The 144,179-nt window shown below is 33.3% G+C and overlaps 10 protein-coding genes and 1 non-coding gene across 23 annotated transcripts; 3 read left to right on the forward strand and 8 right to left on the reverse strand.

The window, feature by feature from the left end:
• Window positions 1-20,213: 20,213 nt before the first annotated feature.
• LOC129304448 (calcium-dependent protein kinase 32-like) lies at window positions 20,214-25,693 on the reverse strand. Its single transcript, XM_054944108.1, has 8 exons — window positions 24,639-25,693; window positions 23,797-23,920; window positions 23,540-23,683; window positions 22,880-23,032; window positions 22,616-22,731; window positions 22,327-22,494; window positions 21,469-21,696; window positions 20,214-20,947 (listed from the first exon to the last, which is right to left on the reverse strand). Exons 1-8 carry the CDS (start codon window positions 25,143-25,145, stop codon window positions 20,810-20,812), a joined length of 1,578 nt encoding a protein of 525 aa, XP_054800083.1. The 5' UTR covers window positions 25,146-25,693; the 3' UTR covers window positions 20,214-20,809.
• A 7,925-nt stretch (window positions 25,694-33,618) lies between these two features.
• On the reverse strand, window positions 33,619-35,413 carry LOC129306786 (remorin 4.1-like). The gene is made up of 2 exons (XM_054947515.1): window positions 34,663-35,413; window positions 33,619-34,081 (listed from the first exon to the last, which is right to left on the reverse strand). The coding sequence occupies exons 1-2, from the start codon at window positions 35,263-35,265 to the stop codon at window positions 33,890-33,892; spliced, it is 795 nt and encodes a 264-aa protein (XP_054803490.1). The 5' UTR covers window positions 35,266-35,413; the 3' UTR covers window positions 33,619-33,889.
• An 11,338-nt stretch (window positions 35,414-46,751) lies between these two features.
• Window positions 46,752-50,584, forward strand: LOC129307415 (guanylate kinase 2). Of its 2 annotated transcripts, none has more exons than XM_054948364.1 (11): window positions 46,752-47,078; window positions 47,425-47,505; window positions 47,663-47,770; window positions 47,881-47,954; window positions 48,029-48,155; window positions 48,428-48,790; window positions 49,411-49,532; window positions 49,621-49,756; window positions 49,845-49,890; window positions 49,986-50,091; window positions 50,170-50,584. In XM_054948364.1, exons 2-11 carry the CDS (start codon window positions 47,503-47,505, stop codon window positions 50,285-50,287), a joined length of 1,203 nt encoding a protein of 400 aa, XP_054804339.1. In that variant the 5' UTR covers window positions 46,752-47,078; window positions 47,425-47,502; the 3' UTR covers window positions 50,288-50,584. The 2 variants fall into 2 exon arrangements, with proteins under 2 accessions (XP_054804339.1, XP_054804338.1); XM_054948363.1 differs by having other exon boundaries at window positions 46,753-47,078; window positions 47,469-47,505.
• A 1,505-nt stretch (window positions 50,585-52,089) lies between these two features.
• LOC129307417 (nuclear transcription factor Y subunit A-7-like) lies at window positions 52,090-57,514 on the reverse strand. Of its 8 annotated transcripts, none has more exons than XM_054948366.1 (6): window positions 57,319-57,514; window positions 56,176-56,350; window positions 54,367-54,464; window positions 54,136-54,207; window positions 53,555-53,719; window positions 52,090-52,688 (listed from the first exon to the last, which is right to left on the reverse strand). In XM_054948366.1, exons 2-6 carry the CDS (start codon window positions 56,327-56,329, stop codon window positions 52,434-52,436), a joined length of 744 nt encoding a protein of 247 aa, XP_054804341.1. In that variant the 5' UTR covers window positions 56,330-56,350; window positions 57,319-57,514; the 3' UTR covers window positions 52,090-52,433. The 8 variants fall into 8 exon arrangements, with proteins under 8 accessions (XP_054804341.1, XP_054804340.1, XP_054804348.1 ...); XM_054948365.1 differs by lacking the exon at window positions 57,319-57,514 and adding an exon at window positions 57,061-57,309; XM_054948373.1 differs by lacking the exon at window positions 57,319-57,514 and adding an exon at window positions 57,061-57,308 and having other exon boundaries at window positions 54,367-54,461; window positions 55,972-56,350.
• Window positions 57,515-62,840: 5,326 nt separating this feature from the next.
• On the reverse strand, window positions 62,841-62,913 carry TRNAK-CUU (transfer RNA lysine (anticodon CUU)). Its single transcript has one exon. It is a non-coding gene; the product is annotated as a tRNA-Lys (tRNA).
• Window positions 62,914-64,549: 1,636 nt separating this feature from the next.
• On the reverse strand, window positions 64,550-68,278 carry LOC129304669 (G-type lectin S-receptor-like serine/threonine-protein kinase SD3-1). Of its 4 annotated transcripts, none has more exons than XM_054944405.1 (3): window positions 68,146-68,275; window positions 67,838-67,918; window positions 64,550-66,956 (listed from the first exon to the last, which is right to left on the reverse strand). In XM_054944405.1, exon 3 carries the CDS (start codon window positions 66,889-66,891, stop codon window positions 64,828-64,830), a length of 2,064 nt encoding a protein of 687 aa, XP_054800380.1. In that variant the 5' UTR covers window positions 66,892-66,956; window positions 67,838-67,918; window positions 68,146-68,275; the 3' UTR covers window positions 64,550-64,827. The 4 variants fall into 4 exon arrangements, with proteins under 4 accessions (XP_054800380.1, XP_054800379.1, XP_054800381.1 ...); XM_054944404.1 differs by having other exon boundaries at window positions 64,550-67,576; XM_054944406.1 differs by lacking the exon at window positions 68,146-68,275 and adding an exon at window positions 67,455-67,576 and having other exon boundaries at window positions 64,550-66,854; window positions 67,838-68,134.
• A 25,284-nt stretch (window positions 68,279-93,562) lies between these two features.
• On the forward strand, window positions 93,563-98,063 carry LOC129306113 (zinc finger CCCH domain-containing protein 30-like). The gene is given in 3 exon segments (XM_054946485.1): window positions 93,563-94,287; window positions 95,477-97,525; window positions 97,528-98,063. Coding segments are annotated over 3 exon segments (2,142 nt in total). The 5' UTR covers window positions 93,563-94,280; the 3' UTR covers window positions 97,614-98,063.
• Window positions 98,064-101,864: 3,801 nt separating this feature from the next.
• Window positions 101,865-110,329, reverse strand: LOC129306114 (uncharacterized). Its single transcript, XM_054946487.1, has 15 exons — window positions 109,881-110,329; window positions 109,350-109,454; window positions 108,967-109,035; window positions 108,517-108,606; window positions 108,319-108,402; window positions 107,793-107,957; window positions 106,664-106,851; window positions 105,897-105,969; window positions 104,381-104,434; window positions 103,954-104,211; window positions 103,173-103,379; window positions 102,899-103,002; window positions 102,680-102,824; window positions 102,462-102,596; window positions 101,865-102,348 (listed from the first exon to the last, which is right to left on the reverse strand). The coding sequence occupies exons 1-15, from the start codon at window positions 109,968-109,970 to the stop codon at window positions 102,172-102,174; spliced, it is 1,944 nt and encodes a 647-aa protein (XP_054802462.1). The 5' UTR covers window positions 109,971-110,329; the 3' UTR covers window positions 101,865-102,171.
• A 650-nt stretch (window positions 110,330-110,979) lies between these two features.
• LOC129306115 (adenylosuccinate synthetase 2, chloroplastic-like) lies at window positions 110,980-113,659 on the reverse strand. Its single transcript, XM_054946488.1, has 4 exons — window positions 113,237-113,659; window positions 112,147-112,839; window positions 111,607-111,918; window positions 110,980-111,438 (listed from the first exon to the last, which is right to left on the reverse strand). The coding sequence occupies exons 1-4, from the start codon at window positions 113,528-113,530 to the stop codon at window positions 111,268-111,270; spliced, it is 1,470 nt and encodes a 489-aa protein (XP_054802463.1). The 5' UTR covers window positions 113,531-113,659; the 3' UTR covers window positions 110,980-111,267.
• Window positions 113,660-114,688: 1,029 nt separating this feature from the next.
• Window positions 114,689-122,193, reverse strand: LOC129306112 (uncharacterized). Its single transcript, XM_054946484.1, is given in 17 exon segments — window positions 114,689-115,182; window positions 115,585-115,770; window positions 115,891-115,989; window positions 116,466-116,697; window positions 116,915-116,995; window positions 117,135-117,382; window positions 117,502-117,615; window positions 117,990-118,124; window positions 118,228-118,314; window positions 118,406-118,621; window positions 119,581-119,836; window positions 119,926-119,989; window positions 119,992-120,111; window positions 120,591-120,684; window positions 120,865-121,274; window positions 121,554-121,649; window positions 121,740-122,193. Coding segments are annotated over 15 exon segments (2,400 nt in total). The 5' UTR covers window positions 121,225-121,274; window positions 121,554-121,649; window positions 121,740-122,193; the 3' UTR covers window positions 114,689-115,074.
• Window positions 122,194-133,925: 11,732 nt separating this feature from the next.
• LOC129306116 (1-acyl-sn-glycerol-3-phosphate acyltransferase 2-like) lies at window positions 133,926-139,400 on the forward strand. Of its 2 annotated transcripts, none has more exons than XM_054946490.1 (12): window positions 133,926-134,401; window positions 135,040-135,162; window positions 135,668-135,707; window positions 135,885-135,958; window positions 136,196-136,255; window positions 136,477-136,554; window positions 136,735-136,893; window positions 137,404-137,529; window positions 138,367-138,459; window positions 138,701-138,787; window positions 138,909-139,085; window positions 139,267-139,400. In XM_054946490.1, exons 3-12 carry the CDS (start codon window positions 135,704-135,706, stop codon window positions 139,369-139,371), a joined length of 963 nt encoding a protein of 320 aa, XP_054802465.1. In that variant the 5' UTR covers window positions 133,926-134,401; window positions 135,040-135,162; window positions 135,668-135,703; the 3' UTR covers window positions 139,372-139,400. The 2 variants fall into 2 exon arrangements, with proteins under 2 accessions (XP_054802465.1, XP_054802464.1); XM_054946489.1 differs by having other exon boundaries at window positions 133,926-134,372.
• The last annotated feature ends 4,779 nt before the right edge of the window (window positions 139,401-144,179 follow it).

The raw sequence follows: 144,179 nt of genomic DNA on the forward strand, positions 1-144,179 counted from the left end.
AAGAAAAATAGCAAGGGACTATCAATCTCTCTCTAAAATAAGAGAGTTAGTGAGGAAAATAGCGAGGGACTACTACTCTCTCTTTAAAATAAGAGAATTAGCGAGGAAAATAATGAAGGACTGTCAATCTTTCTCTAAAATAAGATAATTAGCGAGAAAAATAGTGAGGCATTGCCAATCCCTCTCTAAAATAAGATAATTAGTGAGATTTATCGAGGGATTCTATCCCTAGCTAATTAATGTAAAAAAAATTAACTTTTTTGGCAATGACTTTTAATTATATGTTTAATTATTTTTATTTAAAATTAAATAAAATATTCATAATAAAATTATTTAATGTTTAATATATTCTTTATTTTAGGTTGATTTTCATTAATAAAATAATATTTTATTAAAAATATAATGTAAAGAATAATTTAAATAAAATATAAATATTTTTAACATATTAATAATTGAAAATAAAATTTAATATGTGTGTGTATTTTTATAATATATTATTTGATATATTTATGTAGTTAAATAATATATATTTAATTTCTCATATAATAACTACAGGTGCCTTTCAGTTCAACTGGCAAATAAGGAGAGCACAAGGCTTGAAAAGTATAAGGTCACGAGTTTAAATCTTGGGTTTGGCATAAACATAATGAATATATAACATCGTAAGGAGCAAGTGACATGGCACAAGATGGACAATGACATGTCATGAGTTGTTGCACATATAGCGGGTGATGAGGCACAAGATGATAGGTGACATTCCAATTGATGAGGCAAGAGGTTGTTGGTGACATATTACAAGTTGACGTACACATGGTGGGTGATGTGGCATCACTATTTTTAAATAAAGACATATTTAGTGAGTAATAAATGAGGGACTAATCCCTTACTAAATTATCAAATTTTGAATAATATTAGTAACAAATTTAGTGAGAGATTTAGTCCTTCACTATCCCTTACTAAATTATCAAATTTTGAATAATATTAGTAACAAATTTAGTGAGAGATTTAGTCCTTCACTAAAATTAGCGAAAGATTGAATCCCTCATTAATTAGCGAGGGAAATACAATCCCTCGTTAAATTTAGCAAGCCCTTTTTTAGTAATAAATTTAGCGAGGGATAAAATGCAATTTAGCTAGGAAAAATGACATTTGGTGAGGGATTTGTCCTTCGCTAAATTTAATTTTTCTAGTAGTGTTAGAGCTGTAGGGTAGTTACCAGTAACAATGATATCATCCACATAGACTAGAACAAACATGACTACCTTGTCAGACTTGAACAAAAATAGTAAAGGATCACTCTTGGAATGTTGAAATCCCCAATTAAGAAGAGTTGTTTTGAGTTTGTCAGACCATGCCCTCGGTGCTTGTTTTAGTCTATATAGTGCCTTTTTTTAGAAGACATATATGATATGGATATCTAGGATCAGCAAAGCCATCAGGTTGTCTTATTAGAACTTGTTCCTATAAGTCTCCATTAAGAAAGGCATTATTTATGTCCAGCTGTTGAATTTGCCATTTAAAAGTGACTGTAACAACAAGAATAAATCTGAGTGTAAAGGCCTTTAAAACAGGGCTAAAAGGTTTCTTTAAAATCAATTCCAGGATGTTGTTGAAAACCTTTGGCTACCAATCGAGCTTTATTCTTTTTTAAAGAGCCATCAGCATTAAACTTGGTTATAAAAACCCATTTGCAATCAACTATATTGTTTTGACCAGTGTAAGGAACCAAAACCCAGGTCTTGTTTAGAATTAAAGCATTAAACTCATCTTACATTGCTTTTCTCCAGTTAGTTGACTTGAGAGCTTTTGCCATAGTGGTTCACAATACTCATTTTGTTATGTTGTAATAGTTCCAATATAGGGTGCTTTGGGTTTAAAAATACTAGCCTTACTTTGAGTCATGATGATATGTTTGTTAGCAAGTACTATTGGTAGACTTTGTGTTTCAGGGTTGTCACAGCAAGTATCATTCCCATTTAGTTGAGTTTGACTTATTTGAGATAAATTGCTCAAATTAATGCTAACATCTAGCTCATGAGGATTACTTTCAGGTATAGCAAGGGAGGAAGAACTCAATGGTATTCTTAGTAAAGAAACAAGAGTATTTGGAAGGTGATTGACAACATGTTCAAAATTTGTACCAGTAGGTAATATGAACGAGTTTAAGTTATCTACACACTTCCTTTCTACAAAAGCCAGACTTTGCTTAAAGAAAGCTCTAAGATACACAGTATGCTCTTCAGGTATACTTCTTTTATTCATAAATCCTATAGCAAAGGGAAAATTAGACTCATTAAATATAACGTGTCTGGATGTATATAGCCTACCTATAGGACTATGGCATTTTTTAGCCTTTGTAGGCATTACTATATCCAATGAAAACATATTTTATTGATCTGAATTAAAGTTTATGTTAATTATAAGGGTGAATACAGGGGTAGCAAGTTGGACCAAACACCTTGAGTCTGTTATAGTCAGGATGTTTGCCAAAAAGCTGAAAATGAGGTGTAATACCACCTAGAACAGTAGATGGTAGTATGTTAATTAGATCTTTTGGCTTGAGCTAGTAGAGTTAGACTCACGTCCACAATGTGTCTGTGTTTCCTTTCAACTCTTCCATTTTGAGAGGACGTATATGGACATGAGTGTCTAAATTGAATTCCTGACTCTTATAGTTCTTTAGTGAAACTTCTATATTCACCTCCCCAATCAATTTAAATCATTCTGATTTTGCTGTCAAATTGATTTTTAACCAATTTTTTGAAGTGTATAAAAGTGCTTAAAGCCTTATCCTTAGACTTTAAGGGAAAGACCTAAGAGTAACAATTGAAATCATCAACAAATAGAATGTCATATTTAAAACCATTCATAGAGACTATAAGAGAGGGGCCCCATAAATCTATATGTATCAAATTAAGTAGTTTTGTGGCATGTGAAATAAAAATTTTAAATGGTAAAGCATGTAGCTTCCCATATTTGCATGATTCATATAAAATGTCTTCATTGCTTGAAACCTTAAGATTATAGTCACTAATAATTCTATTAAGCACCCTATGATTAGGATGTTCAAGTCTACAATGCCATAACATTTTATTAGAAAGTAAATAATTGACTGTTGATAAATAGCTTCTTCAACTGCAGCAAAAACCAGCTTCACATCTGTATCTTTCTCTTCACTATAAATTTAAAACATGCTACCATCACTAGGCTTGCCTTATAACATTATAACCCTTGTTGCTTGGTCCTTCACAGAAATACCATTTTTGTTAAATATAATATCAGTATTATTATCATTAGCTACCTTGTAGACACTCAATAAATTCTTTTTAATACTTAGAGAATAGAGAATATTATTTAATTAACATATTTTTTATTGTGAAATTGGAGTTTAGTTGAGCCAATTTTCTCAACACCAATTTTGATGCCATGACCCACAATAATGTTCATCTTACCACTTAGGTCAGTAGGATTGTCTAGTCAGGTGACATCATTAGTCACATGACTAGTTGCTCTACTATCTAGATACCAAGCATCATCATTGATTGTCTGATATGTGGCCCAAAATGCAGTATTAGATTCTGCATTAACTCTAAAATTTGAACCATAAGTATTAGACAACTGTTGTTACCTTTGATTAGGTAAAACAAAGGTTCTATCATATCGATAGAAGTAGTTTTCAATCTTGTGACCAAACTTCTCACACAATTAACACTGTGGATGGTCATTGTTTTTAGAACCTCTGCCATTAAAACCTTGTCTAGATCTGCCTCTTCCCTTAAAACTTGAAAATTACACCCTCCACACCAGTTGCGTGTAGGAACAGATTCTGAACTAGCATAGTTAAAAAGATTAGTGGATAAAGATAGTTGAGAAAATTGTTGTAATTGATCTTGGATAAAGATAGGTGTGTATATATAAAAAAGAAAAAAGAAAGAATGAAAGGAGGAAGTGAGATTGTGGGATCCATGATTAATAAAAGGGAGAATTACATTGAAGTCCTACACAAAAAAGTTAACTATTGCAAAATTCATTGACAATTAAACTACATTGTATTGACAACATACCTTATAGTAATTAATTTTCTTATCTAGGACCTACTTGTAATTCTCCATAAATAAAATAACAAACTCCCTCTTTTTTTGTCTTTTCGCAACCTCTGCATAGTGTTTGTGAAATAGAGAAAGCAAGAGATCGTCGGGGGTGATAGGAGAGCTAAGTTAAAAGGTAAAGCTTTGTAATAGAATACTTTGGGTGTGACTTTAAATTTTTTTAATTATGTAAGTATTTTAAATTTTTTTAATTATTTTTCCTTTTTTGTTGTTAATTTTTTAGAAGTGATAGACCCAGAGTTTGAAAGGGGGACAAATTTATGATAATAAATATAGTTGTTGAGGCTTTTGGTAGTATAATAAATGTTTTAAAGTATTATTTTATTGATGAAATTTAAATTTAAAACTTTTGAGTTAAACCCTAAAATTTTATAGATAAATTTTTGTTTAATATGAAAATATAAGTTACTTTGTTGATATTTAGATTATTACTTAGGATGAGAAATAGATTATTATAACTATAAAATGGTAATTCTAGACTTGAGAGCAAGTTTGTAATTTTTAAATATTTTTATGTGTGAATTTATAAAATGAAAAAGAAAAATTTTGATAATAGAAAATGATTTAAAAGTTAATTTTAGATTATTTGGTGTTTATTAATGATTAAAAGAGGAGTTAAAATTTTACTTGAAGGTACTAACCATATATTAGTATTAATAATGGGATTGAGATTTATATTATACAATCTAAATCTATGATTAGAGTTGTTTTATTGGTTTTAATAATTGAAATTAAAACTAATATTTATACATAATATGTTATGTGTTGATTGCATTGTTGGAGAAAGTTATGGTGGAAGAGAAGTTATAAGGGGTAATTTATAGATAAAGCCGCATTAATCATGCTTTAATGAGATATTAGCATTGTCTACTATTATTTGTGTGATTATTGAAAAAATTTGTGAATTATTATTGAGAAATTGTTTTGTTATGATTATGAAAAAATTTGTAGAATTGTGCAAACCTAAGCCAAATATTAAATATTTTTGTATTGAGTTTATTGATATAAACTGTATTGAGTACCTGTAACCTAACTATGGTTGTAAATAGGTGTGAATATTAACAAAAATTATTTGGTGTTATTTAGAAATATTGCTTGGTGGTTATAAGATTTTGAAATGCATAACTATTTTTATTTTTCCTATTCTATTTTGTTTATCATATTTTTAATTTTAAATGGAATTACATGAGTCTTTCACACTTTGTTTTGTTTCATAAACACTTGGGATCCCCAATTTTTAGAAATGGCATTTTAATGACTTTGATTCTTTTTTACCATGATAATATTTATTTATTTGGTTTAATTCTTTGTACCATGATAAAACCTTTTCTATCATGGTAGTCATTTTAAAAAGTAAAATATTTTATAAAACTATGTTATATCTTTTTTTTATCACAGCAGTCCCTTTTCTATTATAGTAGTGTTTCAAATCAAAGAATTGTTTTAAAATAAAAAGGGATTAGTTGACTTTTGTTTACCATAGTAGACACTTTTCTACTATGATGAAATTAATTATTTGAGAAAATTTGCAAGGGTGATATAGTTCTTACTTTTTGTTCTTGTCAATGTGAGTGAAAGTTTGCATGTGTTTTTGGATAATCCTTGCATGACAAAAAACAATAGATAGCATAAGCAAATGTGCCCACACCGAAGCAAGAAGAAATAACAAAGTGAGAGAGAGTTGAAAAAGATGGCTTACTTGACAAAATGGTTGATGACTTCAAAAGGGTTAGTCTTAGTATGCATGTAGACCAAGTGATGCCCATGATTCATCACAACAATGTCGTCTCCTACAAAACCAAATCACATACAAAACATAAATCTTGTTTCCATTACTTTAGAATTAGGATTCCACTATTATTATTTATTTTTCTCCAAAGCTATAAAATCCTTCTAGAGGATTCTCCAATCCAATCATCCAAGCCTAAAATGAAGTGAATTCACATCAGGTAGAGTGTTTTGATGGCTAAAACCCATCATTCTCAAGGCGGATTTCTAACTCGTTTTTAGGATTGCCTTGTAAAACAGCACGAAATTAGCCTTCCAATAAAGGAAACAATATCATATAGATGGTTCTAGAATGCTCATCTTTGCTCTCCACCAGAATGAATTAAGCCTCTAGAGGCACTTCTTTCCTATAAGTTTCCATTATGTTAGTCATCCACCCTAACTTGAACTTAAAACAGCACATAAACTTATGTCCCCTGTTTTCAATATCAAATCATTAATAGTAACTCAACACATGAACAAACTAGCCTTAACAGCCATATATAACCATCGAATCCTATTTGCAATTTTTTTCTTTTTTGAAAATAACGTAACATGGCAAATAAAAGCTACTTAATAAGTTACAGTCCTGAATAGCCTGAATATTAAAGATGGTGAAAGAAAACATATTTAAGGATGCTTAGAGGAAACATGTGGATGATTTTAGATTAAGATATGGTACCAATAAATGCACTAGAAATAAGCCACTTCCAGGTTCAGAATGGCACTCCTATCAAGATGGTCTTTCTATGGACCACTAAGTTGCCTTCATTAATGAACATATCAAGTGTCACTGTCATATCTTTTTACACTTGACCATTTTGAGTTACAATATCAAATATTGAGCATAAGAGAAACTATTTTAAAAATGATGTAAACAAGACATTACCAGACGTTGAGAAGATAGGAGGACAAACAAAAAGCATAGGCACAAGCCAAATATATTGTCCTATAGGAAGCCTCTCTGATAAATAGAAGTAATGAAAGCTTTCAGAGTGGCTAGAGAGATTCATGTGTTCAAGGTCAGATACTCAAAAGGACTAACAACTAGTTATCTCTCTAACGAGTAGCGATGCTCTGTTACTGACAACACTATTTCAATTTTGAAGTCAGAATCTTCCATTTTAGAGTTCCCATTTATAAAGTAAGTAGGATTAAATTATGATATTGTGATTGATGTAAATTCAAATTTAATAATTTTCTTTGTTAAAATTTTTTTACCCCCACCATAACAGTGATAACTGATAAAGGCAAATTAAAGTTATGAATGGGAAAGTCTGTCTTTCTTAAAGTTGAAGAAACCAATGTCCAGTCTTTTTCCTTTATTCTCCTCAAATCAAACATACCCACAACCTGTCATGTGAAGGGATATGATTTTAGAAACATGCAATGTCTTGCATGACATAATAGTGAACCAAATATAAACTTTTAAAAAGAAAATTTCATCCATAAACCAATATTTGTCTTCGCATTTCAATAAGTGTAAGCTATAAGCATTTAATTATATATTGGCAACTAAAGCTTACTAGTCGAATGAAGTGGTTGGAACTACCTCCGATGAAGAAGCTTTAAGCAAGGATAATGCGAGATTGCTAGAGTGGTACCTAGTAATCGAATAGACATAATGCTTCTTGTAATAAGTAAGAAAGACGAAATAAGGGAGGTTTAGTGTGTGATGGCTATAATACCCTAGATTTTTAATGCTTAGTTTAGGAAGATTAAACAAGGTTAAATAAATGAAATTTAATATTCATTAATTTAAATATGGTTTAGAATGGCTAATGAACCTATTGGATTTATTTTCAACCTATGGATCAAATGTGGTGGTGTTTTGGACCATTTGGGCCTAAATTAAGGAATTAAATTCAAGCTGGCTATTTTGTGCCATTCATGATGGCAAACAAGCAAAATTTTAAATTAAAAACTAGTGAACGTGAGTTGTAGAACAAGAGAAAAGAAATAAGAAATGGAGCAACGGAGAGAGCTAATGCTTTGTTAGGGCACAAAGTTTTGGGCTTTTATAAGGTGTTTGAGTTTGATTCCACTTAAGTATGTCCTCCATACTCTCTCTCCTTCTCTCTTCACTGTTTAGAAATGAGTTTTAAGGTTGAGAGATTGTTAATTTCAAACCTAAGGCAAAATGTCTAAACCTATTGGTCTAAATGAGACTGATGAGAGTTATTTTACTTATCTAAGCCTAGTTTAGAGATTTTACAAAGTTATGAGTTTGGGGCTAGGGTTTTAGATGAACCTTAGCCACTTTAAGAAGAAATTTAGAGTGTAAAATATTATATTAATAATTATCTAAGTTAATGAGACCTAAATGAAGTTAATAGGAGTTAATAAACTCTTTAGATAATATATTTAGGTTATGGATGGAAAATTGGTTATTTAAGTGGGAAATTTAAAAGTTAGAAGTACCGTTTTGGATGATTAATAATGATTAGTGGTTGTTATAAATTGTAGGCAAGGTGAAGCACTGGGGAGTTTTAGTTTTACTTGGAAGCATGTAAATTCTTAAGGGTAACCTTTGAACCTTCAAAGGTTTAAGGTAATCAGGAGATTTTATTGCATATTATTGCTTATTAGATATTATATATGTTTGTTAAATTGAAAATATAGTTTCATATATATATATATGCATATATTCTTTTTTGTTTTAAAAATATGCAAGTAGGACTTTATAAATAAATATTGTTTTGAAATTTGATGATGTGGAAATTCAATTCTTAAATTTAACAAGTATTGATGAGTATGAATCGAATGATGATGATTTTGTGATAAACTATGTGACATAGCATGCCATGACTTGCATGCTCATATTAATGGTAGGAGTTTGAATTAGTAGAGTAGACTTCTATCTACTTGGATCACACTAACACCGTGAGGCCTCAGTGTTTGAACTTGCTTATCCTTAAACCCCACTTAATGAAGGCATTAATAAGGTTTACCTTTAAACCTCAACTAGTGAAGTTAGTAATAAAGTATTATAAGACCCTTATGTTCAAGATGAAGGAGTCCATAGTCCGAGAATAAGCATGGAGTCTTGGCCGAGTCACCCCTCATAATTGGAGAGCTTAGACTATCCCAATCACATGGGTATATATAGCTCCTAATCATTATCTAGCCTATGGATTCAATTAGCAGTGATGGAAGTTTGGAGATGTGGTTGATCATGAATTACATTGTATTGTGAGATAGTAATGTTAATTATTTTATAAATGCCACTTTACATGCTTGTAATTATTTGCTTTGCACGAGCAAATTATAAACGATCTTGATTACTGAGTAGTTATACTTATAATATTATTTAATATTTTACAAGTATTAGCCCAAGTCAAGATAGCGGAAAGGCTCTTGACACCTAAAGATTAGCTATTCCAATAGTAATGCCTCATATTATTATGCTCGTTTGTAATTTATAATGATAAAGCCAACTAGGATGTTTATTTTTAAGTACTTGCACCATTTCATGCATTAAGTTATTTATTGGTGGTATTTTGTGCCCTAGGTTATGATGTACATGTTGATGAGGCTTAGCTAAGGCTAAAATATTAGTGCAAGTGTGATTATAATAAATAGACAGTTGTAAACAATTATTTGATTATTCTATTGATGATTTACTTCCCTTTTATTTTTTGATGATTATTGAGGTTGAGGTTTGAAATTGATGTTTGAATGTGTTGGTGGTTGGCGATGGGTTGCATAGGTCATCCTTATAAAATCTCCTTACCTAATTATAATTGACTACAAAAGTCCAAGACAATTATTGGGCTAAATCAATTAGATTATCAAGTTTGTAATTTTTAAAAATGAGATCCTAAATTTTTAATAATTCAAATTACTCAAACATCATTTAATAAACCTCTAATTAGAATAAAATAATATTTCAAAAGTATGAGATACCTTATGGAAGTGAACATACTCAAAACTAGTAGAAAATATTAAAACATGAAAAATAAAGCAACACATTGTGGCATGTGCACTTGCAACCATGGCTATTCCTCTCTATGCTATGCTGTACAGGCACCATATGTTGCAGCGTGTTGCACATATCAGACAGCAATTTTGCTGTCATTTGACAGCAACCTAAGGCAACTTCTGACACGCCCTATTTCTTTATCCAACATCTAAATAAAATGATCTAAGTATCTATAGAAAGAATTTTACATAAACTAGCTAATGACATAGGTTTTTCTTCCAAATTATATCTCATAAAAAAGATGGACACCCAAATATATTTTTACAACTTTTCACAACTTAAGAGTGTCTAAAACTCTACATATGTGCCAAAAGCTATTTCTAACACTCAAAACACACTCAATGAATTTAGGACTACTTACACAACACACCACATTCACATATACTCAACGATATCAAATTTTGACGCCTCAACCCCTTTATCATCAAAAATAAAGAGGGGAGGTTATAGCATTACAGACATCATTAGATTTCAAATTCGACAACAAAATAATATTTTTTACACTGGTACTAATATTTAACCCTAACAAAACTTAATTAACTCATAAAGCACATTCCAGGGCTTAAAATACATCCCAAGTTACTAAACAACAACGTATTGCAAGTGTATACAAAAATGAACTCTAATTGGCAATATTCTAACTATTACACAAAAATACATGAGGATGAGAGGCTTTATAATGGGAACCTAAGATTCCTAAACCTTTAGGACCTTTTTCCTTTCTGTACCGGAGCTAAAGCCGATAAAATATTAAAAGAAAGGTGTGAGTATAATTATTCAATAACTAATGTACGCCTATCCTATGCAATTGTATATCAATTGACTCAAAATACATGAATTGTCACAAACTTAATAATCATATGAGATGTCGAATACACATATGCATGAACAATTCCTCCTTATTTGCTTCGACTGAAATCATAGGCTATAATATCAATCAGGGCTCCATCTGTGTAACTAAACTACCCAAGCTCGCTAATTGTGAGGTGTGACCCAACTAAAGATCACAGCACTCACTTTCAGACCATGACTTCCCCCATTCTTAAATCACTGGGGTTAGTGATGGAGGGAGGGGGACCAGCAGGGGTAGTGACCCCCTAATTTTTTAAATTTTTCTTTATATTATATAGGTGTTACATACTTTTGTTCTCTCTAAAATTTATGAACAATTTATAGTATATATGCTTTTTAATCTTGGCCCTCTCATTCTTAAATCATGGCTCTACCCCTGCCTAGGTATCATATACCCTAAGCTATCTCCTCGACAAGTAGGTGAAGATAGCTAGGTTATAGTTTCTCAACAAACAATGAGACAAGGCTAACCTTCGTGCATTAAAAGGCAACCATAACTACCATATGAATTTTCTACTCCTCTTTTTAGGCAAACTTTTGCCAAATGATCATGCAATGTCTCATGCTTACAGACATATTTTCACATGTTCGTGATTCATATTGTCAAACTTATTATTTTAAAATCACTTGGTCAATTAACACATAATCATCAAATCACATATTATACACTTCATTTCAACACATGTTCATAATTTGAAAATCATTTTTGAATTCAACTCCACATTTAGGTCAGATCAAAGTTATTACATTATCATATAGTTTATAGCATGCTTTCATATTCACAATTTTAATTATGCATGCAAATAAACCCATTTTCACATTATAATATAATTAATAAACAACTATCTAAGAGAAGCTTTCTCCCAATTACCTTAAACCTTTAAGAGGTTAAAGGTTTTTTCCTCAATAACTTTTGCTTTCAAGCTTTCTCTTCAAGCCCAATATGGTGTTTAAACAATTAATCTACAATTAATCAAGTCCTAACTCAATTAACATTGCCAAGTATATACTTTCAACTCTCATTTTCCATTTCTAAAATACTAAATATCCTTAATTCTCACACTCAAGCTTACTCGTTTCGTATACTAACTTTCTTTAGCTCCCATTAGCTTCATTAAATGTTCTTAGGGTCATTAATGTCTCTCAATAACCTCATCATCCATATTTATTACCTATTTTTCAAATATTAATGGCTCCCAACTATTATTAATGTTTAAACCCATAATTTCTAGGTTTAAATACTCAAAACAACTATCATTAACTCCATTTGAGCTAATGGGTTTGATCTCATAACCTATATGGATCAAAAATAATCTCTTATTATCAAACCCTAGTCAAAAGCATTAAGAAAATAGGTTGGAAAGGAATAAGAACAATTTAAGAGACTTACCCTTAGTTTAATAGCTTTAAAATGCTCCAATCTCCCTTTAGAAGAAAACTCCAGTGCCCCAAAGCTTCCTCCGTGTTTTTCTCATATTTTTTGTCTTTTTATTTCTATTTTCTATCTTAATTTAGGTCTTATTTCTACAAAAAATATATCGTGCACCGTGGCATGTAGTACAGAGAGGGATTTTTATGTTTTAATGGCTCGTACGCTACAGCATATGGCACAGAGTCATTCCTCTTTATTTTTCTCACATTTTGATATCTAAGTAACCTAACTTTATTCTAAACTCAATCTTAGGATTGAAATCACAACCCAAAATATTTGTTAGCTCTCTGTAACCACACATCACATTAATATTTAGCAATCTACTAACTCTATTTAACAATTTAAACTTGATTATCTCACTAATTAACTAAGGATTAAAAGTTGGGATGTTACAATCCTCAATCTGTTGAGTATAATCTATGTGGTTGTGTGAGCTCATGGCATTTGGTTCAGGGTTTGGACACCTATTTATGACTAAAAGTATGAAAAAGTGATTAAAATGTATTTGAGTGTCCAACTCCTTTATATGAATAAATTTTAAAGTGAAACCAATAGTATTAGTTAGTTTTCTATAGACAACTAGACTGCCTCAATCAAATGTTAGATGGAGATTTGGGGTGCGTTGGCCATGGCAAAGGACCTAAAATTTTGGTAAATTATGTTTTTTGCCCCTTCTTTCAAATGATTTCCAAATGATCGATGTCTCATGCTTCCGTGCACTCTATAACTCTAGTTTTGTCTTATTTTATATAATATTTATTTTCCAATGGTAAAAATTGGGGATCATGTTTTGCAAAGAAGATTATCTTCATAAATGTTGATATAACTAGTTAAATTGTCTTAGAACTTGGAGGTTTTACACTTGACAAAGTTGAAAGTGAATGAGATGTATAGTGGGAGGAAGCGAGGGGGATTTTAAAGAAGGCCAAGTATTAAGGTTGAGCAAGTTTGAGGATATATATATATATATATATATATCTAAATTGACCCTAGGAAAGTATGGGAAGAGAAGAAAGAAAAGAAAAAATTTATTTTTGATAACTAAAAATATAGAACAAGGGACATGTGATAGTGTTGAAGTTAAGGCCATTACTATTGAATTTGGGAAATTAAAAGATCCAATGCAGAAACAGAACAATGTTTACAATCATTATTCATTTTGGAGTTCATGCTAAGCTTTACCACACAAGAATACACGCTCCCTCTCGTGCAAGAATCAATGGTTGTGGCCATTATTATTTCAGCTATTTAGGATGATAAGGATTTAGATACCCTATCACATGTGAGGTATCTAATTTAGTCTCAAGATAAAAAATGCTACTCCCTCTTGGTCACAATATAGGACATAGATAACAAATTCACAATCCTCAAAAAATGTTAATTGAAATCTAAATTTCTTCAAAAAAATTTATATCTTTTCAATTATACCCTTATTAAATATCATATATAAGTGCCTTATTAAATATCCTACATAAGTGCCTTGATAATGGTAATTAAAATTATAGTGCATCATTTTTTCAAAAAGGGTAATAAATGAAGTAGGGGGTATAATTGAAAAATTAATTATAAAAGTTATTCATTATCTAATAATTTAGACTAAGTAAGACTTTTAAAAAATGTCTTATATCATGGTTGTAGATAGTATATATAAACCTCCCTCCAAGGATGGTTTAATTGATTAGAAGGTTGGAATATATTTTTTAATAGTATTATCATTAATTTGATTCATCCAAAAGTTAAAGGGAATCGTACACATTTTTTAAAATAATACCGTATTTGAAGGAATAAAAAATTAAACTATAAAAATAAGTCATGAAGAACTATTTTTGCATACATTTAGGTGAGATCATATAGATGTATGTATATATTTGTTTACACATAACCAAGTTATATTGGGTTAACTCGTGAGAATTTCCTAGAAATTCCTAATAAGCGTGGGAGAAGGGATTTATACTTACACAAAAAATATACTAGAGTATCCCCTAATATAATACACTAAAAAAAAGTCCCACACATATATTCCTAAAATATCTAATTATGCCCGTTAGGCATCATCCACATCAGAGTGGGCTACATATAAAATGGTGGTAGAGGTTGCATAAATGGTGGTAATGATTGCATAAACAATGAAAGTGGTGGCATAAAGGGTGGTGGCATGGTAAGTGAAGGGTAGCTAAAATCAGTGTTTATAAGGGTAGTAATGGTGGTTGGGAAAGTAAAGGGTGTGATGAATGAAAGGGTGAGGGAGGTACTATCTGATCCGAAGTGGGCAACAGTAGAGGATCCCAAATAGTATCAGAGTAGGTGCGAGTCCACTTTCACTCAAGCCAATCCATAATCTGGCACTATGATTGCTAACCAATTAATCTCTGTGACAATCCTCTCTGTTAACATTTGGACACATTATGGAGATAATCAAATGAGAATTTTTTTTAATTCTCAATAAGATCTTACATAACAACTAATAATGGTTCAACTGCCTTAAGTGTAAAAAAATTTTTTTAATAATTGGAAGCATAACATGAATAATTTATTACATTTGCCAACAATATTAAAATGATTGTTAAAAATTGTAAGTAAATATTACTTGATCGACCATATTTTATTATGAAAAACTATATTAGGGCATTCCCTAAAGTGGATTCATGAAATAGTTTTTTTCACCCAGATCTTCTTCCTTGAAATTCTATTGGGTTTATCCCATACTTTCTTCCATAAAAGAAATTCCCTTGGAAATATATATATATATATATATATATATCAAAGTAATACTTTTAAGGGTTAAGATGCAATTTAAACTATGAAGTATAGGTTCATGGGTGATTTGAACTTTAAACTTTTAAAAAGTACATTTTGAACCCTAAATAATTAAAGTTAGAATAATTTCGCACATACCATTAAATTTTAACAAACCTCCATCAAATTAGGGTTTGTGATTTTCACCAAATTTCACTCTTCTTCTCTCTCCTACCCTTATTTAGTGAAAATTATATATTAGGCCCTAATTTGACAAATGTTTATCTAAACTTAACGCAAGAGATGAAATTGCCTCGACTTTAATTATTTAGAGTTTGTAAACACTGTATTTTATCCGAGCATTTTCTAAGTTTAATAACAATAATAATAAATAACCAAAAAAATATAAAAATACAAAAATGAAGTTTAATCCTTCTAAGGATTATATTTTAAAAAAATAATAATGTAACAAAATTTAAAATAAATATTATTTAAATCTTTTAAAATCTCTCCCAATTTATCCCAACCATCCAAAGATATTGAGAATTAACTTTTTGAGACCTAACTATTTTTAAATTTCTCTCCTTAAAATTTGTTATTTTTCATTATATATATATATATATAATTTACCTCTCAATCCAATTTCAAAAACGATAAACATTAATTTAAAAAAAAACTAATTAAAGGTTGGGTGTGCTTTTCACCCACAGCCAAAACAAAAAAAAAACAGAGAGGAGAAATAAATCCTTCAGTGCTGCACATTACAGCACAAAGAAAAAAAATAGAAATAGCACACACCAAACACCAGACGAGTGAAGGAAGCAGAGGGCGGACGAGCAAACAACACAGAGAAAAATGCAAAAAGCAGAACATGCACACACACATGAAAGGAAGCTTCACAGAGCATAACACGCACACATACATGAAAGGCATAGAGAAAAGAAGCACGCAAATAGCTCTTACACGCAAGCTTCATCTTCTTTAAAGAGAGGACCGAGAGTCTGAAAAGAGGTAAAAGGGGAGCAAGACAGAGAAGAGGTTGGAGAGAAAAGAGAAACTGAAAACTGAAGAGGGGACAGATGAGAAAAAGAAGAGAGAGATCGAGAGGGGGAAACAGGGAAGGAAAAACAGAGCATAGAGGCGACATGCACATAGGAAGATCGAGGGATAGATCGATTACTGGAGAGTCCAGATCGTGAATTTTCCCTCTCCCCTGCTTTGTGTCATTTTTTTTGCTCTATCCATGAGGCGATTGTGGACGCATAAGGATCTCCTTCCTCTTCCTTTTTGTGCAGCCAGCATCTCTCTTTCCTTCCTCTCGTTTTGCCATCACTAACTGAGCACTCCGTTCTCCTCCATGGTATCTCGATAGAACTCCAGCCTTCTTCTCGGCTTGGTGCTTGGTGTATCTGAAGGTTTGGAAAAGAAACTGAACTTTACCTCTTCTTCTTCACATTCCAAATCACTCTATGGCCGACGGTGGTGTGCGTGCATGTACTCGATCTTCATCTCCTCTTCCTTTCTCAGTTACAGGCATTGTGAGAGTGTACGTAAAGTTGGTTTACTCCTTATTAATTGCTTCTATGAATTTTATATTCAAATGAATGGTTCTTGAATATACATATTTTTTATGGTCATATGCTAAGCACAAATATCAATTTTTAAAACTTAAAGTAGGAGATTTTGAGAATTTTTACAGGTATTTAAAATGATTTCATATTATGAAAATCAATAAGATTTCACAGGTATGAGGATCAATTTTGTAGGTATTTATATAGGGTCTAAAGGCCCATTATTAAAATTAATTTTCTTTTTATAATAAATATTTAAGTCTCACGTGAGATTTTAAGAATTTTCATAGAGAATTAAATTAATTACCTTATCGTGTAGAATAATAAATCCTCGCACATATATCAATTCTCAATTTATATAAATTTTTTAAAAAATAATAAACATTTTTATACTATTAATTAATTAAATTAATAAATTTAAATTATAATCATATTTTCTAATTAGATCTTTTGGTCATATGAGATTTTTAAATATCTATAGACCTCTAGAATAATTATCTTACCGTGAAAGTCAATAAGACTTCACAAGTATAGCGATTAAAATTTTTATGTTTAAAAATATAAATTGTATAATTATGCATTAAAATATATTTAAAATATATATATTATTTAATCTTTTATTGTGTGAGGATTTTGAATCTCCGCAGATATTTAGGATAATCATATTACCATAAAAGTCAATAAGGCTTTACAAGTATGATAATTAAGAGTATTTAAAAAAAGTATATATGTACATGTATGCTTAAAAAATTATTATTAATACTTAAATACATACATAAGAATATAAATAAATAAATTAAGTTATTAAATTCTTTTATCGTATAAGATTTTGAAATCTTTACAGATATATAGAATAATTGTATTACCATATGAGCCAATAAGGCTCTGCAAGTATTGCGATTAAATTTCTGTCATAAAATATAAATATAAAAATAAAAAAACTAATTTTTAAACCCTTTTCTTTTCTCCAAAAATTTAAAAATTGAGAAAATAGTTAAAATTAAATCACTTTTTGTAATTTAAAACACACATATCAAAATTTTAAAAAATTATTTTAGTTGCAAAATGATAAATTATTTCTAATTAATTTATCTTCAAAAAATATTTTCACTAGTCTTTAGCCCGAACTATGTAAACTTTGATCCCCATCACAAGGCACGTAGGCCTCAGAGTCTGATTCTGAGTAAAGTCCTCCTTCGTAAATATATAAATATTTCTCACTTAATTCTTATCATTTTTATATCAAACACATGAATATAAAAAGGATAATTAAAATAATTTTAAAATTATATTAATATAGCACAACAAACTTCAGGTAACCGTTCTCATGAACGGGTGTTGTGGGGTGCCTAACACCTTTCCCACACTCAATTAACTCCCGAATCTATTTTCTGTTTTCGCAGACCACTTTTACCTCTTTTAAAACGGTTTCCCAATATTTTCTTCAAAATTTTGGTGGCGACTTATTTTTCTTCGGTCTTCTTTCTGAAGGTCGAAACCTCCATTTTCGCGCCGTCCACATTGCATTTTTCGGGTGCGACAGAGTTCAAAATGCCCTTTTTAAAAATTTAGGGCTCAAATTATCCATGGACCTATAGTTTAATGTTCAATTGCATATTAACCTTACTTTCAATCATAACAATCATAATACTGAAAATAAACATTGGCACAATAATTAAATAGTTATCACTAAAACTAAATATTAATAACAATGAATATATATATATATATATATATATATATAATTATAAGAAAAAATAAATGATAATTGAGTAACTAAGATAACTTTAAGAAGTCAATGTATGATTTAAACAAGTATTGCTAATACTAAAACATATTAATGTGTGCGTGCAAAATAAATACTAATTACCTATCTAAGAGTAATTGATAGAAATAAAGTTAAGCAAGTACTGCATGATATATAAAATAATAAATAAGCAATTATTTATAATAATGTATCAATTATAAAACTAATTAAATATGACTTATTATACTACATGAGCTAATAAATAATTACTACTTAAAAAACCACAGGTACAATTAACAAATTAATTTTAAATGAAGAATTATAAGTAAATAATTATGCTTATAAAAAGACTACACGCTAATTAAATGTGTGTGTATTACAAAAAGCATAAATTACAACTATAACTTCTAGCTTGTGAGTGAAGTGATTGTGTGTAATTTGCCTCATTTTCTCATTTCCTTTCCTTTGTCACGTTCACCTAGTAACAAAGGTTGTATATTCTCACTCGATCCTATTTATAAAACATATTTTAAAAATAATTTTTAATTTAAAATATAAGACACTTTATAATAATTAAATTATTTTTTTAATTTTGTCCCTTTTTGATTAGTGTGAAGATATTTTATACAGTTGTATTATTATTTAAAGCCAATGGTAAAAATAAAATACATCTCACTTTTTGATGATAGCAAGAAAAAATTAACTTTTCTTAAGATATATAAAACAGTTGAAAGTGTCGTATAATAAGAATAAAAAGAAGTATATATTATAAGAAGCATAAATTATAACTAGAGCTCCTAACATATGAGCTACATTTGCATAATTTGCCCCCTTTTTTACGTCATTTCCTTTCACTCATTCATAAAATGAAAAATTATATTTTATTCTAGTCTAATGGTGTGTGTGGTTGAGAGATTAAAATACATATGAAAGCACCAAAATAATTGATAACAAATATTTAAAAGGATTTTAATAGAAACTAAACAATAATATTAGTTAAAAAATTATTATTAAAAGATGAGAAAGATTTAAAAAAAAAATCTTACTATATCCCACCCTTTCTCTCCAAAATTTTTCCCACTTTCTCACTCAATAATTTTTTTCACCCCTTTCTAACTGATCATTTGGCCATTCATAGAAAAAAAAGTTGAAAGATAAGTGGTTGACAATTTATTAGATCACTTCCAATTATTGATTCATCTAAGATTACAATAATGCTTCCTCACCACAAATTCATCTCTATCTCATATTTGTTTAATATTTTGCTGCAAACCTCACTTCCCTTTTTTTTTTTTCCGTCTCCAAAGTATAACCTATCTCTTTCTTCCCCACATGTAGCCTTGAATATGAGAAAGGTAATCAAGTACAACTTTATTATTATCAAAACAAAATGGCTAAAGTTTGAAGTTATAAATACTAATAATTTATAGAAAGAACTGTAATAAATAAATTTATTACATTGGTGTATGCAATATAATTTTTTTACCTAAATATGAAAATTAAATACTTAACATTTTGGTCGAGCAAAATATAAAGGAATACGTGAATTTTTTAAAATTTTGAGAGGAATCCTACATCATATATACCTCTTGGCGGAGAGTGTTATAGTGTATAACATCACTTGTACCCCTAGTCTACTGCCACCCTTGTATCATTTAACAGTTTTGTAACTCTGATCACAATATTTGTTTGCACCTTCAAAGCCATTGTTAACAAAAGACATCATCCACGTCAGGTCGGCCGATAGTTTGCGAAGACTGAATGTCACTACTAACAATGTCTTTGGATAAAAAAAAAGAATTACATAAAAAGAAATAGTTATCTTATCTTTTTTATTTTCTCGTTACCTATATTAAAAACACTTTTTAAAAAAAAATTCCACAGTTCTGATCATAACATGTCAATACAAAAATAAGCGCACGCTTGTGTAGATATGTTTAGGAAATCATTTTAAACTCTCCGCCCTGTTGCTTAGAGGATTCTAAAGCAGATAAATTTTTTGAATTAAATAAATTCATTTATGAAAATTATTGAATAAATAGTATGACAATACTATAATTCAACATGAGATGGCCTCTCTGTCAGTTGTCAATGAATGATGCATCCATTGGGTTCGAAATAAATACAGAACAAGCCATAAATCTCAAATTTTAGCCATGTTTTTGCTAATACATTTCTGCTCTCACACAAGTTTGTTCTAATTCTCCTTCTGCATCATTCTCCATACACCGCAGTCAAAAGGTCAGCAAGAACTGTAAAAATTGATTATTCCAATAAGAGGGTGCCTTCGTTATTGCGAGTAACTGAGGAAGTGCGTCTGTCTTCTGCCTCTAAAACATCATCTTGTCAGAAATGGCATATGACTTTTCCTTCCATGAGCATAACAATTTAGCGTATTTACAGTCTCCAATTATGACTCGCCCAATCCTCTCGCAGTCATTTCTCCAAAACTTCACTCAACTAACAGAAGAGACACGGTCCAATTCACAGACATCGTATACTCTTAACAGTATCCTACACTTCATCTCAAAAGAAGGGTTTTCTCGTAGGGATATAACAGAAGTCAAGGGAGAAAAGAACTGCAATGGAGGACAGAAGTGGAAGGCTAGCATTTTATCTCAATGACCCATCCCTCATCAATTTCAGGCTCAGAGTGCTAAATCTCTCTCGTGAATACTGCCTTGATGCTTTTCTCCAATCTGTGCCGGCCTTCATCATTGCATCAAACTCCTCATAGCTTATTTTTCCATCCTACAAGTTCATAGAGCCAAGATCAAGGTGTTGCTCTATATGAAACACAGATCAGCAATCACATTCATATCACTATAGAGCTTGATAAAGGTAATCCATTATGAAAAGCACTAGAGGAGAGAACCCACGTGTCTTCCAGAAAGTACAGAAATGCAATAAATCCAAGTTTTGGGAAATGAAAATGCAGAGATGTTGTGTTGAATATACCAGCAGGCTCGTACAACAAAATAAATCCGTTAGAAAGTACTAATGATTGTGCATATGATTATGACAATGAACGTTTGCAGGATTCCAAAAAAATTCTAAGGTCAACTACCTTCAACATTTTACACAGAGAACTAATTCAAGTACTTTAGAAGCCTCTCAAGCTTGCGCTTGACAAGTAAGTGGTTTAAATTTGGATTTTGTCAAATCATCAAACAAATGCTCAACTGGAAAAGCATAATCGAGTAAATAAGACAAAATTACTTATCAAATTGACTCAACATAATTTAAGATTGGCAGAAGGGAGAATAAACTACCTTATCTGTGTCCACATCATGCATAATTGCACAAATAACATCATTGTTTGTATCAACTTCATCGGCTAAGGCCTCACGTAGCTCCTCAATTTCGATATACCCACTATTGTTCTTGTCAAAAAATTGGAAAGCTTTGTGAAGGTGCTCATCATTGCCCATCCTCTTCAGATGAATAGAAATGGCCACAAATTCTCCATAATCCAAGTGCCCATCCTTATCTACGTCACCCTGCAAAGGAATTAAGGAAGTCTCCAAGCATTAGAAGCTGAAGCCCAATGGCATGTATTTTCAAAAATAATGCAGTTGGAATGGTGCAATTAACATTTTATTTATGTTCTTTATTTTAATATGCAAATATATTTGAGGAAGAGAGAAAGGAAACAAGGAGAATTATTAACTTCTATGGTTGTGGCTATTTTTTATGAAAGCATGGTGAATGAATTAATGCAACTATTCTAAGTAATAATACGTTTGTATTTGCTTCAGTATATCTCACAAAATAATTTGAACAAAATAAAAAAAATGAGTGACAAAAGTACCCATTTTATTTGAACAACAACAAACTTTAATCCACTAGGTAGGATATCATACTCTATCAACAAGTAAATCTTTAGATTTATCATTAACCAAAATGTCTCAATTTTTTTTTTCAGTGTTCTTGTTGGTTCCTCTAACCCTCTTCACAACCTCATAGGACTCCAAATTATCTTTTCCACCCTCCCCATCGACACCTCCCACAAAAAAAAAAACACACACACACACACGCCCTCTTAAAAAAACAAAAGACTTCCATGCCTTCAACATTCAAAATTCTAAGCTGTTGTGAAGTGAAGATTCAAGGTAGAAGGGTATACTCACAGCTTCCATGAGAATTCGAAGGTCTTCATTAGTAATAGGATGCCCTAATTTATGCAACCCTGCTTGTAGTTCATCACTGTTAATCTTGCCTCTGTTACTCACATCCATCAGTTGGAATCTCTCCTTTAATCCGGAAACTTCTTCGACTGACAAGTACTCCGCAATCACCTGATGACATGAAATTACATTAAAAATTCAAAAAACAATGGTGAATTAGAATGATTAAATTGACAAAAAGATATGACAGAGGATCCTTTAAAAGTATTCAAATATCTTTTCAACACATTACCCCTAAAGCCCTTTTCTTGAGCTTGTTCATGGCAGAGAATTGCTTGAGCCTTGCCCTGACGGTTTCTCCCAGTGAAACATTAGGAGCTTTTTGGGCATTCTGTAACCATGGATGGTCTGCGTTCAGTGAACAAGCACATTTCAATCTCACAAATTTGAACCAAAAAAAAAAAAATGTGATGCTGGGCAGAAGTTTTATACAATGCAGACTAATATTTATCTCCTTGAAGCCCTTTGTAAAAAATGTGACGTAAATGTGACGTACCTAACACTTCTTGAGCAGTAAGACGCTGCTGTGGGTTGGGATTAAGCATCTTCTTCACAAGATCCTTTGCATTATCAGAGACCTTAGGCCACGGATCCCTTTTAAAATCAACAACAGATCGTATGATTGCCTGTGCAACTCCCTGTTCAGTTTCTGCATTTGGAGAGAGATGATTTAGAAAAGAAACAACATGAATGCAAATAAGTAAACTGGAACTATAATGTCTATCTTATTATGAAGATGGAATATGTGAGTGTGTCTGTCTATCTATCTATCTATGACAAAAAAATGGTCAACCAATTTATGAGAGTTAATCTGTTAGTGTTGCTAATAATACAATAAGTCATCTTAGCATTCATAGCCAATACTCGTAACTGTAACCAAGGAATAATGCCCACCTTTCCGTCTTTACAACATTCTAGGTAGATGCCAGGGACTAGTTAGAAAATAGTATCAATTCGCTAATAACAAACAAACTACTTTTCACCATATTGAAAAACATTTAATGACATGTGATTTCCTTCTATAATTTCGTTACTGTTATAAGAATAATTTTAAAAGGCTAGTTCAAGCCCAAAGTGGCTTAAAAGAGGGTTCGTAGCCATTTAAGATCTTACTTGGGCAAAAGCTTAAAAAATATCATTGACAAAAGAAAATAACCTGCCCAAAATGGTGGGACACCGCAAAGTAAGATGTACAGAATCACTCCGGCACTCCAGATGTCTACTTCTGGGCCATAATTACGTTTCAATACCTCAGGAGCCATGTAATAGGGGCTTCCAACTATCTCGTTAAATTTTTCACCTACAGGAAATGGCAAACTTCAGCTAACTGTTATTTCATGGATGGCAGCCACTAGTGGTGAAAGTCAAGCAACAATATAATAAAAGATTCTATTGCTAAACCAAAGGCATTACCAGGTTTGAAGAATACTGACAATCCAAAATCAATAACCTTCAGAAGTGATGTTTCCTTCTTGCTTGCAAACAAAAAGTTCTCAGGTTTGAGATCCCGATGCATCACACCATGTTTGTGGCACACCTGCAACACCATAAAATTCAAATCCAACAAAATACCTAACTCTTGAACGATACAAAGGCGGCAGTGTAAATGATGTGCAAAGAATCCACACAAAATAAAAACATGATGCGTCACTTGGCAAATATTAACCTTAAAAGTTAGTACGGATGAGCAATTGAACAAAAATACAGATTATCAAGGTAGAGGACACGAAGCTCTTTTCCTTTAATAATATAATTGAGCATCGTAAACTAACTCTTGGACCCAAGACAAGGAGGCCATTTAATGTGTGTGTGTGTGTAGATATATCACATAATCACAGTAAAGTCCTACTCAGACAAAAGGAGAAATTTATACACGAGACGAGAAGCAAAAGCTAACCAAACAAAAATATGTGAACTAATCCGCCTGTATGTCCAGTTAATCAAATCATCCAATCAATATTAGATATTCAATATATAATATAAAATATAAAATTTACAGTAAACATCACTATTCGAAGGTCACAAATACTGTGCTTATTGCTCGATTAAAAAATGCACCAAAAATTATTTTTAGTTATCACACATAAACGTCTCAACACAAAGGGCGCTCAATTTCATTAAAATAAAGATCAAAAGGCGTTTGTTTAGAGCTATTTCTAGATTTGTGAAATTTTCATACCAGTAGCAGATTGAACACTGCACTTTGCAAATAAACCAAACTTGTGATTTAAAATCTCATATTCTCAAAACCCAACCTGGACGACTTCAACGATTGTCCGTATGACAACTGCAGCAGCCCTTTCTGTGTAGTGTCCGCGCGCAACTATCCGATCGAACAATTCTCCTCCCTCACACAGTTCCATCACAAGATGGACAGCATTGTCGTCCTCATAAGTGTCCTTTAAGTTCACAATATTTAGGTGTTGTGGAAAATGCTTCATGATCTCAACTTCTCTCTTCACATCCTCAATATCAACGGCTGTTCTCAACTTTTTCTTTGATATCGATTTACAAGCGAAATTCTCACCAGTCTCTTTATCGGTGCATAGGTAGGTAACTCCGAATTCCCCTCTTCCAAGCTCGCGACCCAGCTCGTATTTGAGCTCAATTTCGCGGCCTGTCGGCTCCTTCAAAACGTCGATCTTGCTCCCACCATTTCCATAATTTTGACCGAAATCAATCGCAAACAGGTTCTGTTTGTTTCTATTCCCCTTCTTTTTCTTATCGTGAATGCCAAATGGAGTAATGCAACAGTTACCCATGGATCTCAGGAGATATCAAGCCTGAGAGGGTAAGCAAGGAAGGATTCGAGCCAATAGATATCCAAACGCATTCAAATCTCGCCTCGATAAGCAAACTATGGTTATATGATCTAATTGAAGATGTCGCTTCACTTCTGATGCTCCATTACCCCCAACTGAATCCTGGATATATTCAACAGCTATTGGGGAATTGAAAATGGTGATAATTTCCAGACAAATGGAATGTTGAAGAAATGGTGAGGATTTCAAGGAAAAGCAAATCTATAAAGAAGAGGACGGAATGATGATGTAAGGATGTGAAAGGAGAATTTCGGGAAGTAAAAGGTGGAGAGAAAGATGACTTTAGCGCTAACGGGAGGAAGGCGATGGTCAAATTTGCATCGATCAAGCCTCGTCCACCGTCCTTCCCTCGAACTGATAAAACTCTTTCTCTGTCTAGGATTTTCTTCCCAAAACTCCTCGATGTTTCAGCGGGAAATGGCAACTAACTAAACTACTCGCCTAATTTGTCCAAAAAACAAATCATAAGTCCTTAATCAACTTTTCAGTTTCTGGAGTCTGGAGATGTTTTTCCAACTTTGATTACGGAGATAATGTAAATATGTATTTTTATTTAATCATTAAAAATTAAATATAATTTACATGTAGAGAATATTTGTAAAATTTATCTCCATCCGTCATAAGAAATTTCATCTAAACGTATTGCTCCCTCTGTTAAAAAAAAATATAAATTATTTGTTTGAGGGGTTATATATTTAAAAAATAAAGAATTTTTAATTATTAAAATGTAATTATTATTTTTTAAAGTATTATTATTAAATAAATTATTTTATATTTATTTTAAAGTAAAATATTTTATTAAATAAGAGTAAATATAAAAAATAAAATTAATTTAAAAATAAATAATTATTTTATTGAAATGAAATTTAATTAAAAATTATATTTTTAAACGGGGGAAAGTATTTATTATTCCGTTGCAATTTGTATGGAAGGGCAGAAAACCTATAGACGTACTTTGTCCATTTCCTCGGTGATTTCTGCCAGCAAATCCATCCATCCATCCATTATATTTATATTATACTGTAGAAAAAGTGCAAAATAGTTAAATAAAGGCAACTGTTATACGTTCATACCATACAGACGCCGGCCATGAGAATAAAAATATGAACGAGGAATATCAGGGTGAATCAAGGGATGGACAACGTAATCCTAGTCAACGGCCAAACTCCCAACTGACACGTTGGTAGCATGATCGTGCTTGAGATCGTACTTGTGGTCCACATGAGATCTTCTAGAAGGGGTGCCTTTACTTCTTCCTTCCTTTTTTTTTTTTTTTTTGTCCCCTGCGTTTTGGTTCATTCCATTTCTTGGCGACTAGGCAAACGATGATTTTGCTCGTTCCTCCCGAGTGCCGGGCCCGAGGCACGAGAAGGGTACGATTGTGGGAGAAAGAACATTTCGAGGAGCTTTCGATGAACAAAAAAAAATTACTCCCACCTCCAAAATTATAGAACATTTTTTAAAAAAAATTATTTTAAAATATAAAATATTTTGAGTAAAATAATATTTTATTAAATACATCAATTCTTATATTATCAGTTCTCTCTTTATAATTAATTTTTATCTCTTCTTTTTTTAATATATTAAATGATGAGTATTTTTAAAAGTTTATATTTTTATTTTGAAAAGATAAGGTTATTAAGTATATTTAATAAAGTTTATTAGTATGTAAAATTTTATCTAAGAGTATCTTATAATTTAGGATGGAGAGAGTAATAAATAGAACTCCTTTGTTCTAAATTATAAAATACTTATACATAAATTTTTACATATTAATAAATTTTATTAAATATACTTAACAATCTTATCTTTCTAAAATAAAAATATAAGCTTTTAAAAATACTTATCATTTGATATATTAAAAAAAGAATGGACGAAAAATAATTATAAAGAAAGAAAGAATAATATTAAAATTGACGTATTTGATGAAACCTTAATCTATCAAAAGTGTCTTATGTTTTGAGATGAACAAATTCTTTTAAAAATGCCTTATAATTTAGGATTGAGGGAGTAATTGCCAAGTTGTTAATGATTAGCTATTTAAGGCTAAGGATAATTTTTGTCTTTAAACTGTACAAAGAAGATTACAAATATTTATAAACTTAATTATAGTTAATTCTATTTTCCATCTTTAAAGATTATCTTCCTCATCGCCTTGTCATTTTCCCACCGTTAGTGAGCCATACATTATTTTTTTAATATTTTTATAATAAAATATTTAAGTTGAAAGGTAAAAATGACCCTTAACCTTGTAAAAATATTAAAAAATAATGAAACCCACTTATAACCGACAGACGTTAAGTGTTTTTAATGTCAAGATGATGATAGAAGAAATTTTTAATGTTGAGAGACCAAATTTACTCATAGTTAAGTTTATGAACATTTATAACCTTTCATGTACGGTTCAAAAACATATATGACCCCTTAACCCTAAAATCAATGCATCATAAATTGTGAGGTTATTCTTTATTTTTATTATTATTTGGTATGTACTCCTTCTAATTTCTATTATAAGGGATTTCCAATTATCAAAATAAAAAGAATTGATTAAGTCATTAGCTTTGTATAAAAATATAATAAACTTTTAATTTTGTCATTATTTAAATAAAAATTTTAAATTTACATTACATTCTCTCTAGCAGGTAATGATTAAATAGAAGTAACATTAAAAAATATAATTAATATTCCACCAAGTGCTTTGTATCAAAAAAATTATGCCCTAAAATTGATATTGAAGGGAGTAGTTTGTGATGTCCTACAACTCTCTCTGTTTTTTTATTTATTTCAAAAGTGTTAGAATTGAAAAAGCTAGGAATATTAGGCCCAGCATAAGAATTACACCATGTCTGCCCAACTTAAGTAATTCAAGAGGCCAAATCTCCCTTAAGTGAATGGAAACACCTCATTTAGAAAAAGTGATAATCAAGTTCAAAGAATGTGACCCAAAAATCTCATATTGTCTACCCCAAGATGTTCTCTTGCCAAGGTGTCCCATTCTCCACAATCAAGCACGGACAATTACAACTCTAGTTGACTAGCAAAATTCAAATTCAAATCAGAGCATTATTGGCTACTCATATAAGAGGCAATGAATGCATAATTGGTGGTTTCTCTTCAACAATTTCAACAAACCAAACTACCCAAACCACTTGATTATGCTTTAAACCAAAACTCTCTTAGCACAACCCTTTAATCCATATGTTTGTGTGTGAACAATAAATAACTAAGGTGTCGGAGACGCTGAGTCTCAAATAATAATAAAAGGATTCTGAGTTTCCTTACCACAATTCACTCGGATATAAAAGATACGCAAGATTTGGAGAACAAGTGTTTTTTTATTTTTATTAAAATATAAAAGGATTACAAGTCTAATTTAAAGGTAAAAACTAATTGTTAAAACTAAAAAGTTATGAGTGAAAAATGCGAGTCTCTGTTGAGTGTTAACTGTCCTTCCTCTGCATTTTCATATCCTATTTATAGTGTCAAAATGATGGTAGCCTCTCCCTTAGGATAGAACATTCTGTCGAAGAATCAAGGATTCTGCAAAACTCATGGCATGGTCTTTACTTAGTGTTTTTTATTTTTGGCAATCAATCTGTCTCACCGAGATATTTGGACATGATGTTCGTGAATTTTGAAATCACTTAGGATTGTATCTTTGTGTGCCAACAGTCTAATGTTTATAATTGATGGGATTTTGGCATGTTTACCCTATTGTGGCCTTCTATTGAGCTCAGGGTTGGCCCTTTCGTTTGAATTGAGTCTGACTCTTTAGTTGCTTAGCCCAAATAACTTATCGAGTGATGTTTCATATTTTAGCCCTACACCATAATTCAGTTCATCTAGATTCATTATTTTCTTTTTCTCTCTAATAATCAGAGCAATTTCATTGTACTTGTTTCTAAGGAATAAACTATCATTTCTTTACACATATTCACATTCTCTAAGTTCTCAATCACTTAAACATTCTAAAAAATTATGACAAATTATCTTAAAGACTCACGATCAATGATCACTGACTCATTGGACAATATCACTTCTTTGGCACACTAACAAATTCAAAGGGGTATGAATATGATACTCTAAAACTAGACCAAACAAAAAGTATAATAAAGACAATGAATAATTGTTTTGGCCTAAAAAAAAGAAGAAGGACACGATAGTTGAATGCATAGTCATGGTGTGGAAACAAGAGAGTAAAAGAAGAACGGTGCCCTTCCTCTTCAAAGGCTAGGTTTTAACTTTCAACTCTCAACACACTAGAACAGCCTTCACATATAGTTGAAAATACGGGCGAACCCGACTCTTAAGGGCTTAGGCCCTTGAGCTTGATTCTTCATTTGCAGTCCCTTTTATGAGGTCTAGCCCTTATGTAAAGGACTCAAGGCTAAGCCCGAAAGTCCTGTTATAAAAATTAAATTAAAATTAAAAATTATAAATTAATTAAAATATTTTAAAATTAAAAAAATTAAAATCATCATAATATTTTAAAAATTAAATAACATATTTAGAAATCTAAACAACACACATTCATCAATCAAAATCCAAATCCTCCTCATCCTTCTCATCTACAAATAAAACATTAGATCACTTGTATGTAAGTACACTTATTAAAAATAGAGGTAAAGATTCAATGTCAATTACCTTTATAACTTTTTCTTCATCACTTATAATAAATATTAACCAAATTGTGTCATTATCAAATATATGTATGTTTGTGTGTATATAAGATAACCAAGTTTATCAAAGCTTGGAAGGCCATTCAGGCTCGGGCCCTTTTTCACAGGGCTTATTAGGGTTAGGTACTCAAGCTCGATTTCTTTAAAAAAAATTAAAGCTTAAATCCTTATTTAAATAGGGCCTCCAAGCCCATTCCTTCAGGCCTGGCCCTTATTCTTGACTCTACCTCCATATTTCAAGTCTTCATCTATACTTGATGTGGCTTTAATTATAGGCTAAAGTTTTAAAAGCCTTTATTTTGGGTGAGAAATGTGTACTTAATTTTAAATATAAAATAAAGATGTGATAGTTATTTTTTTTTAATTGCAATGAATTTTATTGATATGCTTCCAATTCTTATATAGCATTTTTTATGATCACTAATTTCAGTAAAAAAAACAACATTAAAAATCATACATTTTTTTATTTTCATAAAATTTGAAAATATCAATTATCACTCATTAAAAATTATAAAATTAGTTAATTATATCTTTATGATTAGAATGAGAGAAAGTAGTATGGCCCAGCCCACAGGTGTTCCAGGCAATTTATTAATTAATTATATTTCATTCGCCAATGCTTCTCGTCCCTACCGCCACCTTCCATTTCCTCTTGTTGCTTATAGAACCTCTTTTATCTTTGCCCTAGAGCTGTACAAAAGTCTTTCAACTTAATCCGACCCAATTCAATTTGAAATGATTATATCCTATTCATTCTTTATAAACATTGGTGATTTATGATAAAAAAGAATGAAAAGACTAAATTATTTTTTTTGGGTTGGATTGGACAAGAGAATGAGCATCTGGATCACTTAGTCCAATTCAGTCCTATTAATTTATTTAATATAATTATAATTAATTTATTTTTGATAAATGTTTCAAATATAATTGACGCTAAGAAGATGATTGCATAAAGATTTGTTGAATTTATTTTTAAATTGTTGTTCTGATGTAATGTTGTTGAAGTTTATTGAGTGTTGTTTTTGTTGAAATTACAAATTTAAATCATTTAGACTGTAATTAAAATATTTCTTTCTTGTTGTTGGAAATTATTTTGAATTTATTATGATTATAAGTGATTTTATTATCTTAATTAAGTTTATTAGGTTGAAATAAATTATTGTCTCTCATAAAGGAAAAAGGGAACAAATAGTTAAGTGAATACTGGATTAACAGGATCAGTCTTCTGATCTTATGAATCAAGTCTGATTCTGTTAATTTTTGAGTTATTACTGAATTACGAGTTGCCTAAATCAATTCTTTTCATAAAAGAAATTGAATTTCAGGTTAAGTTAAAATTTAATACTGTGTAAGCTTTTGTATAGCTCTATTTCATCGTCATGACCCCACCTTTCATTGAACCATATCGTAGGAACAAGAAATACAAATACAAGATCCAGGCTCCATTTTGTGACAAAGTACATGTGGCCTCCTCAATATTTATCCAATTAAAAATTCATTAAAATTTATGCTCCATGCCACCCTTTTTAAAATCCCTCAATCTTTTTCACACTTTTCCATAAAATTTAAGTGCGAAAGAAATTGTTTGATTTTAGAACTAATTTGATATATTACTAAAATTTTTAAGCAAAAGCAGCTTCATGCATATATGGAAACACACCTAACAGATGGCCATCGCCCCAAAAAATGGGAACAATGAACATTGTGATAGTTGGGGTCACAAATTCACAAAGCTAGAGTTGGAAATATCCCAACTTATCTACACAGAGTTGCTGATTCTCTATCCAAATCAAGGCCCCTCTATATTATAATCCAGCCCACTTACACAACACTAGTCGGGCCATCGTCAAAATTCATTTTGGCCCCCGGCGTCCTAGTTTCAGTATTTCACACGACATTAAATTCACAATTTATCAACAGGTCTGAGTTTAATATAAAGGATTAGTTCCTCACAACATTTTTATTTGAAGCTATATTTAGTGTTCAATTGTGTTTCAAACTGAATTACTTCCGATAGATACATACTTATTCACGATAAAAAAAAAAAAAAACAGAGCTTCTCTATACGTTCATTCCGATGATTGTTAATATTGCGAGTAACTTAAAATCGTTCAGGAATCCATAACTCTTTAACTTGAGATTCAGGGCTTCGCCAGATGCATGCACTTCATGAATTTTAAGTTTCTATGAAGCCTTCAAGTGGTTCTTCCGGAATCAGGAATAATGATTGGTGAGCTTCCTTGAAAATGCAATATGAATATGGTGCCAGATTAGGTGGAGGGATTTCTCCTCTCCTGTATGAGATTGACATTCTCTTTTTGTCGGGTAACGAACTTACCAGACCAAGACGCCATATCTGCTCGTCTATTTCTTTGACAATGTGTCCGGTGTCGGTAACCCATCCTTTTCCAGTCTAGTAATGCTCAAAATTGCCTCCCCATTGGTGCGAGGTTTCTCCCTCACCGTCCAAGTAAGTATATGTGGTGCACCCCAAAACACAACACTTTCAATTATTTCCACTGTTTCTAACCTTTCACTTTTTGTTTCTAGAGCCATATTTATGGTTGATAAGATTGCATGCAAGCAATTTTGCTGCTTAATTGATTATTTTCACTGTTAGAATATTTATTTATGAATTTACATTAATTAATCCAAATATATTGGTTTTTATGATTTTATATGGATTGTGATAGGAGGATCACATAAATGAATCTAATAGGCAGATGCCTAACTTATAATTTTATAGCCATCAGTTATTCCCTATCTCTTAACTAACTGAGTTATAGATAATAAAATATAATATAATTTATTTATTTATTTATTAAGGTGGTTACTGATCTGGTTCTTATAAGCCAATCAGTCAATAACCACAATACACAAGATAGTTTTTTATTTATTTCTATTATTTCTAAACTATTTGCAAACTATGAGAGTCTTGTGGACTATGTATCTATCTATACTCAAGATAATCGAGCTATTTCTAACGATTATAGATTCTTTACACACACATTATTTTGTTTAATATCATTTGTTTTTATAAGTTGAGATATTAGATCTAGTGTCAACATACACTAGTTAAACGGCCACAACTATTTGAAAAGGTTCACCCTACTAAAGTTGTCCCTTGTCTAATCTTTAACTTCTTTTCCCTTTATTTAATCATACTTCATCAATTTCACCTTTTTTTTTTTTAAATTCCTTAAATGCAGACGAAACATTCTCACTTTTAAACATTTTTAGGCTCTTCTCAAGAGGTTGGCTTCCTCCATCATCAGCTAACTGCTTTATGTAATTTATTCACCAAAAAAAAAACAGTCCATTAATTTTGGATATCCGTTCTTCATTCATGTTTTTGTTTTTTGATATTGTGAGGGTTTAAACCTTAAATGCTGCTCACATCTTACCCTATCAGAACTATCTAAACTAGCCGCAAGTGACAGAGATCTGATGATGTCTTCTATTTCTAGCTGACTTCTTTAATTTGCTGATTAAAAACATTGCAAATCATCTATTGATCTGTACCGTTTGATGGTTCATCTAAATTAGAAATGATTTTGCAGTGATTGAGGTGCGAGGAAGCCGCGTGATTTTTATTTGGCGATAAGATGACCAATTTTTCAGCTGTCCCAAGAAGTACCAATAGATTAGGTAGACTTTTTTGCAGGGCCCATTTGGTGGTGGCCCATGTAATTATGTATAATTTCATATTTTTTGCCCAAAAGTAGCACATTAGGTGAAGCACCAAACCAGGGAATCAATAAATTAATCTACACTCTACAAAACCCAAAAACACTCCAAATGGTATTTCTAGCCAGTACGCTTAAGCCAATCACTCAAAATCACCCCAGTTGGTTCATAATTATATGATAGCTGCCCTTCTTTTTCGGGCACCCACAGACCATGACATGAGGACAGCTATGATCCACATAATATGTAGGAGTATCTAAACATATTGTTTGTCCCAAAAAAAAAATGAAATTTAAAATATACAAGATATAGCGGAGATTAAAAGAAGGATCTTTTGGCTGGAAATTTACCAACTGCTCTCATGAGATTGGCGATTTCGAGAATTTTAGCCACTTTAGTTCCTCTTCTGCCTTCTGCTGATGCCCTTTTCTCCTCAGCCTTCCTTCTAGCTTTTGCGATGCCGTTTTGCATCTTTTCCAAAGCTTTTGCCCTTTTCTCCTCCAGCTTCCTCTGCATCATCGGGGTTCACAGGCAAAATTGTCATTATATTTGTCAGCAGAATTTAAACTGATGGTTTCCGTTTAATGCATACAATCCATGAACATGCAATGTAATCTGAGTGCAGGTTAATATGAATGTCAATTATTAGATATAAATATATATATATATATATATGTTGCAAGTTGCCATAGCACATTACTTTCCACCTCCTTCTGATTGGAGTAGCTTCCGTTATAGGCAATCAATGAACACCGAGAGTCCTACTAAAAGAAAATATGGATAGCGACTCTACGCCATAAATGATGTTCTGGCTTCAAATCGCCATGAAAGCACCAACTGTGCATGGGAAAAAAGGAGCAGGAGGAGAAGCTTAGACTTAGTCTCGCTTCGGCTTTACACAGAACATTTTCAGTAGATCAGTGAATCTCATTCAGCTTTTGTTTGCTTCGTGAATTTTAATGAATGATTAATGAATCTAATGAACAACAGGGTATTCAAGAACTCGAAAGAAGCAGCAACGTCCCCACAAAATTCAGACACACAAATTAATCACACATGATCACAAATACAAAAGGAACATACGGATATACCTCGACTTTCTTCATCCAAGAAGTAGCTTTCTGAACCTGGTCACTTTCCCACCCAGAGATGACAGCGTCTTCTCTTTTGAACCTATTATTGATCTTAGCAATCTTAGCGTTCTGCCACGCAGATATCTTGGCCTCCACCTCTTCCTTCTTCACCCTCTGCACCGACACTACTTCACCTTCACCATTGGAAGTGGACCCGATTCGCATTCCCAGCGGGTTAGGATCGGGCACGATCGCCAGTGGGTTTGTCTCCTCCGTCATGTCCTCTTCTCTGATCCTCCCCAAGTTGTTGCCTCCTTCGTTTTCATGGCCGTTCAAATGAGTGCTGTAGTTACGACCGCTAATGCTCGATCCTGCCATAACCAGAGCACTGAATTCTCTGCTCATGCTGGTGAAGTTCTCGACGGAAGCAGCTTCAGTGCTGGCCACGGACAGAGACGACGATCGGCGGCTATGTGTTTCCCAAGAGTCTCTCCGACGGCCACGGTTAGTGGGTGGAGGAGGACGAGGTGGTGTCAAGGCGTGGATTTCTCTTATTTCTTCTTCATCTTCTTCTTCCTCGTCTCTTCTGTGGCTAGTAGAAGCCCTGTGATCATTCAACATAGCGACGCAGAGTGATCGGAGATGAAGTGGACAGTAGCAGCAGCAGCACTAGTGTGCGTTTTCCAGCTTTCCCCGAGGGAAAGGCAGAGCGAGATAGGAACCTCTGGAGCTTATTTAAAAATAATTATCATCATTTATTTTATTTGCTTGTGGAGCCTTGACCTTTCACATTGTTCATGTCTTCTCGTAAAAATAATAAATCTATATAAATTTTGTAAATGCACACACATACAGGAGCAGAAACGCGTACACGGTTAAATTTCAGATATATTATCTCCACAGAGATGTCAGTTTCATTCTTTCAACAAGAGAAAGCGATTTAATTTAAATATTAGTTGGACTGTTGTGTCAGTCTCATTAAGCATGTCCATCCGAGGCTTGCACCAGTTCATCATCCTCTCAGTTGGCTGATCATGGATACGGACACCTGTCTGTTTTTGTATTAATCAACGATATTTTTATTAATATGAAATAAGTTTAAGCATGTATGATCTTAAGTTATTCTCATACCATCATGGCCAGATTTTGCTTGCATCCTAAGACATTTACTTTTCTAAAAACAGATGTTTGTTAAGCTAATGAGTTGATTAGTCACCGACGTGGTTAGATCCGTAGCAAATCTCTTTCTCGATCGATATCGGCATAGAAATTTTGGCTCATTATTCTTAATTATATATATATATATATATATATTAGTATGGAGCTTTATGTCTGATCAAGGGAAATCATTATTGGCCAGAAAAAACGGAAATTATTGTGCAGGTGAAAATGTTGAGATATTTTGTGCGTTTCACTCAAAAATAGTTCAGTCTGAAAACTCCAGCACAACGTTTTGAAGGGGTTAGAGGGAGCAGAAGCAGGCATATCCATGAATTGTTCTTAGCCGTGTCCAATTGCTTAAACTCGAATGTCAACTGCTGCTTGTTGACAAATGGTTGTGTACGGGTCAACTCAACAAGAACATGCACCGGAGCCAATAATATCACGGAATCGATTTTTGCCTTTGATGAAAAGAAATGTTCATTTCTCAAGAGTCCTTTGCTTGTGTTTTGGGCACTGCTCTAACCACACACGGGACTCGCACCAAAGTTTTCTTTTTCTTGAATCTTGACATTATATATGGACTGTGGACTGGGCACTCCATCCGTCACGTTATCGTGGATTACATTCACGAATAATTTTCTTACGCAACATATACAATTTACGAGAGGATTTCATTTCATTCAAAATCAACAATTTTTGGTCAATTTTTTGTTTGTCTACTTATCTATATTTTGTCCGTTGAGTACCAAATATTTCATAAAAGTGATTTCTTTTTCGAAAAAAAAAAAACAAAATTCAACGTCGCGAATGCAAGCAAGATCCTGCAGGTTTCCATAATTTTATTTGATGTCGTATTATCGTATTTATTAGCGTGGGGTGAGAATGACTGGAAGGAGCCCAACAAGATCAGAATCAGACCAGGCGTGAGGTCACCAATCCACGTGTCGTGATCTAACAAGCAAAACCAAAGGATCTTTATACACGTGGCATTCACACGTGGGTGGGAGCTTGATAATTCTTTGGGCCAACGTGGGGCCCATTGATGGAGTTTACGTGTATTTTATTTTCTCCATGCAACTGCTGACGTGACATCATGCTGTTTCCATATTACGCCACCTGTGAGATTGTTGTCCCCACTTTGTTCTTCCCTCGTCAAAACGGACGGGACGGGCTGGGTTGGCTTGTGAGGCTGTCCACAGCCCGTCGCGTTTTGCCCAAAACGAAACAGGTCAGCCAGTACTCATACATGACCCGTTTTAATTCATTTAAAAATAAATTGGGCAGGTCACAAACAAATTTGGGCGGACTAGTAAGCTCATTTTGCATAAATAGTTATTTAAAAAAAATTAGCATTTAAACTTATCCAGATGGAGAGTAATAAAAGACTAGAGCCATGACTAATTTGAATCAAATTCAATAGTTCAGCCATTCACGAATTAACCCTCTTTAAAAAAAACAAAAAACTTAGTAATTATCTCTATTAGTCAAAAGAAGGTTCACAGCTTCACTCATTCCAGTGGAGGTGAGTTTAGCCATTAGTAGTAGCAAGGCTTCTTCTCCACCCTCATCATGAGCAAGTTAATAACTTCAAGTGAATCAACATAACATCTGATATTGCTTACGGAGTTTCAAACCTTCCATCGAAGCATATAATTTTGTAGAACTAACTTGGTGGCCTAGTTAGATCAAGCGACAAGGGACACCATGAGAGCAAGAGATCTTGAGGGAGAAGAAGGCAGACATCGTGTCATGGGTTTTAGATGCCAGAGGCAGAGACACTATGCTATGGGTTCCAAATGCCAGAAGTGGAGACATCATGCCATGGGTTCTAGACGCAACGCGAAAATCAAATGCCGAGCTTGGACATGAGTCAAGTGGAGTGGAGTGGAGATTGGACGTGAGTGGTGAGATGATGAGAGCAAGCGATCAAGCTTCAGGTCTTCAAGAATGGTTGAATGAATGGGAGTTGAGAACTAGAGTATGAGTCACCCAAATTTGGAGTAATGGAGTGCTTATGTGAGTGAGGCCTTGGAGGGTTTGTTTGAGAACTATTGGGAGAATGCTCATATAAGATTGAAAGGGGTTTTCTTTTCTTCTCTTACAGAGTGGAACATAATGCTGGAGTTAGAAAATTTCAAATCATTTTTTTTAAATACAATTTGTTGAAAATGGGTCGAGATAAGCAACCTGAGGGGTAGCCTGCCCAACCCGTTTACAACAATTATGGGCTAGCCATTTTTAGCTCGTCCAATTGTTTCTCTCAAGAGGCAAGTTTTTACTTGCCCGTTTTGATTAAGTTTGGGTGAGTTTGATGGATTGCTGGTTGTTGGCTCACCTTAAGTCAAAATGCTCATGTCTCACTTTTTTTTAAAAAAAAACTACTCGCTCATGTTAGTAGCATTTTAGATGAGACTTGTGAATTTACCCAAGGCTGCTGAAATGCAAAAACCTTCATGCCAAAAATAGGATGTGGGATGATCCAATTTTGATTTCTCAATTAAACTCCCTCAATAGCTTCAACTGGGGAGCAGTTTTTTCAAAATTGAATCGAATTGGATGCTTGATCGGTCTAGATTTTGGTTTGGTTTAGATGATAAAATCATTTCAGGAGTTGAGTCGGGTTGGGCCGTTTTGAACCAGCGGTCAGACCGGGAATTGAATTCGGTTTTCAAAAATTGAATTGTTCAAATTTTTTTTAACTTGTTTATCATTTTTTTTAAAATGACTAATTTTTTTATCATTTGATATTATATTGTATCATGTGGCTTGTTAAGTCACGATAAATTTAAAACATTTAATTTTTTAAGTTAAATAATAATTTTATATGTATTTCTTATATTTAAATTATTATATATATATTTAATTTAATTATTACGTCACCGGTTTGACCATTAATCCAACTCGGTTGAACCATGCGAATCGTAAACCACTGACTTTTCTAATTTAATAATCAATCCGGTTTTGAAAATATTGCTAGGGAGATATATTGTCCTTCTGATTGTGATATAGCATTGGTATTGATGAAAAGGCCACAATCTAACTCTATGCTTAGATGGAAAAAAAAGTTAAAAATAAAGAAAATTAAAAAAATAAGTAAAAAAGACTATTTCTTTTTCTGTTCAGATGAACGAGATAAAATAAAAAAAGAAAATGAACAAATAATATAATCACCATATATAGTGCTCTTGTGTTTAAATATATCATGTTTTATATAATTATTTTTATAAAAATAAATTAAAATTATTAAAAGAGGATAACTTATTAAAATTGAATACAATCCACCTTCACAGCGAGGCGTGACTTTTGCGAGATCATTACTCCGAGTCAGAGGAAAAAAAAAAAAAAGGAAAGACATGGGGTTGGAGTGAGGGGGGCTTGTACGCTTTTTTTTTTTTTAGGTTGAGGGGGGTAGCGATGAGTGGAGTGTGAAATTCTGAAAACAAAAACGTGGGAGAGAGAAGAACACTCACGGAACAACAAATTTCTCCCATGTTTTTTCCGTTTCTCTCTGTTCTCTCTCTTCATCCAAACAAGAAAAAAAAATATATTTTTCTCCACATTTTCTTTCAATTCAAACAAAGCAAGATAGTTAACATCTCTCAATTGAGGCGACTCGGATCCAACTTTCTAGTTTCCAGCTTTATTTTTATTTTTAAAAAGGATCATAATACACACTTTCCTCACGTTGGACTACACCGGTCCCTTGTGAGAGTCCATGTATTATATGGGCTTTAAGACTTGGAAAACCGTCTCGAAGCCCGGTAATGATTGCACAAATAATGGTATGCACCTGAGTTTGGAAAATGTTTCTTTTGGTCAAGTTAGACGGTCCCGGAATGCCAAATTGAAAAGACAATTTCGCAAGAAAAGGCAGAGCACGAACACAGAGAGAGAGAGGCAAAATTTTATAATGAAGCATGCTCTTGCCACTAACTATTGTCTGAAGAGTCAATATTAGTTAGATATAACAGTGAATTTCTTAATTTAAAATATCCATTCTATTCTAGTATTCTTAAAAGCGTGACACACGGAATATGCTAGTGAATTTTCGTTGGCAGTGTTGTTTACTTTAATTATTTCGCGAATTTAAAGCTGCAGATAGGGTGAGCTCAGTATATTTGATTATCTGCAGGGTAATTATAATAACAGTAGTAATGTAGTATTCATTCATAGTTTGTGAAAATATGTTTGTTACTTTTTTTTGGTTTTTTTTTTTTGTGATGAGAATGATGTTGGGTACTATAATTTGTCTATATAATATGACGGGTTCATGGAGAGACGATGAAGCTTCCAAGGGAGAGCAAAAAGTGCAGTGGAGGGGCAGTGTCAGCACAAGACAAGAGGCCATGACGGACATGGGCAAGCACATGAAATTTTCAAGGAAAAACCATGACCAAGTTGGAATGGACGGCCTGAAGAAGGAACCCGGAAACTATCAAACTACGACCTCAATTTTGTCACTTTTTTATATTTAAAAAAAAAATTGCCACCTTTTCTGTTGATACTTGATGGTCCCTTGGGTACTTCTTGTTGTCATCTAGCCAAGTACTCTCTCTCTCTCTCTTCGGAGGGGAAAAAAAAAGAAGGAAGAATGGTAGGAGGTCCTTAATTTAAATTAAATTTTAAATACTAAATTTTAAAAATTTATATGTTCAGTTTTTAATTTTATAATTTTATTATAAAAAATTTAAAATATGATTTAAAATTTAGAATATAAGTTATAAATTTTTTAAAATAAAATTATAAAATTAAAAAACGAACTTATAAATTTTTAAAATTTAACATTTAAAATTTAATTTTAATTAATTAATCCTCTTAATATTTATTCCCTCTATTTTTATTTATGGAAAAAACTTTTACTATTTGTTTGTTTTTCATACAAGTAAAATTACATTTTTTAATAAGAATATATTATAAATTTTTTAAATTATCTTTCATAGTTTCTCCATTCACAATTGTAAAAAATAATTAATAAAAACTTCATTAATATAATTAATAAAAAATATTTTAGTATAATTTTTTTTATTTTTAAATATAATTAATATAATTAATTTTTTAAAATTGTATGATATAATTATTTCCTCCTATCCATAGGAACGAGTATATGTCATTTTCAAGAAAAAAAAAAAGGTGGGGGGAACAAAATCAGATCTGTCTCGAACTTTGGATAAATCTGGTGATTTAATTTTACGAATGAAAAAGGCTGGTATCTTTTTTGCGTCAGAAGCATCTGTCAGAGCCACTTGCGCCCGAGAGGAGAGGCTCGGCGTGGTTATGGGGAAGGCACGATACGATGATTAATTCGACAAATCCATTAGGATTTTTTTTTGACCTGGAAATCCATTAATATTAATTAAAGGCGTAATTGACTCGCTCAACGTCCGTCGACTTTTCCCCATGAAACTTTTGGCGCCATCGCTTCGCCGAATGCTAAGAAGACACGAAAGCCCCTCTCTTCGATAGCATCTTTAGCTTTAATATTATAAAAGTACTACATTGATCACTATCATTTTGTTTTATTTTATCTATGAAGTAATCAAATGACTTTTGACCGAACCTTGTTTTTTTTTTATTCCTCCCCACGGAGACTACACTTTTCATTGCCTCAAGCATCATTTTGCAAAATAATGAATAGGGCTGTGCATGGGCAGGGTCGGGTAGGGCAATCCATTAACTAGATGCCCTGCCCTAAATGTCTTCGGGCAAAAAAACTATGCCCAACGCCCGACCCTACCCGAAAGATGCCCGACTTTGGAGGGGCCGGGCGGGCAGGGTCGGGCAGGGATCGGGCACCTCGGGCAGGGTCTCCAACCTTGCCCTACCGAAATAAAAAATCAGAACCATCCACACAAATCTGAAATACACTGTAGCAAATTAATTATTTTCATCAATAAATCACTTCAAGCTCTTATTTTAAAAGTAATAGATTGTTAAATATCACTAGCAAAAATATTATGGTGTCATCAAAAAACTTAATGGCAAAACAAATATGGAAGGAATTTTTCATGCAAGTCACAAGTGCTGTCCAATTTCAAATTCTAAGAAATATAAAAATATTTAACCTAAGGTTTACAAACTTGATCATCAAGGCATCTAAAAAAAAAGAACTACCATTTATGTCCCCATCAAGTTAAAAAATTATATCCTATATTATTATTTTTATAAAAAAATATATTATATCTCGGGTCGGGCAGGGTCAATTGGTTTGATACCCCAGCCCTAAACCCTGCCCAACCCGAAGATCGAGCTCAGCCCGACCATGCCCAAACAGAATTGGGCAATTTTTTTAAGGCTCGGGTTGGGCATATTTTGCTCGGGCCTGGCCGGACATCTCGGGCTCATGGGCATCCTGCACAGGCCTAATAATGAACATGAACTCTACGTCAAGAGAACAAAATAAAATAAAATTTCCGGAGTACAATTTTTGAGAGAGAGAGAGACGGCAAAGAGTGGAGTTTTAAAACAGGATAACACGGGAGAGGAATTTCTCCAATTTTTTTTTTTATTTTTTTTTACTTCTTTCATCGTGACCATTCATTAATTTTATAATTTTAAAAAATTTATTTAATAAAATAATATATATTGTTGAGATGGGAGGAGTAAAGAAAAATAAAGGGAAAAAATGAAGAGAATCTTGATTTATAACAAAGAGTGAATGAGTGGCTTTCAAATGGGTTAGTGGATTGACTTAGAATGTGGGAGGAGTGATGAGTTGGCAGTAACGGAGGGTGGATTGGGTGGATGGGAAATTGCGGACTTATCGGGCGTGAGAGGAAGAATGGAAGATTGAATGGTTCAAACTTCAAGGAGCGGGGGGGCGGGGGGCTTGGTTCTAGACAAACGAGAAAGTCCAAATGATAAGATATGGTAAAAGGAAAAGGAATTTGAGGGCCCCATCTGTCTATCCAAACACTTGAAATCGGAAGCTCGATGCTTAGATGGGCAAGCAGCGGATTCCCACTGCTTCTTCATCATGTTCCCATTTTCTTATTTGTCCCTAGCTGTTTCAAGTCACCGGGGCCTGCTGATTGCATTTCTATTTTTATATCCATAATCCATCCTTTTCTTCTTATCTTTGCAATATTCATTTTTCTCCCGACTAACAGTGATAGGTCATTATTGATGAGATAACAGCCCCAGGGGGAAAAAAAACAAGCAGCGACAGCTCAAACTTCCTTGAGAAATACTCTCTCTCTTTTTTATAAATAATAACAACTGCAAATAAAAATCGTACAGAACAGTAAAAATCAGCTGATAAAAAAGTCAGAGTTTTCTAATCTTTTCCACCGTTGCTGCCCATTGTTTGTGAATCTTTCTAGTCAATGACATTTGAAGAGATTTAGTAGATGATCCAAGTCACTCTTGACTATCAAAATTTTAGGATATGAATTCCTTCCCTTAAGAATATTTTTAATAATTTTTTAATTGTTGAAAACAATTATGATATTCATAAAACTAGATAGACCAAGACCATCCAAATATTAACCATTTAATAGCAAATCCGAGCTCCTTTAAAAAATATGCCAAATGCTTGCTTGAATTGGAGAGCTATGTTTTCTAAAATTAAAAAAGATAAAATCCATGTAAATAAGGATTTTGATCTCCTTAATTTTCTGACTAGATCCTTGCATCACCTTATTGAAGTCTATGAAGAAAAACCATCCCGGTCTTTGAATTGCTTTTGCTAACTGTAAGTGCTTTGAAAGGGATGTTCTATTTCGAATGGCCGTTCCTTTCTCCTCACAAGATAGCACTTGAAAAGTTGAAAGGTGCCATTTTTATTTTTGAATTATTTGTAGAGGTTGTGCTTCCTTTGATTGATGCTTAAGTTTATTCCTAGCTTCCCAAATAAAATGCATAATCATAAGGAGCTACTAAAGATGCTCGCTTTAGTTGATTATGATTTAGATTGATTTACCCAGCAAGAAATGAAGCTTTTCATGTTTTCCTAGGTGTTGAACTAGGCAGAAATATCGTAACCATACCAGACAGCTCTTGCAAAATGATAAAAAGAAAAATATGATCAAATATTTCATTATGATCATTGTAGAAAGGGCATTTAGCTGTGATTGAAGATGATACTTTTAAAGTATATCACAAGCAGGGATAACCTCATTTAGAATTTTCTTGCTAAACAGCAAGAATGGATAAGGCAAATATTTTCTAGAAGAATTTTTAGTCGATCTCTTGTGTAGATTGATTAACATTTAAGTTATCTCATATGAGAATCTTGTAATTGTAACCAACTTTAGCAGAATGAGTCCCTTTAACTGCTTTAGTCAACGTCAGACGATCACCTTGATTGAAAAGAGAAGAAGATGTGCCTATAATTTCCTCATCGATTTTGCAATGATAAAGAGAAGAAATACACTGCTCATCCCAAGCAACTTTATCTTGATCAATAAAATCAACTATGGTTAAACTTCTACTATCGATCTATCTTATCAGAAAAAATCATTTCACATAGTCAATTGAAATCTTTGTTTTATCACCAACTTGTCATTTCAAGTTGTCCATAGTCAAGTATTGTTACGTTCCCTTAATATAACACTAGTTATGTCCAGAGCTCATGGTTGTGATTTAATTTATTACACAAGGGTATATTTGGTAATAGTTGATAAATATTGCATCACAATCCATTTGAGTTTTGATTATAAGCCCAAAAAAACTTTTTTTTTGCCAACATTAAGAAAATGGTTATTCTTAATTTTGTTAAAATTTGAGTTCACTCTCATAGCATATCTTCATTTATTGTGCAAAACTAGCAATAGTTTTATTTTTGGTATGGATGCTATCCTCTTTCATTCTTTTTTTTAATCATTAGATCAAGATTTAAACAATTTAAATTTAATCTCTTATAAAATTATCATCAAAATATTAAATTATAAAAATATAAATAATAAAATTCAAACTGTTAAAATTTAATATAAAAATAATTTAAAAATAAAATGAAATGAAATAATTTGAAGGAGATTAAATCTGAAGTATCTAAATTTTTAATTTAATAATTAAAAATTGAAGAGAGAAAGAAGATGAAAAGGAACAGGAGAGGACCTTTTTGTTTTCTCGTGAGACGATTGGTACATTTTGCTTATTCGTGAGATTGGAATAAATGCTCTTTGAAAGTCCTAGATCTAGGACCATTAACGCGTGCACTGAACTTGTAATCAATGCCACGTGATACGTATATACTCGTCCCGCGTAACGAATTCAACCAGCTAGCAAGTTGAATTCACAACGACTCTATTTGGTCATGCTTCAAATTCACAAAACGCTAATCCTTAAAAAAAAAAAAAATTATGCATAAGTCTTATAAAATAAATTTATTTATAAATAAATCTTACAAAATTTAAAAACTATAGTGATATCTATTGAAATTTGAATGTAATTTAAAATTAGAGTGCAAACACAACAATGCTCCTATTAAAAATATATTACTTTAATAAAATAATTTATAATTATTTCATCAATAATTTATAATTATAATTTTAACTTTTTACATTAAATATTCAAATTCTTTAACTATTAGATATGTAAAGTTACAGCTGTAAAAAGTTAAAATGATAATTATAAATTATTAATTAAATAATCGTAAACAATTAATGTTAAACTTTTTAATAATGGTAATCAATTTAACTAATAGACATGCAAATTTATATTTTTTTAACAAAAGATATGTGAAGTTATAATTATAAAAAGTTAAAGTAATAATTATAAATTATTAATGAAATAGTTGTAAATTATTTGATTGATATGATGTATTTTTAACAATAGCATTATTATCTTTTGACTTCAATTTTAAATTACCCTCAAATTTTAAAAATTTAGTTATAGTTTCTGAATTTTGGTGAACTTATTTATAAAAAAATTTATTGCATGAAACCTATATATAATTTTTTATTTTTAAAATAGTTCATTTGAATTGAAAGTAAAATTTAATTGCAAGAAAAGTAAAATCTAAGTTTGCAAATCTAAATAAAAAAGTACGAATCATACCAAACAAATAAATTTATACTCCACATAAACTAATCCTTCTATTTTTATATATAAAATATTTTATAGAAACTTATTTTGTATCTAAATATAAAAAGTGTTAATGTTATGATATTTTTAAATAATTAAAATTTTTGCCCTTATCTTAAAAAAAATATTAATTATATGTTTTATCCAACATTACTACTATGATATTAATTGAAATTATGTGAAGCAAAATTAAAAAAGTTACTTTAATTTAATGGAATTTAAACTACATAACAGACTTTAATTTATATGCCTAATTAGGTTAAAAGCACCTTACGCAGGGATGAAAGGAGTATAATATAAGGTATTTTATAGGATCTTGGTAAAAAAATATAGGATATTAAATAATTATCATAATTGTTTTCAATTATATTCCTCGTTCATTTATTATTTTTTTATTAAAAATTTAAAATTTTAATTATCATTATTAAGATAATGTTTAACAAAGATATAAATAAAAGGATGCAATTCTTTTAAAAAAATGACCCGTATAAAGGAGTATGGTTTAAAAATGACCGTATAATTATTTCATATTAGACCAGAATAATCAAAAGAAGCCTTTAAGATGAAATTGACGCAATGTCAACATCATTAATCACATTATAATACCAACATTGATATTAGTATAAACTTCATAAAAAATCATACTCTATCCAATCAGCACCCCTTCCCCGATCCACGGTAAACTTGCGCTGATAAATTCGGATTCTTTTCTCTTATGTTCAGCTTGTTCTCTGGAAACTCCCGCGAGGAAGGAAACTACGAAATCCTCAAATTTCGTGCTAACCAGGAAGGCATATTTGCTAAAGGAAAGAAAGTAACCAAGTCGTGTTATATATATATATATAATATTAAAAAAGGAAATAGATACGTAAATAAATTAGTTTCCTTAATTAATAAAAGGAACAAAAAGAAGAAGCTTCATGCGCACCGCACAAGAAGACGAATTCCGGTCTGCCTACTTCGTGAATTGAACGCGACCAGAGAAACCGCCTCTCTTTCTCCATTTGCCTACACATAAGTAGTTTCTTTCCGCAATTTCCTGCAACTTCCTCTACCTTCCTCGTGATTCTTTGCATCCCAAGTTTGTTTTGATTTGACACCGCAATAATATATCCCTTGTCTCCGAGGGAAGAGAGAAGTTGAACTTTGAGTATCATTCCGTTAACACTTCTATTCCGAAAAGCAAAACACGTAAAAATCCCAGCTACTCTTTCTCCGCAGAACTTGCTGCTTTTTTACATTCTAAGGTGACTTAACATTGGTCTCAGTCTCTTGCAATTTTCTCCTTTTAAGGCGTTAGCGATCTGGATTTGTTCTGTGACTTTCATCTGATCCATTGTTCTGGTTTCACGAAGTTGGGCTCCTCTCCCTCTCTCTTTTTTATATCTCTCAATTGCCCCCTTTTTTCAAGTTGGGTTTTTAGCCATGCTTCCAGTCGGCTTGGTGATTTCTTGTATTCAATTTCTCTGGATTTTGTGGTTTTGAAAGCGTCTGTGTCTGATTGGACCCGGGCATGTCTCTAAAAAATTCTCATTGGTTAATTTGTATTGTTTGTTGATTACGATGGAATCTTTGATTTGCTTATCTTGCTAGATCAATTGGTGTGGCTCTAATCCTAGCTCGTGTGTTTTGGTCAGGCTTAAATCCAGGATTGCCGGAACAGATTTATCAATGGTAAGAATTCTTTTATCCCTTCTATTTTGTCGATGATGTAGAATGGTCGCCAAACGGTCAAGTTTTCAGAATAATGTGGTTAGATTACGATACTAAAATCTGGATCGAAGTGATTTTGGCTTTGTTGTATCTAATCTTTCATTCTCGTGATTCTCAGGGCGAAGCACCGGCATTCCTTGTGGACAGTTTGGAGAAAGGACATGCAAATGGCTTTGAATTAGAAAACGAAACTCGAAAAACTGCTACAATCATTGGGGATAAAACGGTATGGTCATACCGAATACTCTCTCAATTTTTTCCCTACTTTTTAACCAGATATGTACCCAGAGTATAATTATCTTCCTAAATGAAAAAATGGTCCTCCATTTTTGATAGTATGTCATTGGTGGAGCTGATGATGAAACTTCGCGCATTGAAGTTCAAATCTTTGACCGTGGTCTTGGAGAATGGTCAGTTTAAGGTTTCTTGGCTTCAAAGCTGCTTCTCTCAGCCTCTTGTTGCTGATTTCCAATTTTTTGTGCAGGGTTAATCCCACTGTGCTCGGAACCAAACCAGTCTCCTGTAAAGGCCATTCAGTCGTGCTTCTGAAGGACCGGATATTAATTCTTAAGAAGGGTGCTAAGCCAGATGATCACACTTGGTTTTTGGAGGTTGTTGTTTTTTAGATTCAACCCTCTTATCTAAGTATCTGCCCCCTATTGCCCTGTGTTTTGTCTTTGGTATTTTCCGTTAGAGGCATCCTCATACCTTGTCCATGCTTCATTCCCTTTTTGGGCGATCTTAAGGGCGCACTCTCCTATGTCATCCCCAAAATTCTTACTTAAGAAGATAACCTACTTTAAGGAGATACTAGATCTTCTTACTAGCTAAGGTACTACTTTTTTGTTGATGCTTAATTTTTTCATTTGCTCAAAATTGGCAGGTAGACACCCCGTACGTCAGGCAGCAGCAAAAAGTTCTGGGGACTCGGGTTGTCGCGTGGAGCAAGGGTGTGATAGGCAATGCTGAGAAGCCTATTGTTATCAGTGGTCCTTCTGGAGTTGGCAAAGGAACGTTGATATCGATGCTCATGAAGGAATTCCCTTACATGTTTGGTTTCTCAGTGAGTCACACTACCCGCGCTCCAAGAAATATGGAGAAAGATGGGGTACATTACCATTTTACAGAGAGGAGTGTCATGGAGAAAGAGATAAAAGAGGGAAACTTTCTTGAGTTCGCTTGTGTTCATGGTAATCTCTATGGGACCAGTGCTGAGGCTGTGGAAGTGGTAGCTGATGCAGGGAAAGTAAGTTCTTTTTACTCTCATGTTTTACATTACATTTAGTTGAAGACAAGAACTCAAGCAAAAAAAAAAAAAAAAAACTAAAGTATTTTTTGAAAGGAATTTGATTCTTCTGGATGCTATTGAGTCGATCCAAACAAATCTTTCTGGAGAAGCTTCACTGGAAGGCTTCTTTTTGCTAATGGAGAAAGGACATGCAAATGGTTCTAAACTCATGTTTTACTTCTGTAACTGTTTGCTGCCGCGTATAGTATGATCGCTTTTGCCTGTTCTGATGAAAGAAGTTGGCACCCTTGTCATGCGCATGACAGAATCTCATTTTGCATGCTATATGGTCTCTGTTGCTGACACAGAATAATTGATGTTTACATTGTGAGAGCACAACTAATATCTATAAAAAATAATAAATTGTAGTTACCCTCTCCATGTTATTCCTTTTAATCTTGACGAGAAATGAGGACATATGCCCGGCTTATTAATAAAAGATCCACATCTTACTTGGAAGTAATATTAGGTTTTTTGTTTTGTTATTATTGCAACCTCATAGGCAATGTCTTGAAGAATTTTATCTGATTTTTTTGAATAAAATCAAAATAGTGAAGCCATTTTTCCTTTTGAATCAGAGATGCATTCTTGATATTGATGTCCAAGGGGCAAGATCTGTGAGGGCTAGTTCACTTGAAGCCATATTCATCTTTATTTGTCCCCCGTCAATGGAAGAACTTAAAAAACGCCTCCGCGACAGGTGAACAACAATGATCGTTTCTTTGTCTGGTCTCTGTAATCCTAAGATTCCCCAAAATGTTGATCCGAATCTCTTATGTCTTGAGCAGAGGGACGGAGACAGAAGAGCAGATCCGGAAGCGGCTACAAAATGCTGAGGCAGAGATTGAGCAAGGGACATCATCAGGCATATTTGACTATATCTTATACAATGACAACCTTGAGGAGTGCTATGAGAATCTTAAAGTAACTCTTCACTGCTTATTCCCATATTTCTCCGCTGCAAGATATTTTTCTATACAAGTATTCTGATATAGAATATAAATTGGTGTAGAAACTATTGGGACTTAATGCTGATGTTACTTCTCAGCCTAAGTCAGGTAAGAAAAACACCTGAGTTGTATTATTATGATCTTAGTTTTACTATATTTTACTGTCATGAGGATTGACAAAGGTTTTTAATCTGTTAATTCAGGCCCCAGAGAGATTAATCTACCGGAGGATCACAGAGTTTCGAAAGTTGATGACAAAATCATCATAAATTGCCTCTCCTCAGGACTGGAAAAGGAATCAAAGAACTTGTAAGATTGTGAAAACACTGCTTACATAATATTGCGATGAAGTATGAAATTCTTTTCTAACTGGATTTGGATGATCAGGATTGTTTTGGACGTCTCCTCACTTAAAGGGGGTGCTCCTGGACGGACAAGAGGGCTAGATTTTCAAGCCATAGATTCGTTTTCAGACGGCTTGGTGGGGATGGATCAGCAGAGCTAACAGTTGATGAACTTAGCCACTACTGACTTTGGTTTCTCAATTCATATATAACTTCGGAAATTTGGGGAGGGGGAAGTGAACATTAGATTTGATGTTTTGAGCTCTTTTTTCCTTCTTTAATTGTTATGACATTTGACTTGATGATTGGTGCCACCATTATTATGTGCCTAAGCGGGCAATGAGCAGCAGTTTATGTTTTTTGCGGCTCAACTATGTTCCACCAATGGTCTCTTTGTTTTCTGGAAGGATCTCAAAAATTGCAAGACATAAATGAGTCGCCGGTTTAACTGAATCAAATTAATGCCTTGTGATGGGGAAATCAATCTGAATGTGTGGGTCTCTATCATTGTTGACACCTATTCTTTGTATTCATGGGACTACCTACATGTAGGGTGGATATTTGGGGCCCTTGGTGCCACGCGTGGGTAGTTTGGTTTCAACTTTTAATCAAACTACAAGACAAATGGTCCAATTGCCAATGCGAACTGAGATCTGAATACCCATATTGGTGCAACTACTGCTACTACTCGTGCTCTGTCACAGCGTTTGTCTTTCTAAATTGGCTTCAGAGTTTGAAATAGCGAAAGGGACACGACAAGACCGGGTGGGGGACATGAATTGGGCCAGGCTAGGTCGGCTTGCGAATCTAAACTTGTCCGTAGTACATGACTCTGCCCCTTGGTGTTACAGAAGAGGCATTCTTTCTTAAATCAGTAAGGAGGGCAGCCTCATCATGGCTTGAGATAATCAGCCAAGAGGAAGTATATTTAAGATTTCAACATTAAAAGTTCAAAATAAAAATATAATTATATTATAATTATCTATCTAAAAATAGTTATTGAATTTCAGTTAGCTTTCGAAAACTCAATATGTACTATGAAATATAAAATAATTGATAATACTACTTTTGAACTGTTCAGATTAGGTATTGCATCTTTTTATGCTGTTTATGATGGATTTATGAATTTTTTTAATTGAATAATAAATAATAATTTAAATAAAATTTCGTGTTACTATGTATGTATGTATGTAATATTGTATTCCAAGCTATAACCTATCATGTATCACAAACAACATCATGGTGGTGGGGGAGATAACGCACGCAGAGCATCTTTGGCGAGTTCAAATTCAGGGGTTGATGTTCATTTGTATGATCTTAAAGAGTTAGAAAAAAGCCTACTGCTCACTCGTTAATTTTGATATTTGTCAATTTACGTTAACTTATCCAACCTGCGAGTGAATCAACTCGCGAGAGCAATTGGCAGAGGTTTAGGTTTTCCTGCTCAGCAGTTTTTGGTAGCGAATCCAAAGGGATGGGACCTGTCACATGGGCTAGTCGGTGCCCTGGCCCTAAGGTGCGAATAGATTCGACACAAGTGGATCAATTAATTAAAGTTTGACTTTGAACGATTGGTCTTGCTTTATTTTAAACAAAGCATCTTGATCTTGCTAAAAAAATTCGGCCTGGTTTGGCTTTATTGGAGGTCGAGCCGTTCTATTAAAGAGAAGGTTACAGTATAAATTTAGGCACCGTTTTCCCAGTTCATATATTATGAGAATGAAATTGCTCATTCTTGTGGCAACCAAACCATCTTCAGAAGCTGGGAATATAATGCAGAGCCTGCTTAGTCCTTACATGCCATATTCCCTTGCCTAACTTTTGCCCAGTAGGGGACCCCCTAACTCCAACCTGCTCCTTCCCTACTCTGCTCTCCGCTTTGTGGTGGATGTCACAGACTCCACGGTACACATGCATAACCCCCTCCCTCTCTTTCTCACTCTCACGCACGCGCACACGTTAATTTCTCTTTTGATAATGAACCGTTCTTGTTTATTTCTCTATAAAAACATTTGGTTCTTGCTCTTTTCTGAAAAGGTGAACAAGTATGAAAGCTTTTTTGTACAATCTCAGTCGACTCCGTGACATGTTTTCTGACACAATTATAAGGTTTCGCAAGCCAATAATGATTTGCCCAGTACAGGGAGTCAATAATGCCACCATACTGTCGCTCTCAAACCTTGAGATCTCCGTCCTTAAAGTCTCAGATGCCAGAAAATGCTTGGAAGTTCAGTACCCAATACTGAACAACACTTGTTTATTTAATTTATGGTGAGGACACTGCCAACCCCAGTGTGAGCAAGAGTTTTAGACTCTCTCTGCCGAGAACTCGCCTTCAAGATCAAATCCCTGAACGTGTGAGCAGTGCTGGTTTTTTTCGGAAGTTGAATTTGAATCAAGAGAAAGGGCATTACTAAGGTCACAAGTAGCACTATTCTCATTGTTGGTTGTAGTGTTCGCAGAAGTTGTATCATTACCAAGTTTTTTTGTGTTCAGAAAACGGCCACCACATCCTCTGGCTCTTCTCATTGCATGCAAATGTCGCGACTCGTGAAGGTAAGGCTGCATATCGCAATAACAACGATTGTGCATCTTATTAGCACAACTACGATCTACATAACATTGCAATGAAAGTCTAAGTTCACCTCATGCATGTATTTAAATATGCAGAAAGGCAAATTATACAACCTCATGTCATTTAATTTGATTGAGTGAAGAATCTTAAGCATCGCAGATTTAGAGAAATGCAACAGACATGCTAGCCACCATAGTTCTACCTTGCCTTCTATTTTTATTTGGAATGGTCGAATGAATAGTGAAGAAAAAAATTCCAAGAGGAGACACGCACAGTTTAGTCTAACTAGCCAAAGTCGTTAAATGATGAGCAAAATATATAAAATCTAGCTGAAGGAAGCAGATTAGCTTCAATATAATGTAGCTTCAATACATAAAGCCTTATATCCCCAAAGACAGAGGCCGCTATGGTTTATGTGGATAGCTATCGTTCATCTTAGTCTTCAAATCTTTTTTTGTTTTTTTGTTTTTTGGTTTGCTAGTTTGACTCAATTAATGATTCCTTACCTCAGAATTTAGATGTATTCGCAACACATAAATGCATGGAATTAAAGCACAATAAGTTACTCAAATCGCTTTGCTAATTCTGATAGTCACACGCAAAGCTTAAGTATGAAGAAAAAGGCATCTTAAGTAATATAAAACAGAAATTGGCATCATGCGCAACTTTCTGCAATTGTCACCCTCCCAGGGCATATTGGATGTGGCTTTTAACTATAACTGTAAAGTGTTTCCGTTTTTTCCTTTTAGCATATCTTTTTGATGTTAACATTGAGAACATGTTGTCATTTAGTTCGGGGCAAACATAGCAAACACAGCAAAAGGAAACCAGATCGGCTATACATTCAGAATACCTTCCTGCCTTTTATCAGCTTCTTTTCCAGCTCAGCCTTGGCACGTAATCGCCTACGCCTCAAAATTCCATGGTATTGCTTGGCATTCACATAAACAGGCTCCTCTGCAATTTCCAGCGGCAAGACCATTTGGGCCGTATGAACTCCTACATCATGAGGATGCGCCTATCAAGATTCCCAACAAAAATGGAGAGGATTGAGTCAAATTAAACGACAACCTTTTTCTGGTATGATCACCAATTACTAGAAAAGCCAGAAAACTCATACAGCCTAAGTTACAAAGGGCAAATACATACCATGATGACCAGAAAATGGTAATCTCTAACCACTTCCAAACAAGGACAAAACTTAGATGTAATTTTCAAGTATTTGATATTAGTTTTGCAAAATAATAATAACTTCAGGTTTTAGACAAGATAATTTATCTGCTAAAGCCTTGAATTTTATCATTACTAGCACATAATTAACAATCCTCATGGAACAGGCAAAAACAAAACGGGAAAAATGAAAGGAAAAAAAAAAAAAACTCATGGCAAGCATCTTGACTCAAATGACCAAGAAGGAGAAAACGTGCTTCATACCAGCGGCTGAGGCCCATGAGTTGGGGTCACCCCTACATAACTGGGACCAGAATATGGGTAAGGGGCACATGCCTGCAAAAAAAAAAAAAATCATTTAGATTTCCCAAACATCACACTTAGTATAAACATATATGCCACCCATGCAAGAGATCAGGCTATGGACGTGTATGGATATATTTTTGTATGTTCGTGTGTGTGTGTGTGTGTGACAGAGACACAGAGTGAGTTTACCATTGAGGGGCCAACAGCAAAAAAATCATTCACTGTTGAAGGCACGCTAGGGACAAGAAGTTGTGTTTGTTGATGTTCTTCATTAGTTTTTCTATCTGCTAATGAAAGAAATATTTTAGTAGGAATGTATCAGTGAGCGATGAGATTTGTCAAATCATAACTATGACAAAAAGAACGTAGAACTTCATAATATTTATTCATGCTAGCGTCGAAGCTACGTAAATTCCAAGGAGCCACTAAATAAGACAATGGCGTATTTAGGTGGTGGCTAGAAGACAAAATTTATAACAAGTATCAAATTTAATTTGATCACCACCTGAAACTTCATAAGATACCTATCTTCATTATTCTTTAGTTATTCTCATAAACTACAGTCTAAACCATTCACATTTCAAATGGACGTGTGCTTTATCATACATCCATAGGAAAGTCGGGAAAACATGACAACCTAAGGTTTAAAACTCCTATGCCCTCAATGCCTGGGAAATCCATTCATGGCGTATGATTGTATCTATCATTGGTCAGCAATCTATTATACAACAAATGCATGAAATTGAATAAATTTTGAATAATTTCAAACAATATAACATGCATGTCGATGAAATATATGGATTCAATAATAAAAAATAAAACTTGAAACTAGTATACCCCTCCTATCAGATTTTCAACCTACTGCTTGTTATTAATGAATTTTCAAAAAGAAATTAAAGTAGAGGGCACTATAAATAATTTTTTTTAAAAAAAATTTAGTTGTTAAAGAATTTATGGAAAAATAATATATTATTTTATAACACAAGCTAATTTGCAAGGATTTCTACCACTAGAAAGCTTGTATTGATTAAATAAATGTTGAATATCTTTTCTTTAACGTGGAGTTGGGAGAAGAGGTTTACATGATGCAACTAGAAGGTTTTGTGGTTCCCGATCAAGAATACAAGGTGTGTAAATTTCTTAAATCTCTTTATGAACTTTAGCAAGCCTTAAGGAAATTATTACTTTATGAATACCTTTGTCCTTGCTTTAGTTTTGGAAGTACAAGCCGCGTTTTTTTTTTTTTTGGTAATAAAAGGCCAAGTAAAACTTGGAAGAAAAGACAAAGAGCATTAGACTTTGTACCCTAAGAAAAATTCATCATGAACCTAAGTTACTCGTAGGGTTTGAAATAAGTTGGAAGGAGCTGAGCCTAACAAATATGTTGCCCATATATACTTCAAAAAACTTTGTGATCGTCTTTATTTCTAATCTTTCTCTGTGTACTTCAAGAATCATTCCCACCAATGAATACTTCCTGTAAATGGTGCAATCCAGTAGCCAGCGCGAGCATTGTAGAGTATAGCCATCTATGATTTCAGCTTTTTAAGAGTTATGCTATGATGCAACCCCACATCAGATAGCTACAAATAATTCTTGTGATACTCAAGTGACGAGAGTTTTTGCCATAACAAGCTTATTTTTAAGGTTGACTTTCTCATGCTTGCTTAGGTCCGTAATGTACATTATGCACAAATTATTGATCCACTAGCTTATGAGCACAAATCTGACCTCCAGAAAACAAGAGTAAAAGACAGAGAAACTTTTAAGAGATTGAAATTTCTTTTCACTTACTTGAAATGGTGCCAATACACTGCATATGTAAAGAGCCAGCAGTAACTTATTAAGAATACCCAAGAAAACTTATTAAAGGACCTCTTTCTTTGACGGCCCCTTCCTCTTCTCTCAGTAGAACGGCCATAGATTTAGCTTGTGATTTGGTGGTTTTGGTCTCAAGATGGTAATCAGCAAAAGTTGGCATAAATGAATTCACTTTACCTTCCATTACGATGCTACTCCAGGAAGCTTCATTACCCAGGCCACGGCACTGAGCTTGAGAACAGGTCACATACAGCTTATTGCTGCTGGTATTTGGATCTGAATGGTCAGCATGATCCAATTTTGGCTGCATGCCTCGCACTAGGTGATTCATTCAGTATCACTCGGATTTCATCTGCCATATGAAAGCACAATGAACATCAGCGGATCCAGTAACAAAATCTTGTAGCCTGTGATAAGGTTTAAATTACAGAATTTCTTGTTAAATTTTGACAATTTCCCAGAGGACATATCTGAAGAATAGCGGGAGACATGTGAGCCAAAACAAGATTATATGAATCCAACAATTTTACACCGGATAGAACATCCCACTTCTTGGATCAATAAAATCACTCTGTGTAAAGTATAACTCACCAACACACAAACATGGAGTTGAATGAACATTAAGAAACCAATTTCATCCAAACTTTAGAGCGTATCTATCCAGTTAACTGAAAATTGACAACACAAGCAATTCGAATGTCCTGCTCTTTCTTGAGGGATATAAGAAACGTATAGGACCCATAACTCGCATTAATAGAATCAGCAAATAACAACCCACATTCATATGCGTATGTGATGGTGACAGTAAGATAAATGGTGGCCACAAAAATTGGAAGGAAAACAGAAAAAAACGTAGAACTCAGAGAAACTAATTAAAGTCTAACAAAATGATAAAAAAAAAAAAAATAGCAACCCGCCTTCACGATTTTGAGGCTCGATGGTCAAAGCTAATCAAATAACCATTTGAAATAAACTGAGGATAAAGAATGCCCAAAAAAAGGTATTAACCGGACAAGTGATAAACGAAGTTAAGAAGAATACAAGAGCACGAGAAAATCTTACTGCTCATCAGACATGGAATGAAGGCACAGAGGTTCTGAATACAGAAAAGGAGAATGGATGAGGGGCACTATGGGACATTGGGACATTCTGTGATAAAACTACCAAGTCTAGAAGACTACTAAATGGATGAAGCCGGCGAAAAGAGATATTTTCCCACGGGGGTTATGCCGATTGCTGGTTAAACAAAAAGAGAATGCAAATATTTAAATAAACAAAATAATAATAGTATCATCATCATCATCATCATCATCATAATACCGGTGTCTCCAACGTCGCTGCCACGTTCTCGCTCAAGAACGTTTTTTGTACATGCTGGGGATTTGCAGGGAGGGAGAATGCCATCAATGAATGGACAAAAAGCGCCTTGGGTTTTCCTCCTAAAATAGCGGAAATGCCCTTCAACCCGTCCACAATTTCAGGGCGCCACTTCCAGCTCTGCTTTTTGGAGTTTTGCTGGATATACTTCACTGACAAAATAAAATATAGTGCATATACAAAAATCAGAAACAGTAAATGTATATTGACAAGCAAAATTATATATTTTCATTAAAGACTCGATATAACCCAAATATAATATACTAGATGATGTTTACAAAAAAAGTAAAAATAACTAACAGGTGAGATTAAATATTAGAGTATGAAAAAAAAATAGTGTTTGTTGGTATTGTGGGTCATTTCAATCTAGAAAACAAAGATAAAAATGGAAAGGTTTAAACTCGTCCAAGGGAAAAAATGGAAAAGGTTGGGGTAAGGGACATCATCGTCCCTGAGAGACAAGGTTGAGGTTAACGAGATTGGATACCTAATATGTAGAATTACAGACAGTAGTCAAATAATTTGACATGACAAAGACTCACCTAAGGAGGAACATGGTCGGAGGGAACGGCGTGAGCAATTATGGGCTGCCACACCAGCAACAAAAGCAAAGTGATTATGGGGCCCACACCCCACCAATAGAGGCCACGTGGTCCTGACACGAGCTCCAAAGCTTGTAACTTGACGTCCTCTTAACGCCGTCTAGTCATCGAGCTGCCGTGATGGTAGACGACAAGCACAAATCCCTTGATGGCGATATTCTCTTGTTAGCCACGTGTCCCGCCAGCCACCCTACTTTTCAGCCATCGTACAGCTCCTGTGCCGTCTGTCTATCTCCACGTGGACGGCAACCCACCGATTTCGACTTGCGGTTGGGGCTGGGAAAATAACAAACTTGATAATTGCTATGGGCCAGCCTTAAGCTTTATAACTTTAAAACAATAGCGGGTCTATAAGAGCCAATTTTAAGAGATGAGGAGCCTAAGTGGACTAATCCTGTGAAGTTGAGAGTTAGCCTAAAAAAATTTATTTTTTATTTATATTTTAAAATATTATTTATATTTATTATGATAATATTATTAATAATTTTTTAAATATTTAATTGTTATATTAGTTTTTTTGAAAATTAAAATTTACATAACACTTTGATTTGTTTAATATTTTTTTGAATAAAGTTTGGTTTGTTGAATTCTAGATAATGATTTCTTTAGAAAAAAATAATTGTTTGATTTAATTTAGATTCCATACAATAATTTAATTCATGTTATGTATGTTTGTTAATATTTTTAAATTATATTTTTTAATAATAGAATATTTTTATACTTATATAATGTTTTATTGTATGACTTGAATTAAGAATTTACAAATTTTATGTTTTATTATTTGAAATAAGGGTATTTTTGCATAATCAAGATTTTGTTGATATTAAAAGTGAAGATGTTATCTATGTGATTTGGACATTAGAGTAAGATTTTATATTGCAGTAGAATAAATAAATTATTTTCAATTTAAAAAATAAAAAAAAAAGTAAAAAGTGCTTGAAGCTCAAAGAACCAACCCTAAACCCATTATGTTTAGAGTTGAGCTTTAGATATCAGCCTCTCAAAAAGTATTTGAGTTTAAATAGGTTGATTTTTTTAGACTTAAGCCTATCAAGAGTTGACCTTTTAGGTTGGGCCAATCCGTTTCCAACTATAATTTTGAGCCATTTGTTCGTTAAGAGAAAACACAAGGTTCTCATAGTTTTATGAAATTTTGTTTGTAGTGTTCGAAATTTTATTTTTAATACTTATACAAATGAAAAGTACAAAGACTTAAAAAATAAATATCATTTAATTTTATTGAAACAATGAGAATTAAAAGCATTAAAAAATTATAGTGATTAAAAACAAAATTCCATGACATTATAAAGATTAATAATTATTTTTTTCTTCCCATATTTATTACAGGTTGGGTTTGTAAAATTAGGAGGAAAAAATGGTGGGGAGGGAACTTTTAGATTTGGGCCCAAAACCAATAAAAACATGGCTGAGTTTGAGCTAACCATAAAACTCTTTATTTTTAATGTTTTTAAAATTTCTCGTTGTCGATACTTAGGCTTAAGTCCCTTTGTTACCGCCCATCTAGGTTCTAAAGCTCGACTGGAAATTTGGGCTCGATCCCCATCTTTCTCATATTTTTCATAATATTGGGTTTCTAAAACGTGGAGAAAAATAGGCCTTGGAAAATCTTGAAAAGAATGGCTAAGATTGATATGGCCCTTTTTGTTTTAATTGGTAATGTCTACCCCTGACTCATTACCTGCTTAAATTCTAGAGAAAATATCAATGTAGAATTTCTGAAATGATTTAATATAGACAAAAAATTTTAAAAAGTAATAAGTATCTTATTCGTAAAGTTCAAGTTCAAGTTCAAGTTCAATTTTTTAAATATCAATGAATGGCTAAAATTAATAAGTAAAGTTCAAATTTTGACAAGTATCTTATCCGTCCAAATTTTATTTGATATTAAATTATTTCAATGGTCTTTCATTGATATTCTCCTTAAATTCTAAATCCCAATGACACATTTTACCTCTTAAGTTTAAACAATTGTACTTTCACTTGTTCATCTCTTTTAACTGATATACACTCTTACTTGATTTTCTCTTTATCTTTCTCACTCAATGTTGTTTGAATTTCAGTTAGGTATAATTAATTTTAAAAATAATTGATTAATATAATTAATTATAATTATAATTATTTATTTTATAACACAATCTATTTGAATATTTTTTTTAAATTAATTTTAACAGAATTGTAAATGTTTAAATGATTTAGTCAAAATTAATTTTAGCTGTATAAATTATCGTAAAGAACATTATTTGTTTAAATTAAATTATTGATAAAGTTGTATCTAATATTATTAAATTTGTTTGAACATGTATGTGATGCTTGTGAAGTTATTTAATTATCATTTGTATCTATAATTAATTAATATGTAACTGTATAGGTTAGATTAACCTTGACTACTAAACAAGATCCTTGACATATAGGTTAGGTTAACCTTGGCTACTAAACAAGATCCTTGACACTTTATATATAAGACTAACAATTAATGGTAGAATTTTAATGAAATTAAGCTAATGAAGACGAGTTATGTTGGAAAGTTGTGTATTTGTCAGCAAGAAATTGGATCACTATCGACTGTTCTAAAGAATAACGATAATATATCATTTTTCCTCATGACAGCTTAAGTTCGATCTCTTCCACACATATTTTCAGCTTCAATATCTCAGCTAAACCACACGTCTAGACTCAACATGCTTAAAATTTACATATCGTAATTTTGGCCTGCGTGAATGACCATCCCAAATAAAAGGACGAACCATTTACGTTGCAAGCCACGTTCCTAGTTCTCGAAGTTTAAAACGCAGAGCTTCAATCCCACGAGAAAATTAACAATATAACCAAAATCACAACTCCTCTCGCCGACACCTAATTTTATACATAGAATCCAACGAATTTGTCAGTTTTCGCAAGATTCTCCCTACGTGCGTACATTGAAAATAAGTAATTAATTAATTAAATGTGTGTAGTCAATAATTGAGAAATAAATTGACGAATACCCGCACGAGGTTCTTCATTGGATTCTCCTTATCCATGTGCTCTGCAATCTCCCTTCATGGGCCTGCTTTTCCCAGGACACCATCATTGTATAATTAACCCTAAACTCAAATCTTAGACTTTTAGTTCACTAATTCCATCACGAAGCCTATCCCATCTTTGGATTCTTGCTTTGTTCCTTTGATCTATGCCTTTTTGGGTACTGTAAAAGATATGGATGACAATCCATCATACCATCTTAATCAACCTCCCACCTTTCCTACTTTAATCTTGTAAAGTCGACTGCGCAACACTTGGCAGGACCAAAAAAAAAAAAAAAAAGAGAACATATGTGTGGATGCTTTTCAGCCATTTATTCAAACGAGAAAAGAGATACAAAGGAGCATAAGAAAGAATTAACTCTTCAAAAGCTTTCAGTTCCACCATATTCAAAAGTGGCTTTCTCTCCTTCCCCCTCCTTCTATGCGTGGAGTGGAGAAGACACAATCTAGGTGATATTCAAAGATGAAAAAGAAAGTTCATATTTTGGTGCCTAAAATTACTTTATAACCGATATATCAAAGAACGAGATGACATGCTGATCAAGTTATTATTCAAGGAGAACTCGTAATCACGCAATAATAATTGAAGCCACTAAAACAACCAAATTTCATGTCATCTGATCTTCAGGCATTACATCAACAAGAACAACAGGTTAAATCAAGTTGAAACTCAAGTGTAAGTAATTTACAAAGCCAGACCAAGATCAGCATCCCAGCCAAAACAAAACAAATGATCCAACCCAGAACAAGAAAAAACCAAAAAGTTTCAAACTTCCACCTGACTAATTAGGGCTACACGTACACACTAAAGTTGTCACAAACTCGGTCACTAGCTTGAAAGAAGGATCAGCGATATGATCAAGGTCGTTAAGTCATTAATGTGTCACAATTTTCTGACCTCTAAACAAACCGAAACACTCGAAGCTCATACATTATTTCGAAGGGCAGAGAAGAAGAACAACTCTATATCCAGGGAAGCGAAAAAAGCTATAGGGATCTTATTTGATGAACAACTAGACGTTACCCTTCTCTTTTTGGGAGCTGGGGGACAAGTAAAGACCTCTGGAATTCTAAACCTTTTAGCCTTCGGAGTAGAACACCCACTTGAACAAACATCTTCTTCGTTATCCTTCTCCACAGTATTCATATCTTGGGCGGTTGAAGTTGAGCTGAAACTTGAACCACAAGGCCTTGCCATTGTTTCTTTCCGCTTTCTCTGCCACTTGACTCGGGTTCTCGTACAAGCTGGAAACATCTCAAGTACTGCTAGCTATATGGGTCCTCGAGCTACACTTTCGCAAAGATTAGTTGAAGAAATAGAATCTCAGTTTGCATAGCTAAAGCTGGAGACAGAAGGTTTCCACTTATGGACAAAACCGTAGAATCAGCGAAAAAAAATTGAAGGTTCATGGCAAGAAACTATGGGAGAGGTTGAAAAGTTTCTGCCATATATCAGCAAAGTCCAGAGCAACAACTACTACCACTAAGAGTTTAAATTCTATCATAAGCGCTTCTACCAAATCCCCAAGGCTATTTATTATTAGAGCGCCTTTCTGCTCTAGGTTATATGAGGTTTCCCTCTTAATCCGAAGGTAAAAGGTAGAATATTAAGGTAACACGGCCTGTTTTTTTAACCTTTTATTATCTGCTTTTACTCTTTACTTTCTGCTAGGGCCTTTTTACTTCGAGGGACAATGACACGATGTGGATACGCATAACATCGGGCCGTTGTCGGGAATATTTTTGTGTCCATTTTCGTGATTTAACCTGACGTTGTTGGTTGATTCACTGTAAGAAGAAAATTAGGAAAATACAAAATCGCCCACCGTGGGGCTCGAACCCACGACCACAAGGTTAAGAGCCTTGCGCTCTACCGACTGAGCTAGACGGGCTTGGTGATACCATATTTTAAGATTACATAATTATTATTTAATCTCTATCCATTCCGCTTTTACTGTTCACCCACCGTGAAAAATAGTCACGTGCGTTCCTTTCAATATATATTTACATTACATTATTATTCTATTATTAAATAAATTATATCAAATTACTTAAAAATAAATTCAATTTTCGATGAAAATACAGTTTTAAACAAAATCACTAAGAAAATTTATTGAAGAAATTGAAATTTTATATAAACTACATATATAATATAAATGAAAAATATAATCTAATGTTTTTCCTCTTGAGCTGAAAATATTGTAGTATTTCTTAATCCAAATTCAAAATAACTCGTTCTGGATAATAAAAAATGATGAAAACATTGCGTACACTATCTGGGCTTACCAATTCCCAGTTAGATGAAAGCTTATGAGCCCTTGAACACAAAGTAGCCTGCAACTTCACCTGTTCGAAAGAAACAGATAATGGAGCAATACTCTAGGCTCTGGCCCAATATCTTATGGGCCACCTCTTTCAAGTAACCTTGTTTTAATTTTTGGGCTAGCAGAGGGAAGCATCTTTTGTTGCGGTTCAAATGCTGGGCTCTTTTTCTTTTCTTTTCTTTTTTTTAAATGCTAGGCTCCCTTTGGTTATATAGAATTTGGAGCATAATCTTAAGGGAAAATTAGGGAGAAGGATCTAATACTACTAAAATTTATTATAAAAAAACCATAAAAGTTGAAATTAGGATGAAGAACCAAAGCATATGTAATTGACTATTATAACCTTAGGACAAAATCTGTCAGCCTTAAAACCAATATGAGGTATTGTCCAAGTTATAAAAAAATTCTTTTAAAAATAAAGTTGTGTAGGTTTTAATTTCACAGTTCACGCCCAGAAGTAAAAAGTAGTATTAAATTTAATTAAAATAATATAATTTTAAAATATTTACTTTTAAATAATTGAATCAATATTATTTTCTAAAAGAATTATTCGATTTTGCAAAGATCGCGTTGTCTCAATTTCTGGACTCATGGATTTTTAAGAGCGATTATATGATTAATTTGTTGTTGTTTCTAGACCTTGATTTAACTTTGTTTTAATTTTCTATTTTTCATCTCCTTATTATATTAAAAATAGCTTTTCAATCAGATATTATGTCCTTGTTAATATCTATCAAATACAACGTGCAAAATGTAATTAGAAAAAATGTAGGAGATATGATTAAAAGTAATATAGTATTTTTAAAATTAATTTTGTCTTTTTAAATGACTATTTTTAAGATTCTCTCCAATAAATATTATTTTTTTAGGTGCTTTGTTAATTTTTCCTAATCTTAGTAGAGAGGAAAAGGTCATTTTAGGTTTTAATTTTATTTCTACTGTGTTTAACCGGCGAAAAATTTCGAAACATAATATTCTCATTCATTTTTTGGTTATGGTAATTCAAATTCAATTTCATCCACATAAAAATTATTTCTCCATTTAACATTTAATATTCAGTTCGTTAGGGTGTAGCAAAAAAATAGGGCACCATTTTCGCTGAATAGTAACACCAAATAGTAATATAGCATAGGCCAAAAAAAAAAAGTTCGTTCTGCTTTTCCATTTTTTCTGTTCTTCCGCAGGTGAAAAATAAAAGAGAACATTATACAGAACAACAATGCAATTATTATTATATTCAGGAAACATTAGTTTGCCCTGCAAGGCTGCAAGTGACAATCTTTAGTCTCCGCTCAAATGCAGATCAACAATGAACACAATGGTTTTCACAGTCAATAATCACATCCACATATGGTTTCAGGGACGAAAAAATATTGGATATGATCATGGCTATGCCAATTCATAATCACCTAACTGTTAGTCCCAACTAATATACACATACAATACCAGTGCAAAAATGCCAAGTAACAAGAAGTTCCCGCTTTATTGGTCTGATTCTGAACCGTATCCTTGCGCTTCATCATCTTCCTGTAATGGCTTCTGAAATGCAAATGGGTGTGGTGGAGCCTCAACACTCAAATTACCATCTAGTACTCTTGCCACCTCCCCCATAGAAGGCCTCATGCGATCATCCATCTGAACGCACCAGAATGCTATTCTCAGTGCACGTTCCAGTTCCTCTATTTCCATTCCACCTTCAATTCTTTTATCAACCACATTTTCAGCTCTCCCTTCCTTCCATTCTCTGTAAGCCCAATCGCGAACTTCCACGTGATTTTGAGAGCCGCTCAACAAAGTTAATACAAACTTCCCAAAATCCTCCACATCCTTCTCAGCTGAAAAACCACAATATGATGCCCGGCCATCTATTCTTGCAAACCCGAAATCTGTCACTTTTGCAGCGAAGTTTTCATCCAACAGAACATTTTCACATTTCAAATTTCCATGGCTAACAAACTCCCTACACCCAGTGTGCAGATAGCAGATAGCTCTTGCCACGCTTGAGCATATCTCTATTCTTTTTCTCCAGGTTAGCTTCCTGCACAGAGTTGGGTCAGCTATATATCTATCCACAGAACCATTTTTGGCATATTCATACACCAAAAATCTATGATTAAACTCACAGCAATAGCCTTCCAGCTTCACAAGGTTCTTGTGATGGATGCTTCCCATCTTCATGACAGCACCTCGGAACTTCCTTTCTTCAATGGATGCATCCAGGTCTACAATTGCAACAAGATGATTGTTTGGTATCAAACCCTTGAACATCTTTAGACCGATTTGGTTCTTGAAGTCCCCAGTGAGGCTCTTGATTTCTGGGAAAGATAAAATAGTTAGGCCCTTCAAGTTTGGGCTTGCGAGATCGAAGGTGGCTTTTTTCCTTGTAGTAGAGCTCTTTCTTTTGTAGATGCAGAAACCAATGCCCAACTGAACCATAGCAAAGATGAAGAATGCGCCTGTGGCTGCTCCAACTAGACAAGGAAGACAAAGCCTAAGAGGCTGCTCTGATAGAGGCAGTTGCTTAAGATTCGGGTTTACAGCTAATGGGTCTGAACATCCCTTGACAAAAGAGGTCGACCTTAGAGATGGATCTGCATAACCAGTCACATACTGAGTTTTCTTCATGGAGCACAGACCACTTCCATTATTGAAGTAGGTTGCAAATGTACACCGCGGATCATTCAGACACAACCGCTCACATTGCTGCAGACTACTTATGATAACTGATTCATCAGGGGGGTATATTCCATATAGAAATGTGCTCTTGAATGTAAGCATACTGAAGCCATATCCACACTCCTTATATGGGACCAAACAATTGATGCTGTTAGTGAACTCAAGGGGGCACCTACAATCCACGGCGCCTGAGTCAGTGAACCCACAGACACCACGCTGGCCACAAGTTGCAAAGACCTTGCATTGATTCTCAACAGCTTGCCAGACTGGCCTCCAGAGTTGTGCAGTTTCTATCCATGAATATAAGCGTAGATTACCATCTGAATCCAGCCTAAGAAACCTGTAATTCACAGAATCATTGTGGTCTTCTCCAAACACTGACCAAACAGGCTTCAAACTTTGTTCCCGAAGTTGCAGGGCTCCATTTGGGGTAAGAATAGCACTTAGATTTGAAGCAGAAGGGCTACTGCTGACCCAGTAAACAATACTGCTTTCCCAACGGAGCTGTAACTGACCAGAAGCGTTCAAGCATAGAGTGTAATAGCTGGACAATGAATTCTTGCTTGCAGCCCGGAGTGTTCGATCCACATTTAAACTCTGTCCTGGAAGAAGTGTATCAGAAGGATCATCAAAACTTTGCCAAGCAATGTTTCCCTCCTTGTCTAGTAGAACAAGGTTGCCATTATCACGAAGAGCAGCTGAAACAATAGATCGGTTGCCTGTTTTACTTTTACTAGTCCATGTAGGGATTCCCCATGAGGAATCAAACAGGACCAGTTCTCCTTGCTGGGTGAGATGGAAATAGGACCCATTACCAACTGTGATATCAGCTCCTGCAGTCCAGACAACAGTTTGCTGGCTAGTTGGCATAGACTTTGAATTGTAATGAACGCCAATTCTATACAGGTTAGGTTGCTCTGAAATGTTTAAGAATCCTAATGCAAAGTCACCGTTGGAGGAGACCCAACAGTCATTGTCAGTCACAAAAAGTTTGGAACCCAATGGAATCTCAGCGATCAAAGTGAAATTTAGCAAGAAGCCAATGCAAATGCATAGCAAGAACGGTGGTTTAAGGAAACAAAGTTCCTGTTCAAGCATTTCTAGAAAGGTTCTGTTGCAATATAAGGGATATTAGTATGTCACAAAGAAACCTGCCCCCAGTGTCACATGAAATAGTTTGCACATCATCTTGGTAAAATTTAACCTATGCTTGGGAAGGTATGAGGCAAGGAAGAGGATTTTTCTCAGGCTCCAATGGCACGGTCGTTCAACGGTGTAACGATAACAACTCGGTTACAGAATTTCAAGGAATATTAGGTCCACGACAAAGACAAATTTGAAGGGCCCGGAAAATTTCAAAATGAATCAAATACAATTGATGAAGTAAATAACCTGAGAGGAAAAGTCAAAATCATTGAGATTTAAGAACCCACCATAAACAACCGTCATAATCATCTCAGAAGCATAGGTATGCCCATGACAAATTAAGAAGGGAGCACCATAAGTTTGACACGCTATTTTGAAAGAGGCCAATAGCAGGATTGAAGGCCATGCACTGTAAACAGAAGAAGAATATAGGATATCTAGAAGCCGAAGGCCCTTTTTATCTAAAGCAAACAAGGATGAGAAATGAATTCTGGAACGTAAGCAGAAAGGTGGCCCAAATTACACCAATCGCAATGGATAATGCATTTTCAGAACACAATCACTTTTTAGGCAGCTGATAAAAGCAGAATCTTGCAATAATATTGTGGTTTGAATATAGCAGATTAACGTTGGTGAAAAGATGATAACAAAAATAATGAACTACACATACTCGATCTAGGGCCTCCATCAGAAAATTTGAAGTGGCGCTTAGCTTATTCGAAGGAGCAGAATTCGAGAAAGACTTCGCTCACTGAAAAGTGAAAAATTGCATTAGTTACAAGTTGCTGATTAAGGAGGAAGGAGAGAGAGTTAGCAATGCATCAATCAAACTGAACAGAAGAAAGGAAAAAGAGAATGGGAATGTGGATGATCCTGTGAATGCTAGATGCTAATGCGTTTAGATTTTGCAGTGAAAAGAGTTAGAATAAGAACAGGAACGGGGGGAAAGGATCACAAGTGGCAAGCAAGGAGACCCACATTCACAGTCCAAGATGCTCGTAGGGAAGACAGAGAACTCACAAGCCACTAGAAACCAGAACAGTAAGCAATCTAGTGTCCCCAGCCTAGTGAGCAAGAGAAAGCAAGAGGCTGGCCCGAGGAAAAGTTTTTTCCCGTGTGTGTGTGTGTGTGTGTGTGTGTCTATATATTATATACACATATATATATTGGCTTTCCTTCGGGTTGATTTCTTCTAATGATACCTTGTTTTTCTTTTTCGTGGAATAAGAATAACAAGAGTCAGGGTCATGCTATTTAATTTATTAGTTCGTGATGAAGCATCGGCATGACTCTCATTTTACAAGAAGTAAAATATTAAATATAGTAACATGCAATGAAGTTTAAATTAAGCAACATATTTTGTTTAAAGTGTATAGTGTGTGTATAAAAAAACTTCTGAGTAGAAAACATGTAATGTTTAGTGTTACTAATCAAATTAAATTTCAGTCAAGCTAGTCGACAGTCGCTCAAAAAATGATTTTTTATTAAAAATGAAAAGTGATGGCCTAAAAATAAAGGGGAAGAGAAATAAACAATATTAACAGAAGCACATAACATTTTAATTTAAAATCTTAAATTTATCAATTATTTTTTTATTATATAAAAATTATTAAACTCAACTTTATTAGATATATTACTTCTCACTATACTTAACAACCTAACAATTTTTTTCACAAAATTAAGATAGTGGTTAAGATTGGCATTTTATCTGGTTTCTTAATACTGCCTATCCGGCTATAGGTTGGAAATTATCTTCATTTCTAAGGACTCGTGATTCATGAGAAGAATATGCTCCGCACACTGGTGCCTTTCCACGCGTATTGGTTGAAAAAAATGAAAGCAAATGGGTAAAAAGTAAGTAGAAATTTCAAAAGAAAATGACAAAAAAATCCATTAAAATTAAGTAAATAATAGATTGATCCTACAAAATGGTACGATTTTCTTGGAGTCCCTTAGGATCTTTTTGTCATTAAAAAATCAAGTAAAATGACTAAATTATCCTCAAAGTAAACAAAAATCTCAATCCTCACTAAAGAAAAATTCGCTTGCGTTTAGGCTCTATTTCATCCTGTTCATGTTCTCACCTTCTTCTCTCTTTCGTGGTATTCTTCTAGTCCGTCTCCATCTCCTTCTCCTTCTCCTTCTTCCCCTTCTCCTTCTTTTTCTCATTCTTGTGTTCTCTCTTTTTAGTTTCTGTGTATGGATTTTTTATTGTTTAGTTGCTGTACATGGGTATATGTAAGCAAACATTCTTCCTCTATTGCATTTGTTGTATGTAGGTAAATTTTCTCTCCTCCTTGAAATTTTCTCCACCCATATGTGATAGTTAAAATTGATATGGTTAAATTATTTAGATTTCGGGAAGGTTGGGCCTAGTTTAGAGTGAGAAGCTCTACCTTCTCTCTACATTTCTGGAGAGAAGGTTCATTTTCTTCATCACTACCTTATCTCCTTCTCAATTCTTCTACTGCTCATGACTTCCAACTTTAAGTTTGATCGAAATTTCACCTTCTCAACATCTCCTTCAAAAAAAAGAGCCATGAATCCACCTACATTTGAGGAAGAAATTGATTTACTCAACAGAAATACCTCCAAGTTAGATGATGAAATGATAGACAAAGATCCAGAAGATCACCAGCACTCAAATAGTCAGATCCAACAGGATAGCCTCAATCAAAATGACAACCAAATAAATCGCCAAAAGGAACAGCCAATGGACATGCAAACAGATGAAATCCAAGGAATTAATGCTTCATCAAACAAAATAACAACAACAACAATCAAATGAGGCAAAATTCCTATCTCTTACAAAAAATCACTAATCGATTACAATGGATGCTATAGAATTCATACTGGGAGAGAAACCAAGCATAGAAACGAAACACTTGCCAAGGAACTAGAACAAGAATGGTCTCCTTCTAAAAGAACTATTTAATTAATGGATCAATACCCTACTCTACAAATATCCAATGAAGAATGGAAGAAAATATGTCAGCCTTGGATGGATGCTATTGTAATCAACACTTTAGGCCTCCAACTCAATCTAAAATCACTTAAACCTAACTTAGCAAAAATGTGGCAACTTAAGGATTTTGAACTGATCAATCTTGTCAACAGTTACTACATAGTTAGAACAAAAGATCACACTGCTTATGACAAAATTCTCAATGGTGGACTTGGACCTCATTTGATCATTGCATCTTAGTTCAAAGGTGGTCTCCTAGTTTTAATCCAAACTTGAATATGTTGGGGAAAATTGCCCTCTGGGTTAGGCTGTCAAATATCCCTATTTAGTACTATGACAAGGAAATCCTTTAGAGATTAGGAAATTGCATAGGCAAGACCCTTAAAGTTGATTCCAACTCCTTATCCAAATCGAATTCTACAGAGAAAAATGGCAAAACTGAGCGTGGAAATTTGTAAGAATAAGTGTAGAAGTTGACCTTCAGAGAAAACTTGTCCCTAGAATTCTCATTAGAGATGAGCTTTATAATGTTGAATATGAGAGCCCTAATCTAATCTGTTTCAGATGTGGGTACTATAGCCACAATAAAAATAATTGCTCTCATGCTCTAAAAAATCGAACCTCAAAGAAAGAAACAGGGCATGTGGAGCAAGCAACAGGGAATGTGGATATAAACTCAAGTATAAACAAAGCTCAAGTTTCAGCTGCTACCAAGGTTTATGAAAATGAAAAGAGAAATGAAAATCAACATACAGGTAGTTCATCGACTATTCATCCAGGTCTGCCAGAACAGGAGTTCAAAGACTTCATAAGATTCAGATGAGGTGCAAGACGATCCAAAAATGTGCAAGTTTCAAAAAATCCAACGAACAATCGATCACTATGTCAGAATCGAGACCTTAAACTTACATTTGGATCACGATACGACGTGCTAGCTGATCTCGACTAGGATGCCGTCGGACAGGGGAGAGATGGGAGACATGGTTCTACAGCAAATAATGGTCGACCTAAGCAATCCTCAGCTACAAAAGCTGTCAGAAAAGTATGGTGGAAAAAAGATCTCTCGGGTGCCAAAAGATCTCGCCCGAATAAAAGTGAAGTCACAACTGAAAATCTGAAGGGAAAAGGAAAATCTAAAGACAATCCTGATAAGGGCCACAAAACCACAAAGATTGGGCTGAGTTTCACATGGGATGGCCCAAATATGCTAAATATTGAAAAATCTGCCATTTATTCTCCTCAGCCCATTAACGCGTCTATCAAGCCCATAAAAAGGATCCATAATATCATCAAAGGAAGCAAATGAATTATGATCAATTCAGACAGGCCCATCAATGAAAATCCAACAAAGAACAAAGCAGAATTAGAAGCAATAAACAAAAGCGATAATGGCAAAACTTATGCTCCAGATTTTAATATTTGGAGAACTGACTATGATTATTCTGGAATCTCAATCAACAATTCATCAAACTCTTCTCTCCTTATCCAGAATAAACTACTTGATCCAATGGTTAGTCAGAATACTGTGCCCGAAACCTAGCTAAATGAGACTGATGCCATTGACTAACAAAATGACCAGTTGGATATTAATAATGCTGTCAATTTCATTCCTAAAAATTATGAAGATGACATTCTTAAAGAAGATCTCCTAGATGAGGATTATCAAATTCAAGTCCAAAATGAGGACATGGAAGATGATGAATTTAGTGATGATCAAATTGAAGACTCAGCTGAAACTTGCAATGACTAAACATTATCCAGGTTTACCTAATCCTTTTTTAATTCTATAGATATTATCTATTGAAATTGTAGAGGTTCTTGTGCTAAAAGTTTCCCTAAACGTGTAAAAGAAATCACTAAAATTTATAATACTCAAATCCTAATTCTTTTGGAAACAAGAGCTAGTGGTGCTAGAGCTGATAAAATTGTCAAGAAACTCAGTTTCTATGACTGGATTTGTCTGAAAGATACTGGTTATGCTGGTGGTATTTGGTTATTGTGGAATAATGATATTGTTAATTTTGATTATGTAACACACCAAATTTTTTTTTAAATAATTTAACTCAACCATAGTTGGGTTACAGCCACCCAACACATTTTTATATCAATAATTTTAATATAAAATATTTTATAATTGGCTTCAACTCACACACTATAACATTTCAGATAAATTTTTACCTCCCACATGCCATTAGGCTAAATCACATTTGTCCATCCTTATACTCCCAACAAGTAAACTAAATCACATTTGTCCATCCTTATACTCCCAACAAGTAAACTAAATCACATTTGTCCATCCTTATACTCCCAACAAGTAAAATAAGCAATTTAGTCAATTTTCAACACAAGCCAGTTATTTGGCCTTATAATCATGCCATTTTAACCAATCCAAAGTAAATCAAATATTAAAATTACAGTCATCCAAATTGTACCAAAAATAGAAATAGTTTGAAAGGCATGATTACATTTATATATTCATATAATTGACAATAAACAAAAAGCCTTAATATTGACAATATAACACATTATAAATCATAAATTAAATACCCAAAGAGACAGTGGATCTATACCACTAAGCCTCTGGGACTCCTCCACGTGTCACTCGTGGCTCTTCTCCTGAAAATTGTTAACCACATAATGAGACTCAAAAGTCCCAGTAACCAAAGCCAATTTATGATAGTGTATACAAACAGTTAAGTGTGTGTTTACTAAGTGAGAATTAAAAATAATATAATTCCAATAAATATAAGAAATAATACAATACACATAAACAACCATCCTTATATCCCTCCATTAACCTCGAGCCGTAGCCCTCACTCGGTGCTAAATTACCCGGCTAAAGGTAGATTAGCCCGAGCCCTTATAAGCCACCTATTGAGCTCCAATAGGGGCGTACCATGTGGCACATAAATACAACAACAATAGCAAGTCTCCCAACACCTCCCACAATAATCAAATAAATTCATAATAATATTGCACAATTATATAATATTACAAAATTTATAAATTTCTCAATAATCACCCAATTAACATGAAGTAACACTAATCACAAATTAAAAGCATGGTTACCTTGTGGCTTTTTCAATAAATTATTCCTTAAAATTTCTCTCTCACCACAATCTTCACCAGTAATACAATCTACAAATAACATATTATTTATAAATATTAGTTTCAATTTTTGAAACTAATAAAATAATTCTAATAATAGAATTAAAAATATAACATAATTTCTAATCTCAATCTTAATACAAATTTAGAGTTAATACTATTAAGTAAAATTTTTAACTCCTCTTTTTAATTATCAATAAACATTAATAATCAAAAAAATTAGCTTCTAAACTAATTTCTATTATCAAAATTTTCTTTTTATTTCATAAATTCGTACCTAAAATACCCAAAAATTAAAAATTGAGTCTCTAGCTTAGAATCATAATCCTATAACCATAATAATTCATTTCTCGTCCTAAATAATCATCTAAACCTCAATAAATCAACATATATTTTCAGATCTAAGTTTAGAATTTGATCCATAAGCCACAATTCAAAGATCATCAATAAATTTATACTCTAGAACATTTATTATACTACTGACAACCTCAAAAATCATATTTATTCAACATAAATTCATCCCTCTTCCAGATCTTAAATTTTCTACCACTACAAACTCAGAAACCAAAGAAGAAGGATAACTAAGAAAAAATTTTAGAACACTTACTTAGTCTTAAAAAGCTTAAAATCACACCCTAAATATTCTATTAAAAACTCTTACCTTAAAAATTTAGATATTTTGCACCGGCGACTTGCTTCTCTCCGCCTCAGCTCGCGCGCAGGAAAAGAATTGAAGAAATGAAAGGAAACGGGTGAGTTTTATAAAAATTCAGTGGGTCCCACATTTTTTTTTTATTATTTCCTCTCTCTTCTTCTTCTTTCTTTTTTTTTATTATTATTTTATTTTACTATTGAGGCGGCCGAAAGCATTCACGTTTTCTTCCTTCTTCTTCCTTTTTTTTTTTGCATACCTTTTCCCTTTTTTTTATTATAATAATAATTTAATAATATTTTTTTATTATTTTTTTTAATTAATTTTTTTTAATAATTTTTTTTTAAATTTTTTTTAAATTTCTATTAACCCAAATTAACTATTAAAATTTAAATTAAGATGTTACAGATTATATCTATTCTAATATTTAACTTCTTCATTACAGGGTTAATGTTCTTAATTCAAATAACCATTATTTACTATCTTCTATTTGTGGTGACCCTAACCCCCTTAACCGTGATCTCCTTTGGGACTCCATTATTTCAATTGCCCAGAATAACACTAAACCTTGGCTTGTAGTTGGGGACTTCAATTCTTATCTTTCTTGCCAGGACAAGTCTAGAAGTAATAGTTTTAATTGGAAGTCCATGAAGCAATTCAGACACTGCATAAATGCTTCCAATCTTCTGGAATTAAACTACCATAGTGATAGATTTACTTGAGAAAAAGGTAAAATCAAAGAAAGGCTTGATTGGACTTTTTGTAACACAAATTGGAGACTTCAATTTCATCAGGCTAACTCCTTTCACCTTCTTAAGTATGGTTCTAACCATCGCCCGATCAGAATACAACTCACTAAGAGGAACAACCAAGAGCGTCAGAATACTCCCTTTCAATGTCATGCTGCTTGGATGATGGAGGATTTCATTCACCTTTTAGTTAAAGATTCCTGAGTTTCAAATGACTGGAATGAATGATTATCAAAATTTGCAACCTCTGCCTCTCATTGGAACAAAGTTAAGATAAGCAATATATCTTCTAAGAAGAAAAGAATTCTTCATTGTCTGGAAGGCATTGACAGGAATAGAAACTATAGAGATAATTATTTTCTCAAAAATTTGGAAAAATCCCTTTGAGAAGATTACAATCAAACTCTTTTGCAAGAAGAACTGATTTAGTTCCAAAAATCTAAGTGCAGATGGTTAAAATAGGGTGATCAAAACACTAAATTCTTTCATGTAATATTTGTTATTAGAAGAAAAAGGAACCAGATTCTTTCACTCCAAGATGATGATGTTACTTGGGTTCATGACAAGAATGTACTGAAAAATATAGCTGTTTCTTACTTTAACAACCTTTTCAAAAAAGACATCGATGTTAGACCTAAGCTTATTGCTGATGGAAACTTCCCACCTCTTTCCCCCATTCAACTTCAAACTATTCACAGAGAGGTGACTAAAGAAGAAATAAAAAATGTAGCCTTTGAGATTGGTGCTTTTAAAGCCCCGGGCCCTGATGGTATCAATGCTGGCTTTGTTCACACTTATTGGGATGACCTAAAACTCAGCATTTTCAAGTTAGTCAAAAAAGTCTTCATGGAACCTAATACCATTAGGATGATTAATGACACATTTATTACTCTTATCCTAAAGAATGATCATCCTACATATATGAAAGATTTTCGTCCTATATCCCTCTGTAACGTGAGCTATAAAATTGTCACCAAAATTCTATCCAACCGGCTTCGCGCTTACATGAACCACTTAATCAGCGATAATCAATGTAGCTTCATACAAGGGTATCAGAGTAGTGATAACATTATTATTGCTCAAGAAATTATCTATACCATGAGAAAACAAAACAAGCAAAAAAGGTTTTATGGCCCTTAAAATTGATCTTAAAAAGGCTTTCGACAGGCTTTCTTGGAACTTTATCGATGATACTCTCCAATCCATTGGTACAAACAATCACTTTAGAAAGTTAATTCAGGCCACTATCTCTACTACTTGCATGCGGGTCCTTTGGAATAGAAAACCTACTAAGGAATTCACGCCCTCTCAAGGCATTCGATAGGGAGACCCTCTCTCTCCTTATCTCTTTGTACTTTGCATAGAGCGTGTAAGTCATTGCATCAATAGTAATATTGATAAAAATAAGTAGAAGCCTATTAGATTAACAACTAATGGCCCTCCTATCTCTCATTTATTCTTTGCTGACGACCTTTTGCTTTTTACAGAGTGCTCTCTTTCATAAACTATGATCATCCAACAATGCCTCTCTAACTTCTACAATGCATCGGGTCAGAAAATAAACACTAAAAAATCCAAGTTCTTCTGTTCCAAGAATGTTAATATTAATAGAGCTCTACAAATGGTGAAGAACTAGGGATCCCCCTCACGGGAAATCTTGAAAAATACCTTAAAATTCCTATTATTCATGAAAAGGTGTCTTATCTCACTTTTGCCCCGCTTCTTGATAAAACAAATTCTTGCTTGGCAAACTAGAGAAGTAGATATCTGAACATGGCTGGAAAATCTGTTCTTATCAAATCTCTTATATCCGCTCTTCCTAACTACACTATGCAGACTATGCTCTTACCGGATAATGTTTTGTCTGAATTGGAAAAAATCTCTAGAAACTTTCTGTGGGATTCATCTGATGGAAACAAAAAACCACATCTCCTTTCATGGGACAAAATTACTATGGATAGAAAAAATGGGGGACTAGGACTCAAGAAGCTGAAAAACCAAAATATTGCCTATATAATGAAGCTATGTTGGGGCCTTATCTCCAAACTAAACTATCTCTGGGTTTGGATTCTCCGCGACAAATGTAAATGTAACAAACTCAAAATTCTAATGATAGTTAAACCTAGCTCTTGCTCTTACACATGGAGTAGCATTTGTAAAGTTTGGAATAAATTCATGTCTCATGTAGGTTGGAAAGTTAGTAAAGGAGATCAAATATCTTTCTGGTATGACAAATGGTCTCCGCTCCCTGACCCTCTTATCAAGCATGCTTATCTAAAAGCTGATTCTATTCTCCATGCTAGGGTCTCTGATTTTCGTAGTAATTCAAGAGGATGGAACATAGATCTTTTAAATCATTACCTCCACTCGAATGTAATTAGACAAATTTTACTTGTGCAACCTCCAAACCGTCAAGGTGAAGAAGATGTTCTCATTTGGAGGCCCTCCTCAGACGAAAACTTCTTCATAAAATCTGCTTATAGAGGCATAGATTTTCATAAGAATCAACACCACTCCGATATATAGACAAAAATTTAGAAGTGGCCTACTTATGAAAAAATAAAATATTTTCTATGGAAAGCTGCCTCAAATCGTCTTCAGAGAGCATCTGGGGATGCTCCACATCAACGTCTATGCCCATTTGGTTGTAACTCTCCTGATTCTTCAATTCATATTTTACGTGACTGTGAAGAAGCTAAAAAAGTCTGGAAAAATTTAGTGAATCCTACGAGGCTTAACACCTTCTTCTCCTTTAATGTGTAGGATTGGATAGTCTAGAATGCAAAGAATGAAGCAGGAAGTTTAAGAACAAGAAGAACGCCATGGCAAAAACTCTTTGCATAAGCCTGCAGGAACATTTGGAAAGCTAGATGCAGCAAATTATACTCGGCAGATGATATCCCAAACAACGATATTGCCTTCTCTAGCACTCAACAGATTAATAATGATTTGAAGCTTATATCCAAAATCACCAGCTTCGGCAACTACAACTCTACAAATGACGGGAAATGGAGTCCACCTAAACTCGGATGGATTAGACTTGACACTGATAGTTCTGTTAACACTAATGGTGCAACAGCATGTGGAGCCATCCTCCAGAATGATAATGAAAATTGGATTAAAGGATTTTCCAAGTATCTCGGATATCAACCTAGCATAACAGCAGAACTTATGGGGATTCTTGAGGGACTTAATCTTTGCTAGAATGCGAAATTACTAAAAGTCAATATCCACTCTAATTCAATGGAGGCATTATCACTCATTAATTGTATCTACTCCGACAGACATCCTTAGTCTGACACTATCAAGAAGATCAAAGATCTTGTAATGAGAGATTGGATGGTTACTTTTGACCATGTTCATAGAGAAGCAAACAGATGCGTTGATCTTTTAGCTCACTGGCCTCCACACGAATCCTTATGGTTTTAGATATGACTAAATTTTAGTCTATTGCATGATTTTTACCATGGCCTTGTAATTCAAAAAAAAATTGATATGGGTTATTGGGCGTAAATGGTTGAGGTTTTCATTTTCTCTCCATGCTTAAAACTAAAAAACTTAGATATTGATGCTTACTCAGAGGGTACTGATAAATTACAATTTCTTGTTGCATAACTGTGAATTTAAGGACAAAACTTGTTAATATTGGAACCAAAGTTGTGAATGGAGACTTACAAATTTTTAACTCTGATGTATATTTAGACTTGTACATCAGGACTTGTGAATGATTAATAAATTGTTGCGAATTTATGGATAAAATTTATTAATATTAGAACCAAAGTTGTAAATGGAGACTTACAAATTTCTAACTCTGATGTATGTCTGGACTTGCACACCAAGACTTACAAATGACTAATAAATTGTTGTGAATTTAGGGATAAAAGTTGTTAATCTAGGAACCAAAGTTGTGAATGGAGACTTGTGAATTTTCAAGTCTGATACTTGTCTGGACTTACACATTAAAACTTGCGAATGGCTAATAAATTATTGCGAATTTAGAAACAAAATTTGTTAATATTAAAATTAAAGTTATGAATGAAGACTTGCGAATTTTTAACTTTGATACATGTTTGGGCAAAAATGTCATTTCTTTTAATTCTTTAGTGACAAAAAGGTCCCAAAAAATTTCAGAAAAATTATATCATTTTGTGAGATCAATCTATTATTTACTTAATTTAAATAGATTTTATTATTATTTTTTCAAATTTCAAATGAAGTTGCGTGATTATTAGAGAAAGACGAAATGTACGCCCCTCATCATGCATGGTTCATCCTTGAAGCTACAGCCTTTAATCATCCTATATTTCCGTAAAAAAGCACAGCAAGAAACTTTCCATCTATTCCATCCACAAACTCGACGCTTCTCCGATGCTCCCAAACGTGCCTTTGAGAGAAGAAAATGCGAGCTGGGCGCTCATTTGCATAAATTAAAGTCTCCTGGCAGACACTATTTCAACTCTGCAACACGTCATTTACAGATTTACCTGGTTGGATGCGATTTTACAGGAGTGAGCAGTAGGGGGACTAACAATGAACACACGTGTGGAACAGATGCATTGCATTTAGAAAAGGAATCATGGCTTAGGGCCAAGAGAAAAAGTTAAGAGTGCGTGAGTTGTAGTGTCGTCGTAAATCCTTTTTCCATCACGAAAAGCAGAGGACACGAGAATAGAAAAATAGGAACGGTAGGACCTACGCGGAAGGTTGGAGTTGCAGGAACAGATGAAACAAGCCCTAATAATAGGGATGTGGCCTGTTAAAATTAAACGATGTTACAGGTGGAAGAAGATGATCAGAGGACACGGAGAGGGACAAAACAAAAGCAAGAGAAAGAGAGAAAGAAAGAAGAGAGATTCCTTTTTAATCTGACTGGCTCCTTTTCATGAAAAGACTGCCATTTTTTAAAATGCCATGTTGAAGGCACTCGTGTGAGGTATAGGTTCATCAGTTCATGCCGTGACCTTTTTCTCCCTCCTCGAACTCTCTGCCGCATGACGATTGACGCACCCACCCATACAAATTCACATTGAATCGAATTGAATAATAATTTAGAAGGGAATAAACAGTGATAATAAAATAATGGGGCAGAGTATTGCTGTTTGGAATGGAATGGGAGGCCACGGAGCAACGGGACCGTTGCCTCCTCGGAGTGGCTCAAAGACTTGCCCCGTGATCCAGCTTCTTGGACTACCTTGTTGATATAATGTGACATCAACTCTAACAAGGAATGATATTTGGAATAAACTCTCCACTCTCCAGCTAGTACACTATTGGAAAAAGTGAGTCGCGTTACGTATATGTGGACATGTCATTTTCCACCGTTGTCACTTGCACAGTGCATACTATTTTTTTTTTTTGTTTTCATGTATTATTTTATATTGAGACAATTCTATTTAAGACAGTATCTATATCTATAATATATATTGTAAATGCGTTGATTTACAATACCCATATGGCATTTTGTATTGTTTTTTATTTTTTAATTGTTTGATATGCAGTGGGGCTTTTTTTATTTTTTTTCACTGTTAATTTTTTAATATGATATAATAAAAAAGTTAAAGAATATTGTGGACCCTATGGTAAAAGAGGTACATGTAGAACCTACAAAAATAAATTGCTAATATAAAACTTATAGTTAAAAATGAGTAAAATATTTTGTCTATTTTTATCTTAATTAATGATATCTCTACTCTATTTTTTAAAATCTATTTAAACATTTTTTTGTATAAAAAATTATAAGATACAAACCTCCATTTTATTTTTAAGATTTTATTTTCATCCACCTAACTATTAGTTAAATATTAAGTCATGTATGTTGAACTAAAATATCTCTATTTAAATATAAATGTTGTCTACAAATTATTTAAATGACCAGAAAATAAATTTTTATTATTTAAATGCATTAATCTTGTAGCTTTTTTTAAAAAATAAATATATTAAAAATGGACATTTTTTAATTAGGTTTTGATTTTTGATTTATGAGACTAATTTCTCCCCTTAAACCTAAATATCATTTATTTATTGCATACCATTTTATTATTCAAGGGATTATTTTTTCCTTCCCCAAGATCTGGCGAAGTGGCGCAGAGAGGGAGGCCCAGTTACTCTCCTTGTTGCCAGTCTGGTTTGACTTTCATGTCACTCCCCCTCTGTTTTGGTGACAATCAAGGAATCTTTACTCTTTTTCACCACATTCTTAATTTGGAACTTAATGGCGTTTTGATCCGTTTAATTATAGATATTGATTCGTCGAAATTTATTCTGCATGATTAGTGTTTTAATTTTTAAATTTAAAATTTAATTTGTTTGGGTCTGGTTCGCATGTACCGAGAGGCGTGTGATGTCAATTTCAGTTGAAAAAGGGCGGGCAAATGTTGGTCCCGTTCGACCAAGAGATGAAGACCTGTTGACAATTCCCGCGCCATCGCTGTTGACTAGGACTCACCATGGTCCACTCTGATCTCCAGAACGCATGAGATACTGTTACCCCACCCTCTCTGACTCATTCATTAATTCTACAGTACCCATGATCCAGACTCCGTGAGACCGTGACCGTGCAGCTCTCTCTCTCTCTCTGTTTTTGGGTTATTATTATTTCCCGTCTCTCCCGCAAAACTTTCAAATTCTCAAAAATAAATACTCACTGTGCCCGGGTTTCATTTCTATATTCTGTATACAGTAAAAAAAATTCACAGAATTAAACTATTTACAAATCATGAATAGTACAGCTTATTTTAATCCATGGTTTTATAGTTTAGTTTAATTAATTGTCGAGCTTGGGTTGCTCTGCATCTGAATTATGAATTGTTTTCCAATTTCCACCGTTGCTGGTTTCAGCTTGAAAAGTTCGAAGCAACACGTGCAGTTCACGGGCACGATCTTTTTGTGAAATGGGCCTTTCCTCAAATTTATGCAGGCCGGCCATTGCTGAAAAGCCCCTAGGCCCGTTCACATATTTGACTGCATTTTGGCCCAAAAAAACAGACTTCTTCTTGTGTTGAACAGCAAGTTAGGGATCTAATTTTATCCATTTAACTCCTTTTCAACTCGACGCTAGCAAATTCAATTATACTTAAAAAAAAAATAGTTTTAGATTCGTGATGGGGTCATTTTTTAAAGGTTCCTCACACTGGATCATGCCTGGGCACTCGCGATCTGGCTCAATTTAAAAGATGAGTACTTATGGTGCATTTTAATGTGAGAGGGTTTAAGTTTAATATATTTTTAACACTTTTTCGATTCAAATAAAAATAAATTTCATTTTGTTGCGTTCATCCTTCCTACTCCAATTAAAGAAATGGTGGAATCGAGATGCATCGACAGCGACTTATTTGGTCGTTTTTGTGATCACAGCGCAACACTCCAACAATGATCTCCGCTTCTCATCAATTTTTTTGCGTGGCGCGGCGTTACATGTCGTATTCTATTCGTCTCTTCCTCTCCGCTATTGTAACCATCTTATGTTTTAAAGTTCGTTTGCAAAAGAAAATGCATTGAATTTAAATATCCTTCCTTCCACTACTTCTCCTACCACATGTATTTACTAACTATTTTCCCCGTGTAATTCATGACATATAAAGTGGTTTAAAATCTTTAAAAAAATATTCATGCTTTTAATATTTCAACTAAAAAAACACCTTAGCGGAAAAGCAGAATTATGGTTTTTTTAAAAAAAATGATGAAAGATTATTAATATAAACTTACTCAATAAAAAAATATAAATAGAATAATATTCACGAGCAATTAATATTTTTCACGATGGCCCTACTCCTAGACAAGGTCGATGCTATTTTTAAGGTAAAAGCCATTAGTAATCAATCGAATAAAAATTGAAATTGACAAGATGTAAATTTATCTGCCCAAAAACGATAATCTAGATTTAGATGCAAGCAGTTGAGCCAAAAAAGATTTGGATGCAAGCATTTATTTTTTTATACATTAAATATTTATGTTTTTGTTATTGAACATTTGAATATAATCTATGACATATTAAACAATGCAATTATGAATTTGTGTTATCATTAAAAATCATAACATAGACGCTATAGAATATCATGCAAAGCTTTTCAATGTATTAAAAAAAATAGTCGATAAAAGGATCCATAAATTAGTGGGTCAGTAAGACTTATCTCCCAATTTTGAGGGCGACGCGACGATCAATCATCGAACTCCATTTGTTTCGTGTTGATTGTGAAGGTATCAAGCTTGTGGCCCACAGGTTGCCTCGCCCATCCATTGGAATTACAAATTCAACCCCTTATTAAAATCACGACAAAAAAAAAATCTTAATATAGCCACATATTATTGCTTTTATATAAATTTATTTATTACTATAAAAGCCAAGACATTTTTTTTTAACTTACATGCAACCTATTATTACAAAAAATTATGTTCCAAGTATGATTTAATATTAAATATGAACATATATTTAAGCAAGAATTTAAATTTAAATTTGCTACGTTATGAAGGCATCTCCTGTTAAACCAAACTTCTAGTAATGAAAGTGAGGGCATATTATTAAAGTCAAACAGGCATTATTTAATTACTCATTCTATTTAAAAATATAAGATATTTTTTTAAAAATCAAATTTTCAAAAATATATAATATTTTTAATATATTCAAGTATAATTAATATATTTTTAAAAATATCCATAATAAATAATTTATTTTATATTTATTTTAAATAAAATATTTTATTAAATAAAAATAAATTTAAAAATATTTTTAATTTTAATTTTTTTGGTCAAAAAAATAGTGTTAATTTTAACGAGGTGATAGTCGACAGTCGATTGCGAATATTTTGTATTTTTTAAAAAGAGGAGCCAGGAGGCATATTATAACAGGGGGTGGGCCCGCTTTGGTGGGAAGGAATTAGGATAGGGTGCGGAAGTAGCCGCCCAAAATCAAATGTCAAAGCCATTATTCAATGGGAAGGCTTGGCTCAGTAACAGGCTAACGGCACCAAAGTCTCCTTCAGCTTCGACACCTTTCCAATCACCCTCGCAAAATCTCGTCGCCTTGTCCCTCACATGTCCTCCCCCAAGAGTTGATGATAAAGACTGATCCTAAAAATTTTATTTAAATAAAAGTTTAAATTTAAAAAAATAATATTTTTTTAAAAAATTGAGTTTTTAAACTTGACCTTAATGGACCTTAAAAAAAAAAGTTCAGGTAGTCCTTTAAACCCTATTTCTTAAAATATTAATTATTTTTTAAGTATTGTGTTGTTAAAATAATTGATGCTAGTTCCTTTGTCATTAATTTTAACATGATATTGATAAATTTTTTTATTAATTTCTTAAGCACAATTACTTCTTTAGGTTTATTTTTTGATTTTTATTAATATTATACTCTATGATACACAAGTTTTTATATTTATCGGATTTGATAAGATTGATCTAAATTGAAAATTGCTATCTTAATTTTAAAGCTTGATCAAGATTCTATATTTGTATTTGAATTTATTTATTTTATTGAATTTTTTAAAAAATAAAACTGGCTTACAGGCCCGGCCTTAGCCCTTCAAATAAGAATCGTGTAACATCCTAAATTTTAATCCTTGAATTAATAAGGAATTAGCCTAGTTTAATTATGGTGATTGAGTGATATGTTGTAGTGTGTGGTCAAAGAGGTCTAATAATTGTATTCGAACATATTTTTAGTGTTAATTAAGGGTTTGAAGTGAAATCAGGCTATTTGGACATCAAAAACAAAGAAAAACATGGAGGATTGTCCCTGTGCCACATGTCGTGATGCAACGTATAGCATGCCGACCGTGGTGCATAGATAACAACTAAAAGAAGAAGACCTTTCTGTGCCATGTGCGTGCGCCATAACGCATGGCTAAATTTTTTTATAAACTAATCACACACCGAGACAGACATTAGAATAGGAAGAAAAGAAAAATGAAGGAGCTCCTTCTTGCTTTGCCAAGATTTGTCACACACCTAAGGTAAATATTCTATACCTTAATCTTCCCCTCTCTTCCACTTTTATGAGGTTTTTTGTTAGGGTTTGATAATGAGAGATGATTTTTGATTTGTATAGGTTATGGATCAAAACTCGTTGACTCAAATGAAGTTAGTAGGAGTTGCTTAAAATATTTAAATCTAAAGATTATGGGTTTTGGTATTTTTTGTTAGTGAGCTTAATTGATGTCCGAAAAAGGACATTTAATTTGAATTTACGAAAAGAGGCATTAATGGCAATGTGGAAACTTAAGAAAGCTATATAATGCATATTAACATGTATGGGTTGATTGTGAACATGAAAATATGTCGTAAGCCTTGATGATTGTTTGAGTTGTCAATGTGTATAATGTTTTATTTTGACTTTAAATGTGAAATTGAAGTCAGAGTGATTTTCAAAACTTTGAACATGTATTTAATTTGGGATAAGAAATGTGATGTATATGAAGTGATAATTGTTTTATTGATAAAGAAAGTAGATGATTTAGCAAAGTAAACAACAGCTGTGAATACATTATGGATACTCACTCGGGTAACATTTTATCGTGAGCCCAATATGCTGATAATGAATAAGTGAAATTGTGAATGAGTGAGTATCGCACAATACATAATTAGTTAGTGGGAGTTTGCTTGGGGAGAAGAGTAGATAAAAATGCATATAGTATTTATGACTGCCTTCCAATATATGAAGGTATAGCTCAATTCCATAATTTGTCAATGGACTATCTTATAGTTTATTGAGGGACTAGAATCTAGCTATCTTCATCAGTTTATCAATGCGGCTAGCTTAGGATATATGACACTTAAGAGATTCAAGAGCGGGGGAAACTATGGTTTAAGAGTGAGTCATGTGATCTTTAGCTATATCATACTTCACAATTAGTGAGATTGGATAGTCTAGTTGTAACATCTCAAATTTTAATTCCCTGATTAACTAAGCTTGATTAAGATAATTAAGTAAGTTGAGGTAGTGTGTGGCCAAGAAGGCCTAATAATCATATTTGATTGCATTTTAGCCCTAATTGTGAGTCCGATATCAAGTGAAGCCGCCTGGGCATCAAAAGAAGAAAAAAATAAAGAGTTAGTGCTGATGGGCCACACGTCGTAGCGCACAGACACTACAAATGCAAGAAGGGGACTCTTTGTACCATGCCTCGAGGTGTATTGCCATTTTCTGCAAATTAAGAGTCACGATTTTTGACAGAAACAGATGGAAAAGAAAGGGAGGAAACGAAGACAATGAGTTGAGCACTACTAGAGTTCATTCTTGGACAACATTAGGAGTATTTTGGAAGCTACAAACATTAAAGATAAGTATCACACTTATTAATCTCTCCATCTCTTTCACATTTATGAGTTTATGGTTAAGCTTTGATAATGAAAGATGATTTTTAGTCTATATAAGTTATGAATATGAATTTATTGACTCATATGAAGTTAATGTGAGTAGATTAAAGTATCTAGGCCTAAGTATAATAAATTTTGGTGTCTTGAATTGTTGGGCTTTATAAATATCTAAAAATTGCATTAATGTGGGTTGTTAGAAGACGCTATTAATAAGAGTTTAATAGCTCATTAATATTATTGAAGACTAAAGTGAGTTGAAAAACTCAATGAGTAAGCCCAAACTTATATCAATCGGGCATTAAGTAATTTAAAAAGGGAATATTAGAGTTGAAATATGTGAGTTTGATAATGTTAATGAAAGTTAGCTTGATAAATTATATACTAAGCTCTTAAACACCAATTTGGCTTGAGAATTCAAGTTTGGAAGCTATAATATTAAAGGATAAATTTTTGACTTCTCAAAGATTTGAGGTAATTGAAAAAACCTTGCTTTAAGTATTTATATGTTAATTGTATGTGATGTGAGTTATGTGCTTATCATGCGAATTATAACTTGTGAAATTAGGTGACATGCATTGAAATTTAATGTCCAAATAAATTGTATGATATGTATTAAACATGCAAAAGTGATCAAAAATGAGTTTTGAAGCGATAATGTGATGTTCGACAAGGATTTCTCTTTACAATGTATTTTGAATTAGTGTTTGATGATGAATATGATAAAGATGAGTATAATAGATTAAACATGATGTGTTTATATGATATAGTGAAAATAAAACTTGGGTAGCGCACGGTCGTGAATCCAACATGTTGATTTTGATGTTGAAAGATTTTTCAACCTATTTTGCATTCTTTTACTCTTCTAAAATATCTCATGCATCCAAAATAATATTTTACTCTAATTAAATGTATAATAAATGATATTAATTAAATTATAAAAATTTGAAATCCCATTTCATAAAATTACAAACTTGATAATCTTCTCTAGGTTAAACCCTTAATTATCTTGAATTTTTTATTTTAATAGTGATTAGACAAGGGAGATTGTACAGGCCGAACTTTAAAAATTGATCATTTTTTAAGAATTTAGGCCTTAAAGCCCTTAAGGGTTGAGCCTATAAAGGTCAAGCCCTCCCATTTTTTCATCTCTACCCCTTATTCCTCAAGTGCATTGTTCTGATTTTGAATGGCATTTTTCTTTTATTTTAATTCATTATTTATTATTGTTAAAAAATATAAAATATTTTTAATTGAATCTCACATCTCAATAAAATATTTATTTATATTTAACCTAATACTATTTGTTTATATTTATTCTTATGCAATAAATTATTTTACTCTAAAATAAATATAAAGTGATTGTTCAACAGGGTATTTTTTAAAAAAATACAATAATTATATTTTAAAATATTAAATACTTTACATTTTTTATATTTAATTCTAAAAAAATACTTTATATTTTTTGATGAAAGAAGCATCATTATCAATAATTACATACCCACAATACCAGACACATTTTATTGGATGTAGATAATCTGAAACATACATTAAGTGAATAAATTTATATCTCTCCTTGGATATAAATTTTATTTGTTGCGGAGCCCCGTTGTTCATTCTCAACCGAAATAGGCCCACCTTGTGTTCCGCCCACTGCTCCCAATTTTGCCATATGGTATCTATATATCTTTCGTAATATCCAGTCTCTTCGTCATTTCACTGATTCCCACTGGTGCAAGTTGCGCTCTTGCCTGATAACCAACAATGTTGAGTTCACGTGAACAGTATCATTATGAGCTCGTATTAATTTGAGTGGACGAAAATTAAGTCTCAAAATATTAAATTAATATTAATTAAGTTTTTGACACATTTTTTTTAAAAAATAAGTTAAAAATATTAATCTAAATTATTATAAATTTAAAATTTTTAATTACAATAAGTGTTTAAATATTAAATACAAATTTTAAATTGTAGCATAAACTTATATTTATAGTTATCTGAATTGAATTTGATATAAGATTTTATTAAAGATTTAGTTATTATTAATTTATTTTTTTAAGACCTAAGAGCCATTCTCCATGTTATTTTCTATGGTCGACAATACAAATTAAATGAACTTATATTTATAGTTATTAATTTATTTGTAGCATAAACTTATATTTATAGTTATCTGAATTGAATTTGATATAAGATTTTATTAAAGATTCAGTTATTATTAATTTATTTTTTTAAGACCTAAGAGCCATTCTCCATGTTATTTTCTATGGTCGACAATACAAATTAAATGAGATCCTGTCCTTGATATGAACATTCAGGTACGATTTGACATGGTACGTGTGTCGAGGCCTCTAGGGTGTGATTAAAAACATGTGATAAAAAGCGATCAGTCCTTGGAATTCATGCAATCAATTACAATTACAATTAATTCCTCGTACGAATTTGCCATTCTGTCACTTGCAAACTTGCTAGTCTAGCGCGTGTTAACCTTAATCCACTGAAGGAAAAAGCAGCTGGTGATGCGGCTTGTCAAATTATGGGACGACAACATACAAAAGCCTAGCTCTTTGAGCGGCTAGAACGGTTTATGTCTTCATCTCTGTCGACACTACCAAGTGGAGGGGCATGTAATCATACGATGTTATCTCCGGTGCATTAGATACATGTTCCATTCGTTAACTATTATTTGGTTAGATTTTTTAACTATATCTTTTATATTTGTGATATTTTATGTGGACATGATAAATACGCTAATTTAAAACTTATTTATTTACACCTCAAGCACTATAAAGATGTTTTGTTTAATTTGTTTTCGTACCAAGCACTTTTTCGTAAACAATAATGGTATCATGATTTTGAATTTGATGCTTCAGTTGATAGTGCTGGGACTTGCCGACCTGGGGTGAATGTGGTTAATTGGAGCCATCAATTTAAGTGAAGAATTGAGTGTGGGTCATTTCAGGTCGAGGAAACGTTTGAGATTGTCAATTTAAAGGACGGCTGAAAAAAAGTGGATCAGCAGGTAAACATGACGAATTTCAGATGCATTATTACATGTTATTCAGTCTTGTACAGTTATCATGTCTTTCTGCTATATTTAAATTTAAATAGCACCTAAAAAAATAAATTTCAAATTAAGCTTTTAGAAAAAGAATCCGTCAAGTCGTTTATTAATTTGTAGACATCTGACACCTATCTTTCGAAATTTACAATCAACTTTACTAACCAAATTTCTAAAATTTAACGTAAAATATTACCCAAAAAAAAAAAAACACTTGGACCACGGTATATAAGTGAATTAAGCTTGAAATTGTGACCATTTAAGATATTTCTTTTAATGTTTTGGTCTTTTATTATAATTATTTTACTTTTTGTGTGTGTGGGGATCGCCATTCTATCTCTGATAAATATTCTCCCCATTTTAAATTATAAGATAACTTTAAAAAAATTTTATTGTTTTAAAATATAAAATAATTTTAAAAAAATCATTGACGATGGTGTTTCAATATTAAGTTTCAAGTGTAATAATTAAATGAAACATTTTTAAAAATTTATAGTTTTATTTTTTTAAAAATTAATTTATAAAATAATACTCTCTCTATCTCAAATTATAAGATACTTTTAAATAAAATTTTATATATCAATAAAATTTATTAAATATACTTTACAACTTTATTTTTTCATGATAAAAATATAAATTTTTAAAAATGCACTTTATTTAATACTCCATTAATAAAAAATATTAAAAAAATATATAAAAAGATTAATATTAAAAAAATATTATTAATAAAACTTCACTTTTATCATAATATCTTATATTTGAAGATGTTGAATTTTTTTTAAAATGTTTAATAATTTCAGATGTAAAGAGTATTATTATTGTGTTTCATTCAAATTTAATTTTAAATTATTTTATAATTTGGAGGGGGAATCTTTTTCGTGCATAACATGTAACACGCTGTCACTTCACGCGCAAGATGATAATATTAATAGGCTGTTTAGTTGTTAGGAGTGACGGTAATAAATTGTATAAAATAAATAAAAATATATTAAATTACTTCATTCCCCTAATACTATTGTATCACAAAACATCTTCCACAAATTTCATAATCTCGTGAGTTATAACTCAACATCATAAATCAAGTTGCCTCCCCTCTCATGAATATAGCCAAGCTACATCTCCCATCTATATTTTAATCAAATTTATTTTTATTTTTATTTATTCATTTCATTTAATTTCATTATTTCACTTTCTTCCCACCAACCAAACCATCCCTGATATACATGTAATACGGCTCGGTCAGCCCTTAGCGCATACACAAATCCATAGCACATTATCTTGAATAAAATCTTAAGAGCTTATTCTTCAAAAACTATCAAAGCATATTTCTCACAAAATTATATCGAATTTCATGCAAAAGGACCCTTCTTCAGAAGGTTAAACACGATCACCAATGACACGCTATATATCTCTCGTAAACTATAACCCACTAGAAATTCAGATACATGCCTACATAACATTATAAATAACCAGTTTTAAACGTGTTGGAAAGGATCGTTTAATTATTTAAATTTATCTATTGGTGCATGTTTTGCCAGTAGCAAAATGGGTAGGTGCTGTCAAGTGCTTGGAATAATTCAAAAAATACATTTTTTTCTTTTTATTTCACTGACGTAGTATTTCACAGTATAGAGATTATGTAGAGAAGCACAAGTAATCGAAAAGATACAGAGAAGAGGCGATGTGGACACGTGGGAAGGTGGGGTCTAGGCATGTGAAGATCAGGTGGCTAGAATAGGCTTATCCTCAAGCTTCTTTGTTCATGGCTCTGCCGGTGCCACCCCATCAGCGCCCTGATGCTCTCTGCTTCAGTCTCACATTTTTGTATTTTCTTCAGTCAACGCAGGCGACTGAGTGGGCCCTCTCTTTCGGTTTTAACGCCCCTTTTCTTTCAATTCAACCCACCCTTTTCTCCCGCATTCGTCATAATTAATTTATAAAAAAATTATTGTATGACCCTGATTTATTATTTTACTTGCCCAATTTCTTTAAAAATATAAAATATTTTTAACTAAATTTTATATTTTAAAAAATAATTATTTATTTTTAAATTAATTTTATATTTTTATATTTACTTATATTTAATAAGATACTTCATTTAAAATAAATATAAAATAGTTTACTTAATATAAACACTTAAAAAAAATAATTACACTTTAAAAATTAAAAATAATTTATATTTTTAAATATTTAATTTTTTTAAAAATATCTTACATTTTTAAATAAAATAAATATATTTTATTTAATAAAAATATGATATTTAAATAACATTAAATGTAAATTAATTCATCATTGTTGATAGTTTATATCAAAAGAATAACAAATTAAATAAATATTTTTATTATAAAATTAAAATTATTAAAAATAATAATATAAGAAATTTTATTTGATTGAATTGACATGACTTACTATATGAGATATGAATTGGAAGGATTTATGCAATAATTTTTCCTAATTTCTATCCCTTTCCTCTTAAGCCTTACTGCATGCAGAAAAGTTTTGCAGGTGGGATTTAAGAATTTACCAAAGTCAAAGAGCGCAGATCATATCATTTTAAATTGTTTACCAGGAGGCAGTTCATCTCCGCGACCCGGTCCAAACTACTATTTTTTATCGGATATAAATCGTATTAGTATAAAGTCGATCAAATATGTTAATTTTAGTACAATTCTGCTGTGCATCGCAATTTTGTCAACATTTAATTAACTGGGTCTGGAACACTAAGATCTTAATGGATGGAAAATATTTTAATCCGCGGACGAGCTTCCAACTCAACGGTATCCATGTCAGTGTTATTGCTTAGCAATTAGGAGCTGCACCCACTACATGCCATATATGCCAAGGCGTGATAGCTCATGTTTTCTATGCTTGTCAACTTGGTCATCTGAAATAGCGTTGATCATGGTTAATTTTTGTCCAACAAAGTGTGGTGATTGCCACTTTAGTGCTATTTTTTTTTCATTTTTCTTGACGAATATTTGATTATGTTACGTTTTAAAAATTATCGAGATAAGGTTCAAACAAATTTGGAGATCAATGCTTATTATTATTCAATGAAAATAATTAAATAAAATTGAGGTGAGTCAGAAAAGGTTCTTCAATTATTAAATTTATCTATCTCCCCATCAGAGAATCATGGGACTGTAATCAATTTGACAATTTGTATTTACTAGAGCTTAATATAGGGACAAACAGGATACTCACCATGTTTTGGCCTTCAACGAGGGCGCACAAGTTTTTTTTTTTTTTTCCTCCCTCCTTCACAAATATAAGACATATATATTCATGATTATCAAACTCTCGAATTACTTTACAAGTTTAATATTTTTATATCTTCAACTTACAAAATTATATCCACTCATTCATAAATTTAAACTAGGTACAAACTCAATTAAACTCATGAGTTCACCTTTAAATTTATCATTTTTACATTTTTAACTTACAAAATCATATTAACTCACTTATAAATTTTGACTAGATGTAAGCTTAATTAAATTTATTCAACTCATCAATTTTTTTTTGAGTTGAGCGAGTTAAATATATACCATGAAAAATTTAATTTATAAAAATTATAAGACCTAGTTTAAGGAAAAAAAATTTAAAATGCAAAAACTAACATTAATAAAAAATATCAAAAATATGTCTTGCATATGATAATTTATCAATGTAGATGAGTTTAATTTTAATCATTTATACTTTTAATATATTTAATTAAAATACAATCATATTTTACTAACTATTTATTAATAAAGGTAAATTCTTATAAATTTATAATATGAGTTTATATTTTTATCATAAATTTATTTAAATTTATGAGTTTAAAAACCTTGCATGCCTAATTACACAGAAAATCGCAAATATGATATGACGAATGTGGTTAAAATTTTAAAATGAGATATGAAAAAATAAAAAATATGACTCAAATAAAATATTAATTTTTCCAATTCATGAGCGAGAAAGAAAAAGAAAAACAAAAAGTAAACAAGTGAGCAGAAAGAAATTGGAAGGAATAAATTTGTCTGGGTATTTGCAGTTATGAGGAATGTGACGAAAGGAGGCTGGAAAAAATGAGATGCATAATTGAGGAAAGAATTTGAATGAGGGGTGGCAGCTTTATCTTTTTCATATCGGCGGAATTGATTTGATGAATGAAAAATAAGTCCCCCTCTAATGCTAATGGCACTTTTTTTTTTTTTTTGGCCATGCGCTGATTTGACCCCCTCCTTTAACCGCAATGGACTGATCCCTGGAATCCGCGACCCACCCGTACTACTATCGACCAGAGGTCCGATCCTCTCTCATTGGCGGACTCCAACCCTCCTTCCAACCCAATTTATTTCACCGCCTCTTCCGGTCTCCCTTCCTCTTCTTTCTTACCTACCCACTCACCTTCTCCCTCTCTTTCCACCTTCCCAGCCGGTACCCCTTCTTCCTCTCATTGCGATGAATTTATGCGCTGGTTACAGCTCCGCCGCATCCTGCTTACGTGGCGCCACATTATTAGCTGAAGTGATCGAATGAGGGGGCCGGAACGCCAAGTCAAGGATTTCTTCTAATTTACTCCATGTTATTTAAGGAGGCCAGTAATATCGTGCCACGTCATGTGATTGAGGATTGTCTCCGGAAATCAGGAGCACTAGATCCTTGGGTTGTAAGAATTTACCTTGCATGTGAGGTGAATTTGGGTTGAATTTCCAGAGAATTTCACCCAGGAGTTGAGGGGCGTTTTGTCGTAGCCTGGCGATCGAGAGTAACCACGTCACACAGAAGAGGAAACGGATCCGCCACTAAAGTGCCTTTTTTGTCCCTGGATTTTTCTGGAATGCTGATCGAGTCCTATGTGGAGAGATGAGGCGTGATGTGATCAGCGAATACGAAAGGCCCGAGACAAGCGACCTTCTCAGTGCTCTCGCCTTTTCATTTTGTTTTTCCTTTATTTCCCCGTTTTATTGGATTGGCGATTTCATTTCATCAAAATTCAAAAAAGTCTAATTAAAATTTAAAATTTAATATTAATGGTAATCCAAATATATAATTATAATTTCTATTAATTTTTTCCCCTTTCCTTCTTTCTCCTGGAAAAGAAGAGCATAGGAAATGCTGAAAGCAGAAGCTCTCTTGCTTGCTCCTCTTTTCTCACGATCTTATCTCTCTATTTTTTTCTCACACAGAACCCAAACATCGTTAGTTTGAAGCTCTGTTCAGCCGCTTCTGTTGCTGTCGAGATCCAACGACCAATGGATTTGCTCTTGCTTTCTCTCTCAGTGAATGGCCGGTAAGATTTATTTCGATCATACTTTCTTCCCCTGTAGATCACTTTCGATTTTCATTTTTAACTGTGTTTTATATATAATGATGTTCGATTGTGAAGAATACTGTCTCCTTTTATTTTGACTTGTACTGGGGAATTGATAACATCTTCATTTGATTTAGAGCTTTCTGAATCTGGTGACTATGAAAGTATTCATTTTTTCAGATTTTATTTCTGCCTTTTCTTTTTGGGACGATGATTTTAGTTGCTGTAATATGAAAAATTAACGTCTTTTTGCTTCTTCTTCTGGGGCTCGCCATTTTTTTGTATTAGGATATATATGGTGTCCAAAAATGAGGGCAACGGATATACGGAAAGTTCATTTTTAAATTGATCTTGAATTAGTCTTGCTTCTTATCAGTACCCGAGATCGTTGTATTCCTGATATGCTCAATCGCTGTATTTCCTCGTCTGTTTTTTTTTTTCTTTTTCTGACTCTGTCTTCTTTCACGATCCTAAACTGCTTTTAATATTTATTTTGTATTTGTATTTGTATTTTATTTCTCTCTGACTCAGTGCCATGTGAAATGGGAAAAAAAGCGAGTCAAGGAAATTAGTCTCGAAACGATACCCTTCCGTTGTTGGAGTTCTGAAAATTTGAAATTTTTCATGGATAATTTAGTATGCTCTCTCTGCCTGCAACTGTTTGCTTTCCGACTCATTGGGCTGATGAATGATCTGTTTGTTTCGTTTTCTATGGACGGACATGATTCTTTCTTCTTTCTAATTTCTGTTGGCTATTTTAGTGTTGGAGTTTATGCTCTGCTGGATGTTCTAAAGTAGAGTATTTCATGAAGGGAGGATGATTAAATATCTAAGCGGATCAATTGTCTTCAAAATTTGCTAGTTTATTTGCTTTCTCTGCTAGGCAGCAACTAGTCCTTAGCGTCATCGACTAAAAATGAAGAGAAGTTCTGAAAAGGAACTTCGTGCCTTTTCGTCGTTGTCTTTATTGTAATTGTCGAATTTGATGGTCTTAGTTCCTGATAAATCCCATTGATAGTTGGAGCCAAATATCGAAATATGCTACAACTGTATGGGATATGGGTGTTCATGCATTCGAATGCTTAATTTTCTTGCTTCTTGATTCATAAAATGGGACTTAGCTTCGTCGGCTTAGTTTGATTGTTTTTTTAAACAATTTTTGGCACAGCTCAATCTCCTGCAAATGAAAGCATGTGCTGTGATTTGGAGCTGTTAAAGCTACCACCTTCTCCAGCAATATCTTTAATTTTGTCTGGTACTACTCTACCTCGAAACGGAAAGATGAATCGCTTGACTGTGGAAACTGAAGATAGTTTTGCAAGCCTGCTTGACCTTGCAGCCAATAATGACGTTGAGCATTTCAAAAGATCAATTGAACGTGATCCTTCCTCTGTAGATGAGGTTGGACTGTGGTATGGTCGTCAGAAGGGATCAAAGCAGATGGTCAACGAGCACCGGACGCCATTGATGGTTGCTGCTACTTATGGCAGTATCGATGTCATCAAGTTGATTCTTTCATCATCTGATGCAGATATTAATCGATCATGTGGGCTTGACAAAAGCACGGCCCTTCATTGCGCTGCATCAGGTGGGGCTGTAAATGCTGTTGATGTGGTGAAACTGCTTCTGGCAGCCGGTGCCGATCCGAATTCTGTCGATGCCAATGGTCACTATCCTGTTGATGTCATTGTGGTGCCTCCCAAGCTTGCCCATGTGAAGAGTATTCTTGAAGAACTTCTTCAAACAGATTGTTCCATGGCAGGCTGTGGTCTTAGGGTGGTAACAGCTACATCTAATTCAAACTCTCCCCCTCCATCAACTTCTCCAGAGAATGGGTCTCCTTCTACACTAGAGTTCCATCTGAAGCTGAAGTTAAGGGACACGGCTGGTTTATCTGGATCAGAGAAGAAAGAATATCCTGTTGATCCATCTCTTCCTGACATCAAAAACAGCATCTACTCGACTGACGAGTTCAGGATGTATTCTTTCAAGGTTCGACCATGTTCGCGTGCATATTCACATGATTGGACTGAATGCCCTTTCGTCCACCCAGGGGAAAATGCTCGGAGAAGGGACCCGAGGAAGTTTCATTATAGCTGTGTCCCTTGTCCTGATTTCCGAAAAGGAGCTTGCCGTCGAGGAGACATGTGTGAATATGCCCATGGTGTTTTTGAGTGCTGGCTGCATCCAGCTCAATATCGAACCCGCCTCTGCAAGGATGGGACCAGTTGTTCAAGAAGAGTTTGCTTCTTTGCCCATACAGCTGAGGAACTTCGGCCATTATATGTTTCAACTGGTTCTGCTGTTCCATCACCACGCTCAAGCACATCTTCTGCCATGGATTTTGCTGCAGCCATGAGCCTGTTACCTGGTTCCCCTTCTTCAATGTCTGTGATGTCTCCATCACCGTTCACTCCACCCATGTCACCGTCTGCCACCGGCATGTCACACTCCTCTGTGGCTTGGCCACAACCTAATGTTCCTAACCTGCATCTGCCAGGAAGTAATATTCACTCTAGTCGATTGAGATCTTCATTCAGTGCCAGAGATATCCCTGTGGACGACTTTGATCTGTTGCCTGACTATGATGTTCAGCAGCACCAGCTACTTAGCGAGATGTCTTGCCTTTCCCAGCAATCTATGAATTCTAATAACCTAAACCGCTCTGGTCGCATTAAGACCTTGACCCCTTCAAACCTTGATGATCTCTTTTCTGCTGAGAGTTCTTCCCCTCGGTTTGCTGATCCGACGTTGAGTTCAGCTGTCTTTTCGCCCACACACAAATCAGCCGTCCTCAATCAATTTCAGCAGCAGCAAAGCTTGCTTTCACCTGTGAATACAAACTTTTCTTCGAAGAATGTTGAACATCCTTTGTTACAGGCCTCGTTCCAGACGTCAGGAAGGATGTCTCCACGTAATGTGGAACCTATTTCACCAATGAGCTCCAGGCTTTCTGTGCTAGCTCAACGCGAAAAGCAGCACCAGTTTCGTAGCCTCAGCTCTCGGGATCTTGGCTCCAACTCCGCCACCGCTGTTGCTGCCGGTTTTAACGACAGTTCTTGGTCAGAATGGGGATCCGCCAATGGTAAACTGGATTGGGCTGTCAATGCTGATGATTTGGGCAAGCTCCGCAGATCGTCGTCGTTTGAATTTGGGAGCAACGGCGAGGAGCCTGATCTGTCATGGGTCCAGTCGCTTGTGAAAGAAACTCCAACTGAGACAAGGAGAAACTGGGAATGGCTGTCTCAAGTGTTGCAGCGGCTGTATACTCTAGCGAGGGATCGAATTTGAGCACTCAAATTTGAGCGCTGGGCAATTTCCATACAAGCGTTTGAATCCTTAGGTTCATATTCCAGTCATTTCTAATGGAGCCTAACGTCCAAGTTGGGTCCATTTTTTAAGAAATTTATTCCTTCATATTTTTGTGGTAGGAAACAGGAATTACCAAGGGTCATTAGGGTTAAGTTCTTGGGGACTCCAAATTGGCCCAGTTTTGGGGATGAAAGTACAGGACGATGCATCTGATATTACTCTCGTTGCATGGAATCCAGAATTGTGGATGCCATGGAGCTGGTAGATTAGGAAAACTATTGGAAGGCTGATCCTCTGGGTCATGTAACTTTCAATACAGTTTATTGCTATATTCTCGTAACCCCCTTCTCTCTTTTCATCCGAATTCCTGTGTCACATTCTCTCATTAGTCCCTGATATTTTTGGGAGAGATTACCAATATTATTAATATTTTGATACAAGAATTGTTTTGGCCTGAAAATGCCCAAGGATTTTGTTGCTGTAGTAATGGGAGATAAGGAAAATGCATTGTGAATAAAACTTGGTAGACTCTGGATGTGTCGGGACATACAATTTAAGTTAAATCCGTTTCAACGGATACGCATGCAAATGCAAAATAATGAGCACGACTCGTCAATTTAGATGACGACGTTGTTCTTGACTTTTTGTATTCAGGGCCAATACGTTGTTCCTCTCGACTTGGAGCCATCCGACTAAATTTTCAAGTGATAAGTCAGAATTTTAGTGAAAAGAAACATAAATAGAAGGTGGACAAGAAAAGAGGGACTTCATCCCTAAGCATCTCATCTTGTAGCTTTCGGTGCCAGGTTTGAAGCAAAATGTGTTGTGGTTCCTTAAAATTATATTCGAGATCTCGCTATCCGTGGCCACCTTTTTGACAATTACAAGTGGGTTTTGTCCTCGTATCTGTTTTGTTTGTTTGATTAACGGCTCGGCCTGGAATCCAAAATCAATAAAGTTTTGGTAAATTTCCGTCGATTCGGACTATTCCAAAGGAACAATCCGTCTCTGTCGCATCACCTCACTTTGGACTTTATATACTGAGTTCCCTATCTCTAACCAGAATTATTCGTCTATGCGTACGCACGGTTAAGATTTTAAAAACCTTATCTTCACGACCTTTAGTGCTCAGCCAATTTAAGCAGTTGATGAATCTTTTCGTAATCTATGAACTATAATTTGTTTATTTCCCCGCTGACATCTGGAAGAAGCATGGGAATCTTGTTCTCCTTTGAAAATATTAAATCTAATCTCTGGTACAGCGTCACCATGTTGGGTTCTGTGCTAGTTTTGGAAATGACTATTCCATGGATTTGTTTAACAATGGCAGCAAAAGATTATCTGGCCGCCAGGAAAAATTACACCTCCAAAAGTGAAAGGTGATTTTTTTTTTTTGGGGGGGCAAACGAAAGTGAAAGGTGTCATCGTTATCAATATTACATTATATTCATACACATGATAGATTCTATAATAACTTGTATTATTCACAAACAATCACTAACGAGGCTTTTTTTTAATTAATTTTCATATAATAGAAAACAATCTATTATTCATTAATAAAAAATATCATTTGAATATTTTCCAGTGATTCTGGAAGGAAAATAAAACTAATGTATTCTCTCAACTATAAGGTACTCATAAATACCCTCGCATAGATTAATATAATTTGTTAAAGTTAATAAAATTAATTAACTGTATATTTTTTTTCTCTAGACCTGCCCATAACATTGGGCCCAATTATAAGAGCCTTTTTTTCTGTAATAGTATTATAATGAGGGATCACTTTTGTTGGAAAAAAGAAGTAAATACAAGCTTATTTTCGCGGTCTTTTTGCAATTCTTGATCATCATCAATTATTATTTTTATCAATATAAGCCTTCAACTGTTAATTTTTTCAAAAGTAGTTCTTTGTCTATTGTTATTACATACTCTTGTGAATGGTAAAAACCAAGAGCTAGTAATTTGAGTGAGTTTAATTTAGATTGAACTTAAAATATTTTATCCTCATAAAAATTTTACGTAGTTAAGGCTGGCTTTAATTTTTTTTGGCCAAGTTCGGACTGATTCATTGAGCTTGGTCAAAATTATTAACTATATACATATATATAGTTAAAAATTTCAATATTCTAACTTATTTGAATTGAACTTAACTTGAGCTAACATATTCAAATTGAGTTTAAATATTATATTCTTTAAAAAAATTTATATAATTAAACTTGACTAACATTTTTTGAGCGGGTTAGGTTGGCTCAAATTGCCAACTCTATGTTAACTAGCGTGGATTTCAATAATCAATAAGAAACGTCACACCTATGACCAAAGTTACCCAACCTTGCTCTTCCTTTTCTTGTCATTTCATTTTTCGTTTGGCCAAACCTCTTTTGTCATTTCTCACCGTAGCTTTTTCATGCTCCTCTGTCGTCGGTGACAAAAAAATGCTGCAACTTTAGCGGCGGCCTTCTCCTCCGCGCCATTCAACCTTGTATTTGCCGCCGATCCGAATCAACCTCTTTATTGAGACTATTCAAACCTTTCTCCGACAAACCGCCCTCTCAAATGCCGGAGCCTATCCTCAATCCGGATTCGCTCTCTCGATTTTCAGTTCAATATTCTCTTTCTCAGGTAGAGCCTTCATCGTCAATTTACAGGGTTTTGATCAGAGATCACAGGATTCAAATCTTTTGAATTAAACAAATATGTATAATTATGATAAATAATCTTTTGTTGTGAATATACCGAAGCTCTGCACAGAATACCAGTTGATATACATTCTAACTTTTCTAGACTCCATCAACTTCTTGGGAGATGTTTGTTGTTTTGTTAATCTTTTTCCTTAATCGAGTTGGGTGCTTGACTTGACTTGTTGAGCTAATTGGTGGTTTCAATTACCGTTTCTTCAATGTCAACCGCAAATTATCGTCTAAATATATGGGAAATTGGACAAAAATCCTAATTACATCCCACAAATGGTGTTCCGTACCTGGCTAGCGGACGAAATTGCTCGGGCAAAACAAGTTTTGATACTAAAGATTTTTTTTTTTTGGATCTGGAATACTAAAGAGTTTCGTTATTTGCAACTGGGGAAAAAAAACCAGCTGTGTAATTATTTTTGGCCAAAATCAGTTCTGTGGTTTGATTTGACCATTTAAAAAAAATAATCCGATAATTAAAATTAATATAACCAATGCAAAATAATTGAATGGTTAAAATAATTTTTAAATAAATTTAAAACCGAACAATTTATACTTTTGAAATAATTAAATATGTTTATTTATTTGTTAGATCTATCTTTCTAATGTTTATGAAATCAAAATAAATAATGAAAGAATAGATTCTTTAATTTTACTAACAGACAATTCTTATTTAATTTATTTTTTTAAAAAAATAATATTCTTTCTATTCAAAATATAAGCATTTTCTCCTAATTTATCTTGATTTAAAATATAAACAATTAATATTTGTAATCTTTTTCTATTTTACTCTTTGTAGTTATTAACTTGGATTTTTGTGTCTATGAATTTATGTCATTTTTTTTCCATTATAAATTGAAACTAAAAATAAAAAAGAAAAATCACATATATTTTTATGACAATAAAAATTTTATTTATATACATGTTATTTTTAAAAATTGTTTATATTTTGGATGTGAAGCACTCCTAGTCCTAGCACTTCTCAAAATTTCGACAACAGAGTAATTAGTTAGTGCTCCCTGTACTCCACTTACTAGGTAACGCACTATTGTGATTTGTCATGTTCTTCTTTTGCTTTTACAGGCAATTAATTATCATTAACTCTGTTACTAGAGTTAGATTCAAGCCGACTGTTGACCTTAATGCAATTGTACGTAAATAATATTCTGATACAAAATACAAGCATTTTTTTCAATTAATTTTGGTTAAAAACATAAATAACCTAATACAAGTAAAAAAAAAATTCTCATTTTATCTTTTACATTTAAATTAATTTATTGTGTAAATATATTTCTTACTTATCGTAAAATATATTGATAATTAAAATTAGGAGTAAAAAAAACTATGTATTTTGATAGGAATAAAATTTTTCTTAATATCCACATTTTTCTTAAAAATTGTTTATGTTTTGAACCCGAGAGAGTAGAGTTTTTTTTTTTTTTTTTATCTCTTATTGCAATCTTGTTACCTTCTATTTATGTTATCATTAGTATAGCAATTTTCATTTTATTCAATTGATTATCTAAAACATTAGACATTTTTGTGGAAGTGAAATCAGAAAAATCACGCTTTAACTATTACTTTCACCTCTTGTGAAGTTCTTGACAAAACATGAATCTAATGACTATGGATGAGACTTGAATCTGAAAGGTCTACTCCCCCGTGGTTTTTGAAGCAGTCAACACAGAATGACAACGAAGAAAATGGTTTCATATAAACTATCAACTTCGTAACATTCCAAATACAAGCATAAGGAGGATACCAGAAAACATGGTAGACCTACTAGCAACATCTCCCAATGCAACAGATTGATCTTGGAATAAAGCGTCAAGAGCAATCTCAATAATCATGGGGGTTAGGCCTATTCATTCTGATACTCAGATGCGCTCTGATACTCGCCATTCTCTTCAAAATACTCAATCAATCGCTTTAGGAATCCATCAGAACTGACAGTTTCTGTGTCACAGACAAGGCAGCATTGCCTTCTCGCCCGCGTCACAGCCACATTCATTCGGCGACGATCACTTAGAAAGCCAACCTGGAAAATATATTCAAAGAAATTAATCTAATCGCCAAGCAGATTAAAATTGTCAAGATTTAATATGATACAAATAGAAAGTAAAAGTAGTCCAACAGAGATAGCCAAAGTACCTCTTTTTTTGAATTAGATCGAACCATTGATATAATAACGGCTTCCTTCTCCCTTCCCTGGAAGCCATCAACTGTTGAGATTTCAAGATCCTTCAGCGAGTTCTCCTTGTTTTTCAACATCTTGAGTAAAACAACCTGCAATGCCGCCGGTTAGCCTTCACCCTTCTAGATGAAACTGCCAAAACATTTATCAGAGGTTCACACAGAACAGTTTATACCTGCGCAGCATACGGGGTAATAATTCCAATATCAGAAGGCAGCACACCACTTTGCACAAGTCTCTTTGCGTGGACCATGGCAACTTCAGCTTCACCTTCATTCATTGTGCTATCTTCTTCATCTTTCTTTTCTTCCATGTCACATCTATATTTCATCAAACATGAGGAACTGACAATATGTTTGCATAGGCTACATTATATTTACAAAATACAACATACCCAGCAATGTCTATGAGAAGAAGTGTTGGTTCAGTTGAAGAGGTCCTCTTCACATCCTCAAGATCAAACAGCATATGGGCAGCAACACTTGCATGGGCTTTGACCTGTTAATTCAAAATGCCATCATTAATATCTAATTGAATTTGTTTTCTTCCTTTTTGATACGATGATCTAATGAATTGTTAATGCAAAAATATGAGACTACTGTTCAGTTCAAGAACAATCAATTTTTGTTTCTTCGTGGCATTAAAAAACAGTATAGAAATGCAATCACCTTGCTGTTGTAGAGCTCTTTAGAAGACCACTCCATGATAAGTTCATGCATGCGGTACTGGACAGTTAGCATGGATGTGACTTCATCTCCATACATATCTGCAAGTCGTTCAAAGAGGGTTCGTCCTAATCCTTTCTTCTCGGCCTCAACACTTTGAATGGTTGGTGGCAGTTGAAGATGGTCCCCTGCAAGTATACATCTTGAGCCCTAAAAAAATGAACTCTGTTCAATCGGTTAGAATTAGAGTGACATTAAGAATTTAGTGATTGCAAGTCTCAGCACTTTTAACGCTCCCTCAAGCTCAGGTGGAGCATAACACTAGCATCACAATTAATCATATCCCCTTGTTAAACATTCAAGTCAGTTTAGTTTGATGTATGATTCTAATCTCTGACATCTTGTCCAAGTGCAGGACACTTCAAAGATTATTAGAAACAATCATCCTATCCTCTTAAAAATGAATATCATTAGGATTGGTAATACACAATGCAACTCAAGCCACAAAATCTGAGACATGATTTTCGTTTGTAAATATTTTTACTATTGTTTTACATGCCAACGATCCATATTCAATCTATCACTTTTACGTTTCCTTTTTGGGCGCACCACTACGAAATGGAGGATCATTGGTGGCTTGCATGAATTTTCAGACAGCAATAAAAAATACCCTCGTCAAAAGAGTTAAAAAAGTTTACGTACAATAGCATTCACCCAAGCAAAATGCAAGTGAAAACAAGAGCTCTTATATGCGAACAATTGTGCACCAGCCTTATAACATTACCTTCAGTATAGGTATCCAGCATGCTATCTCAAGTGCCTGAGCAGCTTCGTCAATAATTACCAAGTCAAATGAATTGTTATCCAGCTTCTTAGAAAAAGCCCCAATCAAAGTGGTTAATATCACATCAGCACTTCTAATTACGTCTGTTACAGCAAGCTGTTGTCTTTTCCGCTCTTCTTTGGACAGAGCTCGCAGTTCCTTCTGAATATCCCTCCTTGTATTTCTGTCTCTGGTTTTCAACAACTTTCCATTTAATGCCTGAATAAAATTATTCATATCTGTGAAAAGGTATTACATAAAATTATCCTACTACTTCAACTTGAAAAAAATGTTGGAGTCAAGGTGATGAAATGGACTTAAACTTCATGCTATATTAATATCTAGGTTTTATGAGGAACAACAAATTAGTCCTGTTTTAATTCACTACCTTCATCTCCTTCCGAATGTCATTTGCAAGTGAACTATTGTCTCCTCGAAGTACCTAAGATAGAGAAATCAAACATGTGAGGGTAGCTTTATCATACAAATCAATTCAGGATAAACTGAAGTAAATCACTTGAGATCCATAACATGCAGAAGAGTAATAATATGAAGTTTAGAGGCCCAGATCAATGAATAGCTCTAGGAAAATTAGAACAGCAAAAAAGAGACGGGATATTAGGAGCACAAAAAGAAAAAAGAAAGGAAAAAAAAAAAGGAAGGCTTTCATACATGCCCTCAATCACACCAAGTGAAATAGCAGAAAACTCAAAGGGCTCATTTGGTATGAAGGATTGAAAGGGTGGGACAGGACTTGGCACAGGTTAGTACCAACTTTTTGTGTTTGGTATGGAGCATTGGGAAATTTAATCCCAATCCCATCTACACAGGATTACCTAATACCACCACCCCCGGTATTGAGAAATCAATTCTGAGATTGATTTTTTTTTTCCAGACCAAATTACCACCATTCTTACGACCACCACCTACTTCTGTTGTTTCTTGGCCTTAGGCTCTGCTGCTGCCACCGTCGCCCACCTCCCTCTTGTTCTTGTTTCTTTGCTGCTGCCTGGCCCCTGCACACTCGACCATGCAGTGCCGACATTGTTCATCCTCCAACTTGCAGTACTGGCACTCAACCACGCCCTCCAAATTTTGCACCGTACAAACACAGTTCTCTTTGGATCAAAACCCACCGAACCCAAAACACACAAAACCGACAGAAATCAAATGAACGACTTCAGACAAAAGTTCATGCCAGACCACGAATTTGGACAAAAATTGCAGCATAAAATTTAGTTAAAACAGATCAAAGTAACTAACACAAACAAAAATCCAAATTGCGATGCTATCTTCCCGAATACCTAGAACTTTGTGAAACTTTGAGTAGTTGATCGTCAAACCTGAATTAGGATTAGGACAGAAATCAAACACTGCAGAAGAGAAGCGATCGATGTGGGGCAGAGAGTGGCAAATGCTGGTGTACTTTGTTTGGGTTTTCTCCCTTTGTCTTCCTCCCTTCTCCCTCCATTTACCCCCGCCGTCCTCCAACACCACATCTCCTTGTGTCTACTCACTTTCTTGCCCTTGAATTTGCTCGCCTTCAGACTAAATTTAGGGAGGATGAACGATGGGTTTAGGGAAATTAATTATTATTAATTATAAGGGGTATAATAGTCTTTTTATAATTTATGTTTAATTATAAAGCAAAGGAAAGTATTCCCTACAATCATTACTTCATACCAAACATAATTTTAAAGTCTCAATCCCACTCCCAAAACCCAATCCCAATTCCAATCCTTTCAAATTCAAGCTTGCATACCAAACAAGGCCAAAGGATGACGCAAAAACATCCTTAAGCAGTCCCACATTTGACTCATTGGATGATATTCTGGAGAAAAAAATTACAAATAAGCCATTCAATCATTAGCTAATTAGCTTCTAAGTTAAAGGTCATTCTGTACCTGAGCATCCAGTGCACTGTCAAGTACTTGAGGCAATAAACGTGCAGGATGACCCAGTCTCACCAGCTTAACTCTAATCAAAGAGACAACGAAACAGGAATGAGTACTTGTATTCAAAATCAACGCATTTGTTGAAACATACTGTTATGGATTGAGAAAGAGAGGGAAGGAGAAAGATAACGAAAAACTGAGATTGAGAAAAAGAGAAAATCTGAATATACAATTCTTATATAAAGTCAAATACAAATAATCAGGCTTTTTTTTTTACTCATATTTATAGGTATTATCTAAATATCCTAATCCATCCAAATATTCTCTAGATATCCTAATCTATCCAAATCATACTACTATAATTAAATCCTATCTGAATCCTCCCAATACTAGAAAAATATCCAAATCCTAACTAACTGTAACAGTAACTAATTCTTAATTCTTTTCTTATTTACAATTACATATCACAGACCAGTTGGATAATGAACCCCAGAATGAACAAAAAGAACAAAGAATAAATAGAAAAGTAAAAGGGGAAAAATGTATCAAAGTTTTACAGCATAGCTTTTGTTCATCAAGTTGTTGGGAAGGACATAAGGCATATTATATTAATAAATTTGAATCTTAATAATTAACTTTCTCCTTTAATTGGAATTTGTCATTTAATATTTGATGTCATCCAATGTAAGCCACCTATTGCCCGAAGAGTCCTACCATAAAACACATTAAGTTAAAACCATCCAATCAATAAAATCAAAGAGATAAATAATCATTACCTACGTGGAACAAGTCGCTCAACAATGTTGTCAACAGCAATATTTGAGGCAGCGCAAACAAGAATTTTTGATCCACGCTTCACTTCTTGTAATATGATTTCCACCACTGTGGTCGTTTTTCCTGTTCCAGGAGGCCCATGGAGCAGAAATACATCCTTTGACGATAAGGCCTTTGAGATTGCATCTTTCTTTGAAAATTCAGAAATACATAATTTTGTGAGCATAAGCAGACATGTGTTTACCCATAAACACCATATATACTGTGTCAATTGGGCTCTTTCCTATAACCAATCTATTATCACTTGTAAGATCTGCAATAGACTGAAACCATGTGCTTAGTATTTAGAATGTTTAAGGAGCTCTATGTCATGTGCGATAGTCTTCCCAATAACAGTTTTTGCTTCTCTCCTCGATTCCTGAGTAATTATAGGAGGAAAATTAACGAGTTGCTTGACCATTTCTTTATTCTTAGTTTTGATTGTTTTCCTATCCACCTTGTGATCATACTGCATTTGTTCTTGAAAATTGCTAACTCCTCTAACTTTCAACAAACTATATTAAAGAACCTCATAGAAATGTGTGCTGCTCTTTATATCAGCTTAATTATGCAGAGATAAATGTTCAACTCAACATTGGGCGATAATCTTGAGAGATAGATCATATATAATGAAAACAGCAATGTGCCAGTGCCCCTCCCCCCCCCCCACAAAAAAAAAAAAAAAAAAACCAACCCACCCACAAGTATGAAATTTTGAAATTCTTGTTTTTTAGGGGGAGGGGGGCTTGGGGGTTGATAGAACACAATGGCAAAGTGTGACCTGTGATGCCAGCCCCACTTAGTAAAATAAAGCTTGTTGTTAGGGCATTAGATTTGGGCGGGGGGTTAAAATTCAATCATTGACCATCACTGATTCAATGGAAAACCAACATCTTTGGTCTCTCCATGGAAGAGATCCAACTGATATTTGTTTTAAGTTTTTCTTAGCAGTGGACATGACTGTCTCCAATTTATAAGGTATGAAACCCAAGATCCAACCAAAAAAAAATGATGATAAATAATTCTGAAGATAAGAAAACTATTTGAAAGAAAGCAAATAAAGTGATAGTGCAAGAAATTAGGCTTCCACACCTGAGAGTGATCAAGGTTGGGGTTAAATGGAGTGAATGACACATCCCTCTTGGATACTGTTGGTGGCCTCTCTCCAAACAAGACAGGAATTAGATCAGCAGCAGGACCCTTGTGCACTCCTTTACTCAACTGTATCAATGCATCCTTCATCCTACGGTATGTCACCTGCATGGTCAATAAATATCTGCAGCAATGTAACTAGGAGCTAGAAAAACACAAAATAAACAAGAAGTTACAGGGAAAAATGCTTATAAGGAAGAGGAGAATAAGTCATTCAATCAAAATGTAGAGCAAAAAAGTTAATATTAGTATCCTGATTTGGCATTTTTAATTTGAAAAGTTACAAAAATTTCAATTAATAATTTTAAGATGATGGTGAAAATTTGTTGGTCCAAAAATCCATGAGAAGGAATTGCAAAAAACTGAAGTCAGTCAAGAATTAGCTTTATTTTTAGTTAAATAGCATAATGATTCTAGATAATAGAAATATAAAAAGCTCCCAAACTTTCAAAAGTTATCATGGTACCTCATTTGCCACTTTCTCCAGCCTGAGGGGACTATTTAAACCATCTTCTGGTATATCATCAAAAGCAACTGTTATTGAAGAGTCCTATAAAAACACATATCAAGCCTGCAATTGTAAGTAATGCCCAATAGCGAGATCATCTGCAGCTAACAACAGGGCAACAATTTCCTTTTCATAAATTGAAGTGATCAGAGCTACCTTTAAGCGGTAAACTACACCTTGTCCAAAAGCAGGGGAACCTAAATCAGCCTTGCTGAGTTTTAAAACAACAACGTCATGTGCACTGAACTGTAAATGTTAAGAAATCATTAGCTCCTGGAAGTAGTAGCGAAAGGATTCAATCAATAGACGGACTGACAAAAAGTCATTGTCAGTCTTATTAAGTTATGGCATTCCTGTAAACTTGTCATGGATAGCAGTCACATCATACTTGATGCAACTATACGTACTGATTATAACAGAAAGTCAGGTAAATACAAGGATGTGGTAGAATAGAAGATTTGCCAAGAGAGGGTAAAAAAGTACCATAAGAGCAGATTCATACCATACTAAAAGCACACTACCTCTTTAATCCATGAGACTAACAAAAAGAAACTAGATTATAATAAAAATATAAAGGTAAGTCATCAGGCGTTATCAGTTCTTTACCTTGTGTGCAGGAAGAACATCTCCCTTGGTAGACTGGAACTCAATAAGAGATTTCCCCATAAGCCCTGTCTATTATCAGAACAAAAACCTAGTGAACAACTACTGGATGAATTGATGCTCCAATTTTTACTAATTTAACCAGTAACATTTTCTCCTTGTCCTTGGTCCTCTTAAGATCTCAACACAGAAATGAGGAAAGATAAAGTACAATCCATATGAGACGCTAATTTTTCTTTTTCATTCTTTTCTATATGTGCATGTATGTGTATGTATATTGTACTTAGTTTGCCCTCTGGCATGCCTCCATTTTCAAATCAACAAACTTTTTGGTAACTCAAGGATGCGAGTTTCAAAATAAAAGGATTAACCGAGAAGCAATTAACCTGGACATCGACACATTTCAAATTGAGGATTGTCGAGCCCCTTTTTTGAGCAGTATCCAAACTTCTCGAAGCGCCTGAAGTGATTGAGCTTGATATCTCAGCTTCCTAAGCCATAAACAAGAAAAGAAGCGAAAAAGAAAACGAGGAGGAGCATTACTGCGTTGAAGTGATACCAAAAAAAAAAAAAATCTTTAAAAAGCCACAATCTTATTCTTTGTTCTGATACATATTATCGGATGTTCAATTGCAATTAGATTGTATAAACACAGGGCCGAAACACGTATTTCAAGATGCGTAGATGGAAGAATATGGAAGCAGGCATCTGAAAGGTCAAAACTATAATTGCAGCTTTTGAGGAGTCTACAGTGTACGCTGTGCCATAATATTCAAGCACCAACACAACTAAGATAGTCTAAGATGATTAATAAAATAGGCAAAGAGAGCCCCGTCTGGCATTGGGAAGGAACCTATGAAACATAAGAGTACGTGTTAGATTGAGATTCAATTGGAGAGCGAAGAGAAGGTCAGAACCTTTTCCAAATCAATAAGAGGGGCCATGATTGAGATGAATTGTTCCAAAGACAGAGTTGATGCTTTCTTCTTAGCGTTTCCTCTCTCCATTGCCGATGCTACTGCAGTTCCGCACGTCTGCTCGAGTAAGGATAGTAGAACCAGAAGGGGCTGCGAGTGCCAGCGAAACTTAGCGGATTAGCTGAACGTTTGGCACGATGAAATTTGGTGGGGCTTGCCCTTCTGCGTCTCTGTTTATATTAATTATACACGAATTCCACAATAATTAAGAGGAGACTTCCAAACTTCTACTTGCTGTTCTGGGGATTCATTCTCAGCAAAATACACCAACCCGTTTGCATGTACTTTTTTAGCAAATCCATTTGCATATACTCTTCTTTACAAAATTACCCGCTTCTCGCTCAAAGTATCATTAAATAAAGTTTGAATGATTTCTTCTTCTTTTTCCGATGAAGCCATAAATTCTTGATATTTTGGTAACAATATATTTATACAATAACAACAAGAAGATCCGTTGAATAAATTGCCGATGCTATTGCATTCTATCTTCAACCAAACTTTGTGAAATATTATTAACTATGAGGGTAACATTTATTTTTATAGTGAAATATCAATGAGCGAGAGAAATATAACAAGAGAATGTATTGAAATTGAACCGAACCCGTCACAATCCCGATCGGATCATGGCACTCTAATATCAAAATTTTACGGCAGGCTAATAAAGGCAAGACGAAATAATTTAATTCACAAAAACATTTATTTTTTGACAAACAAAAAAAATCTTTCTCCATGCCTGTAAGACTGTAACAGGGATCAGGGGAGTCAAAATGTCAATTAATCTAAGTTCTACTCAAAATATGCAATCAAAAGGGAAAAATTTAAGTAAAGTTGTCCTCACTCAAATAAGTATCATTTCAAAACATTGCGTGTATTTATTTAAAAAAAAATACTTGCAAAAAAATGACCTCAATTAAATTTCTGAATGTTTTTTAGTTGTCACATCATTTTAAAAACATTTTAAAACAATTAAAAGATACAATTTTATAATACATACAAACAAGAAACCAAGAACTTCAGATGAAAGCAACCACATGAACTGTTTCAGTCCCAAAAAGACAATAAGGTCATTCTCCATTGCATGTGACAGACTCGAGTGATCAAGGTCCAAAAAAAGACTGGCGCGACACCATGGCTGGCATACCCCGTCTTATTCCAAAGCCGAAACATATAGGGTAGTGTCAATACTCAGCAATGCCAACGCAGGGAACACTAACAAAATTAGTAAGGTAACCCTCACTACTACACATTTGTATTCATCCAAATTTAAGTTAGCGGGAATATATAATTCTAACTTCAAAGGCTTAACTTGAGACTAATCAGCATCAACTTATTTGAATATAAGGGCATCACGTCCTGGCCCAACACCAATGTAGTGAATAGGCACGCCAACAAGTTCTTCTATCCTTTCCACATAATTGCGAGCAGCTTTCGGAAGCTCAGAATAGTTTCTAATGGAAGAAATGTCACTCTTCCATCCAGGGAGCGATTCATATTCCACCTAGAAACACCCATAACAAGTTGGTGAGGAAATACATAATTCCCAAGCAATCAATGCACTCGAGCTGTTGTAAACTCACTATTTCACATTTGGCTTTTAGATTAATGACAACACCAAATAAAAAGCACTCAGTTCTATGAGCTAGGGGGATGAACATGGAAACTTTACCTGCAATTGTTCAAGAGCTTGAAGGTCTGAAGGAAATAATTTGATTGGCGTGCCATCTGCATGTTTATAAGAGACTACCAGCTTGATTTCAGCAAGATCAGATAAGACATCGAGCTTAGTGAGATTTAGTGATGAGAAACCATTGATCTGGCAGCTATATCTTAATGCAACAATGTCAAGCCAACCACACCGTCGAGGGCGGCCAGTTGTGGTGCCAAACTCATGCCCAGCATTTCTAAGGAGATCACCATCTTGACCAAGGATTTCTGTAGGAAAAGGACCAGAACCTACCCTAGTTGTGTATGCTTTTACCTGCATAGCCAAAAATGAAATTAAGAAACTACCACACCCATGTCAAGCTTGTTTATATGATCAGCATTAAATTAGATTAGCATTATAATGAAAAGGAACAGAACGACACAAAGTTTCTCAACTAAAAAAAAGTTGCATGTTTGTCAATTATCAACACTACTAAATTAAGAAAAAAAAATTACCACCAACTACAGTGAAGAAAAGAATGATAAATATGTATATACATACCACTCCAATTAAATCACCAACAACTTTTGGAGCAATACCAAGACCAGTGCAGATTCCACCTGCAGATGGGCTTGATGAAGTCACAAAGGGATAAGTACCAAAATCAACGTCCAACATGGTTGCTTGACCTCCTTCAACCAAAATATTCTTCTTTTGTAAGATAGCTTCATTCATGACATGCACAGTATCAGCAATAAAGGGTTCCAATCTCTCAGCATACCTCTTGTACTTTTCAACTTCACCCATAAGCATGTCTAGACTATAATTGAAATCCTTGAATCTTAATGCAGCATCTAGCAAAAGATCGTCAAGTTTCAGAGAAAAAGTATCCATATGTCTCAAATCACAGACTCTAATGCCATTACGGATAACCTTGCTGGAATAGCAAGGTCCAATTCCTCTCTTGGTAGTGCCAATAAAAGATTTAGCAAGCTCAGCTTCTCTCAGTCCGTCCACTTCTTGGTGGAAATCAAAAAGCAGGTGAGCGCGATCAGATATCAAAATCCTTCCTTCACAAGAGACTCCATTTGACTCGAGTTCATCAATTTCTTTGAAAAGCCCCGGCAAATGCACCACAACCCCATTTCCAATAACACACAGAGTATCCTCGTTGAGGATACCAGAAGGAACAAGATGAAGAGCAAACTTTTTTCCTTCTGCATTATATATGGTGTGCCCAGCATTAGCCCCACCCTGATTAATTGCAATAGAGAAAAATTATCAGGACAAAATAATGCACGATTTTAAAACAGGAAAATGGGAGCAGAAGCTAGTAAGAGTTAAAAAAAAAAAAAAAAACAGACACTTAAGTTGAGAACCAATGAAAAATATAACAAGGCTAAAACCTCGTAAGCAAATCCATCAATCAGTATGTGCCCGAATCAACCAATTTGCAACATCTCGGGAATTCATAACACTCACAAGAATGCATTAACTTCTAAATGCATGCACTTTCCAGGGAATGGAACCGAACCATTTGCTTATCACTACAATAACACTCGCAATATCAAATACTAATTCCGGTAAACAAAATGTGGCAAAGTATGAAACTTTATAGCAGAACGACCGTCAGAATGTTGTAAAATCAAACCTGGCAACGAGCAACGATGTCGAAGTGCTGAGCTAAGATGTCAACAAGTTTCCCTTTGCCTTCATCGCCCCACTGGCAACCCAAAACACCCGATACCTGACTCAGGGACCCGATTCGATCAACAGAATGAATGGTGGAGAGATCAGACGCGATGAGGTTGGAAGTGGAGGAAACCGCTGGCTTGGCAGAGCAAACGACACTTTGGCAAGGAAGAAGTGGCCTGCAATGGACTACGAACCCCGTTCGAGGCGTGAAGATGGAGTGGGAATGAAGGGCGAGAGATGAGGGGCTCATTGCGGCCAGTTGAGGCAGAAAAGGCAGAGACTGGGATCACAATTGGGTTGGGGCTTAAGAAAGGGGAAGTCAAGACACGCAGAAAAAGTGAGGCCCTTGCATTAGATTCTCATTCCATGAGGGCCTGCGGTGTACAGTGTGTACTCGTTCTGAAGAAGGAAGGTCAAACACGCTGAAACATTGAGCCACGGTATTTGTAAATTATGAATAATACAGTTTTAAAATTTTAAATTATTACCTAGTTCTAAAATTATTTAGAAGTCATTGGTTATGCCGCGGGATTTATTTAAAACTTCTTTGTCGTTAATATACCATTATATGATATTTGATATTATTAAATTAAATTCGAAGATTGTTAAGATCAATGTAGATAGTTTTTTAATATGATTTTTACTTTTACAAAATCCTAACTCTAAAACTTATTTAAAACAAGTTAAATCCGTTTTTTTTTTCATTTAATTAGATCCCTTGTTTAAAACTTCGTAATTTGGTGAATAAATGAAAAATTTATCCAACTGAAGAATATTATTTTCATTTGGTCACATTCCATCAATTTTAAGACGGAATCCGGTTCCATGTAACATGAAAATAGGCATAGCCTCTCCTTTGGCAAAGAAATATCGAATGGAGAAGACATATCCATTGACATGTTATCTGTTTTCTTTTTCAGTTTTCAATTGCTTTTGCTTCCATCAAATATAACAGGGCTTGAGAGGGAATAAAATATTGGGAAACAAACGCTTATTTATTTACAATATACTTCTTATGCTTCACGAAAAAAAGATACAATATGCTATATATAAACTAAAAAGTCTAATTATATATATATATATATATATATATTATTTGATCTCAGTTATTTTTAAACTCCTATCTATTCAATGAAATAATATATATTTAATTCCATTTTTATGGCAAGGGATTTTATTCCATGTCATTAAAAAAATGAAACATAATACTGCAGAACGGCACGCTGAAAGGAGCATAGTTGTGCTCCAGAACTGGGACAAGAAGTGAAAACAGTACAAAACAGAAGCAAAAGGCAGAATAAAACATCTCGCTTCAGCCACCAACGACAACGAAGGGTTGAAAAAAGAGAAGGGCAGAAATCGAAACGCCGTCGTTGACCACTCGTTGACTGGACCTTGGAATTAAGTATGATAATGAAAACAAATCTGTGATGTTCTTTCTCTTCTCAATTTTACCAATTAGGTTTTGTAATCGACAGTCTTTACATTCCGGGGCACAAAGGCCTACAAATAAGACAGCTATAAAACAAGGACGAGAATGCACTTTACGTGCAAATATTTATGTGAAAGGGGAAAAAGAATCATATTTGTCCACCTTGGCTGGATATATTATTCATATGGGAGATCCTATTATCCTAATGTACTAAATAGAATCTTCACTTTGACCCAGTTCTACACATGCCGAGAAAATCTTTTGAATCTCAACTCCTCAGATAAATCAGAAAGGCCATCCAATTCTCATCTTCTTCTGAAAGATTCTTGATCATCTGGTCTTCCAAATAACATTTAAATCAATCAAGTTCCATCATTGGCGTTTGCCACGCACTGCTTAGGCAATCCATACTTCTTGTTAAGGTGGACTTGCTGCCTCCAAGGGTCGTTGTGTAACTTGTAATGCAAAACCTTCATTAAAACAAACAAAAAAACACGGGGGTCAACAGATAAAATGTGGAGACAAACATGTTTATGATTTCCATTAGTAAAATCATTTCCACTTTGTTGCCCATAAAGTTGTAATTTCTCGAATAAGCCTCACATTTTCAACTAAGAAAAGTAAGCCTAAAAAATAGAAACGACCACAGAGATCTAGAGGACTTCTTGCTGCTCTGTCTATCATATAGCCAACCTTTCTATTTAGGCTCAAATTCAAAGTTGTCTTGGTATAACATTGAAATCCAATGTCATTGGTTTTGTCATGTCATATCAGCCTGAATATAAGGTTGGACTTTCCTGAAATCTAGAGACAAACTCCTTGCAGAAAGGTGCAACATTTATCAATGTTATATGGCCAAGTTAGGTAAGTACCTGTATGAATGTGGTGAAGGCATCATCTTCCATCAAGCTTGAGAATTCAACTGCCCAATCACTAGCATGCCCAAAAGTAGTTTTTTGCCTTTCAGCTTCAAGCATAACAGAGTCACGATACAAGAATCTCTGCCAGATTTTCTGAACGTTTTCCAGCTTGAATTTTATTTCTGTATCATTAAATCCCTAAAGGATGCAAGAGACCGCAAAAAAATCAGAAATCTGGTGGAGGATGTCAATTTAATGTGAAATTATTGATTTAAATTGTCTATTCATGAAAATCTAGAAAGACAGTGGATAGGTTACCCGAAGAATCTTTATCAAGTTTGGGATTTCATCTTCAGATATCCGAACAGCAAAGCTGGCATAGTTGAGGAAATTCTCATACGGTAAGAAAATACCATCCTACAGATCAAGTGGGAAAATGGTCAAATGCATGCAAGCATTTGATATTTTCAGTCATTTAGTTATTAACTCTAAACAAAAAACAGGTTTTATGACAAATGACGAAGCTTAATTAGACAAGCTACTTCAGTTTCTAATGAATCCCCTACCCCCTCTTCATACCCTAATTCCCTTTTTATTTGCGAACAGCGTTGACAAAAAAGTAAGTACCCCTTTGGTTCAAAATAAATAAATAAGGACAAGCTTAAAATTTTCTGAGTTCTGATATTCTTAAAACTGGATGACAGGCTGGCACTGAGATACTCAGTGTTGCAATTTAATTCCTTCAGCAGTAACAAGCCAGTAAGATTAAAATTAAAAAAAAAAAAGCCGAAAAAAACTTGCAATTAATGACAAGTTTAACAAAACTATTTTGTAACCAATGCCGTTGATGTTCCAAGAGAAACTCAAGAAAACAGAAGAGTATAACCTATTACCTGAATTACCACAGGAATGCATCCTTGCATAATACTGTCTTCCATGCGTCCACTCCAACCATCTCCAGGCAAAACCCCACAGAAAATAGAGCTTCCTAGATCCATATGATAATTGTCAGAACGCAATGGGGTCACAGTAACATCTTCGGCATGCTGTCTCCCAAGCTGACCTTTCTTGTTAGGGGTTGATCCAAACTCTTCTGCCAGTTTCTGTCTGATGCCCATGCTATACCTGCATCATTTCCAAGAAACTCAGAATTGCATCTTTGGGAATTTATTATACAGGAAAGTATGTATCAAAATGTCCTGTGGAGAATCAACTAAGAGGATGTCAATTTTACTAATGAGGGGCAACGGGAAATGCTGTTAACACTAAATTAGTAAATTTGATGCTGCCTTGTTCCGGTGATCTTCTAAGAGATTCCAAAACAGTTTGTCAGTAAACTTACGAATCCTCTGGTCTTCCCTTAGGATAAGCTGGTCCTAAATTCCCGTTAAAGTAGAACAGTGTCTTTCGCATCTCATGGGGCCTGAAAACAAATCATAACATGGCTGCATTGTTACTCATGAACATGAAATTTTGTAGGGACTGCATATTTAAGATTATATTGAAAAATAAAGCAAATGATTAAGGCAATGATTAGTTCCTTCGAATAAAAAAAAAATTACCGAGCCCACAGTTTGGAAGTCAATGCACCAGCATCAGGCACTTTCCAAGCAGGAAGCACAAGATCTTTGTGAGGATCAAAACATGAATGATTTCCCCTCCTATTTGGATGGATTTTGTCCCAGTTGTCAGCCCAATAAGCTGTAGTTGAGTGGTTATGCTTTACATTTGTGTTTCCCCAGTGAACTATCATCATGCTGTTCCATATCTCCTTGGGGGCATAGCAAGCACCTTCATCCCATGAAAAAAACTGCCTTAACATATAAAAGTGACATCATTAGCATACGTTTGTCACCAGAAAATACTAGGTTAGGGTTACTTTCTTATATTCTATTCAACGATGGGAAAGATTATTTCTGTTACTCATACCCAGATGTGGTCCCTTCCTGAAGAGCGGTTCCAATAAGGATATTTTTGGGCAATGTGGTCGTGTGCTTTCTTATAATATTCCAATGTAAGAGAGCTTCTCAACCCCCTATGTCCCTGAAGATTATAAAACAAAATGCAGGAAAAATCAGAAGTACTTTTGTTCTTACTTTATCCAACAGCATAAGTTGCAGTTCTTAACAGGTGAAAAAGAATATTAAAATCAAATGTAATGAATTTTTGTTTTACTACTCATGTAAATAAATGAAAACAAATTCATCCTCATCATGCAATAAATATCTGGAAAGTGACTATCATGTAATTGCCACAAACATGCAATTCATTAAAGCTTTTAAACAACCGTTAACATGCACAGGCACCACTATGCTGGCGCATTCATTGCATTCTGTCTCACACACATGCTTTGCATGAAGGAATAAATTACAGATAGATATATACTGTAAAATTAGACAACAGCTGAAAAAATATACCTGCAGACTCAAGTGAGGGGCATCATCAGCACGAGTTATGATACATGAATCAAGAACAGGAACAAAGAAAAAATCTGCTTCTTCACCATTCAAAGTTCTATGAGGACTAGCTAAGATACTCTCATAAAGTGCTACCTGTGGATAAGCAACGTCTCACTCAGATGATATATTGCAAAACATTATAAATATAAATTCACTAACTGAAATGCTTTAAATATGATCCAAAATTATGAATTACCTGGGCACCGTACAATTGATCTGTCCATATCGTAGCATTAGATTCATCATAAATCCTATTTACACATTCAAACTTAAAATGTCGCCCCTATAAAAGGCAAAGAAAATAAATAAACAACAATTATATGAAAGGCTTGGTCTTGGGACGTAAAAAAGAGTGATGCTCAGAGAATCCTAACCTCAAGGAGCAGGCTGTTGAACTCTGGAGGCAAATCATAGACATATATGAGAGGCCTTTTCTTTTCCACCACGGCATTAAAGTTTATTGCTCTTCCTTCAAAATGAAGACTTTCAGGAACATCAACCCAAGCAGGACGACGCCAATTGGGCCACTCTCTTATAGAAGATGTAACAGATGGAATGCTGCAATCTATTCCATACCAGCCATTGTCACACTGAAACACACACACACACACACACACACACTAGTTGAATTGATCTGCTGAGATCAGATGGTAAGTAATTAAAGGTTTACAGCAAAATTATGTACTATAAAGGGCATTGATATATGAAATTTTAACTCAACCTCAAATAGCTCCAGATGTTTCCTAGTTCTATAGACTCTCAACAATTACAGCAAAAACACAGACCCTCAGAACTTGAAACAGGAGCCCTATAGATTTAATTTGCTGCCATACTGAATTTTTATCTGGAAAAATTACCAAATTTGCATGGTCAAAACAAAAGTCCCGGTTCAGCTACGTTTACTGCTTAGTCATCATTTCCATTTGTAATAACACCGTGTATCCTTTTTTCTTTTCAGCCTTGTATGTTTATTTTCCTATGGAACTACATTGCTAAATTTCTTATGCAAAGTTATATGGTCACAAGCAGCAGAATATGAATTTTTTAATTCTTTCTGTGATAAATTCAAGATTTAATAATAGTAATAATTTCTTGTTAAGCATTTTTAATATTCAATATTTGTCACTATCTAATTCTCATAACAACAACAACAACAACAACAAGCCTTTATCCATTAGGTGGGGTCGGCTACATGAATTGCAAGACGCCATTGTGCTCTATCATTTATCAAGCTTTTAGGAATATTATTAATTAAGAGATCGCGTTCAACAACTTCCAAGAGTGTTCTCTTAGGCCTTCCTCTACCTCTCTAATTGGACTCAAAGTTATATGTTCCACTCTTCTCACTGGTACCTCCCTTGGTCTTCTTTGTACATACCCAAACCATCTCAACCGATTTTCTACCATTTTTTCCTCAATAGGTGCCACCCTCACTATTAATTCTCATAGCTAAGATAAATGAAAATAAACTATGGTTGACAAATTATTTATTCTGGTAAACAAATCAGGTGGCAAAGATGGGAAGCATTTTAATAAACAAAAGAATTACCTGACAGAATCCGCCACGACAATGGCCATGTAAAGAGCATTGATTAATGCAAGTCGATTGCACGGGCACTTCACAAAATCGACCCCAGAGACCATCATATTTGCAATCACATTCCGCTTTGAATTTTACCTTGAGAGCATATGCTTCAGCTGGGTCCACATTACACCATCCTTCTTTGCTATTATTAGTTGTGAACACATCCTGGTCAACTTTGGTCCAATCAACTTGTTTGGGAACGCCAGGTTCAGAAGATGGACTGACACAGATGTCAGGAGTATAACTTAATTGGCACATGGCGAAAAAATTATCCAACCAAAGTTAATGTCAGAATATGATTTTACATACATAAATTGAAACCCACATGTCTCCGCCAGAGGACGATCTGGATATTTTGTGCCTTCTCCACAGAACACATCGCTTTTGTTTTGTCACAGTTGGCAGGGCAAATTGACACAACCCACCTTCCAAATGGCTGATCTGGTGACCCTGGGTGGTTGCATTCAAATTGTAATCTCTCAGCACATCCATCTCCTGTCATATAGCAAACGTTAATTGCCAAAAGAATCACAGTTTAACCCGTATGTGTCCATTAGTGTCCTACTGTACGCAAATTTTGTTACTTTCATTGTACTTAGAGAGCTAATAAATGGTACTCCCTCCGTTCAAAAATATAAGACATTTTTTGAAAAGTTAGATGTTAAAAAATATAAGACATTTTAGTCCTTCGAGATGCAATCATTGTCTTTTTTTCAAAAGTGTCCCTATTGATAATGACTTTATATTTATTGTAGGGTGTTTAATAGGGATAAATATGAAAAAATAGGGTTAGTTTGAAAGTAGGTAACTATTTTATTAAAAAGATTCGATTAAAAATGCCTTATATTTTTTAACAGAGGGAGTATTACAAAAGCACAAATACCGGGTTGTCAAAATAGTAAATAGAAATAATGCTTCTCGTTAAGCATTATATGATAGGTTAAAATTATGAAAGAAGAGAAAATTAAACAGACCAGCATATCCATGAAAGCATTGACATCGTCCCAATTCTCGGTTACAAACACCCTGACCGCTACAGTCATTTTTGCAGTCACTGCCAGCTATTATCTGCTTACAAACCAAATCATTGAGAAGTCAAAATGCATTCAACGGCAGAGATAAAATGAATGAAAATGACAAGCACGGAAACTCGTCACATTTACATTTAAGATTAAAAAACCCTCAGAAAGATAGGACAAGGATCTAAACAAAAAGAGGAGAATACGAGTAAAAAGCATCATTTGTGACCTCAGTAACATTGATTTGCTTTGTAATAAAATCACAGCCTGCAAGCCACCGTCCAATCTCAGCCTTCCATGGTGCACCACGATAAACAACTGCTCCATGCAAGTCAGATGGAAACTGGTGCTTTAAATTGATTGTTGGTTCCAAATTTTCGCTACCATTGATGCTTGGTAATTCAGCTGATGAATTAGTGGGAAGGCAAGAATTCTGCTGTAGCTTAAAGTAATTGAAAGAAGGTGCCAAGGGGAACAAGAATAGATGTACCACAGAAACCAGTGCCAAAATAGAAGCAACGGCTGCAACAAAAAACCAAGAGCACTTCCATTTCTGAATGGAGACCAAATCTAACAAGTCTCGTCCCATATTAAACAGTAACTCTACAAAACAAGTTTTTTCTAATTCAATCGTCCGACCTGGCATAAAACATTGTAATCAGAATCTTTAACCATAACAATTTGCAACATATCAGGAACATAGCCATGAGAAAAATGAACCAGATTTCTAGCCCCTGACTCCTACTCAAAGACGTGGTAATCAGACAAGCAGTGCCGAGTTACTATTACCAATGCAAACGCATTTGAAAACTTAATACAGAACAAAACATGATTTAATAGATAATGGTAATTATGCGCTACCACATTATCAAGCGCGAGCAGTTATCAGTGGAATGCAAAAGGAGATTGTTTACTCACCTTTCTCGGATCTGCGATTTCAGGTTTCTGAAGTAGAGAACCTCCGACATGAGACGGTAAGTAAAATTAACAGAGATGAACCCGAATAGCAGATTCCTGGGAAAAATAATTAGAAGGGGAATCAGAGCAACGCAGTCTAACAACCGACAAGAGAACAGAATCCGAATTCGAGCTCAACGAAGGAACGAGGTAAAGGTTTTTATTCAGCAGAGATGGGAAGGACTGCGTCTTCACGCGCAACAAGTATTGCGGGAGTTTGCAGGCCGTCAACTCAGACCTTTCTTTTCTACTCCGTCGGCAACATCCTCATTTCGCCGTTTTCCTTTGATCTTCAAGACGCGGTGTTGCAGAAAAACCCAATAAAAAAACATTTGGAAGGAATCAAAAGAATTGACTTGGCAGGGGAATCTGGGATTTCACCCCGAAAGCCGCCAAAGTTCTGGCTTCCCTGGAGTTTGAACCGGTTGCCTTGGATGATGAAAAGACCGAATTGCTCTTCTGGCCTTCGGCTGAGAAAGCCCGGAACTGGTTACTGGTTCGCCGAGATTACCGTTAATTCCGGGTAAATTTGCACGAGCAATTTTGTCATTTCATTGACACGGAACTTCGCCATTTGATGAGTTACCTTCGTAACTCAGCCGTTCTCTCTGTTGTTTTCTTTTTGACCGTCAGCCGTTCTCTCATTGTATAATATTTGAATATTTGAATGTTCCTACTAAGATTGTTGTGTCTGTGTCATGTGAAAGCAACGCTTCTTGCCGGAATTCCCTTCATTTTTAAGTTTATATACATATTCACAATCATGATTCATAAGTATGCTATACTATCTATCTATTTAGCTGCATTTCTTAATTTTTCAATTTTAATCCTTGAAAACCTAAAAACATTACTAAGCGAATTTACTCGGGGCATGCGGGTTCTCTGGTCAGGCAGGCTAGTGGCCAGACAGAGACAGACACTTAAACTTTTTTTCTTGCCACAAAAAAAAAAATCGGAAAAAAGTTTTGTTGGAGCGTGGGGGGAATTACAATTTACAAATGCGATTGGGATTATCCGATTGCAGAGACAGAGAGGCATTTTGTGACTTTTTCACTTTCTTCGTTAGGATTAACAGAAGTGCTTGGGATTTGTCAGACTAACGCTCCTCCAGGAGGGCATGATGGGGGAAGGGAATCTTAACAATATGGTTTTATTTCGTTGACAAAATTAATCATTTAACTTTTATAATTTTAATTAAATTTTTTTAAACTTTAATTATTATAATTTAATCTTTATAATTTTAATTCAATTACAACTTAATCTTTAAATTTTTTCTCTTACAATTTAGTTCCTATAATTTCAACCACTTAAATATTAATTCTTATATTTTAAAAAATTAAATTATAAAAATTAAAAATATTTTGAACCTTTAATATTTACAAAGATTATAAGGGTTTAATAATTTATTAATAATAAATTGTAACATAATTTTAATCTTTATAATTTTATTACTAATATTATAAATATTAAAGGTTAAAAATATTTTTAATTTTTATAATTTTATTTTTTTAAAATATAGGGACAAATATTTAAGTGATTGAAATTTTAGGGACTGAATTGCAAGAGGTAAAAATTAAAGATTGAATTACAACCAAGTTAAAACTATAAGGATTGAATTATAGCAAGTCAAAGTTCAGAAATTAAGTTATAATTACGTCAAAACTACAATGATCAAATAATTAGCTTTTCCTACCTTGTTAAAATAACAAACAAGTTCCAATCAAAATAATTAATTACATTTAAGTTTATTGGCAATTGGGTTTAGGAAAATGATAATATAAATTGTGTTTTCATTCTCTTAAATTCAATTATCAATATATTTGGAGATAATTAACTGTCTTGATTGAGATGTTGAAGTAATCCTCCCCAAAATTAACCCTTTAATATATCTATTTCAAAATTATTTCAATCTGTAACATCTCAAAAATTAACCCCTTAATAATCAGCCCAATTAAAGGAAGTTAACTAGAATTTATGTGATGTGCAGTTAGAGGGAACTAATGAGTGTCCTCAGTTGAGATTTCAGGTATAAATATGGGTCTAAAGTAAGATTGAGTCACTTAGACATCAAAATATGTGAAAAACAAAGAAGAGAACCTCTGTGCCACATACCACAGTGCGTGTGTGGTGTACTGTGGTGCACAGGGCTAGAAAATGTGAAGTGACTTTCTTCGCACCACATATTATGGCCTATGTGGCATGCACTATGGCACGTGGCCCGTTTTCTGTAGAAAATAGATGCATATAGACATGAAAATAGAGAGAGGAAATAAGAGAAAACAAGAGAAGGAAGAGACTTAGAGTTTTATTAGGGCTTCAATTCCAATAAGATTAGAGTTGTTTCTACGCTATCTAGCCCTAAGAGTAAGTTTCTTAACCCCTTATTCTCCCTTCTCGACTCATTTTCTTAAGCTTTATGGTTAGGTTTTGTAAGAAGAATATTATTTTCGATCCATATAGGTTATGGGTCTAAACCCATTGACTCAAATAGAGTTAATCAGAGTTGTTTGAGGTATTTGAACCAATAATTAAGGGTTTTACACATTTTAAGTTGTTTGTTCATATTAATGACCCTAGAAACATTCAATGAAGTTAATAAGGGCTAAAGAAAGTTAAAATAGCCAATGAGTAAGTCTAAATATAAGAAATAAGGGCTTTGAGTATTTCAGAAATGAAAAATGAGAGTTAGAAGTGTATATTTGGTAACGTTGATGAGTTTGGACTTGATTAACTGTAGATTAGTCATCCATGTATAATAATTGTCTTGAAGAGCAAGTTTGGAAGCACATGTTGAGGGATGACCCTTTAATCTATCAAATATTTGAGGTAATCAGAGAAAATCTTTTTCTTGTAGTTGTTTATTAATTGATTTATTTTTGTAAAAATGCCTTAATGGATTCCAAAGATGAGGTTTTATGAACAAAGATACGTGCATTATATGTGAAGTGTGAGTCCTCATTTTGGCAATATTTGCATAATGCTATTCAAAAATGTGTATTGTTCATCATTATGTGTTGAAGCGTAATATTTGTTAACTTAATGAGATAGTGTAGTTGTATTAACATGTGAATATTACATGTGTGGTTAAATGAGAATTTGAAATGTATTATGAAATTGAGAATTAAAGTGGATAATTTGTGAAAATAATACTGATACTCACTTAGGTAACATAATATCGTAAACTCTATATATTGATATCAAGTAAATGAAATTATGAAATGAGTGAACATATTACATTTGTATGATCGTTTGGTGGAAGTTCTCCTAAGAAGATGAGTAGATAAGATCCATATGATATTTATGGTCGCCTTTCGGTGCACGAAGGTTAGCCTTATCCCATAGTTTGTCGAGAAATTAAAACTCAGCTATCTCTACCTATTTGTTGAGGAGGTTAGCTTAGGGTACACAACACCTTAAAGATTCAAGTATGGGGAAAACCGTGGTTCAAAAGTGAGTACAGTGATCTTTTAGTCAGGTCACTCTTCACAATTAGTGAGTTTAGGTAATTCAATCACATGAGTGAGGCCCTAACTTATATTATAGCCCACAGTTTCAGTTAAAGGATATAAGGATGGTTTGACTATCCATATGTTAATCTACATGTCATATAGATATTAAGTCTGTGGCAAGTTATGAGAGGTAATTGTACCATTGTCACATGATTGCCTGTATTGTGATAATGTGCATTTTTATTATTGATCGGACTATTGTCACAGGGTTGTCTACACTGTGATAACGTGTCTCGTGGTGTGATTATGTGAAGAATTGGATGATGGATTAATAATGAAATTGTAATATACATGTCTTGTGTATAATTTTATGAAATTGGTGTTTAACATCCCTTGATGTGTTTCTGGTCAATTGATATACAACTATATAAGATAAACGTACTTTGATTATTGAGTGGTTGTATTCACTCTTCTCTTTCAATATTTTATAGGCTCTAACTCTAATGCAAAATGGGAAAAGGCTCCAGAGGCTTAAGAATCTAGGATTCCTATCGTAAAACCTTTTATCTTCACTTATTTTGTGTAATAGTTAGTATATTGTCAATTAGGTTGCATTTGAATCACTCTTTAAGTATTGGGGAAACAAATACTCTTTAAGAGTTTCACCTATAGACAGTCAAGGTACTAAATCATTCTTTATGTTATCTTTATAAGTAAGGCATTATTAAAACCCATAAAAACTGAGGCTCCCCTTCATTCTTTGGTTTAATCATCCCTTTCCACACCTTCCAATGGATTTTACCACTATCTCTCTAATTACCTAAAAAAAATTTGAAACCAATCAGTCTAATGCTACACAAGATTTTTTAGGGAATTTAAAGAAAGACATAAGGAAAATAGGAATAGTATTAATTACTGACTTGATCATTACCTCCCTCCCAAAGAAGGAGAGGAGTTTCTGCTTCCAACCTTGCATCTTTTTACCTATCTTATTCCAAACAAATACTAACGCAGCATCATTTGATGTATTCCACAAAATAGGTAGGCTCAGGTACTTCCTTAGATTATCTGTATCCTTGGACTTTAACCAAAGCATCATTTCATTCAGATAGTGCACCTGTGTAGATTCTCTCACCATCCTTATCAACCGTAGCATCAACTTTGCAAGTATGGCTATCATGGCCTATAAATCCACAATGATAACAAAAAGCTTGTAAACGTTCATATCCAACAGAAACCCAAACATCTATGTGCTTTCTAGGTCTTTTAATCCAAAACCCATGCACTAATAGTTTACAACAATCAATCAACACTCTAATGCAGCCAAAACCACAAACACATTTCTCATGTAACATTGGTTTTTCATACCAGGTGACGGTTCCCACCAATCTTCCTATTCTCATAATGTTTTCTTCCATAAGTATCCCTATTGGCATGTTATGAAATTGCACCTAAAATGGTATAGTGTCAAAATTAACATCACTCAAAACATGTAACTAGACCACTCCTAAATACTCATAGCATACATGTATACTGACTATGGTTACCCTCACATTAATCGTTGTATTTCACTAAGGTTTGGAAAAGTGAAAATAGAAGCCTCCCTATTTAGGTCTACAACATTTGTTCCTTCTCCCAGTTTCCACCCCTTTCGAATAGTAGCAAGAACAAAATTCTTGTTGATATCCTTGTCCAAGAGAATTTTGCCAATCAACATGCGACAACTAGCACCCTCTTCTTCCTTGTCCTTCCTTTTCACACCTAGTTTCATACCCAATCAGTCGCTGTCTCTTCTCACAAACTCCATCTCCTCCTTAGGCAAACACCACTCAACTCATACTCGCTCAGACGCCATGACCTCTCAGTGAAGGACTCACAAAAAATTATACTAGGAACCCACAATAGGTAGACCCTGATTGCTCATACTACCGCGTTGGACATACTTTCACACTCTCAAAAAGAGAGAGAATGCTCCCATCTAAGGGTACTCCATTTTCCTTAACTAGCACGGACAAAAAGTCTTTACAAGCTTGCATACTTGACAATAAACATTAAAATTCATGTAGTTTAAAGATATTATTAGTTAAGTTTTTTAGTTAATTATTTTTGTAAAAGTAAATATGACAACAACCTGTTTCAAGAACTTGTTTTGCTTTTCCTAAATACGTAACTAATGTTTAGTCATTAGTTTTTTGATTGATGCTTTAAATATATAGGTAATTTAGTGTCATTCATGAAAAATAATAAAAGCATAATGTAAGTATTTATCATCATGCAAAAGATATTAAAAGAAAATAATCTGAAACCATTTTTTATACCAACGATGATAATATGTCTCAATGGTCTAATTACTCACCATGATTTAATGTCGATAAGAACTAAAGACGAGTAAGGAATAATTATTATTATATTTTTTAAAATGAAGAAAAGGAATCTTGAATTGAAAATGGACAGATGCAATAATTTTGCACAACTTTTAATGGAAACCAACAATATTTTGTTATATAAAATAGAATAAAGACAAGTAAAAAAATAAAAAAATTTTTATATAAATTAGATGCATCATGTCATTCACTTTTTTAATAAAATTTTTTTAATAAAATTTTGATATTTAGATAATATTAAATATAATTTGATTATGTTATTAGTGAAAAAAATATAAAAAATTAAATAGATATTATATTATAAAAATAATAACATATAAAATTTTATTTGATTAAATTTGTATTAGATATTATCATATAGCGCGTCGAATTTATGCAAAAAGAAAAAAAGAAATTCCATTGGGTCAGGACACGCAACTTGTGCATGAGGTGTGACGCGTAACATGCTTCTACTCAGATGTCGATTTAGGGATGCGAAAACGACAAGACTCACTGATTAATGTGTGGGTCAGCATTGCAAGGCGGGTCTCGATTCCTTTTTTTTCCCCCTTTGTTTTTGACGTGAAAAGCCCAATTCCCCTCCAGTTTTTTTTTTTTAATCATTTATACTAATTTTATTAATATTAATACAAAAAAGGTAAAAAAATAAAAGTTCATAAAATTTTAAATATGCTCTTATATAAAAAATCTAAAAAATAATACCATTTTCATTTTTTTCATGAAGAGTAATTTTAAAAATATTTTTTAAATATTACTTGAAAAGTCATGTCATGATATATATAAATGAGATCAAATAAATTTTTTAGAATGTGCTTTAACAATGGGATCGGAGGAAGTATCATTTTTATCCCCCCATCTGAAACTGAGAAATATTTTAGAAATTAGAATGAAAGCATTAGCATTTTATGTTGGAATTGGTTGTTCTCAATCAATCCAATTTGTACTTAAATCATAAAAACAATTAGAATCAAAACTATAAACTTAAATTTAATCCTGTGTTAATTTAGAACAATGGATGAAATTGAATACAAAAGTGTACTTGAATCCATTGCCTTGGCTTGATCACATATTTGAAAATTAAAAATGGTTATTTTATTCAGCTCAATCCTAAAGTTTTTTAAATTTGTTCATGCTCAACCTGAGCTGTTGGCTCTATGTTTTTTATATTATTTCTGGACAAAATTTTCAAATGCTTCTATCAAGAGGGATAGAGAGCATTCCAACTAATCAATTAATTTAATGACCACAACTTTTATTTATGGACATAAATTTGTAATATTTATTACTCGATCTGTTAATAAATTATAAATATCACTTTAATCTCTAGACATTAATTTCATGAGAATCACACCTTTACACCTCAAACTCACTCAAATGGATTACTTTTTTTTTTGCTTAATTATTACAGTGGTCATACGTTGTTAATATTTACATGTAGGATCTCATACGTTGAATTTTATTTCAAAATTTTAAAATAATTAAATTTAATATTATTTTTATAAATTGACTATCTAAATATATTTTGATTAGTTCTGAACTTAATATTAAGCTTTTTTAAAAAACTTTAAAATTTTTATGTCAATAAATATAATATTAAGAATAGGCATAACTATAATGTTCAAGACTAAACCTTAAGAAAAAAATTAAAATATTTATAATTAAAAATTTTAAATCTAAACTATTCAAAATACATTTAAATATTAATTAAAAAAATTATAAAAATATTTAATATTAAATTTATCATCTAAATTGAAGTCGTATTATCCAAGTTGATAATAAAACAGACTCATTAAATTTTATAATTTTTATTTTAATAAATATAAAATAAAATATATAAATTTAAATTATTTAAATTTTAATTTGAATGGTGTAAATTGCTCATAACCAAAAATGGGGCCCTACCGTACTGTAACCTTGTGGCTGGCTGCTCAGGAGCATGTGGAGCAAATGATGGAGGGTTGGCATATGGAGGCGAAATAAATCTCAGCGGGGAACAAACAAGAAGAACCAGCTTGGGCTAGCAGGCTCAATGATAAACACAGAACCGATGCTCTGGGTCTGGCCCATTAATGCAGTGAAGGGCCCGTTCCTTTCATTGATCAGAATAAGATCCACTTGGATTCTGAAGGAAATAGTTATTTTCGGCCATCCACGGAGTTATAAAGACAAATCAATTCTCGAGTCGGCAAGACTTGGATGTTATTATCAAATATTATTTGCTTCTACTGTTATCTGTAGCTGCATCAACTTCAGAACTAAAGGGTTGGTGGTTGCCGTCATAAATTTTGTCCTGTCTTCTCTTGCGGCCTTTACGATGCTCTTTATAGTGTGCTGGTTAACCTAAGCTCCTTTAGCTGGCCAACCAAAATATTGTTAGTACTCCACGGACTAATTAAATCCATGCATGTTCTCTTTTTCTTTACTTGTACGATTAATTATACTTGAATCATTACTTAACTTTTACATGCTTTTATGTTGATACCAGTATTGCTGATCATACCGTAGGACCATGAGATAAATTATTGTTGATGACTTGTAAATAGTTTATATAAATTATATTTTTATAGTTAGTACACTATTTTTAATATTTAAATTCTCTAAAATTAGATATGTGAATTTTAATAAAATTTATTAATTTTAGCATTTTTATAAAATATTAAATATTCTCTCTTTCTTTTAAAGGTAAACTTGACTGAATTTTTTTTGAGTATTAAAGGATTTAAAATTTTAAATCCTATATATATAAATACTCCCCTATTTAAAAATATAAGGCATTTTTAATTAAATTTTACTATCAATAAAGTAGTTATTTTTTTTAAATTAATTTATCTTTTTATATTTATATCTATTAAATATTCTATAATAAATATAAAGTCACTGTTAATAGGAATAATTTAAAAAATTAATAATTACATCTTAAAAAATTAAAAATATTTATATTTTTAAATATTTAATTTTGTAAAAAATAATTTTTATTTTTAAATGAAAGAAGTATATATTATTATAGATGGATGGAGCGGCCGGCATGCTGATCAATGCCTTCACTTCTCTCCCCCCCGGGCGGCGAGTTCAAAGTTTTAAACCCGTCAATCCTAGTAAAAAAAAAAAAAAGAGAGAATATTCTCATATTTTAATTAAAATTTTTAGAATCACATGGAAATTTAATCATAACATCGACGAAATATTCTTCGTGGAAGACATTAATTTTCTCTCGAATTTCCAATTTGATATCGACACTAATATAAAATCTGGTGGTCGTGGTCCATGGAGGTGTTTATCGCAGCGTGGGATAATTCATAATTGAACCTGTCATCTCAATTCTCAGTGCTGCAGCGTGGATGGTGGGATTTAAATCTCTCCGTACTTTTTGTTCAATATATTTTTTGACACTCAATTTCATCTTGTCATTTAATTGCGGTTTTGGTTTAAAGACATGAGATGCTTATAATGAAATTAAAATAAATAAGTTATTCATTACCATTATTTAAATCCTTTTAAAAATAAAATTATAATGCATATTAATTATAATTATTAAATAAATATTATATTTATTTCACGTCATAATCAACAATTTCACACCTTTAATTTAAAATAACAATTAAATAAATAGATGGGATTGAATATAAAAAAAAAGTATTGATAGATAAATTGGAAATGAGGCAAGACCATGGATGTTGGATGGTGAGACTTGGTGGATTTGTTAACCACTTCTACGTGGGCCCATCGTCATTTAAGGAAGCAGGTATCTGAGGAAATCCAGACCCATTCCGAATAGCACAAGTGGATGGACACAGTTGAATGCTTTGGCTCAGGATTACGAGAATGACGCACAAAGACCTCACAATGGAATTATACACAAAAGCAAAGGATATCTTTCGTTTTTGTTTTAAAAATAGTTTTTAATTTTAAAACAATTATTTGGAGGAATGTTTCGAATCTGATTATTTTTAAAATTATTTTTTTTTATAGAAGCATCATAAAACTGTTTTTATTTTATTTTTTAAATATATTATACTTAATTATTGAAAATTATATTTACTTTAATCAATAATTATTAGAAGTTATCACCATCAATCATCAGTGATTATTACTAACAATTGATTTTTTAATTCTAAAATTATTTTTATATTAACAAGCCGAACAGATTTTATTTTATTTTGAAAAGCAATTTTAAAAAAATATATTATTTTAAAAATAAAAAAATGAACTACAGGTGTCCAAAACGCTTGCGATGGAGTTGAGTTTGAATTCCAATCTTTCCGTATAGAGTACCATCCATTCCAAGTTTGAATAATTGTAGCAGTGTTGTCAGCTCTGCAGCTAAAAAGGTGGATTTGAATCACATGCAGTAGCTGACGTGCAGTGTTTGGAAAGTGCCTCCGTAGAAACCATCAGATTGATTTCGTGGTTGCGAGAGGCTTTGGTGTAAGATTAATTTATACTAGTAAAAGCACAAAAACAAAAACGACGGATTTCAAAGCCACGACCACAAACCAGCTCCATCTTTTTCTTAGATGGAAGACTTGAAGAAGAGGCTGTCAAGCTTTCTCTTGCATCATCTTCTTCGACGGAGGGCCTGAACATGTTGCAGCAACTGTTTCAGTGATGGCTTAGGTAGACTCTGGCAGTGACGACGACATGAGAGGGCGAAGGTTCAAGGTTCAAAACTAGATCGATCTCGTAGGTTCTGATTTTGAAGGTTCTAGATCGTGTTTGAAGGGCAACAATGGGCAGCGAAAATGGTTATGGTCCTTGCCCGGTTCCTCCTTCGACTCAATTCTATGGATTGGTTAATTCTCTTTCTTTAAATTGACAGCATGAACACGCGATAATGGCTCTGCAATCACTTGAGAATTTAGAAAACAAAAGATACCCCATGTAGTTTCAACCCTGCACATCGATTGACTTACAAATGTCATCGTGTGAGAGTGGCACTCGTAAATTCCATTTTTGGTATCAAAAGTGATAGGACCACAGGGGGGCTGCCACCTGTAAATTTTATTCGTAACAAATATTCCAAGAGTGAATTTGCTCAAAAATATTCTTAGGATGATTTTTTTTTTTTTGTGAATTTAGGACTTGTTTTTGTTTAAAATTAAAAAATAAAATGATTCTTAAATGGTTTAAAGATTTTACAAAGGGAGATTTATTTTATAAAAAATTTATAAAAAGCTGACATTATTTTATGATCAATCACAACAATAAAAACTAATTATTAAATTTTATAATATATTCATTGACCTTCTTATATAAAAATATTTTATTATTTAATCATTTTAAAATTTATAATATTTTTATGTATATCTCTTTTACCGTGTTAGATTATTTCAAAACATTTATCTTCGTGTATCTAATAATTTTAAAATATTATCTTTTTAAGTAATTTTTTAAAATAATTAGAAATTTATTTTTTTAGATTCTATTATTTTTAAAAATTTAAATAAACATAATAAAAATTTTGAATAAAACAAATACAGTAAAAACTCACAATTTTTAAAAAGTAAATATTTTTTTATAAAATTAGTTAAAACAAACCATCCTAATTTCATTTGCAATCTCTACCTTATATATTTTTATTAAAAAATAATTATTTAATTTTTATAATTATAATTTAATTTTTAAACTTTGAACCGTTATAACTTAATATATAAATTTTAAATTTTGTAATTCATTTATTTTAATAATTATTTATATATTGATCTTTATATATTAAAAATAAAATTATAAATATCAAAATTATATTACAATTTATTGCTAATATTATAAATTAATAAATTATTTTAATCTTTATAAATATTAAAATTTTAAAATATTTTTAATATTTATAATTTTATTTTTTTAAATGGTTGAAACTATAAGAATTATGTTGCAAGAGAAAAAAAATTTTAAAATTGAATTAAACTTAAATTAAAATTATAAAAATTGAGTTATAACAAGTCAAAATTTAAAAATTAAATTATAATTAAATTAAAATTATAAAAATTAAATTAGTAAGGGCTTGTTTGGTTGTTGTTTTTATTTTTTATTTTCAATAGTTGTTTTATAAAATAATTTTTAAAATAATTTTAAAAAAAAAAAAAACTTGTTTAGTAATAGTAATTGAAAAACTGTTTTATAAATTTATGAGATGGGTGATTCTCCTTTATCGGACAAAATTACAACATTTGTTATTAATGAGAACAATCCTCATTTTTCATTTCCCGCTTTTTCTTTATAAAACTGATATAAGAATAGAAATAGTTAAAAATTGTTTTGGTTTTCTTGTATTTAAAAATAAAAAATTAAAAACTGTTTTCAAAACAAAAATTAAAAAATTGTTAACCAAGCCAGTTTTTTGTTTTAAAAATATTAAAATAAAAAATAGTTTTTAAGAATAATAAATAAACAGGTTCTAATTTTTCCTATTTTCTTTATTCGTTGTCATTTTTGGCCAACCTGGCTAACCACATTTTTTTGGGGGTTATGGAGTTAGGCAAAGGCGCGAAGACACAGAGCCCTTGTGTTGTGTCCCGTAACCCGGATAGCTCTGTTCATTTTCCACTGGGATGGCTAACGACGTTAGGCAGTGGCTGTTGCACATTTGCGCACAAGGGACGCTGGAACGATACGAAGGCGCAGCGCGGGGGCGTTCCCAATAACCCCGAACCACAGTGAGAGGGAGGGGCATTCTCAGCGATCTTTCTTATTCCATGTCACACGCAATTCCTGACGTTAAACCATTTCTACCCTTTTTCCAAATCTAATTACTCTGTCTTCGTACCTCCCTGCCCCCCAACAACTTCATTTATAAATTCCGCTGCTCCTTTCCACTTTCTGAAATCTTCGTTTCTATCGAAATCGGGGAGTCTGTGTGTTAGTGCTCGGCCATGGCTATTGCAGCAGCAGCTGTCGTCGTGCCATTGGGCCTGCTCTTCTTCGCCTCGGGCCTTGTCATTAACCTCATCCAGGTTATCAATAATTCACTTCTACTCTTAAGGTTATTAGATTTTCATTAGGCCATGCCTCACCTTTCCCATCTCTTGACTTGAGATTTGTTTCCGAAGTGCTATCTATCTACTTTTTAATAGATTCTTCCCATTTTCGGCTTTGATTTTGTTATCCGGTGTATCTGGATATGTCTATAGCTTGATGGGTTCGCTACTTGCAGTGATTTCATTAGAGTGAAAGTGGCGGTATAAGATTTATCAGTGTTTGGTTCTGTAGTGGAAACATGCTGCTATATCTCAGCTTTTGGTTCCATTTTGCCTGTTTTATACACCCCTCATCTCGTCCTCTGGAGTCCCACGGAAACAACTTTTGGGTGCCCCCTTCCCCCCAAAATTTAAATCATGCTATTTTAGCCCTAGTTCATTTTAGATACTTCCTCCGTATCAACTTTGTTCTTCCGGGAGTTGTCCGACGAAGTGTTAAACAATTATTTCAGCATTCTCTAATGAACACAAACCTAGTGCTCATATATGGGAGTTTTTGGAGATCTTATTGTTTCAATTCATCCTCGAATATTCTGATAATTTAATTAGAAATGGTCGAAATATTAAAAGTGAAACGAACGTAAAAGGATCTTTAATTAATTTAGTTTATAATCATTGTGACTTCTTGATTGCTTTGTTTCAGGCAACATGCTATGCTTTTGTACGGCCGCTATCAAAAAATTTGTATAGACGAATCAACAGGGTGTTAGCAGAACTCTTGTGGCTGGAACTTGTATGGATTATTGATTGGTGGGCAGGAGTTAAGGTGTTTAACCAGTTCCTGGTTTTTCTGTAATGTTTTATTGCAATATTGTTGCCGATAAATCTAGTTGTTGGGTCACTAGGAAAAATCTTATTTTCCTTTTGCATTCCTTGTCCGGTATTTTGCATGTTGAGTGAGTAGCAAAAAATATGGGCATGCCTACACAAGTAAGTGTGACTGCAAACCCATTGAGTAACACGTTCACATATTATAGCTTGCAGTTAATTTCACAAAATAATATGGGGAAAATCTAGATGTTTGTTATATACTTGTAAGTTTGCAGGAGGGAATTAGTTATCCAAATTGATGTTTGAGTTATGGACTTCCAACTGAACAAGCTGTCCTGGTTGGTATTCAGTTAGTTTATTCATGTAAGCATAAGTACTTGATCAAAGGGAACATTTTCAATGGCCACATGTCAATAATTTATGAACTGTTATTGAATGAGTTATTCTGTAGTATTTTGAATAATCAAATCTGTAATTTTGAACTTTCTGGCTGGCCGCAGGTCCATCTATTCACTGATGGTGAAACCTTTCATTTGATGGGTAAGTCTCTTGTCTGCATGTTCAAGTAATGCTATCCTGCCAAGTTTTTTCTTCACCTCTTCATATTTCTTTTCATGTTCTGTATCTGTGTGTCTTCTGGAGAAAAAAATTGGATATTCCTGTGCTACTGTGCCCAGCATTTGCTTGCACTAGCTTCCTTATTTGTTCTTGATATAGGTAAAGAGCATGCACTTGTCATCTGCAATCATCGGAGTGATATTGATTGGCTTGTTGGATGGGTTTTAGCTCAGGTGAGTGTCTTATTTGGTATGACCTTTTAACCGCAACTGACAATGTAGGCGCTCGGTATATTTAGCACATTTACATGCATGAGCAGCATAATTCATTTATATTTCAGGTTTACTTTTTACGTGTATACTACTGTACTGTAAGATATAGTTCTATTTGATTAATATTTTGTTTCTCTTGCCTCTCTGGGTTGTTATATCCCCTTCAACTATGATTGATTATTGAGCGTCATTCAACAGCGTGCTGGTTGCCTTGGAAGCACTCTAGCTGTGATGAAGAAATCATCAAAATTGCTGCCGGTATGTCTCTCTTTGTAAAGCGTTTCTTGTGAAGATGGAATGGTTCTTGTTTTGCTGAGGTTATGATATAACCATTTGATCATGGATGTCAATGCAATTTGAAGTTGGGGTATGAATGTAGGGATATATAGTTGATGTACATGGACTCGTTATTAGTAGCATGATTGCTTGCTGGTTAAATTTGTCAGTGTTGGTCTACCTTTAAAATTCTATAAATGCAGGTAATTGGTTGGTCAATGTGGTTTTCTGAGTATCTTTTTCTGGAGAGAAGTTGGGCCAAGGATGAAAGCACATTAAAGGTATGACTTGTTAAAATATAGTGAGCATATATTCTGCATGTGCATAGGGGATTCACAACTGTGCATTTTATGTAGAAGAGCTCATGTCCATTAAGTATGGTCCAAGATATATACTTACTGTAAGATATTCTTCTTTTCCTTTTGTGGATTTGGATTGAATTTGTGATGCTGTATTTCCAGTCAGGCCTCCAAAGACTAAAGGATTATCCTCTTCCCTTTTGGTTGGCTCTCTTTGTAGAGGGCACTCGATTTACACAGCCAAAATTATTAGCTGCTCAGGAATATGCAACCTCAACTGGATTGCCTGTTCCTAGAAATGTGTTGATACCTCGAACTAAAGTGAGTTCTTGTAATTGTCTTACCTTTTTTGTTTTTGTTTTCCCTCTGCTTGCTTTCCTTTACATATGTTGGAAACCATTTTACCAGAATTTGGTCTAGCTAGCACTGACAGGCTCAGCATATCACCAGCTAAATCATCCAATCATCTATGTGTGGTAGTGTTCACATATTGGAATGGTTGTTTATGAAAACGTGCTACCATATGATACATTGTAATTGGTGGTGCCACTCTACCTGCCTTTCTACTTATTATAAATTATCACTGAAAAAAAAAAATTGAAAGAAATCATGGACATATTACTGAAACGATGAATTTCTGTTTTATCCTAATTCTACATGTTAAATTGAAAGAAAGCATTGACATATAATGTAGTTGTGTTCACATATTGGAACTTTGGAAGGTCATAATTGGTTTATCATGCATAATAAGTTGCGCTCTTGCCATTGTATTTGGGCCCAATTTTTCTTCTACACTTTGCTGAGATATTTACTTAATTACGTTGTTTTCAGGGTTTTGTTTCAGCTGTCAATCATATGCGCTCATTTGTTCCTGCCATTTATGATGTGACAGTGGCTATTCCTAAAAGTTCTCCTGCCCCTACAATGCTAAGACTCTTCAAGGGGCAACCTTCAGTGGTAAGGGAATCAAAGTTGGATTTTAAAAGCAATTGCATTTAATTCCTCACTCCTTTTCTCCCACCATGTGATCTCCTACTGCTATTGAATATTAGACTTGCTTTAATGTCTTTTTCTCATATATCTATCAGCTTTGTCATAGTGTTCCCGGAGTTTTCTTTGGTTCTTTTCTCAACCAATTACACATTTGTTATTCGATGGCATTTTCATTGTTGTTGTTGTTATTTTTGGGGCGTGTTGCACTGCTTTCCGACTAAGCAGTTATGGGTAGAGAATGTAACTGTTGAAATTAGCTTTGGTGGGATTATGCATTGGGATTAGATGCTGAAAGGAGTGAGTCTGCTGCTTTCTGTCTCGAGTTTTGCTTATTCTGCTGTACAAGTAATATATCTGCATGGGATTGTGTATTAATAGCGGTTATAATTCTGTATATGATCTGTACATTGGAAGCCATGAATGAGGAGGTCAGGGTTAGTGGATGAAGTTAGTTTATTTGATTTTGATGTTGTAATGTTTCCGGAGTAGACTCTGGAGTTTATTATTCAATTGATGTTGGAGCACACAGACAATCTAAGGCTCTACCTCTTATGAACTTTGAAATAGTTTCCATTGTTTAGGGAGAAGAAAAATATAATACAATCACTTTGGTGCTCTGGTTCAGAAAACAGTAGCTGTTATTATTATTATTATTATTAGGTTTTGGGCCAAACGCTAGCTTTAGAGGTTTTCATTTGGATTGCTTCTTTTAGGAGGATTATTTTTCCTACACGCAGCGCTTCTCAATAAATGATTGTTTGAAACCATGAACTATTATGTGTACTCATTTTCCCACAACAGGTTCATGTGCATATCAAGCGGCATTTGATGAAGGAATTACCTGAAACAGATGAAGCTGTTGCACAATGGTGTCGGGATGTATTTATTACCAAGGTGCTTGCTTATTCAAACTCTTCTTGCAGATTGCATTCTGGAATGCCTGTCCATGTCTTTATAGAGAAACTGAAGCAGTAGTTCATTTTTCAAATTTTGTTCACATAAAATGTACGCATGTATCTGTTCCTTGTACTTTTGGTGCTTCTGTCTATAATTCTTTTTAGTGTGATCATTTTACAATTTCATGGCGTTCGTTCTTATTGTCATTGATTTATCTCCTGGGCACACCGCAAACCAGGATGTATTGTTGGACAAACATAAAGTTGAGGATACCTTCAGCGATCAACTACTGCAGAATACCGGTCGTCCGATAAAGTCTCTTTTGGTGAGATACTAATCGCTCAAGCCATTTAACTAATTTTGGAACTTTTCAGTTTTCCTCCTATATTTATGCCCTTTGCCTGTGGTGGTTGGCCTAATTTTATGGAATCTCATGTTATGAGCAGGTGGTAGTGTCCTGGGCTTGCCTGGTTGTTTGTGGGGGTGTGAAGCTTCTCCGATGGTCTTCCATCCTGTCGTCGTGGAAGGGCGTTGCATTGTCAGCTTTTGGGCTGGCAGTTGTTACCGTGCTCATGCACATCTTGATTCAATTCTCACAGTCAGAGCGTTCAACTCCTGCCAAGGTAACCCCAGTAAAGCCCAAGAACAGGGGAGGAGAGCAGGATGGTAGCCACAGTAAACAACATTAATTACTCACTTGTTCCTCAAGACTTCCACACACAGGGACCTTCTCTTCAATATTATTTTTTGTTAACTGTCATTTTTGTTTAGTGACTCAATCCTGGAACTGTTTTCTGCTCGCAGGTTGAGGAATGCGTGTGTATTCATTATTTTCTAGTTTATTTGGTTAAATTGTATAGACAATCTAGGCTTTGCTGTGCCTGTGGGTGGATCTTCGGAGTAGGCTAATTTATTTGGTATCATTCATATTTTGGCCATGTATGTCTATCTACCGTTTTTGAATGTATTTCTCGCTGGCTCCCATTTTATTCCTGTTTTGTGATTTTGGAATAGAGCCGGCTCCGCACCTCAAACTCGGACGATTCAAATTTAATAATTTTTTTACATTTTTTAAAATAAAAATTATATAAATTAATTTTTTTTAATAAAACTGTACCAGTTTCAACTGTCCAAATTTAATATGAAGCGAACATTAGAGTAATTGATGTGGGTGGGGAGAGATGGTTTTTGGGAGAGGCAAAAATGTCTTTTTTTTCAAAAAGACTGAGATGTTGGATACTTTCTCTAAAAAAATATAAATATTTTTAATTAAATTTTAAAGTAATTACCTACTTTTTAATTAACCTTATCTTTTTATATTTATATTTATTAAATATCTACAATAAATATAAAGTCATTATCAATAAAGATATTTTTTTAAAAAAAATAATGATTATACTTTAAAAGACTGAAAATACCTTACATTTTTTAATTATCAACTTCTCAAAAAATATTTACATTTTTTAATAGAAGGAGTAAGCCTTTTGGGATTAGAAAATAATTATCATATGTTGTGGCATCTTTTTGTCATTTGTATATTTTGGAGATATTGTTTTTTGTCATTCTCCCAATAAAAAAAATAAAAATTAATCCTTTAATCTTTATAATTTTAATTCAATTATAATTTAATCCTTAAATTATGACTCAATGCAACTCATTCTTTAAAATCTTGACTTAATTATAATTTAGTTTGTGAACTTTGACTTGATGTAATTAAGTCTCTATAGTTTTAATAATTTAAAATTTTAATCCTTATATTTCAAAAAATAAAATTAGAAAGATTAAATATTTATAATTTTTATCAAACTGAAAGTTTTAATAATTGAAAATTAACCCCAAATGTCAACATAATTTTAATTTTTAGAATTTTATTTTCAAAATATAAGGATAAATATTTTAAATGATTAAAATTATAGAAATTGAATTACAACAAGTCAAAGTTCAGAGATTGAGTTACCTGAATTAAAACTTCAATGATTAAGTTATGACGAGTTAACATTTAAAAATTGAATTATAATTGAGTTTTTTTTTGTCAAAAAATTATAATTGAGTTAGAATTACACAATCAAATGATTAATTTTTTTCTCCTTAAAAAATAGCTGGCTTTGTCAGTTGGACCTGGAATGCAAGGAGCTGGGCTGGACCGCGATAATATTCCATCATAATTAACGGGGAGTCGGTGTACTAAATGGTCTGAAGGAAAGGAAAGTCATGAATGTACCCCAAAAAGAAAAAAAAAAAAAACTGATATTGATTTTTAAATTAGTTTTTTTCTTGGTTGCATTTGGGTCTTGTAGGTTTGAAAGAGAGTAAAGGACGGTGGGCAATGATGGTTAAATCAAATAAAAAAAGGAAATGCATGCTGGCATCTTATTAAATAAAAAATAATAATAATAAAATTCCTTTAAAATATATAAACAATAATTTAATCTCTCAAAATGTTATAATTTCTTTGAAGTTTTCAAAAACATTTGTATCATTAATAAATTTATATAAATTATTAAATTATCCTCATTAAAAGTAAATAATTCACAATTCACAACAATATAACAACAAATAAAAAATTTAACATGTAAAGTTCTGATTTCTATTACATTATTGTGAGTTTTTTAAAAAAAGTTGCAAATATAAAAAGAAAAGTTGTGAATCATTTACTTTTAATAAAGATAATTTGATAATTTATATAAATTTATTAATGACAGAAAAGTTTCTAAAAATTTTAAAAAAATTATAATATTTTGAGAGATCAAATTATTATTTATATATTTCAAAAAGATTTATTGCCATTTTTTTATAAATAATATATCAAATTTAAGTTCACAGACGGTACAAACTCCAAACTAATCGTGGCTGTGTTGACTGTCAAGTGAAAGAGAATTGATATACTTGAAAGAAATATTAAATTCAAGGTAAAAATATACATATTGGGATAGTTTTTCCTATTTGAGACCAAACACGGTTTGAATATGATTCAGTAGCAGAAAAATGAACGTAATTGTTTCCCCTCAAAATTTAGATAGATGTGGTGTTACTTTCATTTGTATCGTCAGAAGGAACTTTGTCTTGAATGTATGTCGTATGTAATGTACCTCCTACCACCAGTTGCCCAGAGGGTTGAGAAAAAGGAGTGGGAGAGGAGTAGGAGAAAGAAATGCTGAGAGACAAAGGGACAAAATCTCAATAATGATCCCTAAATGGGTTAATAGTGACGAACCAGTCGCAGGCACGGCATGAAAACGACACCACTTTTGGACATAACTCACCTTTGATTGACCCACTATTTCAGCTTGCCTCCTCCTGATTCTTCACCCAACGCTTTCTAGCTACTACTTGACCCACGTTTAAGAATCTGCACAATATAAGTCTCTAGCCTATATTTAATAACGTTAGTAAACTAATAATTAAAATTATGGCTACGAGTGGTCATAGTGGATTTGACCGAATTGGTGAGTCTTAGGGGTCAAAATTCAGGAGCTCGTCATCATAATCAGCGCTGCCTTGTTTGTTTATGGGAAAGGGGACGGATGAAGAAGGATTAAATTCCAAAAACGGTGGGGGCGTGGAAGTAATTAGAGCTTGGGATAGACAGAGAGACAAAGAGCATTGAACAGGAATCACATATTGATGATGTCACAACCCTGTGTGAACAGTGAGTCTCTCTCCATCATCATGTTCAATTCTGCCACTCAACTGTTAACTGTCATTACTCCGTCTTCCTCCATTACGCTCCCACTTCATAATTTCTCTGGCAAATTTACGGGTTATTCACCATTCATAAATGAAACCTGATGACACGGAATATTAATTAATTCACTTCAAGCCGTAAAATTGATTCTTTGAATGATAATACTCTCTCCAACTTAAATTATAAAATATTTTAAATAAAATTTTACATGACAATAAATCTCATTAAATACACATAATAATTTTATCTTTTTAAAATAAAAATATAAAATTTTAAAAATACTCATTATTTAATATATTAAAAAAATAATAAACAGAAATTAATTATAAAAAGAAAAATGATAATATTAAAATTAGGACATTTAATAAAATTTTAATTTACTCAAGGTGTCTTATATGTTAAGAGATAAAAAAAATTTCTTTAAAAATATCTTAAAATTTAAAACGGAGATAGTAATAAAAGGAGTTATATATAGAATGGATGAGTGAGAAGAAATTAAAGGGAAAGCTTCATTTTTCGTTGTTTCATAGAATTTCCGTTATTTTGCAAAACCAGAGGCTTCCTGAAATTTTGGTCTCCTTTCCCATGGGGTCTTCAATGGCTTCTAGTGATAAATTCTAATGTGGCTTTATTACCTGTGGACCTCACGCTGAATGTAGTGGAACCTCCTCCACGTCGTGTTATTGTCAGAAGTTTTTTAAAGAAAATATATTTTTTAATTCTTATATTTTATTCATATTTTATTATATATTTTTATATTTTTTTTTGTGTTTTGAATTTTTATACTTTTATTTTTTTTATATTTTTTATTTATTTAAGATTTCTATACTTTGTTCATTTTATTCGTTTAGAAATTTAAAACATTAAAAAATAAAAATATAAGAACTTAAAATACTAAAAAAAATTATAAAGATCTATAATAAAATACTAGCAAAATAGAGAGGCTAAAATGTATGTTTTTTTTAAAGTTTTTGTCAACTTAAATTTATTTTGCACGAGTACAGTTTTTTCATGTGCTTTTCTATAATTATAAGGCTTTTTTTTTTTTAAGAAAAAAGATCACGATATCAGCTACTACTAATTTTTAAAAATTGTAAAAGATTAATGTATACATTTAATCCTTTAACTTTACATAATATTTTATTTTAATCTTTTAACTTTATAAAATATATTTTTAATCATTTAAATTTAATACTGTTGGTTTTATTTTAACAAATATTTACATTGAGCTTTCAAATATTGGTAAAAAATTTTAAATGTTGACATATTAAATTTATTTTTCTAAAATAATAATAATTGACACAATAAATAATCATTTGAAATCAACGATGTTAGAATTAAAGGATTAAAAATATACTCTATAAGATTAAAAGATTAAATTAAAATCTTATATAAATTTAGAGGATTAAAGATATACTTTATCCATTGTAAAATTACCAAATTTTATCCTATAATTAATATCAAGACAGTACTTTTTAGGAGTGTATTATCATTTAATTCAATAAAAATGAATTATTTTTAATATTAAGTCAAGACATCACAAATATTTTTTTAACAAAAAACTATCTGACTCTAAAAATAAATCATTATTCAATCAGACTACGGTGAAAATCCAAAGTACTTAGGTTTTACTATGTTTGAAAGAAATATATCCTACAAACTAAAGTTTTTGTTATTTAAGCAAGTCGTTAGAAGTTTGAATCTTAATCTTTGTATATATACTCCTTTTAATCATATTTATAAGATAGAGATAAAATATTTTTTTGGTCTTATTTATAAATTACCTTATTAAATTTTTATCATAAATTTTTCTCATTTGACCTCCATTAAACGTTGAAGAGAGAAAATATATTATTAAAATTTATATATTTAATATGAGCAAAATTAAAAAAATTTTAAATTTTTAAATAAAGCAGCAGTAACAATTTAGTTAGAATATACTCCTTCCGTTTAAGAATAAAAGGCATTTTTTGAAGAGTTAAATATTTAAAAATGTAAGTATTTTAGTCTTTCAAGGTGTAATTATTATTTT

Source organism: Prosopis cineraria, unplaced genomic scaffold, assembly GCF_029017545.1.
Source record: "Prosopis cineraria cultivar Desert tree isolate PC_DT_omini unplaced genomic scaffold, ASM2901754v1 PC3, whole genome shotgun sequence".
Taxonomy (NCBI): domain Eukaryota; kingdom Viridiplantae; phylum Streptophyta; class Magnoliopsida; order Fabales; family Fabaceae; genus Prosopis; species Prosopis cineraria.

Excerpts from the sequence above, each read along its gene's own strand:
- LOC129304448 (XM_054944108.1), bottom strand. The coding sequence starts at position 25,145 with ATGGGTAACTGTTGCATTACTCCATTTGGCATTCACGATAAGAAAAAG. Across the intron at positions 23,033-23,539 it reads TGTCCCACCATTTTGGGCAG|AAACTGAACAGGGAGTTGCA; the intron begins GTTATTTTCTTT and ends CTCCAAATGCAG. Across the intron at positions 21,697-22,326 it reads TTCGAATTCTCATGGAAGCT|GGTGACGTAGATAAGGATGG; the intron begins GTGAGTATACCC and ends ATTCCTTTGCAG.
- LOC129306786 (XM_054947515.1), bottom strand. The coding sequence starts at position 35,265 with ATGTTGAATGATCACAGGGCTTCTACTAGCCACAGAAGAGACGAGGAA. Across the intron at positions 34,082-34,662 it reads CTTGGATGAAGAAAGTCGAG|AGGAAGCTGGAGGAGAAAAG; the intron begins GTATATCCGTAT and ends CCGATGATGCAG.
- LOC129307415 (XM_054948364.1), top strand. Across the intron at positions 48,156-48,427 it reads ATCACACTTGGTTTTTGGAG|GTAGACACCCCGTACGTCAG; the intron begins GTTGTTGTTTTT and ends CAAAATTGGCAG. Across the intron at positions 49,533-49,620 it reads AAAAAACGCCTCCGCGACAG|AGGGACGGAGACAGAAGAGC; the intron begins GTGAACAACAAT and ends TGTCTTGAGCAG.
- LOC129307417 (XM_054948366.1), bottom strand. The coding sequence starts at position 56,329 with ATGAATCACCTAGTGCGAGGCATGCAGCCAAAATTGGATCATGCTGAC. Across the intron at positions 54,465-56,175 it reads GAGTAGCATCGTAATGGAAG|CAGATAGAAAAACTAATGAA; the intron begins GTAAAGTGAATT and ends TTCTTTCATTAG. Across the intron at positions 53,720-54,135 it reads CTCATGGGCCTCAGCCGCTG|GCGCATCCTCATGATGTAGG; the intron begins GTATGAAGCACG and ends GAATCTTGATAG.
- LOC129304669 (XM_054944402.1), bottom strand. The coding sequence starts at position 67,119 with ATGCTTGAACAGGAACTTTGTTTCCTTAAACCACCGTTCTTGCTATGC.
- LOC129306114 (XM_054946487.1), bottom strand. The coding sequence starts at position 109,970 with ATGGAGAGAGGAAACGCTAAGAAGAAAGCATCAACTCTGTCTTTGGAA. Across the intron at positions 108,403-108,516 it reads GTGTAGTTTACCGCTTAAAG|GACTCTTCAATAACAGTTGC; the intron begins GTAGCTCTGATC and ends GTGTTTTTATAG. Across the intron at positions 102,825-102,898 it reads CTTCTCATAGACATTGCTGG|ATGTGACATGGAAGAAAAGA; the intron begins GTATGTTGTATT and ends GATGAAATATAG.
- LOC129306115 (XM_054946488.1), bottom strand. The coding sequence starts at position 113,530 with ATGAGCCCCTCATCTCTCGCCCTTCATTCCCACTCCATCTTCACGCCT. Across the intron at positions 112,840-113,236 it reads ACATCGTTGCTCGTTGCCAG|GGTGGGGCTAATGCTGGGCA; the intron begins GTTTGATTTTAC and ends GCAATTAATCAG. Across the intron at positions 111,439-111,606 it reads AAGCTCTTGAACAATTGCAG|GTGGAATATGAATCGCTCCC; the intron begins GTAAAGTTTCCA and ends GGGTGTTTCTAG.
- LOC129306116 (XM_054946489.1), top strand. The coding sequence starts at position 134,292 with ATGGCTATTGCAGCAGCAGCTGTCGTCGTGCCATTGGGCCTGCTCTTC. Across the intron at positions 135,959-136,195 it reads TTGGATGGGTTTTAGCTCAG|CGTGCTGGTTGCCTTGGAAG; the intron begins GTGAGTGTCTTA and ends GTCATTCAACAG. Across the intron at positions 139,086-139,266 it reads AGCGTTCAACTCCTGCCAAG|GTTGAGGAATGCGTGTGTAT; the intron begins GTAACCCCAGTA and ends TTCTGCTCGCAG.